This window comes from Leuresthes tenuis, unplaced genomic scaffold (genome assembly GCF_036924035.1).
Source record: "Leuresthes tenuis unplaced genomic scaffold, fLeuTen1.0.hap1 SCAF_1, whole genome shotgun sequence".
Classification (NCBI taxonomy): Eukaryota; Metazoa; Chordata; class Actinopteri; order Atheriniformes; family Atherinopsidae; genus Leuresthes; species Leuresthes tenuis.
Genome location: NW_027325355.1, coordinates 37,264,251 through 37,377,531, shown reverse-complemented (window position 1 = coordinate 37,377,531; position 113,281 = coordinate 37,264,251). Strand labels below are relative to the sequence as shown.

The 113,281-nt window shown below is 47.0% G+C and overlaps 3 protein-coding genes across 4 annotated transcripts in view; all 3 read right to left on the bottom strand.

Annotated features, from left to right (window-relative positions):
* Positions 1-3,286: 3,286 nt before the first annotated feature.
* Positions 3,287-47,973, bottom strand: cnot9 (CCR4-NOT transcription complex subunit 9). The gene is made up of 8 exons (XM_072379259.1): positions 47,845-47,973; positions 47,486-47,665; positions 47,273-47,388; positions 46,223-46,332; positions 46,036-46,145; positions 45,846-45,944; positions 45,674-45,765; positions 3,287-4,322 (listed from the first exon to the last, which is right to left on the bottom strand). Exons 1-8 carry the CDS (start codon positions 47,860-47,862, stop codon positions 4,154-4,156), a joined length of 894 nt encoding a protein of 297 aa, XP_072235360.1. The 5' UTR covers positions 47,863-47,973; the 3' UTR covers positions 3,287-4,153.
* Positions 47,974-56,270: 8,297 nt separating this feature from the next.
* LOC140289640 (histone-arginine methyltransferase CARM1-like) lies at positions 56,271-77,388 on the bottom strand. 2 transcript variants are annotated; one of them, XM_072379284.1, is made up of 14 exons: positions 77,282-77,388; positions 74,353-74,479; positions 72,861-72,986; positions 72,650-72,780; positions 72,475-72,579; positions 68,942-69,052; positions 67,888-68,065; positions 67,459-67,549; positions 64,279-64,360; positions 64,092-64,177; positions 61,836-61,925; positions 57,999-58,136; positions 56,598-56,690; positions 56,271-56,463 (listed from the first exon to the last, which is right to left on the bottom strand). In XM_072379284.1, the coding sequence occupies exons 1-14, from the start codon at positions 77,381-77,383 to the stop codon at positions 56,439-56,441; spliced, it is 1,485 nt and encodes a 494-aa protein (XP_072235385.1). In that variant the 5' UTR covers positions 77,384-77,388; the 3' UTR covers positions 56,271-56,438. The 2 variants fall into 2 exon arrangements, with proteins under 2 accessions (XP_072235385.1, XP_072235386.1); XM_072379285.1 differs by having other exon boundaries at positions 56,598-56,687.
* A 15,347-nt stretch (positions 77,389-92,735) lies between these two features.
* LOC140291326 (uncharacterized) overlaps positions 92,736-113,281 on the bottom strand; it is a 32,162-nt gene continuing 11,616 nt past the window's right edge. The window contains exons 5-9 of the mRNA XM_072379407.1: positions 111,573-111,676; positions 105,140-105,216; positions 104,936-105,034; positions 93,422-93,523; positions 92,736-92,743 (exon numbers count right to left, since the gene is read on the bottom strand). Coding sequence (XP_072235508.1) covers positions 92,736-92,743; positions 93,422-93,523; positions 104,936-105,034; positions 105,140-105,216; positions 111,573-111,676 — 390 coding nt within the window. The remainder of the gene's footprint in view (positions 92,744-93,421; positions 93,524-104,935; positions 105,035-105,139; positions 105,217-111,572; positions 111,677-113,281) is intronic.

Sequence of the window (113,281 nt, the reverse complement as noted above, 5' to 3'; positions counted from 1 at the left end):
CGGGGAACACGCGGGGAACACGCGGGTAACACGCAGGTAACACGCAGGGAACACGCAGGGAACACGCAGGTAACACGCAGGGAACACGCAGGTAACACGCGGGGAACACGCAGGGAACACGCGGGTAACACACGGGTAACACACGGGTAACACACGGGTAACACACGGGTAACACATACGTAACACACAGGGAACACACGGGTAACACACAGGGAACACATACGTAACACACAGGGAACACACGGGTAACACACAGGGAACACATACGTAACACACACGGAACACACGGGTAACACACGGGTAACACACAGGGAACACACAGGGAACACACAGGGAACACACGGGTAACACACGGGTAACACACGGGTAACACACAGGGAACACATACGTAACACACAGGGAACACACGGGTAACACACAGGGAACACATACGTAACACACACGGAACACACGGGTAACACACGGGTAACACACGGGTAACACATACGTAACACACAGGGAACACACGGGTAACACACAGGGAACACATACGTAACACACACGGAACACACGGGTAACACACGGGTAACACACAGGGAACACACAGGGAACACACAGGGAACACACGGGTAACACACGGGTAACACACGGGTAACACACGGGTAACACACGGGTAACACACAGGGAACACATACGTAACACACAGGGAACACACGGGTAACACACAGGGAACACATACGTAACACACACGGAACACACGGGTAACACACGGGTAACACACGGGTAACACACGGGTAACACACGGGTAACACATACGTAACACACAGGGAACACACGGGTAACACACAGGGAACACATACGTAACACACAGGGAACACACGGGTAACACACAGGGAACACATACGTAACACACACGGAACACACAGGGAACACACAGGGAACACAGGGAACACACAGGAAAATCACAGGGAACACACAGGGAACACGCAGGGAACACACGGAAATCGCAGGGAACACACGGAAATCGCAGGGAACACGCAGGTAACACACAGGGAACACACAGGGAACACGCAGGGAACACACGGAAATCGCAGGGAACACACGGAAATCGCAGGGAACACACGGAAATCGCAGGGAACACGCAGGTAACACACAGGGAACACACAGGGAACACGCAGGGAACACACAGGGAACACACAGGGAACACATACGTAACACACAGGTAAAACACAGGTAACACACAGGGAACACACAGGGAACACGCAGGGAACACGCAGGGAACACGCAGGGAACACGCAGGGAACACACAGGGAACACACAGGTAACACACAGGGAACACACAGGGAACACACAGGGAACACACGGAAATCGCAGGGAACACACGGAAATCGCAGGGAACACACAGGGAACACGCAGGGAACACACAGGGAACACACAGGGAACACACGGAAATCGCAGGGAACACACGGAAATCGCAGGGAACACGCAGGTAACACACAGGGAACACACAGGGAACACGCAGGGAACACACAGGGAACACACAGGGAACACACAGGGAACACACAGGTAAAACACAGGTAACACACAGGGAACACACAGGGAACACGCAGGGAACACGCAGGGAACACACAGGGAACACGCAGGGAACACACAGGGAACACATACGTAACACACAGGGAACACATACGTAACACGCAGGGAACACACAGGGAACACACAGGGAACACACAGGGAACACGCAGGGAAATCGCAGGGAACACGCAGGGAACACACAGGGAACACACAGGGAACACACAGGGAACACACAGGGAACACACAGGGAACACACAGATAACACACAGGGAACACGCAGGTAACATACAGGTAACAAACAGGGAACACGCAGGGAACACACAGGGAACACGCAGGGAACACACAGGGAAGGCTCTGCCTCCCATTCTACTTTTAGAAACTCTGGGAACAACAAGTAAACCTGCAGTTTGGGAGCGAAGTGCTCTGTTAGGAAAATATATTACAATGAGATCTTTAAGATATGATGGAGCTCGGTCATTAAGAGCTTTACATGTGAGGAGAAGAATCTTAAATTCTATTCTGAATTTAACAGGGAGCCAATGAAGAGAAGCTAAAACTGGAGAAACATGATCTCTCCTGTTAGTTCTCAGCAGAACTCTGGCTGCAGCATTTTGGATCAGCTGGAGGCTTTTCAGAGAATATGTGGGACAGCCCAATAATAAAGAATTACAGTAGTCCGATCTTGAAGTAACAAATGCATGAACTAGTTTCTCTGCATCACCCTGAGACAGGATGTTCCTGATTTTAGCAATATTACGAAGGTGAAAGAGACAAGAGAGAAGAGAGTCAAGTTCTACTGGAGTAAAATTTAGGTAGCCGTCCTCTGTCATATCAGCACATGGCAGTGAAGAAAAGGATGATGAAATCAACTCTTTAAATCTGGTTACAGAATTCTCTGACAGACACCTTCTATATGTAGAATTCTTCTCAGAAACCGTGTAGTCAAGTAATGTAAATTCAAAAGTTATTAAAAAATGGTCAGACAAGACAGGGTTATGAGGGAACACTGTTAACTGTTCACTCTCAATGCCATAAGTCAGCACAAGGTCAAGGGTATGATTAAGGCAGTGAGTAGGTCTGTGAACACTTTGAGAAAATCCAATAGAGTCTAATATAGAATTAAAGTTAATATTTAGGCTGTCATTTTCAACATCTACATGAATATTAAAGTCACCCACTACAATGACTTTATCTGTACTCAGCACTAACTGGGATAAAAACTCTGAGAATTCAGACAGAAACTCAGAATAAGGGCCAGGTGGACGATACACAACAACAAACACAAGAGGTTTTTGTGATTTCCACTTTGGGAAAAACTGAGAATCAGAGATTCAAAAGAGCTAAAACTAATCTTTGGTCTAGGACTGATTAGTAACCCTGATCTGAAGATAGCTGCCACTCCTCCTCCTCTGCCTGTGGTTGGAGGAACGTGAACATTTAAATAGTCAGAGGGAGCTGATTCATTAATGCTAACTTACATCTGTTATGATGCATAACTATGGCAACAGGAATGCTTTTAACCTATTGGAGCAGCTAACTGAGATTGTAAAGGCCAAGTTATGCCTGGAATAGGCACAGGAGAAGGATCACAGAGCTGGTTAACAACAGATGGTGGAATCCTGGACCTGGCTGCAGGAACAACTCTAACAGCTCTCTGCTCAGCTTTAAGACTATCCAGGCAGACAGAGACTGCAGACAGAGCTGTAACAGTAAAGGAGGAGGATCACAGAGCTGGTTAACAACAGATGGTGGAATCTCGGACGTGTCACTGAGAAGGAGCGTCTCTGCAGCCGAGATGTTGAACTACTGGCTGTGAGTTTCTGTCCATGTTGTCTGCTGAGAGTTCACCTGAGTTACCTGCTGACACTGTGTGTGACATCATCAGATGAGTTGATGCCAAGCTACAGAAACAACAGCCCAACCCACTGATGGAGAGCTCTGAAGGTTTCTACATATTTGTCTGCCGATTTTTCTATCAATAGATGGCATAACTTTAATAACATTTCCCTTTGAGGATTAATGGAGTCATGAATGAATTACTTCATTTGTCTTCATATTTTTTTCTCAGAGCAAGTATAGTCTTACTACATGTGTAAAGCATGCATGTTCTGTTCTGGGAAGCTTATCACTAACATCAGATAGCGTCTGGTTTTTAAGTGATATACAGTGATACATTCATTGTTCTTTATTCGTCAAAAATTCTGTGTTCAGGAGCAGGGAGCAGTACTCTGGCACCTCCATCTGGTGTCAGACAGTCAAAGCAACTAAGCTGCATCCCAGTCTGACATAGACAGGAGAGTGTGAAGAAGTAAAATAGTACATATGTGGTTGTGTTGCATTGATTTGATCTTTTTATTTAGCAGCTCAGCTTCCATATCACCAGTTTATCATGAGGTGACATGTACAAGGCAGTGTAACATGAGCAGAATAAATGTGCCGTTAAACACTGTGAATAGTCTCCGACACTGTGGATCCACAGGAACAGAAGCTGTAGGCTGCAGCTCTGTCTTCAAGTCTCATAAAAACTGTCCATAACTGAAGGCTTGTCGTCTGTTTGGCAGTTCCTTGCTGGTGTTCTCAGGACATGAAAGGAAGTGGACGGTCACTGCTGGGGGAGAGGAATCCCCCGGAGGTCAGTGACCTGACCCTCCTGGAGGTTCTTCACGAGCTGGGCCAGCCAGCGTTTGGTGGTGGTGTCATCCTTCAGGACCTGAGAGAAGGTGGTGTCTTTGAGCTGGTCGGGGAGACACTGCCGCAAAGCTTCTCTGGCTCTGCAGATCATAGAACAAACACAGATATCACACAGGGAACACGCAGGGAACACGCAGGGAACACGCAGGGAACACGCAGGGAACACGCGGGTAACACACGGGTAACACACGGGTAACACACGGGTAACACACGGGTAACACACGGGTAACACACGGGTAACACACGGGTAACACATACGTAACACACAGGGAACACACGGGTAACACACAGGGAACACATACGTAACACACACGGAACACACGGGTAACACACAGGGAACACACAGAGAACACACAGGGAACACACGGGTAACACACGGGTAACACACGGGTAACACACGGGTAACACACGGGTAACACACGGGTAACACACGGGTAACACACGGGTAACACACGGGTAACACACAGGGAACACATACGTAACACACAGGGAACACACGGGTAACACACAGGGAACACATACGTAACACACAGGGAACACATACGTAACACACAGGGAACACACGGGTAACACACAGGGAACACATACGTAACACACAGGGAACACACGGGTAACACACAGGGAACACATACGTAACACACAGGGAACACACGGGTAACACACGGGTAACACACGGGTAACACACGGGTAACACACAGGGAACACATACGTAACACACAGGGAACACACAGGGAACACATACGTAACACACACGGAACACACGGGTAACACACGGGTAACACATACGTAACACACAGGGAACACACGGGTAACACACAGGGAACACATACGTAACACACAGGGAACACACGGGTAACACACAGGGAACACATACGTAACACACAGGGAACACACGGGTAACACACAGGGAACACATACGTAACACACACGGAACACACAGGGAACACACAGGGAACACACAGGGAACACATACGTAACACACAGGTAACACACAGGGAACACACAGGGAACACAGGGAACACAGGGAACACACAGGGAACACGCAGGGAACACACGGAAATCGCAGGGAACACACGGAAATCGCAGGGAACACGCAGGTAACACACAGGGAACACACAGGGAACACGCAGGGAACACACGGAAATCGCAGGGAACACACGGAAATCGCAGGGAACACGCAGGTAACACACAGGGAACACACAGGGAACACGCAGGGAACACACAGGGAACACACAGGGAACACATACGTAACACACAGGTAAAACACAGGTAACACACAGGGAACACACAGGGAACACGCAGGGAACACGCAGGGAACACGCAGGGAACACGCAGGGAACACACAGGTAACACACAGGGAACACACAGGGAACACACAGGGAACACACGGAAATCGCAGGGAACACACGGAAATCGCAGGGAACACACAGGGAACACACGGAAATCGCAGGGAACACACGGAAATCGCAGGGAACACGCAGGTAACACACAGGGAACACACAGGGAACACGCAGGGAACACACAGGGAACACACAGGGAACACGCAGGGAACACACAGGGAACACACAGGGAACACACAGGGAACACACAGGTAAAACACAGGTAACACACAGGGAACACGCAGGGAACACGCAGGGAACACGCAGGGAACACACAGGGAACACACAGGGAACACGCAGGGAACACGCAGGGAACACACAGGGAACACACAGGGAACACATACGTAACACGCAGGGAACACACAGGGAACACGCAGGGAACACACAGGGAACACATACGTAACAAACAGGGAACACACAGGGAACACACAGGGAACACACAGGGAACACACAGGTAACACAGAGGGAACACACAGGGAACACGCAAGGAACACGCAGGGAACACACAGGGAACACAGAGGGAACACACAGGGAACACGCAGGGAACACGCAGGGAACACATACGTAACACACAGGGAACACACAGGGAACACACAGGGAACACACAGATAACACACAGGGAACACGCAGGTAACATACAGGTAACAAACAGGGAACACGCAGGGAACACACAGGGAACACGCAGGAAACACACAGGGAACACGCAGGGAACACACAGGGAACACGCAGGGAACACGCAGGGAACACACAGGGAACACACAGGGAACACACAGGGAACACGCAGGGAACACGCAGGGAACACGCAGGGAACACACAGGGAACACATACGTAACACACAGGGAACACGCAGGGAACACGCAGGGAACACACAGGGAACACACAGGGAACACACAGGGAACACGCAGGGAACACACAGGGAACACACAGGTAAAACACAGGTAACACACAGGGAACACACAGGGAACACGCAGGGAACACGCAGGGAACACACAGGGAACACACAGGGAACACGCAGGGAACACGCAGGGAACACACAGGGAACACATACGTAACACACAGGGAACACATACGTAACACGCAGGGAACACACAGGGAACACGCAGGGAACACACAGGGAACACATACGTAACAAACAGGGAACACACAGGGAACACACAGGGAACACACAGGTAACACAGAGGGAACACACAGGGAACACGCAAGGAACACGCAGGGAACACACAGGGAACACAGAGGGAACACACAGGGAACACGCAGGGAACACGCAGGGAACACACAGGGAACACATACGTAACACACAGGGAACACACAGGGAACACACAGGGAACACACAGATAACACACAGGGAACACGCAGGTAACATACAGGTAACAAACAGGGAACACGCAGGGAACACACAGGGAACACGCAGGAAACACACAGGGAACACGCAGGGAACACACAGGGAACACGCAGGGAACACGCAGGGAACACACAGGGAACACACAGGGAACACACAGGGAACACGCAGGGAACACGCAGGGAACACGCAGGGAACACACAGGGAACACATACGTAACACACAGGGAACACGCAGGGAACACACAGGGAACACACAGGGAACACACAGGGAACACGCAGGGAACACGCAGGGAACACACAGGGAACACACAGGGAACACGCAGGGAACACGCAGGGAACACATACGTAACACACAGGGAACACATACGTAACACGCAGGGAACACACAGGGAACACACAGGTAACACACAGGGAACACATACGTAACACACAGGGAACACATACGTAACACACAGGGAACACATACGTAACACGCAGGGAACACACAGGGAACACACAGGTAACACACAGGGAACACATACGTAACACACAGGGAACACATACGTAACACGCAGGGAACACACAGGGAACACACAGGTAACACACAGGGAACACATACGTAACACGCAGGGAACACATACGTAACACACAGGGAACACATACGTAACACGCAGGGAACACACAGGGAACACACAGGTAACACACAGGGAACACATACGTAACACGCAGGGAACACACAGGTAACACACAGGGAACACACAGGGAACACACAGGGAACACACAGGGAAATCGCAGGGAACACGCAGGTAACACACAGGGAACACGCAGGGAACACATACGTAACACACAGGGAACACACAGGGAACACATACGTAACACACAGGGAACACACAGGGAACACATACGTAACACACAGGGAACACACAGGGAACACATACGTAACACACAGGGAACACACAGGTAACACACAGGGAACACACAGGGAACACACAGGGAACACAGAGATAACACACAGGGAACACGCAGGTAACACACAGGTAACACACAGGGAACACGCAGGGAACACACAGGGAACACGCAGGGAACACGCAGGGAACACACAGGGAACACATACGTAACACACAGGGAACACATACGTAACACGCAGGGAACACACAGGGAACACACAGGGAACACACAGGGAACACACAGGTAACACACAGGGAACACACAGGGAACACGCAGGGAACACGCAGGGAACACGCAGGGAACACGCAGGGAACACGCAGGGAACACACAGGGAACACGCAGGGAACACATACGTAACACACAGGGAACACATACGTAACACACAGGGAACACACAGGGAACACACAGGGAACACACAGGTAACACACAGGGAACACACAGGGAACACACAGGGAACACACAGGGAAATCGCAGGGAACACGCAGGTAACACACAGGGAACACGCAGGGAACACACAGGGAACACACAGGGAACACATCCGTAACACAGGGAACACGCAGGGAACACACAGGGAACACGCAGGGAACACACAGGGAACACATACGTAACACACAGGGAACACATACGTAACACGCAGGGAACACACAGGGAACACACAGGGAACACATACGTAACACACAGGGAACACACAGGGAACACGCAGGGAACACGCAGGGAACACAGAGGGAACACACAGGGAACACAGAGGGAACACACAGGGAACACTCAGGGAACACAGAGGGAACACACAGGGAACACGCAGGGAACACGCAGGGAACACGCAGGGAACACATACGTAACACATAGGGAACACACAGGGAACACACAGGGAACACACAGGTAACACAGAGGGAACACATACGTAACACACAGGGAACACACAGGGAACACACAGGGAACACACAGGGAACACAGAGGGAACACACAGGGAACACAGAGGGAACACACAGGGAACACTCAGGGAACACACAGGGAACACAGAGGGAACACACAGGGAACACGCAGGGAACACACAGGGAACACAGAGGGAACACACAGGGAACACGCAGGGAACACGCAGGGAACACATACGTAACACATAGGGAACACACAGGGAACACACAGGGAACACACAGGTAACACACAGGTAACACACAGGGAACACGCAGGGAACACACAGGGAACACGCAGGGAACACATACGTAACACACAGGGAACACATACGTAACACGCAGGGAACACGCAGGGAACACGCAGGGAACACGCAGGGAACACGCAGGGAACACGCAGGAAACACGCAGGGAACACGCAGGGAACACGCAGGTAACACGCAGGGAACACGCAGGGAACACGCAGGGAACACACAGAGAACACACAGGGAACACACACGTAACACACAGGGAACACACAGGGAACACGCAGGGAACACGCAGGGAACACACAGGTAACACACGGGTAAAACACGGGTAACACACAGGTAACACACGGGTAACACACAGGGAACACACAGGGAAATCGCAGGGAACACGCAGGGAACACACAAGGAACACACAAGGAACACGCAGGGAACACGCAGGGAACACGCAGGGAACACGCAGGGAACACGCAGGTAACACACAGGGAACACGCAGGGAACACACAGGGAACACACAGGGAAATCGCAGGGAACACGCAGGAAACACACAGGGAACAAGCAGGGAACACGCAGGGAACACACGGGTAACACACGGGTAACACACAGGGAACACATACGTAACACACAGGGAACACACGGGTAACACACAGGGAACACATACGTAACACACAGGGAACACATACGTAACACACAGGGAACACACGGGTAACACACAGGGAACACATACGTAACACACAGGGAACACACGGGTAACACACAGGGAACACATACGTAACACACAGGGAACACACGGGTAACACACGGGTAACACACGGGTAACACACGGGTAACACACAGGGAACACATACGTAACACACAGGGAACACACAGGGAACACATACGTAACACACACGGAACACACGGGTAACACATACGTAACACACAGGGAACACACGGGTAACACACAGGGAACACATACGTAACACACAGGGAACACACGGGTAACACACAGGGAACACATACGTAACACACAGGGAACACACGGGTAACACACAGGGAACACATACGTAACACACACGGAACACACAGGGAACACACAGGGAACACATACGTAACACACAGGTAACACACAGGGAACACACAGGGAACACACAGGGAACACAGGGAACACAGGGAACACACAGGGAACACGCAGGGAACACACGGAAATCGCAGGGAACACACGGAAATCGCAGGGAACACGCAGGTAACACACAGGGAACACACAGGGAACACGCAGGGAACACACGGAAATCGCAGGGAACACACGGAAATCGCAGGGAACACGCAGGTAACACACAGGGAACACACAGGGAACACGCAGGGAACACACAGGGAACACACAGGGAACACATACGTAACACACAGGTAAAACACAGGTAACACACAGGGAACACACAGGGAACACGCAGGGAACACGCAGGGAACACGCAGGGAACACGCAGGGAACACACAGGTAACACACAGGGAACACACAGGGAACACACAGGGAACACACGGAAATCGCAGGGAACACACGGAAATCGCAGGGAACACACAGGGAACACGCAGGGAACACACAGGGAACACACAGGGAACACACGGAAATCGCAGGGAACACACGGAAATCGCAGGGAACACGCAGGTAACACACAGGGAACACACAGGGAACACGCAGGGAACACACAGGGAACACACAGGGAACACGCAGGGAACACACAGGGAACACACAGGGAACACACAGGGAACACACAGGTAAAACACAGGTAACACACAGGGAACACACAGGGAACACGCAGGGAACACGCAGGGAACACACAGGGAACACACAGGGAACACGCAGGGAACACGCAGGGAACACACAGGGAACACACAGGGAACACATACGTAACACGCAGGGAACACACAGGGAACACGCAGGGAACACACAGGGAACACATACGTAACAAACAGGGAACACACAGGGAACACACAGGGAACACACAGGGAACACACAGGTAACACAGAGGGAACACACAGGGAACACGCAAGGAACACGCAGGGAACACACAGGGAACACAGAGGGAACACACAGGGAACACGCAGGGAACACGCAGGGAACACATACGTAACACACAGGGAACACACAGGGAACACACAGGGAACACACAGATAACACACAGGGAACACGCAGGTAACATACAGGTAACAAACAGGGAACACGCAGGGAACACACAGGGAACACGCAGGAAACACACAGGGAACACGCAGGGAACACACAGGGAACACGCAGGGAACACGCAGGGAACACACAGGGAACACACAGGGAACACGCAGGGAACACGCAGGGAACACGCAGGGAACACGCAGGGAACACACAGGGAACACATACGTAACACACAGGGAACACGCAGGGAACACGCAGGGAACACACAGGGAACACACAGGGAACACACAGGGAACACGCAGGGAACACACAGGGAACACACAGGTAAAACACAGGTAACACACAGGGAACACACAGGGAACACGCAGGGAACACGCAGGGAACACACAGGGAACACACAGGGAACACGCAGGGAACACGCAGGGAACACACAGGGAACACATACGTAACACACAGGGAACACATACGTAACACGCAGGGAACACACAGGGAACACGCAGGGAACACACAGGGAACACATACGTAACAAACAGGGAACACACAGGGAACACACAGGGAACACACAGGGAACACACAGGTAACACAGAGGGAACACACAGGGAACACGCAAGGAACACGCAGGGAACACACAGGGAACACAGAGGGAACACACAGGGAACACGCAGGGAACACGCAGGGAACACACAGGGAACACATACGTAACACACAGGGAACACACAGGGAACACACAGGGAACACACAGATAACACACAGGGAACACGCAGGTAACATACAGGTAACAAACAGGGAACACGCAGGGAACACACAGGGAACACGCAGGAAACACACAGGGAACACGCAGGGAACACACAGGGAACACGCAGGGAACACGCAGGGAACACACAGGGAACACACAGGGAACACGCAGGGAACACGCAGGGAACACGCAGGGAACACACAGGGAACACATACGTAACACACAGGGAACACGCAGGGAACACGCAGGGAACACACAGGGAACACACAGGGAACACACAGGGAACACGCAGGGAACACGCAGGGAACACACAGGGAACACACAGGGAACACGCAGGGAACACGCAGGGAACACATACGTAACACACAGGGAACACATACGTAACACGCAGGGAACACACAGGGAACACACAGGTAACACACAGGGAACACATACGTAACACACAGGGAACACATACGTAACACACAGGGAACACATACGTAACACGCAGGGAACACACAGGGAACACACAGGTAACACACAGGGAACACATACGTAACACACAGGGAACACATACGTAACACGCAGGGAACACACAGGGAACACACAGGTAACACACAGGGAACACATACGTAACACGCAGGGAACACATACGTAACACACAGGGAACACATACGTAACACGCAGGGAACACACAGGGAACACACAGGTAACACACAGGGAACACATACGTAACACGCAGGGAACACACAGGTAACACACAGGGAACACACAGGGAACACACAGGGAACACACAGGGAAATCGCAGGGAACACGCAGGTAACACACAGGGAACACGCAGGGAACACATACGTAACACACAGGGAACACACAGGGAACACATACGTAACACACAGGGAACACACAGGGAACACATACGTAACACACAGGGAACACACAGGGAACACATACGTAACACACAGGGAACACACAGGTAACACACAGGGAACACACAGGGAACACACAGGGAACACAGAGATAACACACAGGGAACACGCAGGTAACACACAGGTAACACACAGGGAACACGCAGGGAACACACAGGGAACACGCAGGGAACACGCAGGGAACACACAGGGAACACATACGTAACACACAGGGAACACATACGTAACACGCAGGGAACACACAGGGAACACACAGGGAACACACAGGGAACACACAGGTAACACACAGGGAACACACAGGGAACACGCAGGGAACACGCAGGGAACACGCAGGGAACACGCAGGGAACACGCAGGGAACACGCAGGGAACACACAGGGAACACGCAGGGAACACATACGTAACACACAGGGAACACATACGTAACACACAGGGAACACACAGGGAACACACAGGGAACACACAGGTAACACACAGGGAACACACAGGGAACACACAGGGAACACACAGGGAAATCGCAGGGAACACGCAGGTAACACACAGGGAACACGCAGGGAACACACAGGGAACACACAGGGAACACATCCGTAACACAGGGAACACGCAGGGAACACACAGGGAACACGCAGGGAACACACAGGGAACACATACGTAACACACAGGGAACACATACGTAACACGCAGGGAACACACAGGGAACACACAGGGAACACATACGTAACACACAGGGAACACACAGGGAACACGCAGGGAACACGCAGGGAACACAGAGGGAACACACAGGGAACACAGAGGGAACACACAGGGAACACTCAGGGAACACAGAGGGAACACACAGGGAACACGCAGGGAACACGCAGGGAACACGCAGGGAACACATACGTAACACATAGGGAACACACAGGGAACACACAGGGAACACACAGGTAACACAGAGGGAACACATACGTAACACACAGGGAACACACAGGGAACACACAGGGAACACACAGGGAACACAGAGGGAACACACAGGGAACACAGAGGGAACACACAGGGAACACTCAGGGAACACACAGGGAACACAGAGGGAACACACAGGGAACACGCAGGGAACACACAGGGAACACAGAGGGAACACACAGGGAACACGCAGGGAACACGCAGGGAACACATACGTAACACATAGGGAACACACAGGGAACACACAGGGAACACACAGGTAACACACAGGTAACACACAGGGAACACGCAGGGAACACACAGGGAACACGCAGGGAACACATACGTAACACACAGGGAACACATACGTAACACGCAGGGAACACGCAGGGAACACGCAGGGAACACGCAGGGAACACGCAGGAAACACGCAGGGAACACGCAGGGAACACGCAGGTAACACGCAGGGAACACGCAGGGAACACGCAGGGAACACACAGAGAACACACAGGGAACACACACGTAACACACAGGGAACACACAGGGAACACGCAGGGAACACGCAGGGAACACACAGGTAACACACGGGTAAAACACGGGTAACACACAGGTAACACACGGGTAACACACAGGGAACACACAGGGAAATCGCAGGGAACACGCAGGGAACACACAGGTAACACACAAGGAACACACAAGGAACACGCAGGGAACACGCAGGGAACACGCAGGGAACACGCAGGGAACACGCAGGTAACACACAGGGAACACGCAGGGAACACGCAGGGAACACGCAGGGAACACGCAGGGAACACGCAGGGAACACGCAGGAAACACGCAGGGAACACGCAGGGAACACGCGGGGAACACACAGGGAACACACAGGGAACACACAGGGAACACATATGTAACACGCAGGGAACACGCAGGTAACACAGGGAACACGCAGGGAACACGCAGGGAACACACAGAGAACACACAGGGAACACACACGTAACACACAGGGAACACGCAGGGAACACGCAGGGAACACGCAGGGAACACACAGGTAACACACGGGTAACACACGGGTAACACACGGGTAACACACAGGGAACACACAGGGAAATCGCAGGGAACACGCAGGGAACACACAGGTAACACACAAGGAACACACAGGGAACACACAGGGAACACACAGGGAACACACAGGTAACACACGGGTAACACACGGGTAACACACAGGGAACACACAGGGAACACACAGGGAATTCGCAGGGAACACGCAGGGAACACACAGGTAACACACAGGTAACACGAAGGGAACACGCAGGGAAATCGCAGGGAACACAGGTAACACATACGTAACACACAGGGAACACACAGGGAACACACAGGTAACACACAGGGAACACATACGTAACACGCAGGGAACACACAGGTAACACGCAGGGAACACGCAGGGAACACGCAGGGAACACGCAGGGAACACGCAGGGAACACACAGAGAACACACAGGGAACACACACGTAACACACAGGGAACACACAGGGAACACGCAGGGAACACGCAGGGAACACACAGGTAACACACAGGTAAAACACGGGTAACACACAGGTAACACACGGGTAACACACAGGGAACACACAGGGAAATCGCAGGGAACACGCAGGGAACACACAGGTAACACACAAGGAACACACAAGGAACACGCAGGGAACACGCAGGGAACACGCAGGGAACACGCAGGGAACACGCAGGTAACACACAGGGAACACACAGGGAACACGCAGGGAACACGCAGGGAACACGCAGGGAACACACAGGTAACACAGGGAACACGCAGGGAACACGCAGGGAACACGCAGGAAACACGCAGGAAACACGCAGGGAACACATACGTAACACACACGGAACACACAGGGAACACACAGGGAACACACAGGGAACACATACGTAACACACAGGTAACACACAGGGAACACACAGGGAACACACAGGGAACACAGGGAACACAGGGAACACACAGGGAACACGCAGGGAACACACGGAAATCGCAGGGAACACACGGAAATCGCAGGGAACACGCAGGTAACACACAGGGAACACACAGGGAACACGCAGGGAACACACGGAAATCGCAGGGAACACACGGAAATCGCAGGGAACACGCAGGTAACACACAGGGAACACACAGGGAACACGCAGGGAACACACAGGGAACACACAGGGAACACATACGTAACACACAGGTAAAACACAGGTAACACACAGGGAACACACAGGGAAAACACAGGGAACACATACGTAACACACAGGTAAAACACAGGTAACACACAGGGAACACACAGGGAACACGCAGGGAACACGCAGGGAACACGCAAGGAACACACAGGTAACACACAGGGAACACACAGGGAACACACAGGGAACACACGGAAATCGCAGGGAACACACGGAAATCGCAGGGAACACACAGGGAACACGCAGGGAACACACAGGGAACACACAGGGAACACACGGAAATCGCAGGGAACACACGGAAATCGCAGGGAACACGCAGGTAACACACAGGGAACACACAGGGAACACGCAGGGAACACACAGGGAACACACAGGGAACACGCAGGGAACACACAGGGAACACACAGGGAACACACAGGGAACACACAGGTAAAACACAGGTAACACACAGGGAACACACAGGGAACACGCAGGGAACACGCAGGGAACACACAGGGAACACACAGGGAACACGCAGGGAACACGCAGGGAACACACAGGGAACACACAGGGAACACATACGTAACACGCAGGGAACACACAGGGAACACGCAGGGAACACACAGGGAACACATACGTAACAAACAGGGAACACACAGGGAACACACAGGGAACACACAGGGAACACACAGGTAACACAGAGGGAACACACAGGGAACACGCAAGGAACACGCAGGGAACACACAGGGAACACAGAGGGAACACACAGGGAACACGCAGGGAACACGCAGGGAACACATACGTAACACACAGGGAACACACAGGGAACACACAGGGAACACACAGATAACACACAGGGAACACGCAGGTAACATACAGGTAACAAACAGGGAACACGCAGGGAACACGCAGGGAACACGCAGGAAACACACAGGGAACACGCAGGGAACACACAGGGAACACGCAGGGAACACGCAGGGAACACACAGGGAACACACAGGGAACACACAGGGAACACGCAGGGAACACGCAGGGAACACGCAGGGAACACGCAGGGAACACACAGGGAACACATACGTAACACACAGGGAACACGCAGGGAACACGCAGGGAACACACAGGGAACACACAGGGAACACACAGGGAACACGCAGGGAACACACAGGGAACACACAGGTAAAACACAGGTAACACACAGGGAACACACAGGGAACACGCAGGGAACACGCAGGGAACACACAGGGAACACACAGGGAACACGCAGGGAACACGCAGGGAACACACAGGGAACACATACGTAACACACAGGGAACACATACGTAACACGCAGGGAACACACAGGGAACACGCAGGGAACACACAGGGAACACATACGTAACAAACAGGGAACACACAGGGAACACACAGGGAACACACAGGGAACACACAGGTAACACAGAGGGAACACACAGGGAACACGCAAGGAACACGCAGGGAACACACAGGGAACACAGAGGGAACACACAGGGAACACGCAGGGAACACGCAGGGAACACACAGGGAACACATACGTAACACACAGGGAACACACAGGGAACACACAGGGAACACACAGATAACACACAGGGAACACGCAGGTAACACACAGGTAACAAACAGGGAACACGCAGGGAACACACAGGGAACACGCAGGAAACACACAGGGAACACGCAGGGAACACACAGGGAACACGCAGGGAACACGCAGGGAACACACAGGGAACACACAGGGAACACACAGATAACACACAGGGAACACGCAGGTAACACACAGGTAACAAACAGGGAACACGCAGGGAACACACAGGGAACACGCAGGAAACACACAGGGAACACACAGGGAACACACAGGGAACACGCAGGGAACACGCAGGGAACACATACGTAACACACAGGGAACACATACGTAACACGCAGGGAACACACAGGGAACACACAGGTAACACACAGGGAACACATACGTAACACACAGGGAACACATACGTAACACACAGGGAACACATACGTAACACGCAGGGAACACACAGGGAACACACAGGTAACACACAGGGAACACATACGTAACACACAGGGAACACATACGTAACACGCAGGGAACACACAGGGAACACACAGGTAACACACAGGGAACACATACGTAACACGCAGGGAACACATACGTAACACACAGGGAACACATACGTAACACGCAGGGAACACACAGGGAACACACAGGTAACACACAGGGAACACATACGTAACACGCAGGGAACACACAGGTAACACACAGGGAACACACAGGGAACACACAGGGAACACACAGGGAAATCGCAGGGAACACGCAGGTAACACACAGGGAACACGCAGGGAACACATACGTAACACACAGGGAACACACAGGGAACACATACGTAACACACAGGGAACACACAGGGAACACATACGTAACACACAGGGAACACATACGTAACACACAGGGAACACACAGGTAACACACAGGGAACACACAGGGAACACACAGGGAACACAGAGATAACACACAGGGAACACGCAGGTAACACACAGGTAACACGCAGGGAACACGCAGGGAACACACAGGGAACACGCAGGGCACACGCAGGGAACACACAGGGAACACATACGTAACACACAGGGAACACATACGTAACACGCAGGGAACACACAGGGAACACACAGGGAACACACAGGGAACACACAGGTAACACACAGGGAACACACAGGGAACACGCAGGGAACACGCAGGGAACACGCAGGGAACACGCAGGGAACACACAGGGAACACACAGGGAACACGCAGGGAACACATACGTAACACACAGGGAACACATACGTAACACACAGGGAACACACAGGGAACACACAGGGAACACACAGGGAACACATACGTAACACACAGGGAACACATACGTAACACGCAGGGAACACACAGGTAACACACAGGGAACACACAGGGAACACACAGGGAACACACAGGGAAATCGCAGGGAACACGCAGGTAACACACAGGGAACACGCAGGGAACACACAGGGAACACACAGGGAACACATACGTAACACAGGGAACACACAGGGAACACATACGTAACACACAGGGAACACACAGGGAACACATACGTAACACACAGGGAACACACAGGTAACACACAGGGAACACACAGGGAACACACAGGGAACACACAGGGAACACGCAGGTAACACACAGGGAACACGCAGGGAACACACAGGGAACACGCAGGGAACACACAGGGAACACATACGTAACACACAGGGAACACATACGTAACACGCAGGGAACACACAGGGAACACACAGGGAACACATACGTAACACACAGGGAACACACAGGGAACACGCAGGGAACACGCAGGGAACACAGAGGGAACACACAGGGAACACAGAGGGAACACACAGGGAACACTCAGGGAACACAGAGGGACCACACAGGGAACACGCAGGGAACACGCAGGGAACACATACGTAACACATAGGGAACACACAGGGAACACACAGGTAACACAGAGGGAACACATACGTAACACACAGGGAACACACAGGGAACACACAGGGAACACACAGGGAACACAGAGGGAACACACAGGGAACACAGAGGGAACACACAGGGAACACTCAGGGAACACACAGGGAACACAGAGGGAACACACAGGGAACACGCAGGGAACACACAGGGAACACAGAGGGAACACACAGGGAACACGCAGGGAACACGCAGGGAACACATACGTAACACATAGGGAACACACAGGGAACACACAGGGAACACACAGGTAACACACAGGTAACACACAGGTAACACACAGGGAACACGCAGGGAACACACAGGGAACACGCAGGGAACACATACGTAACACACAGGGAACACATACGTAACACGCAGGGAACACGCAGGGAACACGCAGGGAACACGCAGGGAACACGCAGGAAACACGCAGGGAACACGCAGGGAACACGCAGGTAACACGCAGGGAACACGCAGGGAACACGCAGGGAACACACAGAGAACACACAGGGAACACACACGTAACACACAGGGAACACGCAGGGAACACGCAGGGAACACGCAGGGAACACACAGGTAACACACAGGTAAAACACGGGTAACACAGAGGTAACACACGGGTAACACACAGGGAACACACAGGGAAATCGCAGGGAACACGCAGGGAACACACAGGTAACACACAAGGAACACACAAGGAACACGCAGGGAACACGCAGGGAACACGCAGGGAACACGCAGGGAACACGCAGGTAACACACAGGGAACACGCAGGGAACACGCAGGGAACACGCAGGGAACACGCAGGGAACACACAGGGAACACGCAGGGAACACGCAGGGAACACGCAGGAAACACGCAGGGAACACGCAGGGAACACGCAGGGAACACGCAGGGAACACGCAGGTAACACAGGGAACACGCAGGGAACACGCAGGGAACACACAGAGAACACACAGGGAACACACACGTAACACACAGGGAACACGCAGGGAACACGCAGGGAACACGCAGGGAACACGCAGGGAACACACAGGTAACACACAGGTAACACACGGGTAACACACAGGTAACACACGGGTAACACACAGGGAACACACAGGGAAATCGCAGGGAACACGCAGGGAACACACAGGTAACACACAAGGAACACACAGGGAACACACAGGGAACACACAGGGAACACACAGGTAACACACGGGTAACACACGGGTAACACACGGGTAACACACGGGTAACACACAGGGAACACACAGGGAACACACAGGGAATTCGCAGGGAACACGCAGGGAACACACAGGTAACACACAGGTAACACGAAGGGAACACGCAGGGAAATCGCAGGGAACACAGGTAACACATACGTAACACACAGGGAACACACAGGGAACACACAGGTAACACACAGGGAACACATACGTAACACGCAGGGAACACACAGGTAACACGCAGGGAACACGCAGGGAACACGCAGGGAACACGCAGGGAACACACAGAGAACACACAGGGAACACACACGTAACACACAGGGAACACACAGGGAACACGCAGGGAACACGCAGGGAACACGCAGGGAACACACAGGTAACACACGGGTAAAACACGGGTAACACACAGGTAACACACGGGTAACACACAGGGAACACACAGGGAAATCGCAGGGAACACGCAGGGAACACACAGGTAACACACAAGGAACACACAAGGAACACGCAGGGAACACGCAGGGAACACGCAGGGAACACGCAGGGAACACGCAGGTAACACACAGGGAACACACAGGGAACACGCAGGGAACACGCAGGGAACACGCAGGGAACACGCAGGGAACACACAGGTAACACAGGGAACACGCAGGGAACACGCAGGGAACACGCAGGAAACACGCAGGAAACACGCAGGGAACACGCAGGGAACACGCAGGTAACACAGGGAACACGCAGGGAACACGCAGGGAACACACAGAGAACACACAGGGAACACACACGTAACACACAGGGAACACGCAGGGAACACGCAGGGAAAACACGGGTAACACACAGGTAACACACGGGTAACACACAGGGAACACACAGGGAAATCGCAGGGAACACGCAGGGAACACACAGGTAACACACAAGGAACACACAGGGAACACACAGGGAACACACAGGGAACACACAGGTAACACACGGGTAACACACGGGTAACACACAGGGAACACACAGGGAACACACAGGGAATTCGCAGGGAACACGCAGGGAACACACAGGTAACACGAAGGGAACACGCAGGGAAATCGCAGGGAACACAGGTAACACATACGTAACACACAGGGAACACACGGGTAACACACAGGGAACACATACGTAACACACACGGAACACACGGGTAACACACAGGGAACACACGGGTAACACACGGGTAACACACGGGTAACACACGGGTAACACACAGGTAACACACGGGTAACACACAGGGAACACATACGTAACACACAGGGAACACATACGTAACACACAGGGAACACACGGGTAACACACAGGGAACACATACGTAACACACACGGAACACACGGGTAACACACGGGTAACACACGGGTAACACACGGGTAACACATACGTAACACACAGGGAACACACGGGTAACACACGGGTAACACACAGGGAACACATACGTAACACACAGGGAACACACGGGTAACACACAGGGAACACATACGTAACACACAGGGAACACACGGGTAACACACAGGGAACACATACGTAACACACACGGAACACACAGGTAACACACAGGGAACACATACGTAACACACAGGTAACACACAGGGAACACACAGGGAACACAGGGAACACACAGGGAACACGCAGGGAACACACGGAAATCGCAGGGAACACACGGAAATCGCAGGGAACACGCAGGTAACACACAGGGAACACACAGGGAACACGCAGGGAACACACGGAAATCGCAGGGAACACACGGAAATCGCAGGGAACACGCAGGTAACACACAGGGAACACGCAGGGAACACACAGGGAACACACAGGGAACACATACGTAACACACAGGTAAAACACAGGTAACACACAGGGAACACACAGGGAACACACAGGGAACACATACGTAACACACAGGTAAAACACAGGTAACACACAGGGAACACGCAGGGAACACGCAGGGAACACGCAGGGAACACGCAGGGAACACACAGGGAACACACAGGTAACACACAGGGAACACACAGGGAACACACAGGGAACACACGGAAATCGCAGGGAACACACGGAAATCGCAGGGAACACACAGGGAACACGCAGGGAACACACAGGGAACACACAGGGAACACACGGAAATCGCAGGGAACACACGGAAATCGCAGGGAACACGCAGGTAACACACAGGGAACACACAGGGAACACGCAGGGAACACACAGGGAACACACAGGTAAAACACAGGTAACACACAGGGAACACACAGGGAACACGCAGGGAACACGCAGGGAACACACAGGGAACACACAGGGAACACGCAGGGAACACACAGGGAACACATACGTAACACACAGGGAACACACAGGGAACACACAGGGAACACACAGGTAACACAGAGGGAACACACAGGGAACACGCAAGGAACACGCAGGGAACACACAGGGAACACAGAGGGAACACACAGGGAACACGCAGGGAACACACAGGGAACACATACGTAACACACAGGGAACACACAGGGAACACACAGGGAACACACAGATAACACACAGGGAACACGCAGGTAACATACAGGTAACAAACAGGGAACACGCAGGAAACACACAGGGAACACGCAGGGAACACACAGGGAACACGCAGGGAACACGCAGGGAACACACAGGGAACACATACGTAACACAGGGAACACACAGGGAACACATACGTAACACACAGGGAACACACAGGGAACACATACGTAACACACAGGGAACACACAGGTAACACACAGGGAACACACAGGGAACACACAGGGAACACACAGGGAACACGCAGGTAACACACAGGTAACACACAGGGAACACGCAGGGAACACACAGGGAACACGCAGGGAACACACAGGGAACAAATACGTAACACGCAGGGAACACACAGGGAACACATACGTAACACACAGGGAACACACAGGGAACACGCAGGGAACACGCAGGGAACACAGAGGGAACACACAGGGAACACAGAGGGAACACACAGGGAACACTCAGGGAACACAGAGGGAACACACAGGGAACACGCAGGGAACACGCAGGGAACACATACGTAACACATAGGGAACACACAGGGAACACACAGGGAACACACAGGTAACACAGAGGGAACACATACGTAACACACAGGGAACACACAGGGAACACACAGGGAACACAGAGGGAACACACAGGGAACACACAGGGAACACACAGGGAACACGCAGGGAACACATACGTAACACACAGGGAACACACAGGGAACACACAGGGAACACACAGGGAACACAGAGGGAACACACAGGGAACACACAGGGAACACAGAGGGAACACGCAGGGAACACACAGGGAACACTCAGGGAACACGCAGGGAACACACAGGGAACACGCAGGGAACACACAGGGAACACAGAGGGAACACACAGGGAACACGCAGGGAACACGCAGGGAACACATACGTAACACACAGGGAACACACAGGGAACACACAGGGAACACACAGGTAACACACAGGTAACACACAGGGAACACGCAGGGAACACACAGGGAACACGCAGGGAACACATACGTAACACACAGGGAACACATACGTAACACGCAGGGAACACGCAGGGAACACGCAGGAAACACGCAGGGAACACGCAGGGAACACACAGGTAACACGCAGGGAACACGCAGGGAACACGCAGGGAACACACAGAGAACACACAGAGAACACACAGGGAACACACACGTAACACACAGGGAACACACAGGGAACACGCAGGGAACACGCAGGGAACACACAGGTAACACACAGGTAAAACACGGGTAACACACAGGTAACACACGGGTAACACACAGGGAACACACAGGGAAATCGCAGGGAACACGCAGGGAACACACAGGTAACACACAAGGAACACACAAGGAACACGCAGGGAACACGCAGGGAACACACAGGTAACACACAGGGAACACGCAGGGAACACGCAGGGAACACGCAGGGAACACGCAGGGAACACACAGGTAACACAGGGAACACGCAGGGAACACGCAGGGAACACGCAGGAAACACGCAGGGAACACGCAGGGAACACAGGGAACACGCAGGGAACACGCAGGGAACACACAGAGAACACACAGGGAACACACACGTAACACACAGGGAACACGCAGGGAACACGCAGGGAACATGCAGGGAACACACAGGTAACACACAGGTAACACACGGGTAACACACGGGTAACACACGGGTAACACACAGGGAACACACAGGGAAATCGCAGGGAACACGCAGGGAACACACAGGTAACACACAAGGAACACACAGGGAACACACAGGGAACACACAGGGAACACGCAGGGAACACACAGGTAACACACAGGTAACACACGGGTAACACACAGGGAACACACAGGGAACACGCAGGGAACACACAGGGAATTCGCAGGGAACACGCAGGGAACACACAGGTAACACACAGGTAACACGAAGGGAACACGCAGGGAAATCGCAGGGAACACAGGTAACACACAAGGAACACACAGGTAACACACAGGGAACACATACGTAACACACAGGTAACACACAGGTAACACACAGGGAACACGCAGGGAACACACAGGTAACACGCAGGGAACACGCAGGGAACACGCAGGGAACACACAGAGAACACACAGGGAACACACACGTAACACACAGGGAACACACAGGGAACACGCAGGGAACACGCAGGGAACACACAGGTAACACATAGGTAAAACACGGGTAACACACAGGTAACACATGGGTAACACACAGGGAACACACAGGGAAATCGCAGGGAACACGCAGGGAACACACAGGTAACACACAAGGAACACACAAGGAACACGCAGGGAACACGCAGGGAACACGCAGGGAACACACAGGTAACACACAGGGAACACACAGGGAACACGCAGGGAACACGCAGGGAACACGCAGGGAACACACAGGTAACACAGGGAACACGCAGGGAACACGCAGGAAACACGCAGGGAACACGCAGGGAACACGCAGGTAACACAGGGAACACGCAGGGAACACACAGAGAACACACAGGGAACACACACGTAACACACAGGGAACACGCAGGGAACACGCAGGGAACACGCAGGGAACACACAGGTAACACACAGGTAACACACGGGTAACACACGGGTAACACACAGGGAACACACAGGGAAATCGCAGGGAACACGCAGGGAACACACAGGTAACACACAAGGAACACACAGGGAACACACAGGGAACACACAGGGAACACACAGGTAACACACGGGTAACACACGGGTAACACACAGGGAACACACAGGGAACACACAGGGAATTCGCAGGGAACACGCAGGGAACACACAGGTAACACACAGGTAACACGAAGGGAACACGCAGGGAAATCGCAGGGAACACAGGTAACACACAAGGAACACACAGGTAACACACAGGGAACACATACGTAACACACAGGTAACACACAGGTAACACACAGGGAACACGCAGGGAAATCGCAGGGAACACACAGGGAACACACAGGGAACACACAGGTAACACACAGGTAACACACAGGGAACACACAGGGAACACATACGTAACACACAGGGAACACACAGGGAACACGCAGGGAACACGCAGGGAACACACAGGGAACACACACGTAACACACAGGGAACACACAGGGAACACACAGTAAACACACAGGTAACACACAGGGAACACACAGGTAACACATACGTAACACACAGGGAACACACAGGTAACACACAGGTAACACACAGGGAACACATACGTAACACACAGGGAACACACAGGGAACACACAGGGAAATCGCAGCGAAAACGCAGGTAACACACAGGGAACACATACGTAACACACAGGGAACACACAGGGAAAACGCAGGTAACACACAGGGAACACATACGTAACACACAGGGAACACACGGGTAACACACAGGTAACACACAGGTAACACACAGGGAACACATACGTAACACACAGGGAACACACAGGTAACACACAGGTAACACACAGGGAACACACAGGGAACACACAGGGAACACACAGGGAAATCGCAGGGAACACGCAGGGAACACATACGTAACACACAGGGAACACACAGGGAACACATACGTAACACACGGGTAACACACAGGGAACACATACGTAACACACAGGGAACACACAGGGAACACACAGGTAACACACAGGTAACACACAGGGAACACATACGTAACACACAGGGAACACACAGGGAACACATACGTAACACACGGGTAACACACAGGGAACACACAGGGAACACACAGGTAACACACAGGGAACACACAGGGAACACACAGGGAACACATACGTAACACACAGGGAACACACAGGGAACACACAGGGAAATCGCAGGGAAATCGCAGGGAACACACAGGGAACACACAGGGAACACACAGGGAACACATACGTAACACACAGGGAACACACAGGTAACACACAGGGAACACACAGGTAACACAAAGGGAACACATACGTAACACATACGTAACACACGGGTAACACACTGGGAACACACAGGTAACACACAGGGAACACACAGGTAACACATACGTAACACACGGGTAACACACTGGGAACACACAGGTAACACACAGGTAACACACAGGGAACACACAGGGAACACACAGGGAACACACAGGTAACACACAGGTAACACACAGGTAACACACAGGGAACACACAGGTAACACACAGGGAACACACAGGTAACACACAGGGAACACATACGTAACACACGGGTAACACACTGGGAACACACAGGTAACACACAGGGAACACACAGGTAACACACAGGGAACACACAGGGAACACATACGTAACACACAGGGAACACACAGGGAACACATACGTAACACATACGTAACACACGGGTAACACACTGGGAACACACAGGTAACACACAGGGAACACACAGGGAACACACAGGGAACACATACGTAACACACATGTAACACACAGGTAACACACAGGGAACACATACGTAACACACAGGGAACACGCAGGGAACACACAGGGAACACGCAGGGAACACACAGGGAACACACAGGGAACACGCAGGGAACACACAGGGAAATCGCAGGGAACACGCAGGAAACACACAGGGAACAAGCAGGGAACACGCAGGGAACACACAGGGAACACACAGGTAACACACAGGGAACACACAGGGAACACATACGTAACACATACGTAACACACGGGTAACACACTGGGAACACACAGGTAACACACAGGGAACACACAGGGAACACACAGGTAACACATACGTAACACACGGGTAACACACTGGGAACACACAGGTAACACACAGGGAACACACAGGGAACACACAGGTAACACACAGGGAACACACAGGGAACACACAGGTAACACATACGTAACACACGGGTAACACACTGGGAACACACAGGTAACACACAGGGAACACAAAGGTAACACACAGGGAACACATACGTAACACGCAGGGAACACACAGGGAACACACAGGGAACACATACGTAACACACAGGGAACACACAGGGAACACGCAGGGAACACGCAGGGAACACAGAGGGAACACACAGGGAACACAGAGGGAACACACAGGGAACACTCAGGGAACACAGAGGGACCACACAGGGAACACGCAGGGAACACGCAGGGAACACATACGTAACACATAGGGAACACACAGGGAACACACAGGTAACACAGAGGGAACACATACGTAACACACAGGGAACACACAGGGAACACACAGGGAACACACAGGGAACACAGAGGGAACACACAGGGAACACAGAGGGAACACACAGGGAACACTCAGGGAACACACAGGGAACACAGAGGGAACACACAGGGAACACGCAGGGAACACACAGGGAACACAGAGGGAACACACAGGGAACACGCAGGGAACACGCAGGGAACACATACGTAACACACAGGGAACACACAGGGAACACACAGGTAACACACAGGTAACACACAGGTAACACACAGGGAACACGCAGGGAACACACAGGGAACACGCAGGGAACACATACGTAACACACAGGGAACACATACGTAACACGCAGGGAACACGCAGGGAACACGCAGGGAACACGCAGGGAACACGCAGGAAACACGCAGGGAACACGCAGGGAACACGCAGGTAACACGCAGGGAACACGCAGGGAACACGCAGGGAACACACAGAGAACACACAGGGAACACACACGTAACACACAGGGAACACACAGGGAACACGCAGGGAACACGCAGGGAACACACAGGTAACACACAGGTAAAACACGGGTAACACAGAGGTAACACACGGGTAACACACAGGGAACACACAGGGAAATCGCAGGGAACACGCAGGGAACACACAGGTAACACACAAGGAACACACAAGGAACACGCAGGGAACACGCAGGGAACACGCAGGGAACACGCAGGGAACACGCAGGTAACACACAGGGAACACACAGGGAACACGCAGGGAACACGCAGGGAACACGCAGGGAACACACAGGTAACACAGGGAACACGCAGGGAACACGCAGGGAACACGCAGGAAACACGCAGGGAACACGCAGGGAACACGCAGGGAACACGCAGGGAACACGCAGGGAACACGCAGGTAACACAGGGAACACGCAGGGAACACGCAGGGAACACACAGAGAACACACAGGGAACACACACGTAACACACAGGGAACACGCAGGGAACACGCAGGGAACACGCAGGGAACACGCAGGGAACACACAGGTAACACACAGGTAACACACGGGTAACACACAGGTAACACACGGGTAACACACAGGGAACACACAGGGAAATCGCAGGGAACACGCAGGGAACACACAGGTAACACACAAGGAACACACAGGGAACACACAGGGAACACACAGGGAACACACAGGTAACACACGGGTAACACACGGGTAACACACGGGTAACACACGGGTAACACACAGGGAACACACAGGGAACACACAGGGAATTCGCAGGGAACACGCAGGGAACACACAGGTAACACACAGGTAACACGAAGGGAACACGCAGGGAAATCGCAGGGAACACAGGTAACACATACGTAACACACAGGGAACACACAGGGAACACACAGGTAACACACAGGGAACACATACGTAACACGCAGGGAACACACAGGTAACACGCAGGGAACACGCAGGGAACACGCAGGGAACACGCAGGGAACACACAGAGAACACACAGGGAACACACACGTAACACACAGGGAACACACAGGGAACACGCAGGGAACACGCAGGGAACACGCAGGGAACACACAGGTAACACACGGGTAAAACACGGGTAACACACAGGTAACACACGGGTAACACACAGGGAACACACAGGGAAATCGCAGGGAACACGCAGGGAACACACAGGTAACACACAAGGAACACACAAGGAACACGCAGGGAACACGCAGGGAACACGCAGGGAACACGCAGGGAACACGCAGGTAACACACAGGGAACACACAGGGAACACGCAGGGAACACGCAGGGAACACGCAGGGAACACGCAGGGAACACACAGGTAACACAGGGAACACGCAGGGAACACGCAGGGAACACGCAGGAAACACGCAGGAAACACGCAGGGAACACGCAGGGAACACGCAGGTAACACAGGGAACACGCAGGGAACACGCAGGGAACACACAGAGAACACACAGGGAACACACACGTAACACACAGGGAACACGCAGGGAACACGCAGGGAAAACACGGGTAACACACAGGTAACACACGGGTAACACACAGGGAACACACAGGGAAATCGCAGGGAACACGCAGGGAACACACAGGTAACACACAAGGAACACACAGGGAACACACAGGGAACACACAGGGAACACACAGGTAACACACGGGTAACACACGGGTAACACACAGGGAACACACAGGGAACACACAGGGAATTCGCAGGGAACACGCAGGGAACACACAGGTAACACGAAGGGAACACGCAGGGAAATCGCAGGGAACACAGGTAACACATACGTAACACACAGGGAACACACGGGTAACACACAGGGAACACATACGTAACACACACGGAACACACGGGTAACACACAGGGAACACACGGGTAACACACGGGTAACACACGGGTAACACACGGGTAACACACAGGTAACACACGGGTAACACACAGGGAACACATACGTAACACACAGGGAACACATACGTAACACACAGGGAACACACGGGTAACACACAGGGAACACATACGTAACACACACGGAACACACGGGTAACACACGGGTAACACACGGGTAACACACGGGTAACACATACGTAACACACAGGGAACACACGGGTAACACACGGGTAACACACAGGGAACACATACGTAACACACAGGGAACACACGGGTAACACACAGGGAACACATACGTAACACACAGGGAACACACGGGTAACACACAGGGAACACATACGTAACACACACGGAACACACAGGTAACACACAGGGAACACATACGTAACACACAGGTAACACACAGGGAACACACAGGGAACACAGGGAACACACAGGGAACACGCAGGGAACACACGGAAATCGCAGGGAACACACGGAAATCGCAGGGAACACGCAGGTAACACACAGGGAACACACAGGGAACACGCAGGGAACACACGGAAATCGCAGGGAACACACGGAAATCGCAGGGAACACGCAGGTAACACACAGGGAACACGCAGGGAACACACAGGGAACACACAGGGAACACATACGTAACACACAGGTAAAACACAGGTAACACACAGGGAACACACAGGGAACACACAGGGAACACATACGTAACACACAGGTAAAACACAGGTAACACACAGGGAACACGCAGGGAACACGCAGGGAACACGCAGGGAACACGCAGGGAACACGCAGGGAACACACAGGGAACACACAGGTAACACACAGGGAACACACAGGGAACACACAGGGAACACACGGAAATCGCAGGGAACACACGGAAATCGCAGGGAACACACAGGGAACACGCAGGGAACACACAGGGAACACACAGGGAACACACGGAAATCGCAGGGAACACACGGAAATCGCAGGGAACACGCAGGTAACACACAGGGAACACACAGGGAACACGCAGGGAACACACAGGGAACACACAGGTAAAACACAGGTAACACACAGGGAACACACAGGGAACACGCAGGGAACACGCAGGGAACACACAGGGAACACACAGGGAACACGCAGGGAACACACAGGGAACACATACGTAACACACAGGGAACACACAGGGAACACACAGGGAACACACAGGTAACACAGAGGGAACACACAGGGAACACGCAAGGAACACGCAGGGAACACACAGGGAACACAGAGGGAACACACAGGGAACACGCAGGGAACACGCAGGGAACACACAGGGAACACATACGTAACACACAGGGAACACACAGGGAACACACAGGGAACACACAGATAACACACAGGGAACACGCAGGTAACATACAGGTAACAAACAGGGAACACGCAGGAAACACACAGGGAACACGCAGGGAACACACAGGGAACACGCAGGGAACACGCAGGGAACACACAGGGAACACATACGTAACACAGGGAACACACAGGGAACACATACGTAACACACAGGGAACACACAGGGAACACATACGTAACACACAGGGAACACACAGGTAACACACAGGGAACACACAGGGAACACACAGGGAACACACAGGGAACACGCAGGTAACACACAGGTAACACACAGGGAACACGCAGGGAACACACAGGGAACACGCAGGGAACACACAGGGAACACATACGTAACACGCAGGGAACACACAGGGAACACATACGTAACACACAGGGAACACACAGGGAACACGCAGGGAACACGCAGGGAACACAGAGGGAACACACAGGGAACACAGAGGGAACACACAGGGAACACTCAGGGAACACAGAGGGAACACACAGGGAACACGCAGGGAACACGCAGGGAACACATACGTAACACATAGGGAACACACAGGGAACACACAGGGAACACACAGGTAACACAGAGGGAACACATACGTAACACACAGGGAACACACAGGGAACACACAGGGAACACACAGGGAACACAGAGGGAACACACAGGGAACACACAGGGAACACACAGGGAACACGCAGGGAACACATACGTAACACACAGGGAACACACAGGGAACACACAGGGAACACACAGGGAACACAGAGGGAACACACAGGGAACACACAGGGAACACAGAGGGAACACGCAGGGAACACACAGGGAACACTCAGGGAACACGCAGGGAACACACAGGGAACACGCAGGGAACACACAGGGAACACAGAGGGAACACACAGGGAACACGCAGGGAACACGCAGGGAACACATACGTAACACACAGGGAACACACAGGGAACACACAGGGAACACACAGGTAACACACAGGTAACACACAGGGAACACGCAGGGAACACACAGGGAACACGCAGGGAACACATACGTAACACACAGGGAACACATACGTAACACGCAGGGAACACGCAGGGAACACGCAGGAAACACGCAGGGAACACGCAGGGAACACGCAGGTAACACGCAGGGAACACGCAGGGAACACGCAGGGAACACACAGAGAACACACAGAGAACACACAGGGAACACACACGTAACACACAGGGAACACGCAGGGAACACGCAGGGAACACGCAGGGAACACACAGGTAACACACAGGTAAAACACGGGTAACACACAGGTAACACACGGGTAACACACAGGGAACACACAGGGAAATCGCAGGGAACACGCAGGGAACACACAGGTAACACACAAGGAACACACAAGGAACACGCAGGGAACACGCAGGGAACACACAGGGAACACGCAGGGAACACGCAGGGAACACGCAGGGAACACGCAGGGAACACACAGGTAACACAGGGAACACGCAGGGAACACGCAGGGAACACGCAGGAAACACGCAGGGAACACGCAGGGAACACAGGGAACACGCAGGGAACACGCAGGGAACACACAGAGAACACACAGGGAACACACACGTAACACACAGGGAACACGCAGGGAACACGCAGGGAACACGCAGGGAACACACAGGTAACACACAGGTAACACACGGGTAACACACGGGTAACACACGGGTAACACACAGGGAACACACAGGGAAATCGCAGGGAACACGCAGGGAACACACAGGTAACACACAAGGAACACACAGGGAACACACAGGGAACACACAGGGAACACGCAGGGAACACACAGGTAACACACAGGTAACACACGGGTAACACACAGGGAACACACAGGGAACACGCAGGGAACACACAGGGAATTCGCAGGGAACACGCAGGGAACACACAGGTAACACACAGGTAACACGAAGGGAACACGCAGGGAAATCGCAGGGAACACAGGTAACACACAAGGAACACACAGGTAACACACAGGGAACACATACGTAACACACAGGTAACACACAGGTAACACACAGGGAACACGCAGGGAACACACAGGTAACACGCAGGGAACACGCAGGGAACACGCAGGGAACACACAGAGAACACACAGGGAACACACACGTAACACACAGGGAACACACAGGGAACACGCAGGGAACACGCAGGGAACACACAGGTAACACATAGGTAAAACACGGGTAACACACAGGTAACACATGGGTAACACACAGGGAACACACAGGGAAATCGCAGGGAACACGCAGGGAACACACAGGTAACACACAAGGAACACACAAGGAACACGCAGGGAACACGCAGGGAACACGCAGGGAACACACAGGTAACACACAGGGAACACACAGGGAACACGCAGGGAACACGCAGGGAACACGCAGGGAACACACAGGTAACACAGGGAACACGCAGGGAACACGCAGGAAACACGCAGGGAACACGCAGGGAACACGCAGGTAACACAGGGAACACGCAGGGAACACACAGAGAACACACAGGGAACACACACGTAACACACAGGGAACACGCAGGGAACACGCAGGGAACACGCAGGGAACACACAGGTAACACACAGGTAACACACGGGTAACACACGGGTAACACACAGGGAACACACAGGGAAATCGCAGGGAACACGCAGGGAACACACAGGTAACACACAAGGAACACACAGGGAACACACAGGGAACACACAGGGAACACACAGGTAACACACGGGTAACACACGGGTAACACACAGGGAACACACAGGGAACACACAGGGAATTCGCAGGGAACACGCAGGGAACACACAGGTAACACACAGGTAACACGAAGGGAACACGCAGGGAAATCGCAGGGAACACAGGTAACACACAAGGAACACACAGGTAACACACAGGGAACACATACGTAACACACAGGTAACACACAGGTAACACACAGGGAACACGCAGGGAAATCGCAGGGAACACACAGGGAACACACAGGGAACACACAGGTAACACACAGGTAACACACAGGGAACACACAGGGAACACATACGTAACACACAGGGAACACACAGGGAACACGCAGGGAACACGCAGGGAACACACAGGGAACACACACGTAACACACAGGGAACACACAGGGAACACACAGTAAACACACAGGTAACACACAGGGAACACACAGGTAACACATACGTAACACACAGGGAACACACAGGTAACACACAGGTAACACACAGGGAACACATACGTAACACACAGGGAACACACAGGGAACACACAGGGAAATCGCAGCGAAAACGCAGGTAACACACAGGGAACACATACGTAACACACAGGGAACACACAGGGAAAACGCAGGTAACACACAGGGAACACATACGTAACACACAGGGAACACACGGGTAACACACAGGTAACACACAGGTAACACACAGGGAACACATACGTAACACACAGGGAACACACAGGTAACACACAGGTAACACACAGGGAACACACAGGGAACACACAGGGAACACACAGGGAAATCGCAGGGAACACGCAGGGAACACATACGTAACACACAGGGAACACACAGGGAACACATACGTAACACACGGGTAACACACAGGGAACACATACGTAACACACAGGGAACACACAGGGAACACACAGGTAACACACAGGTAACACACAGGGAACACATACGTAACACACAGGGAACACACAGGGAACACATACGTAACACACGGGTAACACACAGGGAACACACAGGGAACACACAGGTAACACACAGGGAACACACAGGGAACACACAGGGAACACATACGTAACACACAGGGAACACACAGGGAACACACAGGGAAATCGCAGGGAAATCGCAGGGAACACACAGGGAACACACAGGGAACACACAGGGAACACATACGTAACACACAGGGAACACACAGGTAACACACAGGGAACACACAGGTAACACAAAGGGAACACATACGTAACACATACGTAACACACGGGTAACACACTGGGAACACACAGGTAACACACAGGGAACACACAGGTAACACATACGTAACACACGGGTAACACACTGGGAACACACAGGTAACACACAGGTAACACACAGGGAACACACAGGGAACACACAGGGAACACACAGGTAACACACAGGTAACACACAGGTAACACACAGGGAACACACAGGTAACACACAGGGAACACACAGGTAACACACAGGGAACACATACGTAACACACGGGTAACACACTGGGAACACACAGGTAACACACAGGGAACACACAGGTAACACACAGGGAACACACAGGGAACACATACGTAACACACAGGGAACACACAGGGAACACATACGTAACACATACGTAACACACGGGTAACACACTGGGAACACACAGGTAACACACAGGGAACACACAGGGAACACACAGGGAACACATACGTAACACACATGTAACACACAGGTAACACACAGGGAACACATACGTAACACACAGGGAACACGCAGGGAACACACAGGGAACACGCAGGGAACACACAGGGAACACACAGGGAACACGCAGGGAACACACAGGGAAATCGCAGGGAACACGCAGGAAACACACAGGGAACAAGCAGGGAACACGCAGGGAACACACAGGGAACACACAGGTAACACACAGGGAACACACAGGGAACACATACGTAACACATACGTAACACACGGGTAACACACTGGGAACACACAGGTAACACACAGGGAACACACAGGGAACACACAGGTAACACATACGTAACACACGGGTAACACACTGGGAACACACAGGTAACACACAGGGAACACACAGGGAACACACAGGTAACACACAGGGAACACACAGGGAACACACAGGTAACACATACGTAACACACGGGTAACACACTGGGAACACACAGGTAACACACAGGGAACACAAAGGTAACACACAGGGAACACATACGTAACACACGGGTAACACACTGGGAACACACAGGGAACACACAGGGAACACACATGGAACACACAGGGAACACATACGTAACACACGGGTAACACACAGGCAACACACAGGGAACACACAGGGAACACACAGGGAACACATACGTAACACACAGGGAACACATACGTAACACACAGGGAACACATACGTAACACACAGGGAACACACAGGGAACACACGGAAATCGCAGGGAACACACAGGGAACACATACGTAACACACAGGGAACACACAGGGAACACACAGGTAACACACAGGGAACACACAGGGAACACACAGGGAACACGCAGGGAACACACAGGGAACACATACGTAACACGCAGGGAACACACAGGGAACACATACGTAACACACAGGGAACACACAGGGAACACGCAGGGAACACGCAGGGAACACAGAGGGAACACACAGGGAACACAGAGGGAACACACAGGGAACACTCAGGGAACACAGAGGGAACACACAGGGAACACGCAGGGAACACGCAGGGAACACATACGTAACACATAGGGAACACACAGGGAACACACAGGGAACACACAGGTAACACAGAGGGAACACATACGTAACACACAGGGAACACACAGGGAACACACAGGGAACACACAGGGAACACAGAGGGAACACACAGGGAACACACAGGGAACACACAGGGAACACGCAGGGAACACATACGTAACACACAGGGAACACACAGGGAACACACAGGGAACACACAGGGAACACAGAGGGAACACACAGGGAACACACAGGGAACACAGAGGGAACACGCAGGGAACACACAGGGAACACTCAGGGAACACGCAGGGAACACACAGGGAACACGCAGGGAACACACAGGGAACACAGAGGGAACACACAGGGAACACGCAGGGAACACGCAGGGAACACATACGTAACACACAGGGAACACACAGGGAACACACAGGGAACACACAGGTAACACACAGGTAACACACAGGGAACACGCAGGGAACACACAGGGAACACGCAGGGAACACATACGTAACACACAGGGAACACATACGTAACACGCAGGGAACACGCAGGGAACACGCAGGAAACACGCAGGGAACACGCAGGGAACACACAGGTAACACGCAGGGAACACGCAGGGAACACGCAGGGAACACACAGAGAACACACAGAGAACACACAGGGAACACACACGTAACACACAGGGAACACGCAGGGAACACGCAGGGAACACGCAGGGAACACACAGGTAACACACAGGTAAAACACGGGTAACACACAGGTAACACACGGGTAACACACAGGGAACACACAGGGAAATCGCAGGGAACACGCAGGGAACACACAGGTAACACACAAGGAACACACAAGGAACACGCAGGGAACACGCAGGGAACACACAGGTAACACACAGGGAACACGCAGGGAACACGCAGGGAACACGCAGGGAACACGCAGGGAACACACAGGTAACACAGGGAACACGCAGGGAACACGCAGGGAACACGCAGGAAACACGCAGGGAACACGCAGGGAACACAGGGAACACGCAGGGAACACGCAGGGAACACACAGAGAACACACAGAGAACACACACGTAACACACAGGGAACACGCAGGGAACACGCAGGGAACACGCAGGGAACACACAGGTAACACACAGGTAACACACGGGTAACACACGGGTAACACACGGGTAACACACAGGGAACACACAGGGAAATCGCAGGGAACACGCAGGGAACACACAGGTAACACACAAGGAACACACAGGGAACACACAGGGAACACACAGGGAACACGCAGGGAACACACAGGTAACACACAGGTAACACACGGGTAACACACAGGGAACACACAGGGAACACGCAGGGAACACACAGGGAATTCGCAGGGAACACGCAGGGAACACACAGGTAACACACAGGTAACACGAAGGGAACACGCAGGGAAATCGCAGGGAACACAGGTAACACACAAGGAACACACAGGTAACACACAGGGAACACATACGTAACACACAGGTAACACACAGGTAACACACAGGGAACACGCAGGGAACACACAGGTAACACGCAGGGAACACGCAGGGAACACGCAGGGAACACACAGAGAACACACAGGGAACACACACGTAACACACAGGGAACACACAGGGAACACGCAGGGAACACGCAGGGAACACACAGGTAACACATAGGTAAAACACGGGTAACACACAGGTAACACATGGGTAACACACAGGGAACACACAGGGAAATCGCAGGGAACACGCAGGGAACACACAGGTAACACACAAGGAACACACAAGGAACACGCAGGGAACACGCAGGGAACACGCAGGGAACACACAGGTAACACACAGGGAACACACAGGGAACACGCAGGGAACACGCAGGGAACACGCAGGGAACACACAGGTAACACAGGGAACACGCAGGGAACACGCAGGAAACACGCAGGGAACACGCAGGGAACACGCAGGTAACACAGGGAACACGCAGGGAACACACAGAGAACACACAGGGAACACACACGTAACACACAGGGAACACGCAGGGAACACGCAGGGAACACGCAGGGAACACACAGGTAACACACAGGTAACACACGGGTAACACACGGGTAACACACAGGGAACACACAGGGAAATCGCAGGGAACACGCAGGGAACACACAGGTAACACACAAGGAACACACAGGGAACACACAGGGAACACACAGGGAACACACAGGTAACACACGGGTAACACACGGGTAACACACAGGGAACACACAGGGAACACACAGGGAATTCGCAGGGAACACGCAGGGAACACACAGGTAACACACAGGTAACACGAAGGGAACACGCAGGGAAATCGCAGGGAACACAGGTAACACACAAGGAACACACAGGTAACACACAGGGAACACATACGTAACACACAGGTAACACACAGGTAACACACAGGGAACACGCAGGGAAATCGCAGGGAACACACAGGGAACACACAGGGAACACACAGGTAACACACAGGTAACACACAGGGAACACACAGGGAACACATACGTAACACACAGGGAACACACAGGGAACACGCAGGGAACACGCAGGGAACACACAGGGAACACACACGTAACACACAGGGAACACACAGGGAACACACAGTAAACACACAGGTAACACACAGGGAACACACAGGTAACACATACGTAACACACAGGGAACACACAGGTAACACACAGGTAACACACAGGGAACACATACGTAACACACAGGGAACACACAGGGAACACACAGGGAAATCGCAGCGAAAACGCAGGTAACACACAGGGAACACATACGTAACACACAGGGAACACACAGGGAAAACGCAGGTAACACACAGGGAACACATACGTAACACACAGGGAACACACGGGTAACACACAGGTAACACACAGGTAACACACAGGGAACACATACGTAACACACAGGGAACACACAGGTAACACACAGGTAACACACAGGGAACACACAGGGAACACACAGGGAACACACAGGGAAATCGCAGGGAACACGCAGGGAACACATACGTAACACACAGGGAACACACAGGGAACACATACGTAACACACGGGTAACACACAGGGAACACATACGTAACACACAGGGAACACACAGGGAACACACAGGTAACACACAGGTAACACACAGGGAACACATACGTAACACACAGGGAACACACAGGGAACACATACGTAACACACGGGTAACACACAGGGAACACACAGGGAACACACAGGTAACACACAGGGAACACACAGGGAACACACAGGGAACACATACGTAACACACAGGGAACACACAGGGAACACACAGGGAAATCGCAGGGAAATCGCAGGGAACACACAGGGAACACACAGGGAACACACAGGGAACACATACGTAACACACAGGGAACACACAGGTAACACACAGGGAACACACAGGTAACACAAAGGGAACACATACGTAACACATACGTAACACACGGGTAACACACTGGGAACACACAGGTAACACACAGGGAACACACAGGTAACACATACGTAACACACGGGTAACACACTGGGAACACACAGGTAACACACAGGTAACACACAGGGAACACACAGGGAACACACAGGGAACACACAGGTAACACACAGGTAACACACAGGTAACACACAGGGAACACACAGGTAACACACAGGGAACACACAGGTAACACACAGGGAACACATACGTAACACACGGGTAACACACTGGGAACACACAGGTAACACACAGGGAACACACAGGTAACACACAGGGAACACACAGGGAACACATACGTAACACACAGGGAACACACAGGGAACACATACGTAACACATACGTAACACACGGGTAACACACTGGGAACACACAGGTAACACACAGGGAACACACAGGGAACACACAGGGAACACATACGTAACACACATGTAACACACAGGTAACACACAGGGAACACATACGTAACACACAGGGAACACGCAGGGAACACACAGGGAACACGCAGGGAACACACAGGGAACACACAGGGAACACGCAGGGAACACACAGGGAAATCGCAGGGAACACGCAGGAAACACACAGGGAACAAGCAGGGAACACGCAGGGAACACACAGGGAACACACAGGTAACACACAGGGAACACACAGGGAACACATACGTAACACATACGTAACACACGGGTAACACACTGGGAACACACAGGTAACACACAGGGAACACACAGGGAACACACAGGTAACACATACGTAACACACGGGTAACACACTGGGAACACACAGGTAACACACAGGGAACACACAGGGAACACACAGGTAACACACAGGGAACACACAGGGAACACACAGGTAACACATACGTAACACACGGGTAACACACTGGGAACACACAGGTAACACACAGGGAACACAAAGGTAACACACAGGGAACACATACGTAACACACGGGTAACACACTGGGAACACACAGGGAACACACAGGGAACACACATGGAACACACAGGGAACACATACGTAACACACGGGTAACACACAGGCAACACACAGGGAACACACAGGGAACACACAGGGAACACATACGTAACACACAGGGAACACATACGTAACACACAGGGAACACATACGTAACACACAGGGAACACACAGGGAACACACGGAAATCGCAGGGAACACACAGGGAACACATACGTAACACACAGGGAACACACAGGGAACACACAGGTAACACACAGGGAACACACAGGGAACACACAGGTAACACACAGGGAACACACAGGGAACACACAGGTAACACATACGTAACACACGGGTAACACACTGGGAACACACAGGTAACACACAGGGAACACAAAGGTAACACACAGGGAACACATACGTAACACACGGGTAACACACTGGGAACACACAGGGAACACACAGGGAACACACATGGAACACACAGGGAACACATACGTAACACACGGGTAACACACAGGCAACATACAGGGAACACACAGGGAACACACAGGGAACACATACGTAACACACAGGGAACACATACGTAACACACAGGGAACACATACGTAACACACAGGGAACACACAGGGAACACACGGAAATCGCAGGGAACACACAGGGAACACATACGTAACACACAGGGAACACACAGGGAACACACAGGTAACACACAGGTAACACACAGGGAACACATACGTAACACACAGGGAACACGCAGGGAAATCGCAGGGAACACGCAGGGAACACACAGGGAACACACAGGGAACACACAGGGAACACACAGGGAACACACAGGGAACACATACGTAACACACGGGTAACACACGGGTAACACACTGGGAACACACAGGGAACACATACGTAACACACATGTAACACACAGGGAACACACAGGGAACACACAGGGAACACACATGGAACACACAGGGAACACATACGTAACACACGGGTAACACACGGGTAACACACAGGGAACACACAGGGAACACACAGGTAACACACAGGGAACACACAGGGAACACACAGGTAACACACAGGGAACACACAGGTAACACATACGTAACACACGGGTAACACACTGGGAACACACAGGTAACACACAGGGAACACAAAGGTAACACACAGGGAACACATACGTAACACACAGGGAACACATACGTAACACACAGGGAACACACAGGGAACACACAGGGAACACATACGTAACACACGGGTAACACACGGGTAACACACTGGGAACACACAGGGAACACATACGTAACACACATGTAACACACAGGGAACACACAGGGAACACACAGGGAACACACATGGAACACACAGGGAACACATACGTAACACACGGGTAACACACGGGTAACACACAGGGAACACACAGGTAACACACAGGGAACACACAGGGAACACACAGGTAACACATACGTAACACACGGGTAACACACTGGGAACACACAGGTAACACACAGGGAACACAAAGGTAACACACAGGGAACACATACGTAACACACGGGTAACACACTGGGAACACACAGGGAACACACAGGGAACACACAGGGAACACACAGGGAACACATACGTAACACACAGGGAACACATACGTAACACACAGGGAACACATACGTAACACACAGGGAACACACAGGGAACACACGGAAATCGCAGGGAACACACAGGGAACACATACGTAACACACAGGGAACACACAGGGAACACACAGGGAACACACAGGTAACACACAGGTAACACACAGGGAACACATACGTAACACACAGGGAACACACAGGGAACACACAGGTAACACACAGGGAACACGCAGGGAAATCGCAGGGAACACGCAGGGAACACACAGGGAACACACAGGTAACACACAGGGAACACACAGGGAACACACAGGGAACACACAGGGAACACATACGTAACACACGGGTAACACACTGGGAACACACAGGGAACACATACGTAACACACATGTAACACACAGGGAACACACAGGGAACACACAGGGAACACACATGGAACACACAGGGAACACATACGTAACACACGGGTAACACACGGGTAACACACAGGGAACACACAGGGAACACACAGGTAACACACAGGGAACACACAGGGAACACACAGGGAACACACAGGTAACACACGGGTAACACACTGGGAACACACAGGTAACACACAGGGAACACAAAGGTAACACACAGGGAACACATACGTAACACACAGGGAACACATACGTAACACACAGGGAACACACAGGGAACACACAGGGAACACACAGGGAACACACAGGGAACACATACGTAACACACGGGTAACACACAGGCAACACACAGGGAACACACAGGGAACACACACGTAACACACAGGGAACACATACGTAACACACAGGGAACACACAGGGAACACACGGAAATCGCAGGGAACACGCAGGTAACACACAGGGAACACACGGAAATCGCAGGGAACACGCAGGTAACACACAGGGAACACATACGTAACACACAGGGAACACACAGGGAACACACAGGGAACACACAGATAACACACAGGTAACACACAGGGAACACATACGTAACACACAGGGAACACACAGGTAACACACAGGGAACACGCAGGGAAATCGCAGGGAACACGCAGGGAACACACAGGGAACACACAGGTAACACACAGGGAACACACAGGGAACACACAGGGAACACACAGGGAACACATACGTAACACACGGGTAACACACGGGTAACACACAGGGAACACACAGGGAACACACTGGGAACACACAGGGAACACATACGTAACACACATGTAACACACAGGGAACACACAGGGAACACACAGGGAACACACATGGAACACACAGGGAACACATACGTAACACACGGGTAACACACAGGGAACACACAGGGAACACACTGGGAACACACAGGGAACACATACGTAACACACATGTAACACACAGGGAACACACAGGGAACACACAGGGAACACACAGGGAACACACAGGGAACACATACGTAACACACAGGGAACACACAGGGAACACACAGATAACACACAGGGAACACACAGGGAACACACGGGGAACACACAGGGAACACACAGGGAACACACAGGGAACACATATGTAACACACAGGGAACACACGGGTAACACACAGGGAACACACAGGGAACACACAGGTATGCACAGATCCAAACATCTGATCAGGACATGACCTCTTTAAACTGTGGTTCCTATGGATTTAATAGCTCTGGGTGATGGAAGCCATTTGAACAATGATTTGATTCATTCAGTTGAACACAAAGTTATTTCCCCAGTTAACCTAACATACATGGATTTGATGGTGGGAGGAAGCCAGAGTACCTCGAGAGAAATTACAAACATGTCTGTCACATAACAATGGAATATGCTCCAGGTTTCTTCAATTGGTGATCCACCAGATTGGTAAAGTGTGACAGATAGCATGCAGTCTGAGGCTGAGGGCGGTTCCCACGGCTTACATACCTGGAATTGTCAGACAGTCGTAAGTAACATCGCACAACATGCTTTAGCAGGCGTGCAGATGGCTCTTTGGAGAGCTGCAGGACCATTTTGCCCTGAAACACAACAAGAAACAGTGAGGAACAGCGACCAATACATACACCTGATTAACACTGACTGAGTAGAATCAACTCACAAGAATCATAGCCACATGAGAGAAGCGCTCATAAGTTTGACAGATGTATGCCAGCCCCGTGTCATCCAGGAGAATCTTCTGTAAGATGAAGGTAGCAACCTGGAAAACAATTCCAAATCCTTCACATTTCTCCTGAGACTCATCCGCATTAAAACCTGCATGTGTGCACAAACACCAACAGCATCAGTACCGTTTTGGAGAGTTCGCTTCCAGACTCCATGATGCGAAGGCACAAAGGAATTATCTCTGTGGTCAGAAGGAAGTTGATCACTTCCTGCTCGTCAGTTTTCACCAGAGCACCTGCAGAGGGTCACAGACAAGGAAGACATTAACATGACACAGTAAACTTTGCACGTAGCAGCCTGAAGATTCCTTACCGATCACTCCCAGGCTGGTGAGGCGGAGGTATTCAAACGGCCGTGTTTTGCTCACGGTGTGCAGAAATGGGTAGAGGAAGAGTGGGATGTGTGCAGCCAGGAACGCTGACCTGTGTAGAACAGAACTCCAGTCTGAGCTTCAGAGCACCACCCTGAAGGTGAAGCTGTCACCATGTTTACCAGGTTACAACAGCAGAGGCCTTCATTTCAAACCACACACACACACAGGACACATGTGAAAGTCCAGCAGCTGCTGTGCATGGGCCTGCATGTTCAAACAGCCACTGCTTTCCATTACTGCAGGGGTTCTCAACTGTCACTGCCACCAAACCAGAAAAAGCTTTGACTGAACCACAAAGCAGAGCATTGAGACTAATACATTAAGTTTTCGGACATTTGGTCTCTGCGTTGCTCCAACAACCAGGGATGTTATGTTGAATTATCATTTTCGAACAATAGACTTCAACACAAGTGATGCACATTAGAGAGAGCTCAGCATGATCGCAGTGAGCACATCCAACACATGTATGTCAGGGCTGTCACAGACCGATGAGGCCAGAAAAGTGACAGAACTTTAATGTTAAACCAGATGAAAATAACTGGATGATAAACATCCACCATCTGCAGATCAAACACAATCATAAATAACAAGAAATGTACAAGAACCGACAGCAGGTCACCTGCAGAGAGAGCTGCAGAGTTACTGAAGCATCTGGAAACAAACTGCAGGAAGGCCAAGAAAAACAGTCCGATGGTTGGTCCAACATCAACCAGCACCGACTGTTTTCTACAGCTTTAAATCATTTCAACAGCAAGAGAAAGCAGGGCCCTGCTGGTTTGTTCTGTCAGAAGCTTTTTACTCTCACAGTCGATCTGACTGAGGGTCAGCAGCTTGGTTCTGAGGAGAAGAAGCAGGAATGGAGCTGAGTGTGGATGGAAGCAGAGTTCTGCTCACAGAGGAGGGGAAGAAACACTCGGATTTCACTCAAATCTGTGAACAAAGACACGAGCCCATTTCTGAGAGGCACATGTGAGAACACCTTGTGTTACCTTGTCTCTGGGTGGGAGGCGACACACTGCAGCAGTGCCAGGGCGTTACACACTCTGTTGGACTGGTGTGCTGTCAGGGTGGGGGGGTTGATTGATGGGTAGATGTTGACAATTTCCTGGAAGTGACAGTGTTGTAATGACACAGTGAAAAGAAACTGAGGTGCTTGAGTAAATGTTTTCCATAAGGCCGAGCAGAGGCTCTCCCTGACAGACCTGCAGCAGGGCTGCTATGGTCCCATATGAGTGCCACAGCATCGTAGCCAGGTCCGGGACAGACTCCCTCTTCTTGCTGAGCTCCAGCAGGGCGTTCTCCCTGGTGTCTGGGCAGGACAACTGGTTGATCCACAGGTAGGTCTTCTCTCTGTCGACCTGCGCCAGCGTTGTGGTTACAGCCTGAAACAGCGAGGGGACCCCGTTACAACTCGGACTGGACTCTAAGGTGACCAGCTGCAGACAGCCTTTTCAGCTGCTTTATTCATTAGGTGTCCGTGGTTTGTGTGTTTAACAGGAACTGTGGTGAAAGACGGCCAGCTACGGCTCCGTTCCATCAGAGAAACCCCGCTGTTTCTTACCGCTCCTGTCGCCAGCATCTTCGGCTCCGAACGTTCCAGCCTCCCGGCGAGCTGCCGCTGAAGATCAAACTCTGCTGTTTGGCTACATCTGTCACCTCTGATCTGTCTACCGGAAGACCTGCAACACTTCCGGATCATACCTTTCAAATTAAAAGCACCACATATTAAAGCTCACTGCAGTTTTTCTTTCGTTTTTTTGTGCTTCTTTACATTTCAGCTATAGTCATACAAAATTGAGTTGTCAATTTTATCGAAGAAGAGACATATAAATAGGTTTTAGGAACAAAAATGTAAAAAAGGAAGTAACATAAATAAACTAGAAAATTTCTGAAGAAATTTTGATGGGTGCCCAGCTGCTGCCCGTCTTCTGCCCGTCCACACAGACACACAGATGAGAGCTGAGAGCTACTAGTTGCCAGATATTTCAAATCCAGTCTGAAAAATGAGATTTTGGGTTGTTCTGGTGAAATCTGCCCGCTTTAGACACATAAGGCCCAGTTGATCTGTTCAAAATAATGGAAAACATATGAGTCAGCGGCTGGCATGAACCTATTATCACAACTGATGTGTTGAAAGTAATGGAAACATGAGTTAGTGCGTGCTATCGCACGCATTTGTCTCGTCAGCAGCTGGCACGAACCTGTTAATCTGTTCAGATTAATGGAAAACATATGAGTTAGTGCGCGCTATCGCGCGCATTTGTCTCATCAGGGGCTGGCATGAACCTATTAATCTGTTCAGATTAATGAAAAACATGAGTTAGTGCGCGCTGTCGCGCGCATTTGTCTCATCAGGGTCTGGCCTGAACCTATTAATCTGTTCAGATTAATGAAAAACATGAGTTAGTGCGTGCTATCGCGCGCATTTGTCTCATCAGGGTCTGGCATGAACCTATTAATCTGTTGAGATTAATGAAAAACATGAGTTAGTGCGCGCTATCGCGCGCATTTGTCTCATCAGGGTCTGGCCTGAACCTATTAATCTGTTCAGATTAATGGAAAACATGAGTTAGTGCGCGCTATCGCGCGCATTTGTCTCATCAGGGGCTGGCATGAACCTATTAATCTGTTCAGATTAATGAAAAACAAGAGTTAGTGCGCGCTATCGCGCGCATTTGTCTCATCAGGGTCTGGCCTGAACCTATTAATCTGTTCAGATTAATGAAAAACAAGAGTTAGTGCGCGCTATCGCGTGCATTTGTCTCATCAGGGGCTGGCATGAACCTGTTAATATGTTCTGAATAATGGAAAACATGAGTGAACACAGGCTGGCATAAAGCTTTTACAATAGGGCCGCCATGTTGTTTCAAAAGGCCTGAAATGTCTTTTTGAAAGGAGCTGGAGCTTTTAGAAAGAAAAGTAGCTGAATGGATTAGTTGAACATGCTCAAAAAGCTGAATATAGTGGAAATTTATCAGAAATCAAGTGATTAATAGTTAAAATGGCTTCAGTGTAATATACAGCAGGGAGTGGAAGAGTGATGTCATCAGTGATAGCAATGTTTGTCAACAGCTGCAGCTCTCTCCCTGTATAACCTGCAGAAATTGCATTTTGGATACTATGACCTCCTGTGAGAAAACCGGAAGAGCGAGGAAAATAATTTGAAGACCGTAAGAAGCAGAAGGCTTGGAGGAACGCAGCAACGTAGTTTTTATTTCAATGGAGTGAAAAAAATTTAAACGGCAGCAGGTTGAACACAGTTGAACCTGTCTCTGGTGTTCCACCAAATTTACATTGGAGTTAGTGAGAGAAATTGAAAGGTTTCTCTCGCTTCAAGGCTCATAGCTGAACTTCTGTAAATGTGAGCTATTTAGTAGTTACATCAGCTGAAAGAGGACAAGTGTACCTACATTTTAAGGTATAATTTGTTTGTCTGAGTTAAACAGCATGAAAGTTAGAGCCATTTGCTTGAATATCAGAAAAAGTTAAAATGATCAGTCTGCCACTCTAATCTTCTCATTCATAAAAATCAAGGAGCAAAAATGTTCATGTTTTTTTAAACTGTCATTTTTCAGAATTGGCTTAATATTTGAAAAAGCTGTATAATCACATAATAGCTGAATGTCTTGTGAACAATTTAAACTTTGAATGATGTCTCTGTGATACCGTATGGCTGAGTTACTGCCCTCTAAATTAGGACAGTTTGGGGCTCGTTGAGTCTGGCCTCCTAATTAGTTGCTGTGGGCAACAGCTGCACGTGCCCACTGACAAATCTGCACCTCACTTTGTCCCCTTAAAATCATGGGGTTTTCATATTGAGGCAGAAATCTGGAACAAAACGCTCGCTGTTCGAAAAGTAGAAGTCGTATCCGAATAATTCTTACACCGTGAGCGCCAGAAGGGACGGGGGAAGCCAGCGGTGTCATTTTTATTCTTCTAACCCCCGTGGCTCCTTTATTATGGCAGTTTTAAAATTATTTTTCCGACTGATTTCAGGCCTCGCCCGTTTTATAATGGGATTTAATGTTCCCTCTCTGCGCTCAGAGGGGATTTGTGAGAAATCTGTGAGGCCCAGCTCAATGACAGTCACATTGGGTGAAAGACAACTAAAATACCTACGTTTTGATGTATAATTTATCCAGATCAGGCAGATATTTTGGACGTGAGAGGCATTTGTTTGAAAAATATTTTTTAAAAGATTTTTAGAGTGAGAGGTAGAGTGGAGAGGCACAAAATGAGCTCCTCTGGACACCTAAAACGTAAACTGCCGTTGTGTCAAAGCCATATAAGCTATTAACAAGCCCTTTACACCAGTTAAAGCTGAGTCTTTCCTGTCACACACAAACTTTGAATGATGTGTGTGTGACCTTGTATGGCTGAGTTCAGAGGCCTCCAAGGGGAAGCAGTTTTGGGCTCTTCGAGCCCAAAACTGCCTCGTTAAGGCCTTCTCCATTCATTTTCCCATTGACAATTTGCCCGCTTTTTCCCATTTATCCGCTATTCCGGTCGAGTAATGAGAGAGAAAAATACAAGCACACCTCTCCCCATCGGCGCGCACGCAGCCATGTATTTTTTATTTTAGTCGGACCTTCGCTGTGGGACGAGTAGCGCGCCGAAAAACGGGCGGAAACGGAAGAATAATAAGTATGAGCAATAGTAATATGTGTGCCCTGCCTATGGCATGGGGCACCCATAATAAAAATTCAAAATATAGGTCTGATTCCAAAGCATGATTTATTTAATTTAAAATGTTATTCCATTCATAAATATAAGAACAGTTTGATTATTAAAGGTGACTAATTCTGTAAGTACCCATTCTTCCTGTTCCTGGGAGCATATATCAGGGCGTCTGAAGTCACCAACAGGTCCCAACTCCCCAAAAACACAACCCTGGTACTTATTTAGTTCCCCTGTTTGAAAGTTCCTCATTTAACGAGCCGTTCTGATTTTCATCTCTAAATTACATCACTCCCTAACTTGACTCCGCCTCCTCTGCTAAGCCCCGCCTCCCCTGCTAAGCCCCGCCCACTCACAGCCACCCTGCTGGACGGATGAAGCCAGCTTCTGGTGGAAATGTTCTGCTGTCAGCTGCACTGAGGAGCATGCATCTTCCATCCAGCAGCAGCCTCAGAGGATATAAGAGCCCAGTGGATAAACTATATCTGAGGCTAATGTTCCAGCAGAGTTAGCTAAAGACTGTGAATGTGCAGCAAACACTTTTCATCCCACTGTTTTAACAACTTGGTCCAGTTCAACGCTGGACTGAAGGAAGAAATTTTGCTTCAGGGAGAAATTGTCTAGTTATATAGTTACTCTAGATGGTATTTCCTTGGCTTCTAGTTCTACAGTGAGGAACCTTGGAGTTATTTTTGACCAGTATTTATCATTTGACGCACATATAAAACTGGTTTCTAGGACTGCCTTCTTTCACCTTCGTAATATTGCTAAAATCAGAAACATCCTGTCTCAGGGTGATGCAGAGAAACTAGTTCATGCATTTGTTACTTCAAGATTGGACTACTGTAATTCCTTATTATTGGGCTGTCCCACATATTCTCTGGAAAGCCTCCAGCTGATCCAAAACCCTGCAGCCAGAGTTCTGATGAGAACTAACAGGAGAGATCATGTTTCTCCAGTTTTAGCTTCTCTTCATTGGCTCCCTGTTAAATTCAGAATAGAATTTAAGATTCTTCTCCTCACATATAAAGTTCTTAATGACCGAGCTCCATCATATCTTAAAGATCTCATTGTACAATATTTTCCTAACAGAGCACTTCGCTCCCAAACTGCAGGTTTACTTGTTGTTCCCAGAGTTTCTAAAAGTAGAATGGGAGGCAGAGCCTTCAGTTATCAGGCCCCTCTCTGTGGAATAAACTGCCAGTAAATGTCCGGGAAGCAGACACCCTTTCCACTTTTAAGATTAGGCTTAAAACTTTCCTTTTTGATAAAGTTTATAGTTAGGGACGGCTCAGGTAATCCTGAAACATCCCATAGTTAAGCTGCTATAGGCTTAGACTGCTGGGGGACCTCATCTGTCACACCTTTCCTCACTTTGCTCTCTTTTTCCCCCTGTTTAATTTCACAAATGATTTTATGTCCATGTGACATTATTGTGGTTATTAACTTGTGTTTCCCTGTTCCAGCAGGTGTCCTTTGAATGGTGTTATGGTGTTTTTCCCCCCTCTTTTCCCTCTTTTCTGTCTTTTCAAACCCCAGCTGGTCGAGGCGGATGACCACCCTTCCTGGTTCTGGTTCTGCCAGAGGTTTCTTCCTGGTTCTGGTTCTGTCAGAGGTTTCTTCCTGGTTCTGCTTCTGCCAGAGGTTTCTTCCTGGTTCTGCCAGAGGTTTCTTCCTGGTTCTGGTTCTGCCAGAGGTTTCTTCCTGGTTCTGCTTCTGACAGAGGTTTCTTCCTGGTTCTGCCAGAGGTTTCTTCCTGGTTCTGGTTCTGCCAGAGGTTTCTTCCTGTTAAAGGGAGTCGTTCCTTTCCACAGTCCCTCAGGCTCAGGACGGGAGATTGGACTGAAGACAAGTTTCGGTGCAATCTGTTGGTGTCCTTAGCTAGGATATTATTTTTTTAATTGGCTCTATATGAATTAATTGGATTATGATTACAATGAATTGAATTCCAATTGGCTTGAATTGGACTATATTACTTAAGTGCCTTGAGATGACAATTGTTGTAATCTGGCGCTATATAAATAAAATTGAATTGAATTGAATTGAATTGAATTGAATTGAATTGAAGGAACTGAGCCACAAAGAGGATTAGTTCCAACTCTCAGAGCCTGAACTTCACAGCAGGGAAATGGAAGTAATAGAAGTACATTGAATGCCGTGTACCGCTCTCAGTGTGTCGGCATGTTTCTGATAAAGATGTAGGTCTCCAAGTACAACTGTTTAATGAGGTTAACACATAGAAAATGTTTAAACGCAGTAATTAACCAGAACACATGCATTACTATGAGTTACGCTGTGCACATCTCCGGTTTGGTCCATTACTGCTGATGATAAAGCATTGTTTGCTAGCATCTGCTGCTAACTTACAGCTAACTGCTAACGTACAGCTGACTGCTAACTTACAGCTAACTGCTAACATATAGCTAACTGCTAACTTACAGCTAACTGCTAACATATAGCTAACTGCTAACTTACAGCTAACTGCTAACATATAGCTAACTGCTAACTTACAGCTAACTGCTAACATACAGCTGACTGCTAACTTACAGCTAACTGCTAACATACAGCTGACTGCTAACTTACAGCTAACTGCTAACATATAGCTAACTGCTAACTTACAGCTAACTGCTAACTTACAGATAACTGCTAACTTACAGCTAACTGCTAACATATAGCTAACTGCTAACTTACAGCTGACTGCTAACTTACAGCTAACTGCTAACATATAGCTAACTGCTAACTTACAGCTAACTGCTAACTTACAGATAACTGCTAACTTACAGCTAACTGCTAACATATAGCTAACTGCTAACTTACAGCTAATTGCTAACATACAGCTGACTGCTAACTTACAGCTAACTGCTAACATATAGCTGACTGCTAACTTACAGCTAACTTACAGCTAACTGCTAACCTGTTTCCCTCTGGGATCCATAGAGTAACTATCTGTATCTATATCTGGAGCTGGAGTGTTTCTGGTCTGACTGCAGGAACAGCTTCATTATCTCTGTGTTACTGCATTAAATCACACAGCAGCTGTCCAGGTGTTGATGACAGGTAAGTATGCAAACTAACTGAAACTAGTCACAGCCATACATCTCTATAAGAACCCAGAAAATTGTGTCAGATTATTAAAAAAGGGCATAATGTGACATGTTTAAGAAACAACATCCGTGGATTAAATGTTTGACCATAAGAGTAATCCCCTTCTCCTATCTACCATTATATAACCAAATTCAATATAACTTCATTCTAATATGGGTGCTAAGCAGTCCTTCCAGAAAACCAAGCAACCCAGAAGCATCGCCCAAAACATTTTCGTATAATTCCAGTCCCAAAACAGATGTTTCAAAGTTTTGAATTCATTCCAAGGATAAATGTCATTAATCATTTCAAAATGAGTTTCTTTTGCTTTGGGTTGAACAGGAAGAGTTGGACCTGGTTCTGATTCTAGCTCTGATCTCTTCAGGATAACCTTTAAAGAGATTTTTCCTTTTGATGCTGAAGGATGTAAGTGTGTCCCTTATAAATTTGTGCATTTCTCTTCCATAAAATACTATAAAAAACTATATTAAGCAACGGCTTCTGTGATATCTCCAAATCATAGTACTATACCTTTCACCATTCCCACCGTTGCTTGTGGGATTACCTTTTAATAACCACTGAAAAGGTTTTTTAGTGCCTTATAATATTTCCCAATAGATGTATTACACACAAGAAAGTTCCCTTCTGAATCCATCACATGAACACCTGACCTTTCTCCACCCAGTCACAATAATAAAAGGATTTTCTTTTAAACCATATACATCTGTTATTCCATACAGGGTAACTGTGCTTATAGACCATCTTCTAATATAACAAAACTTGGTGAGGAAGTCCTTCTCAGATTTCATTATGTCCCCTTTTCTAAGATAGTCATTTTTGTTTTTCCAAATAAAATGAAAAGTTAATTGATTAAAGGGTTTAATCCATTTGTCAGGAATGGCCAGTGAAAATACTGGGTATATAACTCTTTGCAAAGCTTAAAAATAGACAAATCCCTCTGTAACCAAGTACTGAGTCCAGACTTGCTTTTCCTCACAGTAGACACAATATTATGTTCCCTACTGGCTGTGCAGTCCTTTCAAATATCCACACCTAGACATCAACTTCATTTTTAACTGGGATTGTACCGCTGCTGTAAAGGGTTCGGGTTACAGATGAGGTGAACCAAACCAAGGCATGAAATTAAATCTGGAAACTACACACTGTCAAAGCTTCAAAGGTAAATATTTTGGGAGTGATTATTGAAAGAATAGAAACATATTATTCTCATATGTTGTACAAACTTGTAGCTATAATGTGAGTAAGTTCTACATGAATAAGATGTGACACCATGACTCGTGAAAGTAAATGAAACCTGTCAATGGGGTTTTGGATGAACAATATTTATTTCAACAAATTTACCACAGTTCTTTGTGTTAGATGGTCTTCATACAAAGACTCAGTGTTCATTTTGTACTTCATGGATGGCGCCTTTAAAAAAGATTTGTGGTGGCAAACTCAACTTTGACTTTCAACACAACTGAACTTAACTGAACCGCCAGAATTCAGTCATACTTGGTGAACCCCCGATGGGAAATGATACTGTTTCAGTTTGAATCAACAAAACCTACTCTTAATTAAAGGAAAAATAAGAACAAATGGTCATAAGAAGAAGTCATGATGCATGTTATTATGATTGGCAATATGTGCATCAGAGCAAAAACAAGCATTCAGAGCTCAGACGATCTTTGTTTCTTTGGAGCAGTCATCCATAAGAGAGACAGAACCTAATGGTAGGTCAAGCCCTTACTAAATGTCCCTTTTTATTTTTTAACATGCCTGACAGAAAACAATCTCCTGGCTTTTAAAACTAGATGTTCTACGTCTTCATTTAAACCAGCCCTTGCACCAGGGATGTGGTCCAATGTTGCCAATTTGCTGCCCTCTTGTGGACATTCTAAGAAGCTATCCCATTTATTGCCGGTGGTAAGCAACATGCCCATGTTGACAAGTCGGGAGCCGAGGTAGAGGTTTGCGATTATTGCCCATGATCTGGTTGTCTGTTAGTTGGCAAAGTTATATAGAAACCACCAAGCTTAAGGTCATGAGACCTGGCAGAAATTTGGATGATGGAAAAGTTAGAACTGATAGGCTGTGGCTCGGGACGCAGGCAGTCAGGGATTCGATTCCTGGCTTTCCCCCCACATGTCAAAATCTTCTTGATAAAGACACTGGACCAACATTGGTGTTAGTTGGTTTAAAAAAAAAACACTGAATAGGCTGTTTTCAGTCTTCAACAAGAATTGAAAGGCATTATATGAATAGAGTCCATTTGAAAATTTTTATCTAGATTGTGACTTTAAAACTGTGAAATGCTGCGTCAGCTTTGGTGGAGGACATGCTCGCAGAGGCCATCTGTCCCAGGCATCTGGCTCTACTGTCGTGATGGAGTCTCTAGCTGTGGAACCACAATGGCGTCCTGCACATGGAGTCACATGGACATACAGTCATGCTTTTCAAAGTATATATTCCATGAAAATGATATCACAGTATATGTCATTTTATGGTCCATGCTGAAAATGCATTTCTGTATCAGAGAAGAAGCAGAATAACCTGAAGAAAGGGTTCTTGAGGTCCAGGATGTTTCCAGATTTGAAACCTGACTGATCAACTGTGGCAGTGATTTGAATGTCGTGGCTCTGTCTGCTATGAGAAAAACAAAAGTTCATACAAGACTGGAAACAAGTCCTGATGAGAGACCTCATTATATTTTAGTAAAACCTGTTTTGTTTTTGGACAGTGTCCTGGGAGCAGAGGACAGGAGATAATTTCACGTGATGTTGTTACATATAAAAAACCCAGTGGAGGGTTTACTGGAGGATCCTGCAGGAGGTGCTTTAAGGGTTAGGTACTTTGTGGAATTGGGCGGCAGTCTAAGATGTACTCTCCTGATAGTATTAGCAGCAGGATCAAAGAACATCACTTCACTGGTGGAGAGGGAACCTGTATCTGTGCAGGAGGTTAATAGAAACAAATGTACAGCTGGGTTTCTCCAACCAATCCTCTGGAGAGGGGCTGGACTTCTATCCACTATGGAGTCATTCTGGGTAAGGGGTAGTCACCAGGGGCCTCATGTACAAAGGGTGCGTACGAACAAAAAAGTGGCGTACACACTTTTTCACTTCAACGATCAGATGTATCAAGAGCAAAATGACCGTGGAAATGTGCGGTGCCTCACGCCAACTTCAGGGCTGTCGTACGCACTTTTCTACAGCTGCTGATTCTTTGGCGACACTTAGAGGTGATGTTGGGAAACTGTTATGATAAATAAATGTGAACACAATTTGTCCTCAGACTGAGTGATGTGCACATCTGAGACACATGAACAATGAACACTGATGAACAGTTAACACACATGTTGGTCAAGGCCGCTGCTGAAACAACTCCCCCTGAGATCGCTGCTGCGAGACGCTCTGAACTACTTTCCCCCCCCCCTTCTTCACAGACACCTGGTGATTGTTGACTCTGACTGGGACCCAATCAAGGACTTCTCCATGGCAACCTGCTGTGGTATCACGATGACATCCTGTGAACTGAGACACTGGTTGAGAACCAGACGTAGAACTCTCTGGGCTTACCCCCATGTCACGCTTTCAGGTTGTCTTTGTGTTTTTATGTGTGAAGCGAGCAAATGTTTGGAGTCTATGTTGGATGGTGAGCTAATGTTTGCTGTTCTTGATTTTGCTGAGTTTTTTTTTCCCAGCCCCACACTGTACTCCCCAAGGAGCATAGTCTGGATGCTGTGTTTTTTCCCCTCCCCTCGCCTCTTTTTTTTTTCTCCCCCCTTTTTTGCTGATTAACGATTCCAAAAATGACAGAAGACAGCGAGAGACTTCAGTGTGCTGGTATTCCTCTCTCTGGTTCACTGATTAGTCTGTTTGCATTCACACTGTAAGTGTACCACATCAGGCCCCTTATGTTGATTATCCCATCTGGATGATTGCACAGGTGTACCTGTTGTCCGTAACCAGCAAGACTCTCCCAGACAGAGTTTGTCCAAGCTTGGCAAACAGAGGTGTTTGAAGTAAACACCTGACCTGAGACCAGCGGGTCAGAGGCTCAGTGGGAGATGTGGAGAGCCACACTGTGGACCTACAAAGACAGAAAGTTAGAGAGATTACACATTTTCAAATGAGGCCATATGATGATGGATATAGAATTATAGCCTTTAATTGCCGACTTTCAAACAAAGTTGTGCCCATGACTGCAGGAATTTCACTTTTCACCTAACTATCTAAATGACTCAGGATGACAAGTTGATCTTGTTGACAGCACTATAGCTTCAGTGTGAACAACATTGAACAATGTTGCCCCTCTAAAAAGGAAGGTAATCAGTCAGAAGAGGTTGGCTCCTTGGTATAATTCACAGCTGCGTGCGTTAAAGCAGACTGCAAGAAAGCTGGAGAGACAGTGGCGTTCCTCTAATTTAGAAGAGTCTCAATTAGTCTGGAAAGATAGTTTAATAACATATAAGAAAGCACTTCTTAAAGCTAGAACTGCTTATTATTCATTATTGATAGAAGAGAATAAGAATTATCCCAGGTTTCTTTTCAGCACTGTTGCCAGGCTGACAAAGAGTCCGAGCTCTGTTGAGCCATGTATTCCTTTAACTCTCAGCAGTGATGATTTCATGAGATTCTTTATCAATAAAATTGTTTCTATCAGAGAGAAGATTAATGGAATCCTTCCCACTATTATCACTGATGTATCATCAAGTAGAACAGCTTTAGAAGTATCTTTCGAACCTGAATTGTACTTAGACAGCTTCTGTCCAGTTGATCTTTCTGAGCTAACAACAGCAATAGTCTCTTCTAAACCATCAACTTGTATGTTAGACCCAATCCCAACCAGACTGTTTAAGGAGGTTTTCCCCTTAATTGACACTTCCATATTGGATTTGATCAATCGGTCTTTGTTGACAGGATATGTACCTCAGACTTTTAAGGTTGCTGTAATTAAACCTTTACTTAAAAAACCTACTCCTGATTCAGAAGTGTTGGCTAATTATCGACCTATATCCAATCTCCCTTTGTTGTCCAAAGTTCTTGAAAAAATAGTTGCAGTTCAACTTTGTGATCATTTACATAGAAATAATCTGTTTGAAGAGTTTCAGTCAGGATTCAGAGTGCATCATAGCACAGAAACAGCACTGGTGAAAGTTACCAATGATCTCCTGTTAGCTTCTGATAGCGGACTTGTTTCTGTGCTTGTCCTGTTGGATCTCAGTGCTGCATTTGATACGATCGATCACAGCATTCTGTTACAGAGACTTAAACATGTTATTGGGATTAAAGGAACTGCATTAGGATGGTTTAAGTCATATTTATCTGATAGATTCCAGTTTGTTCTTGTAAATGAAGAATCTTCCTCACACACCAGAGTAAGTCATGGAGTTCCTCAGGGTTCTGTGCTTGGACCGATTCTTTTTACTTTATACATGCTTCCATTAGGTAACATTATAGGACAGCATTGCATAAATTCCCATTGCTATGCTGATGATACTCAGCTTGATCACAGTACTTATCTATGAAAAAATATAGCAAGGATTAGAGGCCTTCTATCTAAACCAGACCTGGGAAAACTTGTCCATGCTTTTATCTCGAGTAGACTAGAGTACTGCAGTGGGTTTTATACCGGCCTTCCAAAGAAAACCATCCAAAAATGGCAGCGTGTTCAAAATGCAGCTGCACAGGTACTCACAAAAACCAAAAAATACGACCACATCACACCAGTTCTCAGATCTTTGCACTGGCTCCCTCTGTGTGTGATAATTGATTTTAAAATTAATTTGCTGGTCTACAAATCCCTAAATGGCCCAAAATACCTGCAAAATCTTCTTTTTCCCTATCAACCATCAAGAACCCTTAGGTCATCTGGAAAGGGACTGCTAACGGTTTATAGTCCTAAGACAAAAAATGGTAAAGCATCACTCAGATATTGTGCTGCTTATTTCTGGAACAAACTCCCTGAAACACTTAGATGTGCCCCAAATGTTGCTACTTTTAAATCAAGGCTCAAAACTTTCTCGTTTTGTCAGGCCTTTTAAATGTGATTATGGGTGCCAATGGTTAGAGTTACAGATACTATTGATTGTTATCTAATTTTTACTTGTCTTATCCTTTTTTACCAAAGCATTTTATTAATTCTATCTTGCACTACTTCTGGTTCCGGCTGTTACAAAAGGTTTCATTGACTTGCTTTGTTTTACGTGTCTTTGCACGTTTTTATCTTTTTATCTTCTCATCCTTTCGTTGTTTTTTTTCTGAAATGTAAAGCACATTCAGTTGCACTTGTGTATGCAATGCACTATACAAATAAAATTGCCTTATCTATAAAACCAGATGAAACCAACAGGTTGGTCAGACTACAAGCCTGTCTTAAAGACATAAAGACCTGGATGACTCAGAACTTTCTGCTTTTAAATTCAGACAAAACTGAAGTTGTTCTCTTTGGACCTGAGCGCTTCAGGGAGAAATAGTCTCGTTATATAGTTACTCTAGATGGTATTTCCTTGGCTTCTAGTTCTACAGTGAGGAACCTTGGAGTTATTTTTGACCAGAATTTATCATTTGACGCACATATAAAACTGGTTTCTAGGACTGCCTTCTTTCACCTTCGTAATATTGCTAAAATCAGGAACATCCTGTCTCAGGGTGATGCAGAGAAACTAGTTCATGCATTTGTTACTTCAGGACTGAACTACTGTAATTCCTTATTATTGGGCTGTCCCACATATTCTCTGAAAAGCCTCCAGCTGATCCAAAATGCTGCAGCCAGAGTTCTGATGAGAACTAACAGGAGAGATCATGTTTCTCCAGTTTTAGCTTCCCTTCATTGGCTCCCTGTTAAATTCAGAATAGAATTTAAGATTCTTCTCCTCACATATAAAGCTCTTAATGACCGAGCTCCATCATATCTTAAAGATCTCATTGTAAGATATTTTCCTAACAGAGCACTTCGCTCCCAAACTGCAGGTTTACTTGTTGTTCCCAGAGTTTCTAAAAGCAGAATGGGAGGCAGAGCCTTCAGTTATCAGGCCCCTCTCTGTGGAACCAGCTGCCAGTTTGGCTTCAGGAAGCAGACACCCTTTCCACTTTTAAGATTAGGCTTAAAACTTTCCTTTCTGATAAAGCTTATAGTTAGGGATGATTCAGGTGATCCTGAAACATCCCATAGTTAAGCTGCTATAGGCCCAGCCTGCTGGGGGAGCGCCCATGATGCACCTCTCCTCCCTCTGCTCTCTTTACTCTCCATGTACATATGACATCATTGTTGTCATTAACTTTTTGTTGAACAAGCACACTTTGGGTTGGATAGTGTAGTGGTATGATTGCCACCTTTCATGTGGGACACCTGGGTTTGAATCCCCTGCATGAAAGGTACTACCTCCAGTAGGGGTCATTAGGCAAGACCCCCTTACCCTACCTGCCTTACCTGTAAGTTCCTTTGGATAAAAGCATCTGCCAAATGCATTTAAAAAAAACACTGAAACTTGTTGTGATTTGGTGCTTCACAAAAAAAAAAGAAACAACCAGTCAAATATACTCAGCAATCCATGACAAAAGATCTATTTTGGATTTCTATTGCAAATGACATTATGGCCTATAACAAGCCAGTAAACCAATGTATCCAAACCCAAACAGCCACCCTGACCCATGAGGGTGAATCATTTTACACAATGGCTTTTTCCCATGCTGTGCGAAGTTAAACACAAGATATTCTGTTTTGGGCCCAGATCCGAATAACATTAATTAATGCAAATATGTCAAATCAAAAGAAAATATCACTTACTTGGATCCCAGATAGGCCACATCAAACCAAAAGGCAAGTCCATGAACCAGTCCAGATTGGAGCAATGTAAACACAAAGGGTATCTCCACTCTGAAAATATAGAATAATTTTCTAAATCTTTACTATTTGTTTTTAACATTTGCATTTGAAATTTGCAGAATCAGTAATAAATATAATTTCATTGTGTTTTTATTGTCTGGTCTTTCTTTCTTATTTATGGTATGTTTGTTTGGCCACAACTCAATATGACTTTTATGACAGCATCAAGCAGATGTTAATAAAAAGACACTATGATATTGTTTACCTGATATTTGCTTAAGCAATGTTTTTATGTTTGTCTTCATAAGTCGAAGAAACTTCTCTGTAGAACTGCCACCTCAACACGGTGTAGAAGTTTGAGTATCACCATGAGCCCCTGGTAGGGTCTACCATTATAAATTTGTCTCATGGGAGGGGTCAAACTAAGAGCGATTTCAAGACCTTGATAGAGAGGCACCAATTGAAAACACCAGTTTAGAGCCATGCCTACTCACAAGCCCCCAGCTGAGCATCATGGTGGAGGAGTTCTCCTCCAGTAAGCGAGGGGGTCGCCTCGCTACAGCTGCAAGTTGCAGTAGTGAAGGTTCTGAGTCTGATTACCAGGTGTGATATCATGGAGGGGGTGCCCCCTGGGGATTCCATTGTTCTTCTGGGGGACTTCAGTGCCCATGTGGGCAATGATGGAGTGACCCAGAGATGCGTGATTGGGAGGAACAGCCTCTCTGATCTGAACCCAAGTGGCATTTTGTTTTTGGACTTCTGTGCTAGTCATGGATTGTCCATTACGAACACCATGTTTGAACATAAGGTGGTTCATAAGTGTACCTGGTAGCAGGCTACCTTCGGCCAAAGATTGCTGATCGACTTTGTAGTCATATCATCAGTTCTTCGGGCGTATGTCTTGGACACTCGGGTCAAGAGAGGGGGAGGGCTGATAACCGATAACCACCTGGTGGGGAGTTAGGTCTGTTGGCGGGGAATACTGCCAGATAGTCCTGGTAAACCCAAACGGTTTGTGAGGATGAATTCGGAACATCTAATGGAGGCCCCTGTGCACCAGATCGTCAACTCACATCTCCAGGAGAATTTTTCTCATTTACTAGGGGAGGTTGGGGACATGGAATCTGAATGGACCATATTCAGGACCTCCATTGTGGATGTGGTTTCTCAGAGCTGTGGCTTAAAGGTTGTCAATGCCTGTCATGGTGGAAATCAGAGGACCTGCTGGTGGATGCCAGCGTTGAGGGAAGTGTCAGGCTGAAGAAGGAGACCTTTTCGGCGAATTCAGCGAAGCCATGAACAAGAATTTTCAGTTGCCCTCAAGGGTGTTCTGGCAAACCAGTAGGCATCTTAGAAAGGGAAAGCAAGGTCTGACCCTACGTGTTGGACTCCACCAGGGCTGCCCCTGGTCACCGATCCTGTTTGTGATTTTCACGGACAGGATCTGGAGGTGTAGTCGGGGAGAGGAGGGCGCCTGGTTTGGGAACCTCAGGGTTACATCTCTGCTTTTTGCAGATAATGTGGTTCTCTTGGATTCTACAACCCGTGACCTTCAGCTGCTCTGGAGCGGTTCACAGCTGAGTGTGAAGCAGCTGGGAAGAAAGTCAGATCCGAGTTCAGAACCAGAAAATGGTGGAGTGCTCCCTCTGGGTCATGGTTGAGTCTCTGCCTCAGCTGGAAGAGTTTCAGCATCTCTGGACCTTGTTCTCAGTGATGGTGAGTTGGAGTCAGAGATGGACAGACGGATCGGGGCTTCGTCAGCAGTAATGAGGGCGCTGCTCCGGTCCGTTTGGTGAAGAGGGAGCTGAGCCGGAAGGAGAAGCTTTCAGGTTCCTGCTCCATCTTTGTTCCAACCCTCACCTGTGCTCACAGATCTGGGTTCTGACCCAAAGAATGAGGTCATGGATACAAGCGGCTGAAATGAGTTTCCTTCAGAGGGGGGCTGGGCTGAGCCTTAGAGATAGGGGGAGGCGCTCCACCATCCGGAGGGGGCTCGGAGTAGAGCCGCTGCTCCTCCACATAGAAAGGAGTCAGCTGAGGTGGTTCATCTGGCTAGGATGCCTTCTGGTCGCCTCTTTGGTGATGATGGATGGATGGGGGATATTTGCTATACAATTTAAACCATTAGTTTAAACTGGATATAATGATGCAGGAGGCTAAATGAGTATAAAATAATGTGCTGTTGAGAAATGAATTAGACATGATTATGCATGTAACCTGTGTATATCCTCTTCTTTAATGTCCATGAAGTTGATGCAGTGCTTAACAGACCTGGCCATCAGTATCTGAACATCAAACATGTCCTGAAAAAGACATATAATTTTCATTGCTGTTGTCATAACATAATGATATTGAGGCATGGTTGCAGTTTTGACAGGTGAATGTAGTTTTTGTTGCATTTTACCACTATAGGCTGCCTGAAAAACTCATCCACTGCCGGACTATGAAGACCACTCAGGTTCACACAGTAGAAGCTTCTCTGCTGCCTGAAGAAAATAAATGATTTTTATCGTTAGATAATTGACGCATTGGGAAACCATGCAGGATGCTGTATAAGCAGTGCAAACATGTCACGTCTCCTAATCTGCAGTGTTTCTGCAGATTTCCTCCAGTAATTCAATTACATACTGAATGTCAGCAGTTATCAGTATCTAACTTTTACTTTTCCTCTTTGGCTCTTTCCCACACTTCTGAAATAGCTTTGGTGGAAAACATCAGCATAGAGTTTGCTGTCATTCCTCAAGGCTAACTGGGCTTGACCTGCACATAGTGGTGAAGCAGTGAAGGGTGCAGAGCATGGCGATACTCACACATGCTGGTAGACTTGCACATACAAACTACAAAACAGAGGATGTATTGTTTGCAGGCAATTGGTTGAATTGAAGTAATACATTGGAAGACATCTAACATATAAAAGAATATTGTGCAGAACTAAGCAGGTAATAGTAATGAGATGGTAATATGTCTCATTACCATGCTAATAAGACTTATTATGCATCTCCTCAACATCTAGAAGCATAATGATTATTGTTAATGATTATATGGACACATAAATGCTAACCCAACTAACCCTTATTTTTTTATAGGCAATTATTATGGCCTTCAAACTGACCAATCACGTGATTCAATTTTCTTTTCACGGTAGAATGAAACTAAACCCAAACATGGAAAGGCACCTGGAAACATAAGTGGTAGGGTAACCATTATCATTAATCAGTGTGCCTGTGGATGTTTGGTAGTGTAATATTACTGTTAAATAAAATGGAAACAGATGCTTGGTCGGTTTGAAACCCCGATTCATGGTTATTACATAGAATCTGCCACATGTAAGATGTCGCAGCAATAAACATCCTATTTCTAGAACATTACCTGGACACAGACGAATGTTCGGCCATGAGGAAGGAATTTCAGTACAGTTCAATGGTAATTAGCAGTTTTAACTTCTTTGCAACGTTTTGAAGGTTGACTGATTGTAACTTCGAATGAAAACATTATTCTAAATTGCATTACAATAATTTGCTTATTATCCCAGTCATGTACCCATGTTACCATTCGTCAAAATGAATATATTTCACTTTTTACCTTGTTAGTGTCAGGAAGTTCATAACTAAAATATAAATATACGGTATAGTTTTTCTTTGTTATCATTTTTGCACCTGATTACCCCGTAACTCTAAATCTATGGCTGTTATTACCTTAATGTTCCCATTGATACTGTTAGGCTATTAAATGGTTATTGTTTTAGTAATTATGGAGTTTGCATGTTCTCCCCTTGTATGCATGGGTTTTTCTGGGTACTCCAGCTTCCTCCCATCATCCAAAAACATGCATGTTATGTTTATTGGTGACTCTAAAAGTGTCCCTTGTTGTGAGTCTTGTGTGTCTCTGTGTGGCCCTGTGATGGACTGGTGACCTGTCCAGGTGTACCCTTCCTCTCGCCCGATGACAGCTGGGATAGGCTCCAGCCCCCCTGGTGTCCCAACTCTGTGGTTCCAGTATTTAACATTGGAATATACTTTTCTGCAGATAGCACTTAAATATTTAACTAGTATGCAGCTATTAACTGCCCTTTGATTTAGATGAGTTTCAATGATAAATTTAAGTTATTTTCTTTCTTTAAATTAAGATAGAAAAAAGAGACACACAAGACTCAAAAAGTGACTTTTTTGCTTTCTATAGGCTTTCTATAGGCTTATCTCTACTTAAGTGAAACCATAAATATATATGGATCTAGGTATAGACCAGTTTCTTGTTTCTTTCCTGCTTCAATATTGAAATAACAGAAACAACATTCTAGTATTATCTGATTATCATTCAGGTAACATACTGTATAAATGTATGTGTAATCAGTACTATAGTACTGATATAGTACTGATAGTGCTGAGAGCGCACTGTTCTATGCTGTTGTCGGCTGGGGGAGTTGCACTACAGACAGAAACTGTAGGCGTCTGGACAAACTGGTGAAAAAGGCCGGTTCTGTTGTAGGCAGAAGACTAGACCCTCTCAGTGCTGTGGTGGAGCAACGGATGAGGAGTAAATTGGGGCATCCTGGCAGGTCAGAGGAGCAGCTGCAGTAAGAGGCTGCAGGACTGAGAGCTTCAGGAGGTCCTTTGTCCCTACAGCCATAAGGCTTTTTAACAGTGACTGCTGTTTTTCTCTCAAATGTATTTATTTATTTATGTATTCATTTCTTCTTATTATTATTATTGTTGTTATTGTTCTAATATGTATCATTGTAAATATTTTTTTTTAAAACTGTTGAGCTACTTCACTCATTTTGAATTCCCCCCACTGGGGGAGTAATAAAGTTTTTTTTTCTATTCTATTCTTTACATACAAGTTTACTAATGTTCCACATGTTCTCTATCATAATTTAAAATAAATTAGGTTTTTCCATTGAGACATTTATCTTAATAATGTGATATTGTGTTATTTTTGCCTATGGTTGTGCTCAGAATCTCATAATGTCTGTTGGGATTGATTGTCTGAAGACTTATGCACGGTGCATGCTAGCATGTGTTGACACTGTATAATACAGAGGACGATTTCTTAAGAATTCCCCCATTACAGCAGATTTGAAGGACTAAACAAACGCACACACAGACTAAAATATTGTATTATTAACTGCAACATGCTGCTTAAAAGAAGTCTTGTCATCCAGCAATGGAAAGACAGGGCACAGTGGAATGGTGATCTGTTCACTGTTATTGTTTTGTGTCTGTTTTATAGTAGTCACAGCTAAAATATTCACTTCGATGATACCAATGTTCAATATTTTACTCCCCTCAATTTTTACTAGAAACATTGGAAAACTTTTAAATCTAAAGATTTTGGTTTCAGCAATGTTTGAGGGATCAAATACATTGTAAACAAGTAAAAATCTTCCATCAGTGGAGGCTGGCAGAGCCAGGACTACACTGAAGCAGAGCATTTAATATCCAACAGGAAACATGGCTGGCTGAGACCACACACATGAGTGTGTGTGATAGAGAGAGAAAGGGAGGTAGTGTGTTTGTGTCCTCATGCATGGATTTTCTGTCTGTGCATGCCTGTGTGAGTGTGTGTGAGTGTGTGTGAGTGAGACCAGAAACTGGCTCGTGCGAGGTGTTCAAAGTAGAGCTGCTCATCACTGAAGGGAGCGAGGTGAAGATCAGCAGAGGAGGGAAACATCAGGCCTGGAAGGAGACGGTGGACAGAAGCAGAGATACCATATTAAACATGGTAGAGATACAAGCCTTTCACGGTGCAGTTGTGGCACAAAAAGCCATCATAATTCCCTTTGATAATTCATACAAAGCCAACAGAGCTGGTTCAGTGTTGTACGTGCGCTGGCATCACAAAACCAACAACAGTGTCGGTAAGAGTGATTCCTACACTGTGGCACATCCCACTCATCTTGAATGGGGTGTGTGAAAAGGACTATAGTTGCACTTGGAGAATTAACCTTGAGCCTGATGTTAAAAAGACCAAGATAATGCCCAACATCTTTACACCTGCTTGTTCAAGCTCCTACCATTAGGTTTGAGCCATTTTCTGGCATGCAGGAAGCTCTCCATGAGCTTCTCATTTAGCAGCAGGTAGCCCATTGGCTCAGACACGATGACATCCACCATGTCTGGAAGAATGATTTGCTCTACCTGTCCTTCCAGGACCATGATCTGCTCAGATAGATGATTTGTCTGCACAAGGATCTGTACAAAAGACAAATCATTAAACAACACCCTTTAAAACGACACATTTACTGAGGAATGAACAGGCAGATTCACAAATCGTGGTAGTGAACTCTTCTCTCTGCTGTTACTGATGAGGAAGAAACCTGGACTGCTGTTTTGTGATATTTCTGCCTTAACAATAATAAATTGTCAGTGAATGGGTTGGAGCTGCTCTGGATAATCTCCACAGTTCCTATAGACTGTCCTAGAGTGTGTTCTGTGACTGATCGAGATGTATCTGCAGTCATGGAAAACCTGGATCAGAACTCCTGCAGAGTTTTGGATCAACCATAATGTGCAGAATGTGGACTTTGTGTAGTCTGTCAAATTCAGTGCATCAAGCAACTCTGAAACGTGTTTACCTGGGGATTGCTGTTGACTGACAGTGTCGTTGCAACCTATATATCAAATGATTTATGCCATAAATTGCATTTCCATTCTCTCGTCAGCCTGGTTCCAATTCTAATAAAAGGTCAACTTGGTCTAATTAGTTGATCTCAACTGTGTCAGCGTCCTGCAGCACCTAGTCTACTTAAATCTGGGCCAGATGTCGCCGCAACTCATTAACTCCCCAGAATGCCACGCTCTGCATGTGATGCATGTGCTCTACGTGTGTGTGTTCTAGTGCATAGTTGTGGCTTTTCTTTCGGCTTTTGCATTGCCAAATCACACGTTGTTCTTCTATTTCTGCAGCTCAGAACATTCAAGTTCTGCAAGTAGGTTAGTTATAGAGTCAAATAATTCTTCCATTTTTGCAAAGAATATCCTTGAAATGGATGTACAGATTTAAACATAGACTTTGTAAGAGCCAACAACATGATAGGAATCAAGGCTGGAGGATTAAAATACACTGACCTGTGTAAATTTGGCCATAGGACTGGATTCAACAGCATACACCCGGGAAGCTCCTGCCTGGACTGCAAAGAAAGACAGAACACCAGAACCACAGCACACATCCAGAACTACCTGTAGAGAGAAGAGGGCCAAAAGCAGCCAGTTATTAATGTTAAAACACACACAGGTACACCGCACCTCCAGGTGGTTTTTAATACAGATGTCTTGCAGGCCCCTTCCTAAGAGTTTATTGATTAAACGGTCCATTGAACAGCTTGTTAAGGTAATCACTGCGAACACCCACAGTCGGGGCCAAAACGTTTGAAAATGACATAAATGCTGGTTTTCACAACGTTTACAGTGTTTTTGGATCCTTTTGTTAGATGTTTCTTTAGTAAACTGAAGTATGATTACAGGCATTTCATATGGTTCAAAGGTTTTAGTGACAAACACATTCAATTCAATTCAATTCAGTTTTATTTATATAGCGCCAGATTACAACAACTGTCATCTCAAGGCACTTAAATAATATAGTCCAATTCAAGCCAATTGGAATTCAATTCATTGTAATCATAATCCAATGAAATCCATTGAATTAATTTAAAAATAATCCAAATAATTCATATAGAGCCAATTAAAAAAAAACTATCCTAGCTAAGGAAACCCACAGATTACACCGAAACTTTTTTCAGTCCAATCTCCCGTCCTGAGCCTGAGGGACTGTGGAAAGGAACGACTCCCTTTAACAGGAAGAAACCTCTGGCAGAACCAGAACCAGGAAGAAACCTCTGGCAGAACCAGAACCAGGAAGAAACCTCTGTCAGAACCAGAACCAGGAAGAAACCTCTGGCAGAACCAGGAAGAAACCTCTGGCAGAACCAGAACCAGGAAGAAACCTCTGGCAGAACCAGACTCAGGAAGAAACCTCTGGCAGAACCAGAACCAGGAAGAAACCTCTGGCAGAACCAGGAAGAAACCTCTGGAAGAACCAGGAAGAAACCTCTGGCAGAACCAGAACCAGTACATGTGACAATAATGTCACATGTACATAATATCATTTGAGAAATTAAACAGGGGGAAAGGAACGACTTCCCGGACATTTACTGGCAGCTTATTCCACAGAGAGGGGCCTGATAACTGAAGGCTCTGCCTCCCATTCTGCTTTTAGAAACTCTGGGAACAACAAGTAAACCTGCAGTTTGGGAGCGAAGTGCTCTGTTAGGAAAATATCTTACAATGAGATCTTTAAGATATGATGGAGCTCGGTCATTAAGAGCTTTATATGTGAGGAGAAGAATCTTAAATTCTATTCTGAATTTAACAGGGAGCCAATGAAGAGAAGCTAAAACTGGAGAAACATGATCTCTCCTGTTAGTTCTCATCAGAACTCTGGCTGCAGCATTTTGGATCAGCTGGAGGCTTTTCAGAGGATATGTGGGACAGCCCAATAATAAGGAATTACAGTAGTCCAATCTTGAAGTAACAAATGTATGGACTAGTTTCTCTGCATCACCCTGAGACAGGATGTTCCTGATTTTAACAATATTACGAAGGTGAAAGAAGGCAGAAACCTGTTTTATATGTGCGTCAAATGATAAATTCTGGTCACAAATAACTCCAAGGTTCCTCACTGTAGAACTAGAAGCCAAGGAAATACCATCTAGAGTAACTATATAACTAGACAATTTCTCCCTGAAGCGCTCAGGTCCAAAGAGAACAACTTCAGTTTTGTCTGAATTTAAAAGCAGACAGTTCTGAGTCATCCAGGTCTTTATGTCTTTAAGACAGGCTTGTAGTCGGACCAACCTATTGGTTTCATCTGGTTTCATAGACAGGTACAGCTGAGTATCATCAGCATAACAATGGAACTTTATGCCATGCATAAATATGAAGTTTTTGCAAAGATTCACTGTTGGCCCTTCTTTTCATAGACCTCTGGAATTCACCCTGCATGCTGTCACTCAACTTCTGACCCAAATCCTGACTGATAACAACCCATTGTTGCATAATCAGAGCTTGGAGTTGGTCAGAATTTGTGGGTTTTTGTTTGTCTACTGGATGCTCCAAACAATCGGGAAGGGGCTTCATGAGAGAAAATGACTTTCCCCAGCCCTCAGCAGTCCAATCCCTGTACTTTTTACAGAACATCAGTCATGTTTTTCTTGGAGAGAAGCAGCTGCTTTGCTGTCCTTGACCTCAGGCCATCCTTTAAAAGCCTGACCACGATGTGTGTGCAGATGCCCTCACACCCTGCCAGCACCCTGATCCCACAGCTGACTCACCCTGAGGAGACCGTCCTGGCGCTTGTTGGACTTTCTTGGGAGCCCTGAAGCCTTTTTCACAACAACTGAACCTCTCTCCTTGAAGGTCTTGATGATCTATAAATGGTTGATGCAGCAGCAGTTTTACTAACAGCATTCTTCTCACCTGTGAAACCCTTTTTTATGCAAAGCAACGATGGCTGCAGCTGTTTCTTTACAGAGGTTAACAGAGGAAGAACAATGATTTCAAGCATCACCTTCCTTTTAGAGCACCCAGTCTGCTATTCTAATTCAGTCAGCATGGCAGAGTGACCTCCAGCCTCGTCCTGGCCAACACTCACACCTTTGTTAACCACTGAGATGATGTCAGCAGGTCCTTTTGTGAGAGGGCTGAAATGCAGTGGAAATGGGTTATTCAGGATGAAGTTAATTTCATGACAAAGAGGGACTTCATCTGATCACTCTTCATAACATTCTGGAGCATATGCAGACTGACATCATAAAGACTGAAGCAGCTAACTTTGGGAAAATATGATTTGTGTCATTCTCAAAACTTTTGGCTACGACTGGATCATAGATTTAACTGTGCCTCCTACATACAGATGTTATTGGTCACAGTGTGGCTTTATGGTAGTGGAAACAAGAAGGACAAAAAGGGATATTTGTGGGCATCAAACCACTGCCGGACTTATCTTTCAAACCTTATGAAGCAAGATCAGGCCAAAGAAAAGTGACCACACAGTCAGAGGATTGACACACCAAGATTTGATCCTTCTCACTTAGAAGAGAAAATGTATCACATACACAGAAGTTATCAAATCAAGAAAGCAAGATCTTCGGTCCCAGGCCCAGGGTACAGTTTCTCATTTCTTCTTTAGTTTAGGCTGCAGTTCACCTCAAATACAGCCTAGCACCAAAACAAGCTTTCTGTTTCAGTGTTCTATGATCCTCGCTTGTTCTCTCCTCAGTCTTTTGCATGTACTGTGTTAGGCTCCTTGAGTTTTTACTGTTTTGTCAGATTTGTCTCTTTTTCTGCTCTTTCTGCCAAGCCGACTGCCTCCTTGTGCTTGTCCTCCTATCTGGGGGCAAAAGTCCAAACCCAAACCCCCATCTCCTGTCACCCCTGTTTGCCCCCACAATGAGCTTCTGCAGAAATCTGATGACATCTGCTGTCTTCTGAGCAAAACCCAGCTAAATTCATCACATTCAGCATTTCGCTGACTCTCAAGCTGATGTTAAAAATGACACTGAATATGACGGCTTGATGTGGGGATGTTTTCTGCAACATTTCACCTTGTCTTTGAAGTCAGCCTCGTTGGCTAAAATGGCCCTCTGATAAGTGGCAGTCGTCTGGTAGTCCTGCAGCAGGCTCTGCTGCTGGCTCAAACAGCTGTGAAACTAAACATAAGTTAATATTAGCCCCACCTGAGGTTTGAAACTTAAATGTTAAGATACCTAACTGATCTACCTGGTAGCACTTTGAATTCTCAGTCGCTGTCTCACACATTATGGGCTGTTTTCTCGAAGCTGTCTGGCCTCTGTCTGAGCAACCTCTTTCACTGTCTCCTCTCTTCAACAGCCTCTGGAAGTTCCTCCGATCTAATAAGTCGAAGAAAGTAAATACTATTCAACATACTTAGGATGACAAGCCATGATAAATTCAAATCTATGTTACAAACCATCTGGAGTTTTGAACTGTAGAAGAAGACTCAATGCGCCAACGGTTACCAGGAAGGACTGGCCTCCGACCTGACAGCAGTCCATGTCTGCACACACTGTCAGCTGGAAAACGGACGCTCTGTTGGCTGAAAACACGTTTCACTTTGAAAATCAGACTGAATGAGACAATTTGAAGGTGTTTCATCATTATTTACGATGCTGTGCGGGACCCTGATCTGGTTATTAGTGGTGGGTTGGATCGCCCCACAGACCTTTGGCAATAAGACTGCATTTAATAAGTTGGATTGGTCTGTAGAGTCCTGAAGGTCCCACTGATCTCATAGACATCGACAGTAGGTTGTGTTGCTGCTGAAAAAATAAATGTGACCATGTGATCATGGATTCTTTGAAACACCAGCCCATTCTGGCTGTGAATGTGATGCCATCAGTCCACAAAATCTCGGTTATTAGCTGATAATGTGAAAGTCACTGCAGCTGGTTTCAGAAGTTGTCTTCTGGGGGGATTTAAAGAAAGCAGCAGAAGCTTGGAAATCGAAGAGCATCAATGAGTTGGAGGCTTTTTCTCACACACAGTGGGACCAGAGAGATGTCAGAAGCATGTTAAAAACTAACTTCATTCATAAGAGCTTCTAAAAGTCAATGGGCTGACTTAAGAGGTGGAGGGGATCCCTCTACTCAGCCTCCCTGGGAAAGTTCACTCCGGGGTGTTGGACTCTGACCGATTGTTGAACCTCAGATTGAGGAGGAGCAGAGTTGTTTCCACCCAGGCCGTGGAACAGAGGCGCAGATCTTTATCCTCACAGAGTAAGTGAGGGGTCATGGGATTCTGTGGGGGGTGCTGCAGGAGTACGGGGTGCTGGAGTTGCTATCCGGTCCCTGTAAAACCAAAGTAGGAGCTGTGTCTGCATTCTTGGTCCAAAGTGGAGCTGGTTTACGGAGCGTGTTGGACTCCAGGATCTGGAGGTGTAGTCGGGGAGAGGAGGGCGCCTGGTTTGGGAACCTCAGGGTTACATCTCTGCTTTTTGCAGTTCGCAGCTGAGTGAAGCAGCCAGGATGTTCCTCCAATGGAACACAAACTGATATCATTATTAACATTTGTGATAATCCAAAGAGCTTGAATGAGGGCAGCTGGACTTTTCACCTCTCATCTGAAAGGTTTTTTCAGTTGTGAACTAGATGGTGGAGAGTATCAGCTAATAAGCAGAGAGGGTTGCAACAGCTCCTGACCAGTGTGGGGGTCGTTTGAGTCATCATCACCCATAAATTGTCTACCTATACTCCTCACCATCTAGCTCAGAACTGAAGAAGCCTTTCGGATGACAGTTCTTAGGATTATCACAGATGTTAATCATGGAATCAGTTTGTGACCTTGGGTCCATGTTTCACACACTTTCCACCACCGGAGCCTCTTTCCCTGGTACTTTCTGAATGTGCAAGTACAGAGTGGGAATGTGTGCGAGTGTGTGTGTGTGTGTGTTCTTTGCTACCCACCATCTTGCACAGTGAGCTGTTGAGCCTCCAGGCCTGTGCTGAGGAGCAGAGTGAGCTCCTGTCCATCCCCCTGTGTGCACACATTGACCTGCTGCTCTGTCCTGATCTCCATCTGAACCCTCTCCTCCTTCACAATACAACCAGAGCACAACATTCCATCTTAGACCAGATTACAGCCGACCAGTACCAGGTCAGATTTAATGGGATTTACCGAATGATAATCACATATTATGAAGTTGCAGATGAACTGACTGTAGGGTGCTTTGTATGCTTAAGTTTGTGCCGGATATTGTGTTGGTCCCCGTCATGCTGACAGAAGAGCTCTGAGCAGTCAGGATGTAGACAAAACATGGAGCGTGTTCTGGGGTGTTACTGATTGACCCTTGGCGGGTGGGTGATCACCTCAGACTTCCAACGCAGGGACCTACTGCTGTCTGGCTGGGGAGGCTACAATGCTCCAACCCGTCAGTGGTTTTAATGTTGTGGTTGACTGGTGCTGTTTGTTTTCTAATTAGTCAGCACTTTAACGGCATTATTCTTAAGATTTCAGAGACTAATTGATAAGAAATAGTCAGTGGGATTGCTAACTTAACCATGAATAAAATACTCTTTGAAGAATATCTGGGCCAAGATAAGCAGCACCTAAAATCAGTGAAGACAACACAACAATACACACACATTCTTCATTCCACATCTTAAGAACAAAACCTGAGAATATTTCATCATCACAGGCCAGACAGGGGCAGGATGGTCAGACAAGTCTGCCTGTAGCAGGTTTAAAATGAGCTTATAACCAGACCGGATCCTTAAGATTCAGGTGGATCTTCCAAGCAGATGGAGCAGCATATTTAAAGGTCTTTTCCCCAGCTCAGACAAAAAGAATAATTCTTTTGAATGGAGACAATAACTTCTTGTACTATTCTGAAAGATGTAGTTCTGAAGGCAGACCAAGAACAACTTAATAAATGAAAATATGCCAATGTTTAAAACTACAGAAGGCCAAAACAGACAGTGCAGTGGTGTGTGAGGGTTTAAGGTTTGGGATGAGCTCCTGGTAGACTGTATCCATGGCATCAACATCATCTGGCACAGACATAGAAGAGGAGAAACAAGATTAAAACCCAGTTTTATTTAGAATATTTTTCACTATTTTTTCACTAGGTGAGAAGGAGAGATAATCATCCTTTTGGATTCCCAGATATCTGTACATGGATACTAACTCAGTGTCATAGCCTTGAGTGGAGCCAATAGGTGGAAGATTCAGGAGCTTTGATTTTGCTTTGGAAAGCAGCACGAGTTTTGTTTTCTTGGTATACAAAACAAGTTTTAAGTTGCACTGTTGTAACTGACAACAGTGCAAGAGGGCCTTATTGGGCCTCATTGGGTGAAGATGCAGAACAGTACATCATTGTATCATCAGAATAAAAATGGAATTTGGCATTAGTTTAATTTTGTCCCCAGGACGGCGCTCTAAGGAACACCGCTCAATATACCGAGGTAGATAGAAGTGCTAATATCTACCAGTACACACCTGCCTGATTCCTCACCCGTCCCACAGTGTGATCAGACTGTCCAACATAATGAGTCTTTGCTTTAGAACTGCACGATCCACTGTGTCAGATCAATAATAAGACCTGAACAGTGTTGCTTGTTGTCTCAGGAGTCTTTAATAGCTGCTGTACTCTGATCAAATGTTACATGTAAGTAGAAACTCTTTCAACTGCTCAGGTTCCAGAACCTCACCACAGACAGACACCTTGGAGATAGGCCTGCAGTTGTTTAGGTCACCGCCTTTAAACAAGGGAAGAGCAAAGGCTGATGTCCATACAAAAGGAATTTTATTTGAGAGCAGCAACAGATTGAAAAGATATGAGTGAAGGTGCAATAAAGCCAGCTGCTAATTTATGAAGGTATGGCCCCAGATTATCCGGACCTTTTCTGATATTTAGAAACTGGGTCTTTAGTCCCACTGCAGGAAGTCTCACACTCTCATTCTGCACCAGTGCTGCAGAACTGAATGATGGCTGTTCAAAGCTAAGGACCATTGTACCACATGCCGACTCAACAACTGAAACAAGATTCTGGAGTTGGTTGATTGAACAGATGTGAAAGGAAATCAAAGCTAGCTGGAACAACAAAACTGTCTCCATCAATGCCAAATAATACAGTTAAAGAGAGACTTTAAATATCTGCAGCGGAAAGCAGACAGGATACAGCGCATTTGATACTTTTAGATTTAAATCCAATTCCATCAAATGTTGTTAAAGTCCACTGTCAACGCATCAATCTTTCCCAACCATATCTGTTTTAAATAATCACATCTGGAGCATAAACCTATGCATTATCTGAGCTCCTTTAACACTAAAACAAGAATGTATGATTAATAAGCTGCATGCCAGTGCCAAGTGGAGTAGTTCTGTAGCAGAGCAACGCTTTACTTTGCTCATGCTGAAGGAATAAATAGACATGCTTTCCATTCTGCAATACAGCAGCACTATGAGAGAAATGTGGGGGCTGAAAACATAGTGGACAGAGGCACAGGAAGCACAGGTCAATGGGAGAAGAAAATGCACACAAACACGCAGTAGATCCTGAAAGCAAGCTGCCATTACTGTTGGACAACTGCGCCCCAAGTCAGATCCTGATGATCAAGTTCTGCTGCGTTTAAATGCATGAACGACATCTGATTCATGTGTGAGTTGAAGGCAGAAATTTGGACATGCTGTTAGTCTGTGAAGGTTAATTTGTTCCTTTGAAGAATTAAGAGTCAGATCCCTCCTTTCCCCTCCATATTGCATAAATCCAGTCTGATTGTCATGTGTCTGCTTACAGCATGAATTGGTTGAAATATGTTGAAAGTTACAGTGTGTCATCGCTTAAACAAACACTAAATGTGAGGGCAGGTGCCCTCTGCTGCCTGCAGCATTACCTCCTCACGCGTCTCCATGAGCGCCGCCTCAGCCCTGACCTCCTCCTGCAGAGTGAAGACCCTCACAGAGAAAGTAAGTGACTCCTCAATCATCTCCTCCATTTTTCAGTGTGAGAGAAGGTTGCTGTTAGAAAAGGAGACCGGAGGAGAGGAGGAGGGTCAGAGACTAGGGGGAGGAGAGTGGGACAAATGTGGAAAGAGAGAAGCTCATGTAGCACTTCTCAGACAGAGCTTTAAATTTCTGCCCCAATCTGACTCATCCCAAAAGTCAGAGCAGAGGGGGAACTCACAGATACATACAGCAGCCAGTGAATTTAACTCTCACAGGTCAGGACCTGCGAACCACTACATATAGCTTATCTGAACGGCCGTTGTTTTTCTCCTATAGCAAGGTTTTCTGTACCCTCCTCATCCAATTCAGAGTCTCAGGGGTTGGAGCCCATCATATTTGCCATCAGGTGAGAGGGAGGGTACATCTGAAAAGGTCACCAGTCCATCACAGGCCACACAGAGACAAAATAGATAAACAACAGTGTTCTTTGTCCTTTGGGTTCTTTTCTTGGTTTCTCAGTTTAGTCTCTGTTCTGCGTTCTCGGTTTAGTCTGTGTTCTGCGTTCTCGGGTTAGTCTGTGTTCTGCGTTCTCTTGTTAGTCTCTGTTCTGCGTTCTCGGTTTAGTCTGTGTTCTGCGTTCTCGGTTTAGTCTCTGTTCTGCGTTCTCGGGTTAGTCTGTGTTCTGCGTTCTCGGTTTAGTCTCTGTTCTGCGTTCTCGGGTTAGTCTCTGTTCTGCGTTCTCGGGTTAGTCTCTGTTCTGCGTTCTCGGTTTAGTCTCTGATCTGCGTTCTCGGTTTAGTCTGTGTTCTGCGTTCACGGTTTAGTCTCTGTTCTGCGTTCTCGGTTTAGTCTCTGTTCTGCGTTCTCGGGTTAGTCTCTGTTCTGCGTTCTCGGGTTAGTCTGTGTTCTGCGTTCTCGGTTTAGTCTCTGTTCTGCGTTCTCGGGTTAGTCTCTGTTCTGCGTTCTCGGGTTAGTCTCTGTTCTGCGTTCTCGGTTTAGTCTCTGATCTGCGTTCTCGGTTTAGTCTGTGTTCTGCGTTCACGGTTTAGTCTCTGTTCTGCGTTCTCGGTTTAGTCTCTGTTCTGCGTTCTCGGGTTAGTCTCTGTTCTGCGTTCTCGGTTTAGTCTCTGTTCTGCGTTCTCGGTTTAGTCTGTGTTCTGCGTTCTCGGGTTAGTCTCTGTTCTGCGTTCTCGGTTTAGTCTCTGTTCTGCGTTCTCGGTTTAGTCTCTGTTCTGCGTTCTCGGGTTAGTCTCTGTTCTGCGTTCTCGGTTTAGTCTCTGTTCTGCGTTCTCGGTTTAGTCTGTGTTCTGCGTTCTCGGTTTAGTCTCTGTTCTGCGTTTTAGGTTTAGTCTCTGTTCTGCGTTCTCGGTTTAGTCTGTGTTCTGCGTTCTCGGGTTAGTCTGTGTTCTGCGTTCTCGGGTTAGTCTGTGTTTTGCGTTCTCGGGTTAGTCTGTGTTCTGCGTTCTCGGTTTAGTCTGTGTTCTGCGTTCTCGGTTTAGTCTGTGTTCTGCGTTCTCTTGTTAGTCTGTGTTTTGCGTTCTCGGTTTAGTCTCTGTTCTGCGTTCTCGGGTTAGTCTCTGTTCTGCGTTCTCGGTTTAGTCTCTGTTCTGCGTTCTCGGTTTAGTCTCTGTTCTGCGTTCTCGGTTTAGTCTCTGTTCTGCGTTCTCGGTTTAGTCTGTGTTCTGCGTTCTCGGTTTAGTCTGTGTTCTGCGTTCTCGGTTTAGTCTGTGCTCTGCGTTCTCTTGTTAGTCTCTTTTCTGCGTTCTCGGTTTAGTCTCTGTTCTGCGTTCTCGGTTTAGTCTCTGTTCTGCGTTCTCGGTTTAGTCTCTGTTCTGCGTTCTCGGTTTAGTCTCTGTTCTGCGTTCTCGGGTTAGTCTCTGTTCTGCGTTCTTGGTTTAATCTCTGTTCTGCGTTTTCGGTTTAGTCTCTTTTCTGCGTTCTCGGTTTAGTCTCTGTTCTGTGTTCTCGGGTTAGTCTGTGTTCTGCGTTCTCGGTTTAGTCTCTGTTCTGCGTTCTCGGTTTAGTCTGTGTTCTGCGTTCTCGGGTTAGTCTCTGTTCTGCGTTCTCGGGTTAGTCTGTGTTCTGTGTTCTCGGTTTAGTCTCTGTTCTGCGTTCTCGGTTTAATCTCTGTTCTGCGTTTTCGGTTTAGTCTCTGTTGTGCGTTCTCGGTTTAGTCTGTGTTCTGCGTTCTCTTGTTAGTCTGTGTTCTGCGTTCTCGGTTTAGTCTCTGTTCTGCGTTCTCGGTTTAGTCTCTGTTCTGCGTTTTCGGGTTAGTCTCTGTTCTGCGTTCTCGGGTTAGTCTCTGTTATGCGCTCTCGGTTAGTCTGTGTTCTGCCTTCTCGGGTTAGTCTCTGTTCTGCGTTCTCGGGTTAGTCTCTGTTCTGCGTTCTCGGTTTAGTCTGTGTTCTCGGTTTAGTCTGTGTTCTGCGTTCTCGGGTTAGTCTCTGTTCTGCGTTCTCGGTTTAGTCTGTGTTCTGCGTTCTCGGGTTAGTCTCTGTTCTGCGTTCTCGGTTTAGTCTCTGTTCTGCGTTCTCGGTTTAGTCTGTGTTCTGCGTTCTCGGTTTAGTCTGTGCTCTGCGTTCTCTTGTTAGTCTCTTTTCTGCGTTCTCGGTTTAGTCTCTGTTCTGCGTTCTCGGTTTAGTCTCTGTTCTGCGTTCTCGGTTTAGTCTCTGTTCTGCGTTCTCGGTTTAGTCTCTGTTCTGCGTTCTCGGGTTAGTCTCTGTTCTGCGTTCTTGGTTTAATCTCTGTTCTGCGTTTTCGGTTTAGTCTCTGTTCTGCGTTCTCGGTTTAGTCTCTGTTCTGTGTTCTCGGGTTAGTCTGTGTTCTGCGTTCTCGGTTTAGTCTCTGTTCTGCGTTCTCGGTTTAGTCTGTGTTCTGCGTTCTCGGGTTAGTCTCTGTTCTGCGTTCTCGGGTTAGTCTGTGTTCTGCGTTCTCGGTTTAGTCTCTGTTCTGCGTTCTCGGTTTAATCTCTGTTCTGCGTTTTCGGTTTAGTCTCTGTTGTGCGTTCTCGGTTTAGTCTGTGTTCTGCGTTCTCTTGTTAGTCTGTGTTCTGCGTTCTCGGTTTAGTCTCTGTTCTGCGTTCTCGGTTTAGTCTCTGTTCTGCGTTTTCGGGTTAGTCTCTGTTCTGCGTTCTCGGGTTAGTCTCTGTTATGCGCTCTCGGTTAGTCTGTGTTCTGCCTTCTCGGGTTAGTCTCTGTTCTGCGTTCTCGGTTTAGTCTGTGTTCTGTGTTCTCGGTTTAGTCTGTGTTCTGCGTTCTCGGGTTAGTCTCTGTTCTGCGTTCTCGGTTTAGTCTGTGTTCTGCGTTCTCGGGTTAGTCTCTGTTCTGCGTTCTCGGGTTAGTCTCTGTTCTGCGTTCTCGGTTTAGTCTCTGTTCTGCGTTCTCGGGTTAGTCTCTGTTCTGCGTTCTCGGTTTAGTCTCTGTTCTGCGTTCTCGGTTTAGTCTCTGTTCTGCGTTCTCGGTTTAGTCTCTGTTCTGCGTTCTCGGTTTAGTCTGTGTTCTGCGTTCTCGGTTTAGTCTGTGTTCTGCGTTCTCGGTTTAGTCTGTGCTCTGCGTTCTCTTGTTAGTCTCTTTTCTGCGTTCTCGGTTTAGTCTCTGTTCTGCGTTCTCGGTTTAGTCTCTGTTCTGCGTTCTCGGTTTAGTCTCTGTTCTGCGTTCTCGGTTTAGTCTCTGTTCTGCGTTCTCGGGTTAGTCTCTGTTCTGCGTTCTTGGTTTAATCTCTGTTCTGCGTTTTCGGTTTAGTCTCTGTTCTGCGTTCTCGGTTTAGTCTCTGTTCTGTGTTCTCGGGTTAGTCTGTGTTCTGCGTTCTCGGTTTAGTCTCTGTTCTGCGTTCTCGGTTTAGTCTGTGTTCTGCGTTCTCGGGTTAGTCTCTGTTCTGCGTTCTCGGGTTAGTCTGTGTTCTGCGTTCTCGGTTTAGTCTCTGTTCTGCGTTCTCGGTTTAAACTCTGTTCTGCGTTTTCGGTTTAGTCTCTGTTGTGCGTTCTCGGTTTAGTCTGTGTTCTGCGTTCTCTTGTTAGTCTGTGTTCTGCGTTCTCGGTTTAGTCTCTGTTCTGCGTTCTCGGTTTAGTCTCTGTTCTGCGTTTTCGGGTTAGTCTCTGTTCTGCGTTCTCGGGTTAGTCTCTGTTATGCGCTCTCGGTTAGTCTGTGTTCTGCCTTCTCGGGTTAGTCTCTGTTCTGCCTTCTCGGGTTAGTCTCTGTTCTGCGTTCTCGGTTTAGTCTGTGTTCTGTGTTCTCGGTTTAGTCTGTGTTCTGCGTTCTCGGGTTAGTCTCTGTTCTGCGTTCTCGGTTTAGTCTGTGTTCTGCGTTCTCGGGTTAGTCTCTGTTCTGCGTTCTCGGTTTAGTCTCTGTTCTGCGTTCTCGGGTTAGTCTCTGATCTGCGTTCTCGGTTTAGTCTCTGTTGTGCGTTCTCGGTTTAGTCTCTGTTCTGCGTTCTCGGGTTAGTCTGTGTTCTGCGTTCTCTTGTTAGTCTGTGTTCTGCGTTCTCGGTTTAGTTTCTGTTCTGCGTTCTCGGTTTAGTCTCTGTTCTGCGTTGTCGGGTTAGTCTCTGTTCTGCGTTCTCGGTTTAGTCTGTGTTCCGCGTTCTCGGTTTAGTCTCTGTTCTGCGTTCTCGGTTTAGTCTGTGTTCTAAGTTAACAGGTTAGTTTCTGTTCTGCATCCTTGGTTTAGTCTCTGTTCTGCGTTCTCGGTTTAGTCTCTGTTCTGCGTTCTCGGTTTAGTCTCTGTTCTGCGTTCTCGGGTTTAGTCTCTGTTCTGCGTTCTCGGGTTAGTCTCTGTTATGCGCTCTCGGTTAGTCTGTGTTCTGCCTTCTCGGGTTAGTCTCTGTTCTGCGTTCTCGGGTTAGTCTCTGTTCTGCGTTCTCGGTTTAGTCTGTGTTCTGCGTTCTCGGGTTAGTCTCTGTTCTGCGTTCTCGGTTTAGTCTGTGTTCTGCGTTCTCGGGTTAGTCTCTGTTCTGCGTTCTCGGTTTAGTCTCTGTTCTGCGTTCTCGGTTTAGTCTCTGTTCTGCGTTCTCGGTTTAATCTCTGTTCTGCGTTCTCGGGTTAGTCTCTGTTCTGCGTTCTCGGGTTAGTCTCTGTTCTGCGTTCTCGGTTTAGTCTGTGTTCTGCGTTCTCGGTTTAGTCTGTGTTCTGCGTTCTCGGGTTAGTCTGTGCTCTGCGTTCTCGGTTTAGTCTCTGTTCTGCGTTCTCGGGTTAGTCTCTGTTCTGCGTTCTCGGGTTAGTCTCTGTTCTGCGTTCTCGGGTTAGTCTCTGTTCTGCGTTCTCGGGTTAGTCTGTGTTCTGCGTTCTAGGGTTAGTCTCTGTTCTGCGTTCTCGGTTTAGTCTCTGATCTGCGTTCTCGGTTTAGTCTCTGTTCTGCGTTCTCGGGTTAGTCTCTGTTCTGCGTTCTCGGGTTAGTCTCTGTTATGCGCTCTCGTTTCGTCTGTGTTCTGCCTTCTCGGGTTAGTCTCTGTTCTGCGTTCTCGGGTTAGTCTCTGTTCTGCGTTCTCGGTTTAGTCTGTGTTCTGCGTTCTCGGTTTAGTCTGTGTTCTGCGTTCTCGGGTTAGTCTCTGTTCTGCGTTCTCGGTTTAGTCTGTGTTCTGCGTTCTCGGGTTAGTCTCTGTTCTGCGTTCTCGGTTTAGTCTCTGTTCTGCGTTCTCGGTTTAGTCTCTGTTCTGCGTTCTCGGGTTAGTCTCTGTTCTGCGTTCTCGGTTTAGTCTCTGTTCTGCGTTCTCGGTTTAGTCTGTGTTCTGCGTTCTCGGTTTAGTCTCTGTTCTGCGTTTTCGGTTTAGTCTCTGTTCTGCGTTCTCGGTTTAGTCTGTGTTCTGCGTTCTCGGGTTAGTCTGTGTTCTGCGTTCTCGGGTTAGTCTGTGTTTTGCGTTCTCGGGTTAGTCTGTGTTCTGCGTTCTCGGTTTAGTCTGTGTTCTGCGTTCTCGGTTTAGTCTGTGTTCTGCGTTCTCTTGTTAGTCTGTGTTTTGCGTTCTCGGTTTAGTCTCTGTTCTGCGTTCTCGGGTTAGTCTCTGTTCTGCGTTCTCGGTTTAGTCTCTGTTCTGCGTTCTCGGTTTAGTCTCTGTTCTGCGTTCTCGGTTTAGTCTCTGTTCTGAGTTCTCGGTTTAGTCTCTGTTCTGCGTTCTCGGTTTAGTCTGTGTTCTGCGTTCTCGGTTTAGTCTGTGCTCTGCGTTCTCTTGTTAGTCTCTTTTCTGCGTTCTCGGTTTAGTCTCTGTTCTGCGTTCTCGGTTTAGTCTCTGTTCTGCGTTCTCGGTTTAGTCTCTGTTCTGCGTTCTCGGGTTAGTCTCTGTTCTGCGTTCTTGGTTTAATCTCTGTTCTGCGTTTTCGGTTTAGTCTCTGTTCTGCGTTCTCGGTTTAGTCTCTGTTCTGTGTTCTCGGGTTAGTCTGTGTTCTGCGTTCTCGGTTTAGTCTCTGTTCTGCGTTCTCGGTTTAGTCTGTGTTCTGCGTTCTCGGGTTAGTCTCTGTTCTGCGTTCTCGGGTTAGTCTGTGTTCTGCGTTCTCGGTTTAGTCTCTGTTCTGCGTTCTCGGTTTAATCTCTGTTCTGCGTTTTCGGTTTAGTCTCTGTTGTGCGTTCTCGGTTTAGTCTGTGTTCTGCGTTCTCTTGTTAGTCTGTGTTCTGCGTTCTCGGTTTAGTCTCTGTTCTGCATTCTTGGTTTAGTCTCTGTTCTGCGTTTTCGGGTTAGTCTCTGTTCTGCGTTCTCGGGTTAGTCTCTGTTATGCGCTCTCGGTTAGTCTGTGTTCTGCCTTCTCGGGTTAGTCTCTGTTCTGCGTTCTCGGGTTAGTCTCTGTTCTGCGTTCTCGGTTTAGTCTGTGTTCTGTGTTCTCGGTTTAGTCTGTGTTCTGCGTTCTCGGGTTAGTCTCTGTTCTGCGTTCTCGGTTTAGTCTGTGTTCTGCGTTCTCGGGTTAGTCTCTGTTCTGCGTTCTCGGGTTAGTCTCTGTTCTGCGTTCTCGGTTTAGTCTCTGTTCTGCGTTCTCGGGTTAGTCTCTGTTCTGCGTTCTCGGTTTAGTCTCTGTTCTGCGTTCTCGGTTTAGTCTCTGTTCTGCGTTCTCGGTTTAGTCTCTGTTCTGCGTTCTCGGTTTAGTCTGTGTTCTGCGTTCTCGGTTTAGTCTGTGTTCTGCGTTCTCGCTTTAGTCTGTGCTCTGCGTTCTCTTGTTAGTCTCTTTTCTGCGTTCTCGGTTTAGTCTCTGTTCTGCGTTCTCGGTTTAGTCTCTGTTCTGCGTTCTCGGGTTACTCTCTGTTCTGCGTTCTTGGTTTAATCTCTGTTCTGCGTTTTCGGTTTAGTCTGTGTTCTGCGTTCTCTTGTTAGTCTGTGTTTTGCGTTCTCGGTTTAGTCTCTGTTCTGCGTTCTCGGGTTAGTCTCTGTTCTGCGTTCTCGGTTTAGTCTCTGTTCTGCGTTCTCGGTTTAGTCTCTGTTCTGCGTTCTCGGTTTAGTCTGTGTTCTGAGTTCTCGGTTTAGTCTGTGTTCTGCGTTCTCGGTTTAGTCTGTGTTCTGCGTTCTCGGTTTAGTCTGTGCTCTGCGTTCTCTTGTTAGTCTCTTTTCTGCGTTCTCGGTTTAGTCTCTGTTCTGCGTTCTCGGTTTAGTCTCTGTTCTGCGTTCTCGGTTTAGTCTCTGTTCTGCGTTCTCGGTTTAGTCTCTGTTCTGCGTTCTCGGGTTAGTCTCTGTTCTGCGTTCTTGGTTTAATCTCTGTTCTGCGTTTTCGGTTTAGTCTCTGTTCTGCGTTCTCGGTTTAGTCTCTGTTCTGTGTTCTCGGGTTAGTCTGTGTTCTGCGTTCTCGGTTTAGTCTCTGTTCTGCGTTCTCGGTTTAGTCTGTGTTCTGCGTTCTCGGGTTAGTCTCTGTTCTGCGTTCTCGGGTTAGTCTGTGTTCTGCGTTCTCGGTTTAGTCTCTGTTCTGCGTTCTCGGTTTAATCTCTGTTCTGCGTTTTCGGTTTAGTCTCTGTTGTGCGTTCTCGGTTTAGTCTGTGTTCTGCGTTCTCTTGTTAGTCTGTGTTCTGCGTTCTCGGTTTAGTCTCTGTTCTGCGTTCTTGGTTTAGTCTCTGTTCTGCGTTTTCGGGTTAGTCTCTGTTCTGCGTTCTCGGGTTAGTCTCTGTTATGCGCTCTCGGTTAGTCTGTGTTCTGCCTTCTCGGGTTAGTCTCTGTTCTGCGTTCTCGGGTTAGTCTCTGTTCTGCGTTCTCGGTTTAGTCTGTGTTCTGTGTTCTCGGTTTAGTCTGTGTTCTGCGTTCTCGGGTTAGTCTCTGTTCTGCGTTCTCGGTTTAGTCTGTGTTCTGCGTTCTCGGGTTAGTCTCTGTTCTGCGTTCTCGGGTTAGTCTCTGTTCTGCGTTCTCGGTTTATTCTCTGTTCTGCGTTCTCGGGTTAGTCTCTGTTCTGCGTTCTCGGTTTAGTCTCTGTTCTGCGTTCTCGGTTTAGTCTCTGTTCTGCGTTCTCGGTTTAGTCTCTGTTCTGCGTTCTCGGTTTAGTCTGTGTTCTGCGTTCTCGGTTTAGTCTGTGTTCTGCGTTCTCGCTTTAGTCTGTGCTCTGCGTTCTCTTGTTAGTCTCTTTTCTGCGTTCTCGGTTTAGTCTCTGTTCTGCGTTCTTGGTTTAGTCTCTGTTCTGCGTTCTCGGTTTAGTCTCTGTTCTGCGTTCTCGGTTTAGTCTCTGTTCTGCGTTCTCGGGTTAGTCTCTGTTCTGCGTTCTTGGTTTAATCTCTGTTCTGCGTTTTCGGTTTAGTCTCTGTTCTGCGTTCTCGGTTTAGTCTCTGTTCTGCGTTCTCGGGTTAGTCTGTGTTCTGCGTTCTCGGTTTAGTCTCTGTTCTGCGTTCTCGGTTTAGTCTGTGTTCTGCGTTCTCGGGTTAGTCTCTGTTCTGCGTTCTCGGGTTAGTCTCTGTTGTGCGTTCTCGGTTTAGTCTGTGTTCTGCGTTCTCTTGTTAGTCTGTGTTCTGCGTTCTCGGTTTAGTCTCTGTTCTGCGTTCTCGGTTTAGTCTCTGTTCTGCGTTTTCGGGTTAGTCTCTGTTCTGCGTTCTCGGGTTAGTCTCTGTTATGCGCTCTCGGTTAGTCTGTGTTCTGCCTTCTCGGGTTAGTCTCTGTTCTGCGTTCTCGGGTTAGTCTCTGTTATGCGCTCTCGGTTAGTCTGTGTTCTGCCTTCTCGGGTTAGTCTCTGTTCTGCGTTCTCGGGTTAGTCTCTGTTCTGCGTTCTCGGTTTAGTCTGTGTTCTGTGTTCTCGGTTTAGTCTGTGTTCTGCGTTCTCGGGTTAGTCTCTGTTCTGCGTTCTCGGTTTAGTCTGTGTTCTGCGTTCTCGGGTTAGTCTCTGTTCTGCGTTCTCGGTTTAGTCTCTGTTCTGCGTTCTCGGTTTAGTCTCTGTTCTGCGTTCTCGGGTTAGTCTCTGTTCTGCGTTCTCGGTTTAGTCTGTGTTCTGCGTTCTCGGTTTAGTCTCTGTTCTGCGTTTTCGGTTTAGTCTCTGTTCTGCGTTCTCGGTTTAGTCTGTGTTCTGCGTTCTCGGGTTAGTCTGTGTTCTGCGTTCTCGGGTTAGTCTGTGTTTTGCGTTCTCGGGTTAGTCTGTGTTCTGCGTTCTCGGTTTAGTCTGTGTTCTGCGTTCTCGGTTTAGTCTGTGTTCTGCGTTCTCTTGTTAGTCTGTGTTTTGCGTTCTCGGTTTAGTCTCTGTTCTGCGTTCTCGGGTTAGTCTCTGTTCTGCGTTCTCGGTTTAGTCTCTGTTCTGCGTTCTCGGTTTAGTCTGTGTTCTGCGTTCTCGGTTTAGTCTGTGCTCTGCGTTCTCGGTTTAGTCTGTGTTCTGCGTTCTCGGTTTAGTCTGTGCTCTGCGTTCTCTTGTTAGTCTCTTTTCTGCGTTCTCGGTTTAGTCTCTGTTCTGCGTTCTCGGTTTAGTCTCTGTTCTGCGTTCTCGGTTTAGTCTCTGTTCTACGTTTTCGGTTTAGTCTCTGTTCTGCGTTGTCGGTTTAGTCTGTGTTCTGCGTTTTCGGGTTAGTCTGTGTTCTGCGTTCTCGGTTTAGTCTCTGTTCTGCGTTCTCGGTTTAGTCTGTGTTCTGCGTTCTCGGTTTAGTCTGTGTTCTGCGTTCTCGGGTTAGTCTCTGTTCTGCGTTCTCGGGTTAGTCTCTGTTCTGCGTTCTCGGTTTAGTCTCTGTTCTGCGTTCTCGGTTTAGTCTGTGTTCTGCGTTCTCGGTTTAGTCTGTGCTCTGCGTTCTCGGTTTAGTCTCTTTTCTGCGTTCTCGGTTTAGTCTCTGTTCTGCGTTCTCGGTTTAGTCTCTGTTCTGCGTTCTCAGGTTAGTCTCTGTTCTGCGTTCTCGGTTTAGTCTCTGTTCTGCGTTCTCGGGTTAGTCTCTGTTCTGCGTTCTCGGGTTAGTCTCTGTTCTGCGTTCTCGGTTTAGTCTCTGTTCTGCGTTCTCGGTTTAGTCTCTGTTCTGCGTTCTCAGGTTAGTCTCTGTTCTGCGTTCTCGGGTTAGTCTCTGTTCTGCGTTCTCGGTTTAGTCTCTGTTCTGCGTTCTCGGTTTAGTCTCTGTTCTGCGTTCTCAGGTTAGTCTCTGTTCTGCGTTCTCGGGTTAGTCTCTGTTCTGCGTTCTCGGGTTAGTCTCTGTTCTGCGTTCTCGGTTTAGTCTGTGTTCTGCGTTCTCGGGTTAGTCTCTGTTCTGCGTTCTCAGTTTAGTCTGTGTTCAGTGGGTTCAGTGTATTTGATACAATTAAATATGGCGACATCTGCTGGCCAACTTCCAACATAGCATTTGAATAAAACAATAAAGGACACGGTGTCATTAAAAATGTAAGCAAACAGCTATTATAACAATAAAGGTTCTAAGTCCATGTTGACGTGTTTGACTGTTTTTAATGACATTGACATTGATAATATACTTGTTATAATGTGACGGCTGCTCCGTGGTGTGGTGGTTAGCACTGTTGCCTCACAGCAGAGGGCTCCAGGTTCAACTCTAGGCTGGGGCCCTTCTGTGTGGAGTTTGCATGTTCTTTGCATGCATGGGTTCTCTCAAATTGTCCTTAGGAGTGAGTGTGTGTGGTTGTTTGTCTCATTTGTCTCTGTGTGACCCTGTGATGGACTGGCAACCTTTCCAGGGTGTCCCTGAAACATCCCATAGTTCTGCTGCTATAGGACCAAACTGCTGGGGGGCCTCATGTGTCACACCTTTCCTGACTTTGCCCTTTTTTTCTCCCTGTTTGATTTCTCATATGACATTATGTACATATGACATCATTCTCAGCCCCCAGCTGGTCGGTTCGAATTGGACATGGAGGTAAATATCCTGCACCACCCGTGATGCCTCCGGCGCCACGCTTCACCATGTGACAGTTGATCTTCTCTCTGCACATTAACTATAACCAAAATAAATCACTGAGCCTTACTTGAACTGCCTGGCCCAGTAGAACCAACTCATATAAAAGGACCAATGGCAGGAGCATATTTGGAAATGACTCTGAGAGAAATTACATGTTCAGTAAGGACAGATCAATCGGAAGGCAGAAACATAATTGATGAATTTATCAAGTTAGAAAAAGTTTGGTCAGAGGACTCATGCTGGGTGAGACACTGATGACAGAAGGGAGAGGACAGGCTGAAAGGATTCTGATGAGGCCCAAAGTCAGTCTGGAGGAAGATTTAAATAACAGGGAACTTATTGAATGGCTCAAGAAAATAGCATGCATAAGTCTTATTGGGCTTACAGCAGTTAAGTCAACCTAAGAATGAGATGAATTTAACAGCATGGGATGTCAAAATGTTCAAATATCTGATCTATTTCACGGCTTCAACTTTGTTGGATCTGCTGCTTTAGCTTTTGATTATATGAAAATCTTAATGTTGAGTAAATGTAATGTTTGCAATAGCTTTTCTTCAAAAGTTAATTTTTACCAGTAGAACAATGAACTGGGTCATGATGGTGAGACGTTGGTCAGTCCTCCCCACCAGCAGGCTGGTAGTTACAGATGTGAGAACATTTAGAGAAAAAGCAGTGCAGCTATCACAGCTCCAGCTCCACGTTATCGCCTCTGTGGGGAAGGACCAAGTGCATTGTTTCACTTTGAATCTTCACTTGTGTTCTGCATAGCGTTATGACAGAGAAGACATGAGTTTGGCTCCCTCTGCTGGACAGATGTTAACACTACAAGAGTAGAGAAGCCCTTCAACCCTTTAAACAGAACTGATGGTTTATTTTAGCATTATTTTAGACTAATTATTTCATATATTGTTTTACATTTTCTATTTTATTGAAGATGAATAGACTATTGCATACAGACACATAAACAGAATGTTCGTTGGAGAGATCACAGAGAAAATAAGCTTTTCTTACACTTCAGCCTTTCTTCATGGTGCGAATATCCAGTCGTAGCCAAAAGTTTTGAGAATGACACAAATCATATTTTCCCAAAGTTAGCTGCTTCAGTCTTTATGATGTCAGTCTGCATATGCTCCAGAATGTTATGAAGAGTGATCAGATGAAGTCCCTCTTTGTCATGAAATTAACTTCATCCTGAATAACCCATTTCCACTGCATTTCAGCCCTCTCACAAAAGGACCTGCTGACATCATCTCAGTGGTTAACAAAGGTGTGAGTGTTGGCCAGGACGAGGCTGGAGGTCACTCTGCCATGCTGACTGAATTAGAATAGCAGACTGGGTGCTCTAAAAGGAAGGTGATGCTTGAAATCATTGTTCTTCCTCTGTTAACCTCTGTAGCTGCAGCCATCGTTGCTTTGCATAAAAAAGGGTTTCACAGGTGAGAAGAATGCTGTTAGTAAGACTGCTGCTGCATCAACCATTTATAGATCATCAAGACCTTCAAGGAGAGAGGTTCAGTTGTTGTGAAAAAGGCTTCAGGGCTCCCAAGAAAGTCCAACAAGCGCCAGGACGGTCTCCTCAGGGTGAGTCAGCTGTGGGATCAGGGTGCTGGCAGGGTGTGAGGGCATCTGCACACACATCGTGGTCAGGCTTTTAAAGGATGGCCTGAGGTCAAAAGCTAACAGAGGGAATTCTACACACAGCTCTACTGGGACCACTTCGTTGACATGCATGGCTGCAGCAGAGCTCATTCACTCCGGTAAGAACGTCCATCGTACTCAAAGTCATCGTTCACGTTGTCAAAATCTGATAAATATCCTGCCATGTTGCACAAAACTAGCAGTAGCAAACTCCGTGTGAAGTTAGCTGACTGTCACAGAGAAAGGAGTAAATAAACTGTGCTGCAGGGGGGCGTGTGGATGAAGTGGTCCCAGTAGAGTGCCTGTGTATAATTCCCTCCGTTAGCTCTCCTATAGCTGCAAGTAGCCACATAACAGCAGCTATGAGCTAACAGAGCTATAGTACGTATTCGTTAATTCATTCTTCTTAAAGTATTGGTGAAATAAAGACAGATAATGCCTTATTTAGATATTTAGAGGCTGTATTTTCTATGCCCTGCTCTTTCCCGTTAAATGGATATACACGATCGCAAGTTATCTAAATAGCTTCCGAAGGACGCCGACTTTCACCAAACTGCTCTCGGTGAGTAGATGAACATATTTCATGCCAGAAATAAGGTCTGCATTTAAAAATACCAGAGTTCCCCTTTAAGGAGTCCAGGAAGACTTCCAGAGTGGAGGGGATGATGCTGGCTGTGGTGCAGAAGGAACTGAGTCAGCCAGACTGCTGGGGGGCCTCTTATGTCACACCTTTTTTCTCACTTTTCTCTATTTATTCTCCCCTGTTTAATTTCTCAAATGATATAATGTGACATTATTGTGGTTATTAACTTGTGTTTCCCTGTTCCAACAGGTATCCTTTGAATGGTGTTATGGTGTTTTTCCCCCCTCTTTTCCCTCTTTTCTGTCTTCTCAAACCCCAGCTGGTCGAGGCGGATGGCCACCCTTCCTGGTTCTGGTTCTGCCAGAGGTTTCTTCCTGGTTCTGGTTCTGCCAGAGGTTTCTTCCTGGTTCTGGTTCTGCCAGAGGTTTCTTCCTGGTTCTGCCAGAGGTTTCTTCCTGGTTCTGGTTCTGCCAGAGGTTTCTTCCTGTTAAAAGGGAGTCGTTCCTTTCCACAGTCCCTCAGGCTCAGGACGGGAGATTGGACTGAAGACAAGTTTCGGTGCAATCTGTTGGTTTCCATAGCTAGGATATTAATTTTGAATTAGCTCTGTATGAATGAACTGGATTATTTTGAGTTTAATTCATTAGATTTGCTTGGATTATGATTACAATGAATTGAATTCCAATTGGTTTGAATTGGCAATGGAGGTAAATATTGCATCAACTATTGTGTCTATCTAACCCACATGAAACGACTGATATTCCTGAATATGTGTAGAACAGAAACTTAAATGTTGCTGTGGATGGAACATTTTCAACAAATAACAAAATTTCTCAGTTTGTTTCCAACATTAGGATTGATGTTCTTATTACAGTTATCCAGAAATGTTCATTTATATCATGAAAATTAGGTATTACCTCATTAAGTGTGAACAGAAATGCTGGATTGTTCTCTCTACATTGCAGTAAAACACACAATAAATGAGTGTTTGTGCACATTGTTCTCCTGAACTGTTGCAGAGGCTTTTTATGGTGATGAAATCCCAAAGGATTCCACTAAATTATGGTTTTTACAACATGCGATGAGACACTTATGGCTAAAATCTTATCTCTTTTACAGATTTTGGTTTAATAATAATTTTAATGTTTGGATCTTAGCAGCAAAGTGACCTTTGTCCATGTCAGTCATTTCTCACAGTTACACCAAGGTAAGCTGCTGGATGTACATGTATGTACAGAAATGAATGTATATATGCACATACAGTATATATGTGGACATTAATGCCATTCTGAAATGTTTAACTGGCTGTGCTTGGCACACAGGAGGATCACACAGCTTACAGGTGACCTCAGTTACATAGACATGAAACTACTGGAACAAAATGCTAATGTACATCGAAATTAACTCTTTGTAGCTTCTGCAAAATTGTGCAGAACACAAAATGTTTAATTAACTAAGCAGATGTTTTACAGAGAGTGGATGAAACGTATGAGACAAAGAGACGCTGTGAGCTATGAACACACCTGCAGTAACTCCTCCTTTAGAAATAAAGAAACATCTGCTCGTGTGCTGAAACCCATGGGTGCTGACCCATTTGTACTGCTGTGTCGTTTAAATCTGCCTTAGAGCTCCAAGAACACACACAACCACTGATGTGACCAGCAACACTCCGCCGATGAGTCCAATCCGAATCCACGGGAAGGTCTCCAGCAGGAAAGAACTGGAGGTCACCTCTGGACTGTCTAGAGGGAGGTCTGGGGGAGGAAGACAGGATGTTAACATCTCATCTGTGATCATCATAATGGATTTCTACACCAGTGCCTTTACTTTGTAGGTAAAGACTCACCTTCATCTGGTGATGATGTTGCCTTCTCCATTGGCTCTGGCTCTGTCACTACTTCACAGAGAGAGAAATGAACAGAAAATGACTCAGTGCGCTAATGCACATAAAACATACAAATCCAAAACTGTTGAAGGCTTCTTTCTTTACCTGAAACACCCTTTTCAGCATCTAGAAAACAAATGTTGTGAGAAAACAATCAATTCATCAGTTCCAGGGTGAGTCGACATCAATAAAAAACACACTCCTTGAAAGTGCAGCAACCAGCTTGTTCCCAGAGAGGAAGAGAAGCTTCACAATAAGTCACAGTATAAGTTGAAACGAATAAATAGTTTGCATGCAGGTATGGGGAGCCACCAGGGACATTATTCAAAATTAGCTTACATACAAAAGTATGACATCAGACCTTCTCGCAAACCTTACACACATAATGTTCTCAGATATGCAGAAGCAGCTGCCTTTTGACTTCAGCAGAAATGATCAGAACCCTGTTAAATGTTACAGCAGTTGGGCAGCAACCGACCACTACAGATCCAGCTGTGAACACACTGGACAGTCACTTAATATCTCATTTGTGTTCTGATTGGTTCAGTGACTGTCCAGGCCGCTGCTTTGCGACGCTCTCTGCGGGCTGCTGAGCAGACTTCAGTGTTCTGATTGGAAAAATGCTGCATCTTTAAACGTGTGTTATACTGTTACACCAGCGGTTAAATACTAATTACCCAGACATACAACACATACATTCTTTATTAACAAACATCAGTGTAAATTTCACCTGTCATGGGCTGAGTGGACCCTTCCACTTCTGTTCCCTCCATTGTTTGGGATGTCCATGGAACCCAATTCTCTGCTGTGGTTCTTTCATCAGGCTCCAAAGCTGTATGGAATAGCCAAACAGTGCATTTGGATTTGCCCTGATTTGTGTTTCAGATGTTATGTTTTTCTAACATATAATCCATTGTAGACACATAATTTGGTCTTATACCTGTGTTTCTAGGTATATGGGAGAGCTAAACTCCTTCTGTGACACCCTAACAATTGGAAAAAGCAGGTGGATGGCTTAATTCTACACTTCAAACCTGGTTGATAAGGTTCAATAGGGAATGGGGGTGTGATGTCACACTGCAGCGTATTCTGTGAAAAGCACCATGGAGGAAACGTCTTTTATTCCGTCCATTCTTCATCTTTTTGTAGAAGTCTGGTAGCTGATTCATCGAGATTCTGTCACATTTTATTTAGGCCCTGTGATGAACTGGCAGGGTGTACCCTTCTCTAGCCCTGGCATGACTCTGAATTAGATTATGGAAAAGCAACTAGATGGCTGGCTTTCATTCAGATACACAATCATGGTAAGATGTTGTATTATGTTTATGTTTATGTATTTAGCAGACGCATTTATCCAAAGCGATTTACAAATGAAGATATGACAAGCTATATAAAATGCTCACAATAAACTACATAAAAAATAAACTCCATAGAAGGAACCCAGGAGTCCGACTCTGTCAGAGGGGACAGAGTAGAGATAGGGTGCAGGCATAGAAGGAAGAGCAGAAAGATAAAGAGCAGAGATAGAGGGGGGAGGGAAGTACAAGGTAAGTGCTGGGATAGGAGATGCTCTCTGAAGAGCTGGGTTTTCAGGAGCTTCTTGAAGATAGACAGGGACGCCCCTGTTCTGGTAGCGCTCGGTAGGTCATTCCACCATCGTGGGACGACACATGAACAGAGTTTGGATTGTCTTAGGCGTGGTGTAGGAGCTGCTAGACGACAATCCTGGGACCAACGGAGGGACCCAGTTGGGACAGAAGCCTTTGCAAGAGCATTCAAGTAGATGGGAGCCGTTCCATTAAGCTCTTTGTAGCTAACATCAGGGACTTGAATTTAATGCGGGCGGTTAAGGGCAGCCAGAGGAGCTCAATGAACAGAGGGGTGACATGTGCTCTTTTAGGCTGATCGAAGACCAGACGCACCGCCATGTTCTGGACCATCTGCAGAGGTTTCATAGTACTGGCTGGGAGACCAGTTAGGAGAGCATTGCAGTAGTCAAGGCGGGAGATGACCATGGCCTGCACCAGGAGCTGGACAGCATGTTGGGTTAGGTATGGTCTGATCTTTCTTATGTTTAGCAATGCAAAGCGGCATGAACAAGCAACCGAGGTAACGTGTTCTTTGAAGGGCAGCTGGTCATCATTCATGACACCCAAGTTTCTAGCAACCTTTGATGAAGCTTAGGTAGGGATTCAGTTTGGATGCAGATGCTGTGGTGTATGGTTGGTTTGGCTGGGAAGACCAGCAGTTCAGTTTTTGGGAGGTTAAGTTGGAGGTGATGGCCTTTCATCCATGTTGATATGTCAGAGAGACAGTCTGAGATTCGTGCTGAGACCGTGTGGTTGTCAGGTGGGAATGACAGATAGAGCTGGGTATCATCAGCATAACATTGGTATGAGAAGCCATGTGATCGGATGATCTGTCCCAGTGAGTTGGATTATATGGCAAAGAGAAGAGGTCCTAGTACTGAACCTTGGGGGACCCCTGTGGCGAGGTGGTGCACTGCAGAAGTGTGACCAAGCCAGGATACTTTGAAAGACCGACCAGTGAGGTATGATTCAAACCAGGAGTGTGCTCTCCCTGTGATGCCCATGCTAGAGAGTATAGACAAAAGGATACTGTGGTTGACAGTGTCAAATGCAGCTGATAAGTCGAGCAGGATAAGTACAGAAGACTTAGCTGTCGCTCTGGCTTCTTTTAAGGCTTCTGTCACAGCTAACAGAGCTGTTTCGGTGGAGTGTCCACTTTTAAACCCAGATTGGTTTGGGTCAAGGAGGTTGTTATGAGAGAGGTAATCGTTGACCTGCTTAAAGACCGCCCTTTCAATGATTTTAGACAGAAACGGGAGGAGAGAGACTGGCCGATAATTCTCCACATGAGTTGGAGGGAGGGAAGGTTTCTTGAGCAGCGGTGTAACCTGGGCTTGCTTGAATGTGGTGGGAAATGTGCCCGATGTCAGTGAAGCATTAATCACATGCGTGACTGCTGCAGTTACAGTAGGAGCAATGGATTGGAGAAGATTAGTAGGGACGGGGTCCAGCAGGCATGTAGTAGGACGGCTACATGTGAGAAGTTTAGACACCCTGCTCTGAGTGAGAGGGGTAAATGAGGAAAATGTTGCAGTCGGACTTCTGCATGCAGATTTTGTGGTACCAGGTTCAGTAAACTGTTTGCTTATAGCTGCCACTTTGTCAGTAAAAATGAGGCAAAGGTGTCTGCTGTTAGATTGGTAGCAGGTGGAGGAGGATTAAGTAGAGTTTTGAAGGTGGAAAAAAGTTTCCGGGTGTCAGTAGTACTATGAATCTTGTTGATGTAGAAGGACTTTTTTGCATCAGTAACACTGGATGTGAATGATGACAGTAGCGCCTGGAATTTAGCTAGATCTGCCGGATCTTCTGACTTGTGCCATTTCCTTTCGGCAGCTCTGAGATTGGTGCGTGACGCTCGGAGAGTATCATTAAGCCAGGGGTGAGACTGGGAGGATCGGGTGGGTTTGGTGGATAGAGGACACAGACTATCCAGAGATAAGCTCAGAGTAGAGCAAAGGGACTCCGTGGCATCATTAACCTGAAGGGAGGAGAATATGCGGGAGGCTGGAAGAGCGGAGGCAACAACGGAGGAGAAGCGGGTGGGCGACAGGTTGCGGAGATTGCGGCGGAAGGAAACCATAGGGGTAGAAGTAGATGGTCTTCTCGGTAGACTCACTCTGAACTGAATGAAATAGTGGTCAGAGAAATGCAGAGGTGTGACAGATAGGGCCTCTGTGGCACAGTTTCTTGAGAAAACGAGATCGAGCACTTTGCCAGCTTTATGGGTCGGAGGACTGCTGAGCAGTTGTAGCTCAAACGAGTGCATTAGTGTCAGAAAATCAGAAGAGTTAGGACTGTCAAGGTGGATGTTCATGTCACCAAGGACCATTATGAGACAGTCACACTAGATAGAAAAGAGAAAGGTGTCGAGTTCATTTAGAAAGTCACCGAGTTGTCCTGGTGGGCGATATACGACAATCATATAGGTTTTGACCGGTGCAGTTACCAAGATGGCGTGGTATTCAAAGGTATTGTATTTAGCTTCAGGTAGCAGTTGGGTGTATTTCCATTTGTTGGAAATGAGCCTGTTCCACCACCTCTCCCAGATGTACGAGAGGTGTGGGAAAATGAGTGGTTGGTTGAAAGTGCAGCCGGGGTACCTGTGTTTTCAGGCTTAATCCAGGTTTCAGTGAGAGCCAGGATGTCAAGAGACAGGTGGTTGGCATAAGCCATAATGAAATCTGCTTTGTTTACTGCTGATTGGCAATTCCACAACCCCACAAACAAGGGTGTGTCACAGAGTGAAGTGGGCTTTAGAGAGCGGAGGTTGTTAAGGTTGCGTGGCGTTTGGTTGTGTGAAACCTTCTGTGCGAGCCGGAGACAACAGGAATGGGTTTGAGGCACATTTTAAAGCAGGTGGTGAGGCCAGAGCGACATGGATGAGGCAAGTAGGACAGGTTTGCCTTGCTCAGTGGCCTTGCCCGGTGGACACACACAGGTAGACACGCTAGTCTTTACCCAAGAATGTCTTCACACGAGAATGGCTGACGCTTCCACTGACGCTTCAGGCGCCACCCCTTACTTTATGTTGTGCACAGCCGTTCACGTGTTGGTTAATTGCACTAAGCTGAGACCGCTTTAAAGCTCTAGCCTTTAGTGAGAGGACCGCTCACCGAGAGTTAACCAACAAGTGTTTCAGAGAGGGGAGTGACCGCCTGTTCTGATTGCTTTGCGAGGCTGAGGCTACTAGGCAGCAGGTTTCACCCATGGATTGGTATTAAAAAGTAAACTGCTTTTTCACTGCTTTCGTGTGTGGAGGAAAAACAAAGTATCATCTCTGATTGCCATTGTCTGTAATTTGTCTGTTGCTGTTTATCTGTTAATGGTCTACATTTGTGGGAATGACTGTGTTAGCACACACATCTGTAACTCCTGCTCACATCTACCTATAAACTGTCTGTGTGAATTAAGAGCTCTGTACCCACTGAACTACTCTGCTAAATGGCCACTGGCACGATGGGAACATCAGGATCACTGGTCCACGCTTTGTTAGAAGTATGGGTCCAAACCATTTGACTGTTCAATCTTCTGCAACTGCCAGACCCTGGCCTCTGACTCATGATAAATCTTATTCTCTTTCTCACATTTTCTTTCCAAACACTTACTTGTGTTGGATGCATGGCTTTCTCCTCTCTGACATTAATTGTCTACTACCTGGGGATCGTTGCTAGCAGGATGGTGAGCAGTACCCAGAAGGCAACATCATAGTAACCTTCATCATGGGTCTGCATGACTTAGAATGTGCACTGGCTGGAGTGGGCAGACTTTCATGCCATGTAAACAGCATATCAGCCAGCTCACATGCTGGATGCACCACTCACAGCTGTAAAAGCAAGTTTATTCACATCACTTTGACTGACAAACACCCACGTCAGTCATGCAGAGACCTCTGCTTGATTATTGTTTCTTGTGGAGTCAAAAGGTTGTCGTCTAGCAGTGTCCTGTCTATCTAAGACCCAGCTCTTCAGAGAACATCTCCTACCCTGGCCTTTATTGTTATTGTACAGTACAGGACAAAGAAATTCAAAAGTGCAACTCCACTGGGTCCATATGAACAATATGAATAAATAAATACAGCAATACACAATAAATACAAATACAAGTATTTACAAGCAGGTAGCAGGGTTTATATAGCGTGTGGATAAAAGCTGTTAGTGAGTCTGGAGGTTCTGAATTTGATGGACCTATAACGCCTGCTGGAGGGTAGCGGTTCAAACAGATGATGACCAGGGTGTGTATCGTCCTTTATTATGTTTTTAGCTCTTGAGAGAATGTTTTCAATGTCTGACAGAGACGGGAGAGCTTTCTTGTCTGCAACAGAACATTCAGCAAACCACACAGATCATCTTATAAGGAGAGACGTATGCCCATAGCAGCTCAGCACTATTCTGTATTGCATTATAGAATCATCTTTAGTGATTCTTATGTATTTCTGTATAACGTGTGACGACCCCTCCGCTCCACTCGTTGTCCCTGAGTTGTTTTTTTTTGTCGTTTCGTCCCTTTTGCAGGGAGTAAAGCGTAGTTTATGCTTCTCCATCATTTCGAGGCTGGGAACGGGTACATTTACAACACTGGTTCACCCACTGAGGAAAGAAAATGCACTCGATACTTTCAAATGTCAACGGGCCGACTTCTTCACCGTGTACAGCCGTTAAGACCTGAAAAATCAACTGCCGGAAATTATGTTCTGAGCGGACCAATCACAGCCCTTGTGGTCCGCGTAGATTGGTCTCGACGCGTAGATTTTTTTGGAGGTGAACATCAGGCTAAAATGACGGTGTAGCCGGCACACGAGGCACCAAATATATATGTATGTATATAGCGGACACATGTAGCGTGATGTGATAAGATATAAGGATTTATCTGAAAGTTCTTACTATCTGAATAAGCCTTATTTTACCTTGTTTTAGGGCACCAACTTCAATCGAAGGAAAAAGACGATTCTGGTATGTTAAATTAATAATCAATTATTAATTATTAATTAATAATTAATAAATTCCAGTCTTATATAGCCGCTATTCGTGAATTCGTGAGTTTTGTTGGATTCACACATACGTAAAGAACACGTACTCAAAAATCGGTTGATTTTATATATATATATATATATGAACCATTAATTAAAATGACATGACCAAAGACATGAACCTTAAGACAACAGGAGAAATGCTTTGAATATGGATGATTATAGAAGAAACACTGAGTGAATTGAAAATCAAGGAACATCCTGTCTCAGGGTGATGCAGAGAAACTAGTTCATGCATTTGTTACTTCAGGATTGGACTACTGTAATTCCTTATTATTGGGCTGTCCCACATATTCTCTGAAAAGCCTCCAGCTGATCCAAAACCCTGCAGCCAGAGTTCTGATGAGAACTAACAGGAGAGATCATGTTTCTCCAGTTTTAGCTTCTCTTCATTGGCTCCCTGTTAAATTCAGAATAGAATTTAAGATTCTTCTCCTCACATATAAAGCTCTTAATGACCGAGCTCCATCATATCTTAAAGATCTCATTGTAAGATATTTCCCTAACAGAGCACTTCGCTCCCAAACTGCAGGTTTACTTGTTGTTCCCAGAGTTTCTAAAAGTAGAATGGGAGGTAGAGCCTTCAGTTATCAGGCCCCTCTCTGTGGAATAAGCTGCCAGTAAATGTCCGGGGAGCAGACACCCTTTCCACTTTTAAGATTAGACTTAAAACTTTCCTTTTTGATAAAGCTTATAGTTAGGGATGGCTCAGGTAATCCTGAAACATCCCATAGTTAAGCTGCTATAGGCTTAGACTGCTGGGGGACCTCATCTGTCACACCTTTCCTCACTTTGCTCTCTTTTTCCCCCTGTTTAATTTCTCAAATGATATTATGTACATGTGCATTATTGTGGTTATTAACTTGTGTTTCCCTGTTCCAACAGGTATCCTTTGAATGGTGTTATGGTGTTTTTCCCCCCTCTTTTCCCTCTTTTCTGTCTTCTCAAACCCCAGCTGGTCGAGGCGGATGGCCACCCTTCCTGGTTCTGGTTCTGCCAGAGGTTTCTTCCTGGTTCTTGTTCTGCCAGAGGTTTCTTCCTGGTTCTGCCAGAGGTTTCTTCCTGGTTCTGGTTCTGCCAGAGGTTTCTTCCTGTTAAAGGGAGTCGTTCCTTTCCACAGTCCCTCAGGCTCAGGACGGGAGATTGGACTGAAGACAAGTTTCAGTGCAATCTGTTGGTTTCCTTAGCAAGGAAATTAATTTTTTGAATTGGCTCTATATGAATGAATTGGATTATGATTACAATGAATTGAATTCCAATTGGCTTGAATTGGACTATATTACTTAAGTGCCTTGAGATGACAATTGTTGTAATCTGGCGCTATATAAATAAAATTGAATTGAATTGAATTGAATTGAAAAGAACAAAGGGGAGGGGATGGATGGATACCGGAATCATTCAAATAGTCGAGTTTTGTTACTATTTGAATTTAAAGGCTAACAACTTGGGTTAATTTATAATTTCAACAGCAAATTCTCTCGACACCCACCGCATACCGTCTGAAATGTAAGAACAGGGCAGATCTTACTGTTAGGTCAGCTCCGAACCACAGGTAATCACCAGCGGGTCCCACTGGGTCTCTCTCTGTTCTGCATCTCGCGGCCTTCGTTGTGGTTGACTTTCAGGGACTGGACCGGTCGCTTTCCTGCGCCGGAGGGTGGCTTCTGGTGGCTTCTGGTGGCTCGGAAGACGAACGGATGGTGTGTTGGAATTCACCGCAAATGATAAAACTGTCCAAGGGTGGAGTTGGTTTTGGTTGCTGACCAACTCTGATGAGGTGAACTTAAATTCACCAAAGATTGACAAAAAGGTTGACAAGCTTAACGCTGGCTCCTTTTGGTGATCAAAAATAGGTGAGGATGCTGCAGCAGCAGAGTTTAAAACGTGCTATAGAGAGGAGACAGGATGACGGACGAACAAAAACGCAAAATGTATCTTTCTACTACATTCTTCTCTTTCTGTCTTTGTTCGGACCTTCTTCTTCCATCTCATCTTCCTCTCCTGCCATTTCCAAAGACTCTCCGCCAGACTCTCATTCCATCAATTAGAGCTCTCTGCTCTTCATTTTCTGAACTCCTGAACTCTTCTGAACTCATCTGGACTGCTGAAGTGACTTTTCCTCGCGGTTTCCAGAGTTTGATTCGCGGAGGCGGGGCATAACGTAGGCTTATGCTACACTTTCAGCCAATGGTATGCCTGAAACTGTTGTGACGTCTGCCTGGGCGTATTTTGAAGGTGACCCATTCTGGTTTACGAGCCTGCAATGAGGGTGCAACAAAGGAACTTGTTTCTTCATTTCTCCGTTAAGATATAAAGGGTAAAGATATAGCATAAACTTAGGATATAAAGACATCAAAACAAAATAACATAACATAACATAACATAATGGTTATGAGTCTCAACATTCAGATGGATATCTGTAAAATTATGACGTATGAATAACGAACCAAACAATGTTTGAAGCATTGGTTAACAGTTGCATTATTTCATATAAATATATATATATATATATATAGTGGTTTAGAGTGTTGTGAACGTGGTCAGAGCAGTTGTCTCTTGGGTGGGTGGAAGTGAAAGGGCTGGAAGTGGAGGAGCGCAGGCTGAGTTTAGGTGGTGCGGGCTATGCTTCTGGTTAATTGTACATCACTGTGAAGGAGGCTGTTTTGACGGCTTATGAGTTGGTTTAGGACCTGGGAGAAGTCTGGGAAGCAGATTCATGTTGAGTTTGCCAGGGATCTGGAGACTCATTTCAGTCGGTGGTGTGCTTCTTTGGAGGTCAGCACTTTTGGTGACCTTTGTAATTTGGTTGTTCTAGAGCAGTTTAAGAACTCTCTTTCCGGTCATAATGCTGTGAACATAAAGTGAAGACTGCTACCAAGGCTGCTAAGCTGCTAAGGGTGGCCATGGGCACCACTCTCGGGATGATTTTGGCTATCGGGGAGGTGGTAAATTTTGTGTGGCAAATCATGTGAAGGGGTGTGAAGGAGTTAGTCCTCACTTGGGTAACAGCAGGCCAGAATGGGTTGCACATGGTCAAGTACAGTGTGACTCAACTAAAACATGCCGTTAATGCAAAGGCAGGGGGCATTGGAAAGGGGATTGTCCAAAACTCAGGAATAGTGGTTAAATCTGCTGCTCTTGCTACTTCTGACCAAGGTGTTAGTCCTGTCATTTCCTCCTCCCAGCAGCACTGTGGGTTGGTTCAGGGTGAGGTTGCCATGGGGGTGCATCTTGCACTTCCCCTTGAGGGGGTTGATGTTATTCTTGGTAATGATCTTGCTGGGAGCCATATGTGGGCTGATGGTCTGCCACCTCCACCCATAGTAACATCTTCACCTGTGGTTACAGGAAAGCCAGATGAGCGTGCTCAGTGTTTTCCTGTTGTCTTCATGACTTGTGCAGTGACACGAGCTATGTGCCAGGTTGAGTCCGAGCCTAATACTGACCTTGAGGATGGGGAGCAGGGGAGAGAGAAGTCTTCTCTGTAGGCATCTTCTTTTGTCTGTTTCTCACAGTGCCCTGCTGGCGGGGCAGAGAGCAGATCCCTTTCTGAGTCATTTGTTTGACCAGGTTCTCACTGTTTAGGAGGCAGAGAGTGTTGGTACGTGTTGAAGGGTGGGTTGTTGGGGCGGAAATGGTTGCTGCATGGGGAAAACTTTGTTGGTGACCCGGTCTGGCAGATTGTTGTTCCTTCTAAGTTTCACAGTGAAGCTCTGAAGGCTTCCCATGATCAGTCTGAGTGTCCACAAGACTTATAACTACATTCTGATGTACTTTTTCTGGCCTTGGTTAAAGAAGGATGTGTCCAGGTACTTTAGAACATGCCTTACGTCAGATGACCGGTAAACCGAACCAGAGTATTAAGCTGGTTCCTCTGTATCCTATTCCAGCAATTGCGCAGCCATTTGAACATCTGATTATTGATTGTGTCGGTCCCTTGCCTCGTTCCAAAGCTGGTAGTAACTTTTTATGCTGACAGTAACGTGTCAGAGCCTAAGGTATACAGCTGCGTACCTACTTCTCACCATTACTGCTAGGTCTGTGGTGAAGGCTCTGACGCAGTTAATTTTTACCTTTGGCATTCCAAAAATAATCCAGAGCGATCAGGGATCGAACTTTTCTTCTCATCTCTGAGCTCAGGTTTTGAAACAGCTGCATATAAAGCATAATCAGAACCTCCTAGTAATTTGGTTGACTACGTTTGTGGACTTCGTCGCTGGTTGTATGCTGGGGGGGATGGCTAGGGAGAAGTTGACCTCTTCCCAGGAGAAGATGAGGCGTCTTTATGACCGTAAAGCTGAGCAGCAGCAGTTTAGCCCAGGTGATCAGGTACTTGCGTTGTTGCCAGTTATCAGCTACCCTTACCAGGCTAAGTTTACTGGCATGTTCACAGTGCTACGCCAGCTGTCAGACCAAAATAATTTGCTGTCAACACCAGGGCGTAGGAAGTAATGTAATTTTAATGAATCGTTATTATACTCAGCAGGTCTACACATCCAAAGGTGCGGAACAGACAGGTTAGGCCATGTCTGTACCCCCTCTGGTCTTTAGTGTTAACAGACAGGGACTGGTAAGGCCATGTCTGTGGATGCTGCAGTAGGAAGGTTTTGTTTTTTGTCTGTACCGGAGGTTGACAGGGTTTATCCAACCTGATGAGAGTTTGTTGCGTGGCAGGCCAAAAAATTCTGAAACCCTGAGAAATGTGAAACTTCTGTTTGGGCATTTGTCTGAGGTAGGGAGTGCTGAGCTGTTTGCTCTGATCAATGAGTACCCGTGTTTGTTTGGGGACGTACCAAGTCAAACTAATCTAATTGAGCATGACATTGATGTAGGTGAGGCACAACCAATCTGCCAATGTTTCTACCGGGTGTCAGAAGAGAAGCTTAAGGTGATGGACAGGGAGATGCAGTACATGCTTGATAATGGTATTGCTGAACCCTCTGCATCTAGCTGGGCATCACCTTTCTTGTTAGTGGATAAGTCTGACAAAAGTCCCAGGTTTTGTACAGACTACAGGAAGGTAAAAGGGGTCACAAAACCAGATGCTTATCCCCTGCTACGAATGGAAGAGTGCGTAGATCAGGTTAGCTCAGCTTAGCTCAGCTCAGTTTGTTAGCAAGTTTGACTTATCAAAGGGTTACTGGCAAGTTTCACTGAGAGAGCCAAGGAGATCTCTGCTTTTATAACCCCCTCTGGTCTTTAGTGTTATGCGTTTGGGTTTACTGAACGCACCGGCTACGTTCCAGCACCTTGTGAGCATGGTTGTGTCTGGGTTGGAGGGTTGTGCTGTCTACCTTGATGACGTTGTGATCTACAGTAATACGTGGGAAGAACATCTGGTCCGTATCATTAACCTGTTTGATCGCTTACACATCCACACACTCATACTTGCATACACTATTGAAAACTGACTTCCACGTTTCTTTAATTTATTTAACTTTGAGAATAACATTTATGCTTGTATTTGGAAAAACCCTTGTCTGTCTCCCATCAGTGTTGCAGCTTTAGAGCCAGCCTGTGACAAGCGGACCTGTAGCAACTTGGTTTATTTCATATTTCATTCTTACAAAACACACTTTATCTCACATTTGGGGTTGGACGCGTTCTGGAGAACAGATAGAAGACTCACTGTTTTTAAAAACTGTCGTCTCTTCTGTCTGGAGTATCAGAGGCCACAGAGTCATACTGACCCAGTCCTCTCTGGTGGTTCTTTCTTCAGGGTTCAAAACTGTAAAAAACAAAAGGGGGAAAGGGGTTTGTAATCTGTGATGATACAACATTCTCTCAGCAGGTTTCCTGCTGTTGCAATTACAAGAAGAAGAATAAGGATTACCATTATCAGTAGGGATTTTTTCCAGCACAGTCAATGTGATACTCTCTGGTATCCCAGGGCTGGCAGTATCAGACCTCCTACAAATATAATTAATAATGGTTACTAGTAATGGTAACAACAGTCCATTTTAATCGCTGCATCTGAGTCAGTCCTGGATCCTTTGACCCAGGTCACATTAAAAGAAGAGATGAGATGTCATAAGAGTGCTACATCTTGAGTCCCTGCTGTCTCTTGTTGTCTGATTAGATTTTTTTACTACGTCTGAACCTTAATTTAACAGATTAACTGTTTTATGATTTGGACTTTATCAGGAAAATGAAATACAATTGTGTGAGGTTCCCCCAGTGCTGACCTAACCTCTAACCAGTTAAAATGAAAAATCTATTTCAGAGATTATCATCAGATTTAGAACCTAATATCAGAGTACCTGCTTCAACAACAGACTCATTTATGAATATGAATGACAGTTATTCTTGTACAGCACAAACAATTGTGTGTTTTCTTCAGAACATCTGCTCTCTGTTGTAACTTTATTAAACTCATTTGGATCTTAAGAACCAGAGCTGTGGAACAGCACAACTTCAGCTGTAGCTTAGGAGGAATAGTAGGAAAACCCAGCTTCCCTGGACCACATGTTGAAGTGTCATTGGGCAAGACACTGAACGCTGCGTTGCCTACAGAAGTGTCATGCTCACCTATTTGTGAATGTGCGTGTCGCCTGCAACATTGTATAGACTAAGGTGTTGTAAGTGTGTGTTTGTGTATGTGTGTGAGATAATGGGTGAATGTGGCTTATAATGTAAAAGTGCTTTGAGTGGTCAACTAGACTAGTACATTTATACAGTTGTACAGTACTATATCAGTACAGTCCGTTTCAGTTTAAATTCACTGCTATGATAAGGATGATAAGTAAATTAAATAATACAACACACTATTATGGATCTCCAGCTTTAATTTTAGATCAATGTATTAGGTATAGAGACGGTCCATAACAGTCAGAGCTTGTGTGCGCGTGTGTGTATCTGTGTGTGTGTGTGTGTGAGTTTATGTATGTATTGGTTTTATTATGGAAAGCACTTTACACTGCTTCTGTATAAAAAGTGCAATATTAATAAAGTTTGATTTGATTTGAAATAACTTGATTATTATGACCATACAATTTATTAGGAATCATGACTGTAAAAAAATGTTAATTCCTACTGAATGACTTTAAATTAGGCATTTTATAAGAGATATTTATATAGTATCAAGAAGAACAAAATAAGTGATGATCATTTTTATAGTCCTTTGTTTACCTTTAGGAAAAGGAGTCATGCCTTCGAGATAGTTTTTATCCTTTTGAAATACTTTCTTTTTAGCCTCCTGGCCATGTGATTTGGCACTCTTGTAAAGACAGACATTAAATAGAAAGCAGGCTTGGAGAGGCTTTCCACATACAGTATATTGGTGTTCCAATCACTTCCATGGCCACAGGTGTATAAATTCAAGCACCTGTTTAATCAAATCAACTTACAAATGAGGATGTAACATTACAGCTAACATCACAGCTAACAATAAACTACGTAGAAGGACACCACTTGTCAGACTCTGTCCGAGGTGACAGGGGTGTAAGTGTAGAGATAGACTGCAGGCATAGAGGGAAGTACAGAAAGATAAAGTGCAGTAGAGGGGGTAGGGGAGTACAGGGTAGGTGCTAGGATAGGAGTTGCTCTCTGAAGAGCTGGGTCTGAGTTTCTTGAATATAGACAGGGACGCCCCTGTTTTGGTGGCGCTCGGTAGCTCATTCCACCATCGTAGAATGACACATAAAAAGAGACTGGATTGTCTTAAGTGTGGTGTAGGAGCTGCTAGACGACAATCCTGGGATGATCGGAGGGACCGAGTTGTGACATAAGCCTTTGCAAGAGCATTCAAGTAGATGGGAGCCATTCCATTAAGCTCTTTGTAGGCCAACATCAGTGACTTGAATTTGATGCGGGCGGCCAAGGGTAGCCAGTGGAGTTCAATGAACAGAGGGGTGACTTGTGCTCTTTTTGGAACAGATGCACCACTACGTTCTGGACCATCTGCAGAGGTTTCACAGCACAGGCTGGGAGACCAGTTAGGAGAGCATTGCAGTAGTCAAGGTGGGAGATGACCATGGCCTGCACCAGGAGCTGGACAGCATGTTGGGTTAGGTATGGTCTGATCTTTTTTATGTTTAGTAATGCAAAGCGGCATGAACGAGCAACAGAGGTAACGTGGTCTTTGAAGGTTAGTTGGTCATCAATCATGACACCCAAGTTTCTAGCTACCTTTGATGGAGCAAGAGATAGGGATTCGGTTTGGATGCAGATGCTGTGATGTATGGTTGGTTTGGCTGGGAAGACCAGCAGTTCAGTTTTTGGGAGGTTAAGTTGGAGGTGATGGGCTTTCATCCATGTTGATATGTCAGAGAGACAGTCTGAGATTTGTGCTGAGACCGTGTGGTCGTCAGGTGGGAATGACAGATAGAGCTGGGTATCATCAGCATAACATTGGTATGAGAAGCCATGTGATCGGATGATCTGTCCCAGTGAGTTGGATTATATGGCAAAGAGAAGAGGTCCCAGTACTGAACCTTGGGGGACCCCTGTGGCGAGGTGTGACATGAGACACTGCAGAAGTGTGATCAAGCCAGGATACTTTGAATGACCGACCAGTGAGGTATGATTCAAACCAGGAGTGTGCTCTCCCTGTGATGCCCATGCTAGTAGAACTGTAGCGATACACTAATCTCACAATACGATACGATACACCGCATTCAGCCAACGATTCCATACGATTTTATACGATTCGATACGATTTAATACACATCATTTTCTGAAAGATTTTAAAGGGACAGTGTAATTTGACATGAGTCGTCGCTGATTGGACTGGTGGTCCGTCCTTTGAACTGGAAGGACAACATCGCCAGACAAACGGCAACAAACAAACGTGTCTTCAGCGTACGCAGACTCACGTTTATGTTGTGAATAATACATCATCAACCTGCTTGTTTTACTTGCTAAATACCTTATACATAAATTCAAATTCTCTAATCACAAACCATCTTGTTAAATTTTGAGGAGCTCAAACAATACATTACAACAATCCTACATTCTATAAACAGAAAAGCCATCAAAACCACTGAGCTATTTTATATAATTTTATATATTTTATATGCACTTTATATGACATTTTTATGAACTAATTTATCACTGTTTTGTATAATGTGACTCCACTGGCAATGTTTTGTATTATGTTAATGTTCTGTGTTTTCACCAATTGTAACCTCTGACTTTTCAATAAAGTTTCCTAAAAAAAATTTAAAAAATTTAAATCGATGCTCACGGCTGAAAAATTGATACTTTATCAAGAAACAAAATATCGATATAAATCGCGGTATCTATAAAATCGCTCAGCCCTACAAGCTAGAGAGTATGGACAAAAGGATGCTGTGGTTGACAGTGTCAAATGCAGCTGATAAGTCGAGCAGGATAAGTACAAAGGACTTAGCTGTCGCTCTGGCTTCTTTTAAGGCCTCTGTCACAGCTAACAGAGCCGTTTCGGTGGAGTGTCCACTTTTAAACCCAGATTGGTTTGGGTCAAGGAGGTTGTTATGTGAGAGGTAATTGGTGACCTGCTTAAAGACCGCCCTTTCAATGATTTTAGACAGAAACGGGAGGAGAGAGACCGGCGATAATTCTCCACATGAGTTGGAGGGAGGGAAGGTATTTTGAGCAGCGGTGTAACCTGAGCTTGCTTGAATGTGGTAGGAAATGTGCCCGAAGTCAGTGAAGCATTAATCACATGCGTGACTGCTGCAGTTACAGTAGGAGCAATGGATTGGAGAAGATTAGTAGGGATGGGGTCCAGCAGGCATGTAGTAGGACGGCTACATGTGAGAAGTTTAGACACACTGCTCTGAGTGAGTGTCAGAACGCGGTGTGAAGGGAGGACTCAGATGCAGAGTTCAAATAAAACTTGATTTATTACAGAAACGAGAACAAAAAGCGCCGCTGAGCCGGTTATCAATAACGCTGGTTATAACAAAACAAAACAAGACTATGACTGTGGAACAAAATGGCAAAAACCTGACCGGACAAAACCTGAACAAACGTGTACCTGATACATGGAGAAAGGTGAGGATTCTGCCTTGAACTGAGGGAAACCTGGAAACTAAATACTGTGGGGAGGTGATTGTTGATGGGGTGCAGCTGTGAAACAAAAACAGGTGACTTGAGTGAACCTAATGTGACAGGGGAAGAAACAGGAAATGAACCTAAAACCTGAAAACAAGACAAGACAAAAACAAAACTCAAAATGTGACATGACAGCGAGAGGGGTGAATGAAGAAAATGTTGCAGTAGGACTTCTGCATGCTGATTTTGTGGTACAAGGTTCGGGTGAGAACATTTCAGGAAACTGTTAGCTTATAGCTGCCACTTTGTCAATAAAGAATGAGACAAAGGTGTCTGCTATCAGACTGGTAGCAGGTGGTGGTGCTGGAGGATTAAGTAGAGTTGTGAAGGAGGAAAAAAGTTTCCGGGTGTCAGTCGTACTGTGAATCTTGTCAAGCACCTCGGCACGCAGAATACTTCGACAAACATTTGTGAAAGAATGGGTCGCTCTCAGGAGCTCCGTGAATTCCAGTGTGGTACCGTGATAGGCTGCCCCCTGTGCAACAAGTCCAGTCGTAAAAATGTCCTCGCTACTAAATATTCCACAGTTAACTGTCAGCCAAGTGGTAGGCCACGTAAAATGACAGAGCGGGGTCAGTGGATGCTGAGATGCATAGTGCGCACAGGTCGCCAACTTTCTGCACAGTCAATCGCTACAGACCTCCAAACTTCATGTGGCCTTCAGATCAGCTGTTGTTTTGCCGGAGCTGGGCTTGGCCCCTTAGTTCCAGTGAAAGGAACTCTGAATGCTTCAGCATACCAAGAGATTTTGGACCATTTCATGCTCCCAACTTTGTGGAAACAGTTTGGGGATGGCCCCTTCCTGTTCCAACATGACTGCGCACCAGAGCACAAAGCAAGGTCCATAAAGACATGGATGAGCAGGTTTGGTGTGGAAGAACTTCACTGCCCTGCACAGAGTCCTGACCTCAACCCGATAGAACACCTTTGGGATGAATTCGAGCGGAGCCTGTTAGCCAGGCCTTCTGTCCAACATCAGTGTCTGACCTCACAAATGTGCTTCAAAGAATGGTCAGAAATTCCCACAAACACACTTCTAAACCTTGTGGAAAGTTTGCCCAGAAGAGCTGAAGCTGTTATAGCTGCAAAGGGTGAGCCGACGTCATATTAAACCTTATGGATTAAGAATGGGATGTCACTTAAGTTCACATGTGTGTAAAGGCAGATGAGCGAATACTTTTAGCAATATAGTGTATGTGTAAGAGGACCTAAAGCCAGAACAACTAAAAGGGGCCTCTACAAAATACTGGATGATGGATCTGTAATCTTCAATACTAAAATTTAAAATTCAATACATCTGCTGAAGTATATAAGTCTGAATACTTTATAGTTCTGTGTTGTAATACAAACAGACCCATCACCTCTCAACCAAATACAGCAAACAAAAGTTATTCCTGACCAAATCTTTCCATTTGTCATATAAGTATGAAATTTTGTAGCTTTCTTTAGTATCAGTAAGCAACCCTTAAATAACCATGAGTCATGAAATCCTTGAATCAACTGATACTCATTGTGCAGTTACGCAGACCAGTTTCCCACAACTAGTCAACAAGATTCATGCACATGTTGGGAGGAACCTGTCTCTGTGGGAGAGGGAAGACATAAGAGAAGCAGCAACACTGACCTGAAGGCAGATACGTAGCAGCATTTGGAAATAGAAAGTATGCTTACCCCGAATGAGAGAAGCTTGACAAAAGCAAAAAGTGTATTTGATTTTTTTCTTCAATTATCTTTGTGAAAAACTATTTTATAACCAAGTCAAATTTGTACTAAAACTGAATTATTTCAATGAAAAAATAATCAAATTAGAAATCAAATTGAATTGCAACATTCTGAAGTGGAATGGAATTGAATCATAAAATCAGTAGCGATGCCCAGCCCTAGTGTTGTATTACAAAAAGCCTGTGGCATTGACTTGTCATTTATCAACAGTGTAATAAGTTAACAGTGTTAATTTATCATCATCTGCGGTATCTTCAGACCCACAGCAGTTTGCTTACTGTCCTGGGATTGGTTTTGAAGATTCCATCACTACCTACTGTTTATCTACTGCTGGACAAAGCAGTAGATAAACAGTACTGTGAGGATCATGTTCTTTCATTTCACCAGTTATTTTAGTAAACTTCAGCCAGTGTTGTTGCTGAAGTAAGTTGGTTTATGTGATGCTGTGATGTGAAAAATGAGCACAACAAAAGTAACCCACCAACTTACAGATTAAACATGGAACTTACCAGGTTTTATACCAACACTGGTACTTTCCACTGTCATTCACTTTTGGTACTATTGACAAAAAGCAGTCTTCTCGATTGGCTCCAATTGTGCAAGAACGTGGTAGCTGTAAAGGACAAAGATTGCAAGTGAATAAAGATTATTAGATTTTTGAGGAAAAGACTGACAGTAAAAACCCACAAAACTGACAAAGAAGACAATTAAGATGTTTGTTAAACAAATATGAATGTCAGGTAATTGTGGACAAGGCATATGTTCTATCAGGATTTAAAGGTAGAGGTCTCCCATTCTGTCTGTGTACAGTATTCTACCCTCTGTCTTGTTTTTTATGCAACATAGGTTTTGTAAAGACTGCCCTCTCACTCACACTAAAAAAGCTCACAGGGGAATAGAGCAGACAGCGGCTGATGTATTTCGAACACCACTTCAATGCAACAGGGCTTTATAATCATACTGAGGACAGTCATATGAACCATTGCAGGCATGACTGATACATCTGACAGCACAAGTTATCTGACAGGTTTGTTGTGCACCATATGCAGATGAAAAACAAGTGGAGAATTCAAACACAGCAAAACTCTGAAAGAAATCTACAGGATATAAGTAAAAGTATGCTTCTTGGGTTCTGACAGGTAGATTTTGTTAGGTTAGTCATGGTTTACTGGTGTTCACTACTTTTTTAAGTAGGAATAATTTCAGATAATTTTTCAGTCATTCAAAAGACAAAAGGTGAGTAAAGCTGACATTATCACATAATTTTTGTGACTTGAACTTGAACTGATACCTGAATGTACCTGTCTAACTGTCTACATTGTTCAAGGAGGTCTCAGCAGGTATCCCTGGCCTGGTGTTATGGAGCTTGTTGTCCCCTCTTTTCTGTCTTCTCAGACCCCAGCTGGTCGAGGAAAATGGCCGCGGTGTGTTTTACTCTCCGCTGTTCCCTCATAGATGCTCCGGATGGGCGATTGAATCTCAGAGGTTTTCATGTCATCTATTTGTTTCAAACTTAATTGGCTTTGTATGAGTTGTACTAATTTGGATTTTAGAAATTAGTAATAGAAATTATATTACAATGAATTGGATTATAATTGGCTTGAATTGGATTTATCTTAAAGTAACTTGAGACTAAATCAGTTCTGACTTGGCGCTCTATGAATTTAACTGAACTTGCTGGACTTTGTATTTCTTGCAGTAAACCATTAAGAAAGCCTGCAGAAAGGAGAACTATGGCTAGAAACTTCCATCTGGGAGGATCCTGAGTTTGGGACTTTTCCTTTTCTTCTCTTTTTCCTCCTGTTAGCGCAAACAGTTTTTATCTTCCTTTGTGCCGTGGGAGATCCATGTTGTTGTTCTGGCTCCATGGCTGTTGTTGTGACTTGCTCAGTTCACTGCTGTCCTTGGACGTATCATATTAGCAAAATCCATTTTATCTGGTAAGTTTGAATACTTGGAAGTCTTGTTACCGACATCCTGCATGTCTACATTGTACTTGCATCTAAAAGTACTTCTATCTGGGCTAATTAAGAGGTGTACCTGCCACACTCATCACACCCTGCATAACAAAAGCCACTAGCATTGTTGTGCCAGAGGATTTACTTGAGCAGGGTTTATCACCAACACAACTAACAACGGTTTTAGGCCAGTAGAATCCACCCATAAAACAGAAGATTTGATATACCTGGAAATACACACACAAAAAATAACATGTACT

Excerpts from the sequence above, each read along its gene's own strand:
- cnot9 (XM_072379259.1), bottom strand. Across the intron at positions 45,766-45,845 it reads CTCATGTGGCTATGATTCTT|GGCAAAATGGTCCTGCAGCT; the intron begins GTGAGTTGATTC and ends GTTGTGTTTCAG. Across the intron at positions 4,323-45,673 it reads CGACTGTCTGACAATTCCAG|AGCCAGAGAAGCTTTGCGGC; the intron begins GTATGTAAGCCG and ends TATGATCTGCAG.
- LOC140289640 (XM_072379284.1), bottom strand. The coding sequence starts at position 77,383 with ATGGAGGAGATGATTGAGGAGTCACTTACTTTCTCTGTGAGGGTCTTC. Across the intron at positions 74,480-77,281 it reads TCATGGAGACGCGTGAGGAG|GAGGAGAGGGTTCAGATGGA; the intron begins GTAATGCTGCAG and ends TGTATTGTGAAG. Across the intron at positions 56,691-57,998 it reads TTGCTGGTTACGGACAACAG|CAGACAGAGCCACGACATTC; the intron begins GTACACCTGTGC and ends TTTTTCTCATAG.